The 117,152-nt window shown below is 38.7% G+C and overlaps 3 protein-coding genes across 13 annotated transcripts; 2 read left to right on the forward strand and 1 right to left on the reverse strand.

Annotated features, from left to right (window-relative positions):
- Positions 1-1,636: 1,636 nt before the first annotated feature.
- On the forward strand, positions 1,637-25,196 carry stat5b (signal transducer and activator of transcription 5b). Of its 8 annotated transcripts, none has more exons than XM_079596011.1 (20): positions 1,637-1,988; positions 5,072-5,207; positions 6,206-6,362; positions 9,291-9,380; positions 9,482-9,656; positions 11,026-11,156; positions 11,249-11,400; positions 12,593-12,748; positions 12,843-13,022; positions 15,083-15,170; positions 15,836-15,958; positions 16,060-16,152; positions 16,903-17,109; positions 18,743-18,837; positions 18,913-19,055; positions 19,208-19,363; positions 21,227-21,284; positions 23,236-23,340; positions 23,432-23,503; positions 24,331-24,792. In XM_079596011.1, exons 2-20 carry the CDS (start codon positions 5,080-5,082, stop codon positions 24,452-24,454), a joined length of 2,433 nt encoding a protein of 810 aa, XP_079452137.1. In that variant the 5' UTR covers positions 1,637-1,988; positions 5,072-5,079; the 3' UTR covers positions 24,455-24,792. The 8 variants fall into 8 exon arrangements, with proteins under 8 accessions (XP_079452137.1, XP_079452138.1, XP_079452136.1 ...); XM_079596010.1 differs by having other exon boundaries at positions 1,778-1,919; XM_079596008.1 differs by having other exon boundaries at positions 1,783-1,919; positions 15,080-15,170.
- A 4,185-nt stretch (positions 25,197-29,381) lies between these two features.
- Positions 29,382-49,636, forward strand: ghdc (GH3 domain containing). Of its 3 annotated transcripts, none has more exons than XM_079595777.1 (12): positions 29,382-29,427; positions 34,112-34,237; positions 34,849-35,115; positions 36,796-36,992; positions 37,115-37,309; positions 40,845-40,964; positions 41,218-41,515; positions 43,808-43,997; positions 44,480-44,551; positions 47,086-47,219; positions 48,234-48,322; positions 48,405-49,636. In XM_079595777.1, exons 2-12 carry the CDS (start codon positions 34,231-34,233, stop codon positions 48,624-48,626), a joined length of 1,791 nt encoding a protein of 596 aa, XP_079451903.1. In that variant the 5' UTR covers positions 29,382-29,427; positions 34,112-34,230; the 3' UTR covers positions 48,627-49,636. The 3 variants fall into 3 exon arrangements, 2 of the variants coding, with proteins under 2 accessions (XP_079451903.1, XP_079451902.1); XR_013795731.1 differs by lacking the exon at positions 29,382-29,427 and having other exon boundaries at positions 34,233-34,413; positions 48,405-48,689; positions 48,770-49,636; XM_079595776.1 differs by lacking the exon at positions 29,382-29,427 and having other exon boundaries at positions 34,233-34,413.
- Positions 49,637-54,071: 4,435 nt separating this feature from the next.
- Positions 54,072-107,867, reverse strand: kcnh4b (potassium voltage-gated channel, subfamily H (eag-related), member 4b). 2 transcript variants are annotated; one of them, XM_079595334.1, is made up of 17 exons: positions 107,365-107,867; positions 91,796-92,029; positions 85,863-85,994; positions 84,141-84,268; positions 78,527-78,767; positions 77,991-78,148; positions 76,578-76,785; positions 73,269-73,463; positions 71,652-71,851; positions 71,202-71,451; positions 61,022-61,236; positions 58,899-59,305; positions 57,094-57,194; positions 56,943-57,019; positions 56,116-56,377; positions 55,039-55,976; positions 54,072-54,314 (listed from the first exon to the last, which is right to left on the reverse strand). In XM_079595334.1, the coding sequence occupies exons 1-16, from the start codon at positions 107,438-107,440 to the stop codon at positions 55,288-55,290; spliced, it is 3,573 nt and encodes a 1,190-aa protein (XP_079451460.1). In that variant the 5' UTR covers positions 107,441-107,867; the 3' UTR covers positions 54,072-54,314; positions 55,039-55,287. The 2 variants fall into 2 exon arrangements, with proteins under 2 accessions (XP_079451460.1, XP_079451461.1); XM_079595335.1 differs by lacking the exons at positions 91,796-92,029; positions 107,365-107,867 and adding an exon at positions 89,530-89,618.
- Positions 107,868-117,152: the final 9,285 nt, after the last annotated feature.

A 117,152-nucleotide genomic window follows, 5' to 3' on the forward strand; every position in this document is an offset into this window, starting at 1 on the left:
CTTTTTTTGTCATGTAGCATGAAAAAAGGTAATCATTACTTAAAACCATGAAATTAATAGTCACAATATCATGATTGATAAATAATATTTTCCATTTTGCATATATGATTGATTCATTATGTATATTTTAGACATGTTACAACCGTCCCTGACATGTGTTACAACCGTCCCTGTACACTGGGACAGTTGTAACAGTGGAGAGACTGTATTAAAATCAATTTTGCAACCTGTACATATTTCATAAAACCACTTAAATACATTGTTTCAGCAGTTGACAGATTGAAGTTTATAATATAATAAATTGGTTATTCCAGTATAAATGGTTTTTGATGTATTGCTAAAAATTGCTAAAAGCGTTACAACTGTCCCTGGTCTCCCCTATTGTATAGGCCTATTTAATGTCTGTGTTGAAGTAACTTTATTAGATGAATTTTATCTGACCAATAAAAACCTGTTCTGATAGCTACACATTAAATTGACTAACAACAGGCCATTGCATTATTTAAACAAATTTAAAATGATTGACACAGTTGCAGGAGGACTGATTAATTTACCTATTAATTTGGAGATATAGGCTACTAATGCATTATTCATTATAATGACTAGCTATTTAACTAAATTCATTATATTTAATTAATATTTTATTCACTTGGTGAACATAAAATAACTAGACTAAATTAAAGTAGTTATGTAGGCTATAGCACATTTACTATTTGTGGAACACATTTAACCCATCAACACATAGGCAAATTAACAAAACAATATAAAAAAATATAAAAAAACACTCAAATTTCAAAGTAGCTACATGTGTTTTTAGCAGAGACTTATTGTGGAGCCACAATACATTACAGTGTAGAGCTTTAAAAACATGTAAAAAAAAAAAAAAAAAGAAGAAGAAAAAAGTAGCCTAATTGCCGAATTTCAGAGGCAGCCTGTGAATAGATGATAGAAATAAAAAATATATTTTAAAAAATCGTGTAATGGTGGTGACTGTAAGCAGATGTCAGTGCACAGAGAGGTGCAAAATACTGCAAAATTTTGTTTCGATCCGATGAGGTGAATCCATCATTAATCTAAATCTGAATATTTTGTCACTAAAAGATTTTGTGATTTGTACTCTCAACTAATTAGTCATGTGTAGCGCTGTATAGTAAAAACCACTGTAAAGGGCAGCCAGTGACAGATGTGTAACACTAAACATAAAACGTTTGCACATATTTTTATTAACAACAACAGAACACAACACAATCAAATTTAACAATCAATAAAAAAAATGAATTGCACAAACTAGCTTAATTACAGTAAATGCACTTCTGTACACTACTGCTCAAAAATTTGGGGTCAGTAAGATTTTTAATGGTTTTGAAAGAATTCTCTTCTGCATATTTGATAGAAAATACAGTAAAAAACAGTAATATTGTGAAAAAATATTACAATTTAAAATAGGCTACTACAACTCATTACAAAACATTTTCCCAGAAAGTTTGAGTTAGAGTAGGTTATCAGCGGAGTTTACCGGCGTGATGACGCTTAATCTCCTCGACAGCCTCTGTAGTCCCATTTAGCCACTTGTTAGCAACTGCCTTTTTCAAGACACGTAACAGCTTAAACAAAAGAGTGGGGTGTATTTTATGTCGTAGAATAAAACGTGAAAGTGTCTTGAGCGTGTGTTCACCACAGACCTTATTTCAGCCATTTAAACCAATTGACTTCGTAACGATGGAACAGGAAGTGCTCAAATGTTTACTCTTTTCCGCGTTTTGGCCTACAAAGTGATGTCATACCTGCGCCACTCAGTTGAGAGTTGCTGTAGTAGTGTATTTTTATGCAGTGGAGCTCATGGATGGATAAACGCTGTCAAACTTTGAAAATCCACACGTCATCATCACATCTTTCTGCTGCAGGTCTCCTTTAATGCTGTGAGCACGTGTTTTATCACCTTTATTATTCAGTTGTTCTCATGTGACTGCTCCGAGCTGCTTTCTAAAGTAAGTTACTTTTACTGGTTAGCTTAACAGATGTTAAACTGCTCGAGAGGGTGATAATTCACCATGTTTCCGGACTCTAATACACGTTTTAAATCGTTCATGGCACAGGTAAACTGTTGATGTTAACGCGACACTCTGAAACACTTGTTTTTGTGTTTGATCTTTAAGGTTGAGCTAATGCTAGCTGCCAATACTATTTTCTAATGCTAACTAACGTTAAACAACCCACGAGCCATCAAATTCATAATCGAAAGTAAATGTGTACTTTAGTGTTTCATATTGTAAAACATGATTTCCGGAATATTTAATTTCAGTTTGCCTGTTAACTGTCTTCCAGTTAACTTAACGTTAGCTCTTGAGGTTAAAGCAACAAGTTTGTGTTGATGCTAATCGTGTGTGCTAAAATAATATAGTCTGAGTACAACAACAGCAATACGAACCAATAATTTTTTTAAATAACAAATAAGTATTAGTTTTACTACTGCGTGGATCTCAAACCTTATTTATTTGGCAACCTAAATACCCGTTTTGTCGTCAGGAAGAGTACATGTGATTTAGCATAGTAAAGTGATGGTATTATATGATAAAGTTATGGTACTAAATGAGTATCATACTCGTGTATCATGGTTTTTACATGGTTCGTCAATAATATGATGGCACTCTTTAGTATGTTTGGCCACATGCAGCATGTTAAGGCAAAAACATATGATTAGATGTAACGTTAGTGTAATGCCCTACTGTTCTATTTCTACAGTATGTATAACTTTAAGGCCGTTTTAAACAAAATTATACTTTGATTGTATCTGCAGTGTATAGTACAAAAACTGTGCACATTTTCTGTATGCACAGAATACCTGGATGTCCTTTGACAAAAATATTGTATCCTTATGCGCCAAAGAAACAAGGGCGCAGCCATCTTTAGAATATTGTCTTTAACTTCCGTTTTTGCAGTGGCTCTGTATATTTCTATGGCATCGCTGTCCAGGAGTAATTAGCTTTTGAAGTGGATTTACTTAATGTAAAGTTAACGAAAGTTATCATGACGATTGTAATGTGTAAAGCAGATGTCGTAAATGTCAGTAGACCGGGAAGATTTTAAAACGAGCCGTTCATTCATAAATACGCAAGATCGTTGTGAAAATACAGACCGGAAGACAAAAGACAACGAGCGCAGCGCTGAAAAGGGGCGGGGCCACATAAGCTCTATAGAGTACATTTTACTAGACATCCCATTTCTTGAGCCTATAGTGACATCAGCTATAGTTTTTAAACATTGATTGATGGCAGTGACAGAAGTTAAGATGTTTTTTTTACACAAAAGTGCACAAAAATGAACCATGTGTATTCCCAAGATGATTTCTAATTTAAACATGCAATGTCATGAGGTCATGTGACTACAATGTAGCACGTTTGAAATATTTGTGGAATGATGACTTTTCCTATTGTGAGTGTATAGTGCTGCGGTGATGGTGACACATTATTGTAGGCCAGCCCGGAAGTTGGCATCACCCTGGTTTCCTCAACAAAAACTCAATATATGATTTTTTAAATATGATTTTATGAAAATTAAAATTGTCATCATTTACTCACCCTCACGTTGTTCCAAAACTGTATTAATTTCGTTCTTCTGCTGAACACAAAAGTAGTTTTGAAGAATTTTGGTAACCAAACAGTTGATGGGACCCCATTGACTTCCATAGTATATGGAACTGCCCATCAACTGTTTGATTACCCATATTCTTCTTATAGTTATTCTGTGGGCATTATGACCATTCACATTTGGGCTGCACAAAATATGGAATTTATCGAAATATCGCAAATGCATATATCACAACAGCTTGCAATAACAGGTGTCGTGAACTAAAGACGAAGAGAAAATCACACCGCTCTTGGCTGAATAACTTTTGTAGCTTTAATAAAAATCAGTATACATTTAATTCATACAGTGAAAACTAAGCAGTGTTCAATTTACATTTAATTATTCAGTGTCTGTTGTTAAATAAACTAAAAATTTACAAAAATTACAGTGAGCGAAAAAATCACGTTTTCAGAGCTGCTAGGCCTATATATAATGTTGAATATAATACAATGGGGGAAATTTTCTGGGTCCCACTCCTGATAATGCCAAATGTCTTATGTTACCAGTAAAAAGTGGCAATGTAATATCAAATTTAGCATTTTTTAATCAACAGTTAATTTTTTGTTAACCTGGCTTTTATCATATGTCTGGAGTATATACACAATAATATTGTGACCTGAGGGTACCGTTACATCCCTAGTCTTTACAATGCGCACTGTATAAAAGTTCTAGTTTACATAATTTACACAACTCTTGAAACTGTTTCATGGAGTTTACCTGAAACCCTAAACCCTGTGGTTTACACTGATGTTAAAATAACACTTCTTATGCTATAGTAAAACACTGCTGTTCCCTTTCAGAAGTTGTAGGGATGTTTTCTTGTCACAAAAAGAATGTGAAACACGTATGTAGGTTATATAATTTTAAATATGTTTTTAAGTTTATTTTACACACTTTAAGAATTATCTTATCGCATATCAAATATGGCATTATTTAGAGTTATCGCTATCGCATTTTTCTTCAATATCATTCAGCCCTAATTCACATCCTGCATATGAGCAATATCTAAAACTGATTAGTCAGATTTAGCCATTTTAACAATAACAATTAGTTGTAGAGGGACAGCTCTTTCCATCTTGACATTTTCACTAAAACACACAAAATAAAATTAAGAATAATATAGCTAATTACACTTGCCACATAGTGATTTATTGAGTTATATAGGCTGGGGATAATGAGTGCAAGATTGGTATGACCACTTGGCCGAAAACGACGTCCACTCCACACAATTCAGTATGTTTCATTGCGTCATGACAAATTATACAACTGTAATGTAGAACACGTACGTTAGTTTTATGCTCCAGGCACAACTTCACAGTCAAGAACAAGATATTTATTTCGGTTCATTTGTCAAACAGAAGGTCAAGTCGAGCGCATTTCATTGTGGGATACAGTTGTTATACTATTCTTAATGTTGCAATCGCACATTTGTCTATCTGTCCAGAGCCAGGAATGGCGCTGTGGATTCAGGCGCAGCAGCTCCAGGGGGACGCCCTGCATCAGATGCAATCTCTCTATGGGCAGCACTTCCCCATTGAGGTGCGGCACTACCTGGCACAGTGGCTGGAGGCTCAGCCGTGGTGAGTGTCTCATCCCCTAAAAGCTCAGATCTATGTATGTAAATAGACCAGGTTAGATGACATATTGAATTTAATGCGGATGAAAACCATGCTGTGAGGGATAGACAAACAATCTTTACTAGGGGTGTAACTGTCACAATATATCGCAGTACAAAACTGCAACACTATGTATCGTGGATAGTAACAATATGTATCGTGGGTAGTTCACCCAAAATAAAAATTACTGTGTGAGGAAAAAAATCAAGTTTCAGAGTTGGTGTCAGTACTACATTAAACTACTATATATAATGTTGAACGTAATATATAATAATGCAATGGGGGAATATTTGTGGGTCCTGATTATGCCGAAATTCTTATGTTACCAGTAAAAAGTGGCCTACATTATTTAAAATATATCTAGTTAGTGACAGTGAAAGCTTATTTGTCTAAAATAATTCTGTATTTTCAGCTTCATAATCATGAATATTTTTATTCTAGTGTCACTATTGTCCTGTGCATTGGGCTACCAGCACCAAGTCCAAGCCTTTTCATTTAAACCCACAATGTAATATCAAATTTAGCATTTTAATCAACAGTACATTTTTGTTAACCTTTTATCATATGTCTTGGAGTATCGCAATAATATCCTATTGTGAGTTCAGTATTGTATCAAATTGTATCGGTATTGTATCAGATATGTATCAAATTGTGACTTGAGGCTACCGTTACAGCCCTAGTCTTTACAATGACACACACACTTTATAAAAGTTCTAGATCACAAAATATTCGCAACTCTTTCTGTTTCATGGAGTTTTTGACTCCAGGTTTTTTTTTCCGTAATGTCGTTTCATTAGTTCACAACAGTACAGTCCATTGAATACACTGTTCTAACCCTCACAGGTACAGCCTTGTTTTTATTCCTGTAAAAAAGGAATATGACACTACCCTGACTAAGGTCTATAAAGTCTGTGTAGTAGCAGGGCATGATATGGACTGAAGCACGTTTATGTCGTGTGCAGGGATGCCATCGACCTGGAGAACCAGCTGGACGAGTTTAAAGCCAAGCGACTGCTGGAAGGTCTGATCCAGGAGCTGCAGAGGAAGGCAGAGCATCAGATGGGTGAAGATGGCTTCTTGCTGAAGATCAAACTGGGCCATTATGCCACACAGCTGAAGGTATGAGAACCAGTTGCAGGGACATGAGGCAAACCCGAAAAGGATGAAACATTAGGGTTTCTTGGTTGCTTTCCTTGTGAAAAAGTACAGGGGACAGGGAGAGAATTTAATTTCTGAAATGGTTTTACATTTCCTTCCAATAGACACTTAATAAAGAAAAATGATTGAACTTAATGTGACATCACACAACAGGCAACTGTGGTAGACGATTCTTTAGGGTGCTTTCACACTTCGATTCACAGTTCAATTGCCTGGTCCTCCCTCGGGCTGCGTTCGCATCATATTATTTGGGTCCGAACCGATGTGCGTTTGCATCATCAAAACAGCAGAAGCTTACCCCTGCACAGCATTGCTTGCCTTACTTTTATATTTTGGTTTATGAACATTTGGTTTTGTTTTCAAAAGCTCAGCACTAGGGATGTCCCAATCACGTTTTTTGTGCCCCCGATCGGAGTAATTTTCCTAGTGCTTGGTTATATTTATAGGCATAGTGCTGTCAATTGATTGATTTTTTTTAACTGATTAATCGCATATTTTTCTGTACACCTAACATTGAAATTTTTTACATAATTTCACAACACAGTATATGACATTGTTCACCTTGTAGAGTACTAAATAGTGACCTATTATGACATTTAAAATGTCCCTAATGTTGTTTTGGGAGTCCCCAACAACAGTTTTACATGCATTCAATGACAAAAAACACTTTTGTTGTCGTATAATATGCATTTATTTTTACCTGATTTGCTCACCGACTGCCAAATGATTCGTTCAACGACTCATTTTTCCAAACCCCTCCTTTGCGCGACGCTAATCTGCGATTGGTCAGATGACCCAGCAGTGTTTACAGAGATAATACTTATTGTTTAACACGGAGTACAATTATGCTTTTATCAATTAAATCGTGTTATAATAATGATTATAGTCCACTGCTTTGTAGTTTGTAGTAAAAAACTAAAAATAAGATAAAGAATTTAATGTTATGTTAGCGAGCATATTGTATGATAACCAGAGTTCATATTGTAAAAGCACAATCAGTCTTTGTTTGCATTAGCCCGATGCATAAACATAACGTTTTTACAAATAAAAAAACTAAAGAATGCAGTTACGTTACTACGAGGTATTACTCTATTCTTTAAGACAACTCTGAAAACAACGACAAACACTTCACATATCTCAATACAATTGTCATTGAAGACCTAGAAGCTAAACGGTGCTTACACGACAAACAAAATAATTATTAAGCATGCTACATAAAACATAAAAGCAACAATTATTAATAACACTTACAGGTTGTGATACGGAGGAGGAAGCTGATGAAAATACACTTGGAACTGAACCTTCCTTCAATATCAGCCGGCTTGCGAATCCAAGTTTGATTGCATTTAAGTTGGTAAAGCAATCGTCTTCAAAATGGCGCGAACAAAGCACAAGGCTCGGACTATACTTCTGTGGTATAGTTGTATATATGAATTGTAGCCACTTAGTCTTAAAATGCTCCTCCTTGGGCAGATGAAAAAAGTTGGCTTTTGAGTCGCACTTCAGAACACAGCGTCTCGTTGCCATGAAGTTTTCAAGTTTGTCTTGGAGCGCAATAAGTGGGCGTATTGTATTCAAATAACTTGACAAGTTGACGTCATCTAGTCAGAGAAAAAGCTTCGGTCTTCTAACGATTCATAAAAATGACTCCGAGTCGACTCTTACTTTTGAAAGACAATAACTTTATATACGGTGCACTTTCATATTTCAAACTTTGCAGGATGTTTTTGTTCACTTAGATCTATGTTACACACTACATGAAAGGTAAATTTCAAAATTCCATAATAGGTGCCCTTTAACTGCATACCCTTCATACTAATGGTTATTACTTTATAACACAATAATTAAGAACCCACAATTTACTCTCTTTAATTTAATTCATGCACTGCACACTATTAATGTGTCTAGTGTTGTGGATATGTACTTTTAAAAGTTATGCGTTTATTGCACTACTTTCTAAAAAGTAACTAATTATGTTAATTAGTTACTTGTTATGAAAAGTAATGTGTTATGGTACTTTTCCTCACCTTGTCTGGGCTTTGTTTTTTTTTCTATTTTCTATTTTTAAATGCTATTTTTGGCAAATGTAACGAGCCTTTCACACCAAAAGTGAAATGAATATTCAAATTCACTCCTTTCAGTTGTGCTAGCATTCGGATTGCAGAAGAATAGGATGCAGGAAATGAAGTTCAACACTTTCACGTCAATAAGAACAAAAAAATAGAACAAAATTTGATGCTTATCTGAAGTAATTTTTGCTTATTAGTATGGTTGAATTGGAACATCGAAGGTCAGCAGCAACGACATGTCATTGGTTGATAAAGTGAGATTAAATGCATTTAATATTTGTATTATTTAACATATTTAAGTTAAGTTATTTTAGGTTTTTTTATTGAGTTTGCATTTCAGTGTTTTAATTAATTTTGAGGAATACTGAATCTGTTTATGCTCACATTTAGTCTAGAACTATAATAACCATCATGTTTAGTCAGGGCTCACAATACCTCTGCCTCTTTCTCACGATTTCTCTCAACATGGGGACAGAAGAGGTCTCAGTCAATGCATGGGAAAACAAGTAACTTGCATTAAGGATTTGAAAAAGTAACTCGGATATTTCGAATAGAATAATAAGATGTAGTTATTCAATCACATCTGCTCCAGTTTATTTGTGATCACAGGGCCTTGTTACCCAACATCCATATGGGCTTGTAGTCTAAAATATTCACATTTGGTGAAATATTGCTGTATTCACATTTCACACAGTTTAGTTCATATTTCTTTAGAAGAGAATTGAGGTCAATCGCATGTTTTATTTTAAAAGATTTGTTCCTCTGATGAATTGAGTTCATACCCACGATGATGTGATTTTGACGATCCTATGTTTTGTAGAGCTCGTATGACCCTTGCCCGTTGGAGCTTGTGCGGTGTGTCAAACACATTCTGTACACTGAGCAAAGACTTGTGCAGGAAGCATCCAATGTAAGTCACACATGCAGTTTCTTTGGTTGTTGATCTACACTGAGGATGTAATGATTGGAATGTGACAATTGAATGATATTATGTATGTTTGTGGTGATCAGGCCAGCAGTCCGGGTTCGGTTCCGGTGGACGGGACCCCTCAGAGATACCAGCAGATCAACCAGGCATTTGAGGAGCTGCGTGTCATGACGCAGGACACGGACAACGACCTCCGCAAGCTGCAGCACAGTCAAGAATACTTCATCATTCAATACCAGGAGAGCTTGAGGATACAGGGTATGAACATATAAGTCTCATCTCATCCTGCACATCTCATTTAGCGTTTTTCTATATTATACCACAACACTGCTGAATGCTTGATTCTGCAAGCAAAACCTTTTTAGAGTAAATATTAAATAGAGTACATGCTGTTGTCTACAGATAAAGAGAGAATATATTTGATCTCTTGGAGACTCAGCAAGTTAAAGCAGCCTAATGGCTACATTAAAGTGATTATTAAGTCTCAAATCTAGTTTAATTATAGAGCAATTTACAACTACACAGTAGAGTAAAGGACTGTACACTCAGTAAAAACACAGAGATAAAATTAGCTACAAAATCTAACATGAGTATGGGTTACATTTTATTTTAAGGTGTCCTTGTTACTGTGTAGTTCTCCATTAAGTACTGAGTAATATTAATCAACTACATGAACTTACTATAGGGTTGGGGTTTTAGGGTTAGTAGAGTTTAGGGTTAGTTGCGTGTAATTACAGTATGCATAATTTATAGTTATCACTATAGTAACTACATGTAACATATTACAAGGACACTGTAAAATAAAGTGTTACCTTACCTGATTATGCATTAATATGGAAATTGCAGTTCGGTGAGCCCTGGGGTGCTTTTCCATACAACAATGTAAGTCGCTGCATGCTTATCTACCGTAGTACGATGCATCAGTGCAGGTGATGGAGTTATAACTTCTGCTAGTGAATCAATTCAAGATTGCAATTAATGTCAGATTGTTAAAGTTCTTCTACACAAAACAACAGAATGCCGTTCCTTTTTTTTAAATCAAGTTAACATGCAGTATGTAGTTGGTGTACGTACGCCTAACTCCCGTAGACTACTAGGGCTGTAAACGATTAATCGAATCCAAAATAAAAGTTTTTGTTTACATAATATGTGTGTGTATTGTGTAATTATTTTGTATATATAAATACACACACATGCATGTATATATTTTAGAAATATTTGCATTTATATACTGCATATATATTTTTATATGATTTACATTATATGTAAATAGAACTATTTTATATATAAATAAAAAAAAAAATCTTAAATATATACATGCATGTGTGTATTTATATACACGCATATATTATTTATTTATACACACGCATATATTATGTAAACACAAACTTTTATTTTGGATTTGTTTACAGCCCTACTATACACTGTATGTGACTATATCACGCTGTCAACAGCTTTCTCCACAACATTTCTCTTGATTGAACTCAAGCTGAGTGAGTCGATCCGAGCAAAATGACCAAGACATGTCATATCCTACACAGGGCTTTCTGGGAATACTTTTGAGTACTTATTGAACTGTAGCTTGTACTTATAACCGATTCATTGAGGTTTTATCTGTGTCGAGTAGCACAGTTGAGTAGCTTGGCCAGCCTTCCTCCAGCCGAGCGTGTTCAGAGAGAGTCGGGTCTGCAGAGCAGGAAGTCCACGCTAGAGGCATGGCTCACACGAGAGGCCAACACCTTACAGAAATACAGACAGGTACACTCAATCCCCATGATACGCATGTCTTCTTTACTTGCTACACAAACATTGCCCAGCAGTTGAATAATATAATGTGTGTTTGTGTATAGGAATTGGCGGAGAAGCATCAGAGAACACTAGCTCTGTTGAGGAAACAGCAAACCGTGATCGTGGATGATGAACTGATCCAGTGGAAGAGACGACAGCAGCTCGCAGGAAACGGAGGACCATCAGAGGGAGGACTGGACATACTGCAAGCCTGGTACTGATGGACAATACACACACATATTTACTGAGGGGGTACTGTAAGGCTTGTTTTTATTTTTATAAGCTAATTAATATGAAATACTCTTATACAAACCTTAAAGCCACACCATACCCAAAAGCAGCCCATTTGTTTTTTGCCATCTATTGGCATATTGTTATCTAAGAGCAAATCAATATATATTACCATAGATTCTGGGAAAAATGCATCATACTAGCCGCAAGGTAAGTCACATTGGTATATAAGTTGAATTTCATTTTTAGATGCATAAAGACTGTAAAATATCGGGTAAATAAAATGTAACGTTTAACATTATAACACTAGAAACATGTATTTTAGTTCCCCTCACTTAACAAAAATCCATCATATTACAACATATATACAACTGTATACAGAACGAGAATGTAATATTTATATAAATTTAACTTAAACAATGGTGCCGTTTATTAAAAACACCAAGCCTAAATTAATTTAAAGCAAAACTGAATTACTGGCTACAACTACAAATATACCTGACTTGCCTTACTTTTCCTAACAAACTTAAATGTGAGGAAAGATCAAACATATAAAAAATGTCTGTCCGAACACACAGACCAGTAATGTCTAATTCCCCTTCAGTTGACTTGTGTTGATGACTGATATTTAGTCATTTGCCAAATTCTAAAAACATATAAAAGATAATTAATGATTTCTGTTATTTTGACAAGTAAAAATTAAATGTTTCTAAACTACAATGTTTTTCTACTTCATTAAAGAATGCAAATATAGGGATTAAAAGAATACAAATAATGTTCATATAAATAAATACCCTACAAAAATGACCAAGGATGAGACGCCAGGTTTTATTGTGCTTAAAAACTCTTTTTAGCTTCAAGCACACTTTTTCTCATTGATGCATGTTTCTTTATCATAATGACATGTCAATAACTTTACTGCACTGCACAGATACATTTACATACTGCAATATAAAAAATATAGCAAAATCCTACGCTGGGCCCTACTGGTTTTAGTTTTCCATTTTTGAGTGTCATCCAACAGGTAATCAATCAGGGGAGTTTAACAGTTATGTCAGCCTGTTTATTTTGCTATTTGCTGATATTCAGTTGTTTGTGTGAGATGTGCATGCGCTACATTGCTTTGAACAGGTTCCTCTTGAACAGTATTTTATGTTCTTGTTTTGTGAATGCAGGTGTGAGAAGTTGGCCGATATGATCTGGCAAAACAGACAGCAGATTCGTCGAGTTGAACACCTGACACAGCAGCTGCCCATACCCGGACCCACAGAAGAACTTCTCACTGAACTCAACGCTACCGTCACAGATGTCATATCAGCACTCGTCACCAGGTGCGCAAGCAGTCGCTGCCGTCACTGGACACTATTGTCTCTCTCAGAGAAGCAAGGTTTTGAGCGGTGTCTTTTTCTTCTGGTCTCTCTGCAGCACATTTATTATTGAGAAACAGCCTCCTCAAGTGCTGAAGACTCAGACAAAATTTTCGGCGACCGTTCGCTTGCTGGTCGGTGGAAAACTCAACGTCCACATGAATCCTCCTCAGGTTAAGGCCACAATCATCAGCGAACAGCAGGCCAAGGCATTACTCAAGAACGAGAACACCCGCAAGTAAGTTTTTTTTTTTTTTTTTTTTTTTTTTAGCTATGGAAATAAATAACAAGCAACTTGCATAATGGTCTTAACCTGGCTTTGACTAAAACTTAACATTGAAGAGATTTAGCACTTGTTGCTTTGTCTCATTTGGGGTAGGGGGCCACATTGTCCAAAATATTACAAACATTACTGAAGTGGCGGAGCCCCTATTTTGTTACGTCCGCTAGGGGTAAGATGTAATGAATAAAAATACCTAAAGGCTTCCATCAAGCCGTCAGACCAAAAGGACCAGGGAAAACACAATTTTTTTGTAAATAGCTGAACGAAGTAAAAATAAAGTGCTGGAATTCATTGAAGAGACCCACAGCCCAAAGAAAAGCAATTAACAATAAAGTGGTATGATTTGTTGAACAAAAAAATAAATAACCAATAAAGTGGTATTTTTCATCAGAGTGACCCAAGGCCCAAAATAACAAACAAAACCAATCTAACGAATTTAAAGGGCACCTATTATGGAATTTTGAAATGTACCTTTCATGTAGTGTGTAACATTGATCTAAGTGAACAAAAACATCCTGCAAAGTTTGAAATATGAAAGTGCACCGTATATAAAGTTATTGTCTTTCAAAAGTAAGAGTCGACTCAGTCATTTTTATGAATCGTTAGAAGACCAAAGCTTTTTCTCTGACTAGATGACGTCAACTTGTCAAGTTATTTGAATACGATACACCCACTTATTGCGCTCCAAGGCCAGGGAAAATATCATGGCGACGAGATGCTGTGTTCTGAAATGCGACTCAAAAGCCAACTTTTTTCATCTGCCCAAGGAGGAGCATTTGAAGACTAAGTGGCTACAATTCACTATACCACAGAAGTATAGTCCGAGCCTTGTGCTTTGTTCGCGCCATTTTGAAGACGATTGCTTTTTAAATGCAATCAAACTTGGATTCGCGAGCTGGCTGATATTGAAGGAAGGTTCAGTTCCAAGTGTATTTGCATCAGCTTCCTCCTCCGTATCACAACCTGTAAGTGTTATTAATAATTGTTGCTTTTATGTTTTATGTAGCATGCTTAATAATTATTTTGTTTGTTGTGTAAGCACCGTTTAGCTTCTAGGTCTTCAATGGCAATTGTATTGAGATATGTGAAGTGTTTGTCGTTGTTTTCAGAGTTGTCTTAAAGAATAGAATAATATCTCGTAGTAACGTAACTGCATTTTTTTTTTTGTAAAAACGTTATGTTTATGCATCGGGCTAACGCAAACAAAGACTGATTGTGCTTTTACAATATGAACTCTGGTTATCATACAATATGCTCGCTAACATAACATTAAATTCTTTATCTTATTTTTATTTTTTTACTACAAACTACAAAGCAGTGGACTATAATCATTATTATAACACAATTTAATTGATAAAAGCATCATTGTACTCCGTGTTAAACAATAAGTATTATCTCTGTAAACACTGCTGGGTCATCTGACCAATCGCAGATTAGCGTCGCGCAAAGGAGGGGTTTGGAAAAATGAGTCGTTGAACGATTCATTTGGGAGTCGGTGAGCAAATCAGGTAAAAATAAATGCATATTATACGAAAACAAAAGTGTTTTTTGACATTGCATGCACGTAAAACTGTTGTTGGGGACTCCCAAAACAACATTAGGAACATTTTAAATGTCATAATAGGTGCCCTTTAAACAGCAACATAACTAAACTATCATAAACTAAAAAAAATACAATCAACCTTATCTATAGTGTTACAAAAAAACACCAGGTTTCAAACAAAAGGGCAGGTCTCTCCTACATTACTACCACATTCTAAATAAGTCAAACGAGTCAAAGAAAAACTCAAAGTGCTTTATAACCCTTTTGTTCTGGCTTCTGGAACAGTGCAACCGGCCCGGAGTCAGAAAAACACTGCTCCTCTAGTCGCATATCGCATACAGCACGTGCATCTGAATCACTGATGTCTACCATATCATACAGTTTTATGGACATCTCCTCCAAGGCCTGTCGAGAAACACTGTTTTCTACCTGCATGTGTACATGACTTGTTTGTCCTTTCTTTATACTGAAGTGACAGCAGTGGAGAGATTCTGAACAACAACTGTGTGATGGAGTACCATCAAACCACTGGCACCCTGAGCGCGCACTTCAGGACCATGGTAAACTGCGCTTAAATGCTTCATGTTACACATTGAGTGTGTTTGCACGCTCCACAAAATGCTGTTAACCCTATAAAGCATACTGTATCATATTTGATACGCAAAGACCTCAATTATCAACATGATCAAAACATTGCTGAAAGGCAATATTGTTTTAGTTGAAAAATAAATTCCACGTCTTAAAGCATATTAAAAACACCACTTAGACATATAAACAATATGAAATGCTTGATTATCACCACAGGGGGAATTTAAGTTATGATATGACTGTTTTATAAGCTTACATTCCACACGGTCCAAACGGACCTGAGAATGCAACAGGTGTATACAGTTAAAAAATTGTTTATTTATTACAAGGGTTAACATGTTGTTAGTAATATTTCATGAGCAACCTAGGATAACTTGATTATCCATGCATACATTTTTAGAAAAATCATGTTAATTTGAGAGTATCAAATATGATACACCAGACTTTTGAAGAATGTTCATCTCTCAATCATCATTGTATTGCATTGTTTTGCAGAGCTTGCTTGCTTCCATTTAAAAAAAAAAAAAAATTATTTCAATAATTTTTTTGACCTCCTGTTATTTGATTCAGTGGATATTTTGATGAATCAAACCTATTGTTTTTAATTTTTGAATGACTATGTTTCTCTTGTTTGCAGTCTCTGAAGCGTATTAAGCGTTCAGATCGACGTGGGGCGGAGTCAGTGACCGAAGAGAAGTTTACGGTTCTGTTTGAGTCTCAGTTCAGTGTGGGAGGAAATGAACTTGTGTTTCACGTGAAGGTAAAACATTAAACTAAAACATAGTAATTCCTATTTGTTGTCTTATTCAACATTGTATCATTAATACATTTTGTTCCTTTTTGTTTCTCTCTCTTGTGCAGACATTATCCCTGCCTGTTGTGGTCATCGTTCATGGGAGTCAAGACAATAACGCTACAGCGACAGTATTGTGGGACAATGCTTTCTCTGAGCCGGTTAGGACACGTCATTTACATATTGTTTGCATATTTGAATGAAATGTACTGTTCTCAGATGAAACCTCATCAATGGTATCTTTTAGTATTATATATTTTTTTACCTTAACTGAAATTTGTTGTTGAAATATAAACATTTAAATGGTGGCTGTAATAACTTGTTTTTATGTCAGATTTATTCAAACATACATTAAATAATGAAGACAACATGTTAAGTAAAAATACAATGAATATGTAATATGGTGCATATATTTTGCAAGATGTTCTTCTCTAGGGTTATTTTTTCAGATATTCTTCTCTAGGGTTATTTTGTCTAGTTAACTAACAAGCTTTTGAAATTTATTGTTTATTATTTGAATTGTTATAAAATTGACAGAATTTGAAAGCTCAGACAGATTTGTTTCAAATCAGAATTATCAAAGCACAAAGCTTATTGCAATTATTGGATGGGAGGCGCTACAAATAATGTTTACTGATTTTTTTTTTCACGCATCAACTGAAATCAGCATAGATTAAAAGATCTCGGTTCATAAAAATTAAGGTTCAACCCAGTCAACACAGCCCTAGCATCCACACTGTTGTTTGTCTGGGAAATCTGTAATACTGTTGCTTGTCGGGGAAATGTCTTTAAATCCTTTTACATGACCAAAATGCAATAAAGTGAAACATTTGTGCTTTGCCATGTACTACAGTGTTCACAACAGAATGCACCTGTGCTCTATTAGGTTCTTCTTCATTATGTCTCCTTAGGGTCGAGTGCCGTTCGTTGTGCCTGATAAGGTGCTGTGGCCGCAGTTGTGCGAGGCTCTGAACGTGAAATATAAATCAGAGGTTACGAGCGACAGAGGCCTGTCAGAAGACAATCTGGTGTTCCTCGCTCAGAAAGCCTTCAGCAGCTCCAGCAATAACCCTGAGGACTACTGCAACATGACCATCACCTGGTCTCAGTTCAATAGGGTAACCATCACTAATACACCAACCAGTGTCTGTACATGCTTATCACCTGACGATGTTGTTCTTTAAAGCAGGGCTATGCAGCTTCGGGAATTTCTTCGCTGTATTCTCGCTTTTTGCTCGCAGATTTCTCTAGTATAGAGCTCCCCCTACAGCTTCAAAATAGATATTTGACAACACTGTCGAATAACTCGTTGGCGACTATCAGATACCAGAGGCTAGTAGATCAATGACATCAAAGCAGACGGGACATTCTTTACAACGTCTTCTTCATTCGGGTTCGAACAGCGTGAGAGCGCAATAATGACATCATTTTAGCAGAGTTTTTTGCCGTTAGCAATTCGTTACATCGCAAGACCTGATATCACGCCAGTGGCCCGCCGCCCCAAAGTTGCAAGGGTGGTTTTTCCGCTCACAGGCGATAGGGGGGTGCGAAACGACCACCATTCAACCCGAAAAAAGTAATAACATTCCAATGACTCCGAAGCTGTTCAGTTAAGGTAAAAACCTGCATAGTTCACCTTTAAATTGATTATTTTCATTGGTTTGCAAATCAGACTGAACGATTCGAACGGAATCAGTTGAAACGTCTGATGCAGGCTTTTGGTCATGTGGGACTCTAAATGAGCAGAGAATCACAATAATGTTGCAACACACATATGAAGCGGAGTTTAGTTTGAATAATAGCATTTTAGAGGCATGCATTAGTGTTTCCCATAGGATTTTGTGAGACTATGGGGATGGACCTTGGTCCCTCTGGTGGGGTATGGGGACATGCCTTGTCTCAGTTTACATTACATTCACACTGGTATTTTAGGAAGCCAAACAATTACAATATTATAATAGTAAAAATAATATTGTAATATTATTATTATCCCTAAAACCGTAATATGTTAGTATTTAATACAACTGCATGTGTAAAATAAATTTTATTTTATTACCGGTATATTGTATACATAATGTTAAGTATTGTTTTACTGTGTTCTTTCACTTGCAAGAGTTAAAGGGATGGTTTGGAGTAATTTCAACCTAGGCTCCTTTGCATCATGGCTTCGAGCCAAGCACAACCCTACCCAACCCCCCGACAAGCTTTTTTTTTCCCTTGGTTGAACATTATGAATGTTAGAGCTTATTTAGAGATTTAGTGCAGGCGCTAATGGATCCGATGTAGTATCTCGTAAATTACCCCACTAATAATGCCCAGAATGCCGGTACCAAACTTCTACAGTAGTACAAATGTATGAACGAGGCATTGGAACGAGGCATTGGAAAGTGTGTAAGAACATCAGGAGAACGAGAAGCCATATCGTGCTTTAGATTTTATTTCAGTTGACCAATGCTTTGCCAAAGCAATGGTGCAAAACTCAACGTTAGAGACCTTTCATGTTATTGTGAGAAGTGTACAAATATTTTTGGTTCATTATGAAACTGGTGCGCGAGATTAAACTGTGGTGGGACAGAATAAACTGGCGGGCCACCAGAGCTGCCAAATAAGTTGGACTTCCCAACACTAGTGTTCAGCAATCATTTCCATTATGCGTTGTCTCACTTTAGAGCCATTACTTTACTTTTTTTTTCTCAGAACATGAAATGAATGCAGTGCAGTATCAAGTCTTGGCTGTTTTTGTGTTGACAGGAGAGTTTGCCAGGCAGGAACTTCACATTCTGGCAGTGGTTTGATGGAGTCATTGAGCTAATGAAAAGACACCTGAAGGCTCACTGGAATGATGGGTAAAGACTGATTCAACACACTTCAGTCAGTTAAAAGAGTACATTTGGTAAAATGTTGTATGTGTTTATCTGCAGAGCGATTCTGGGTTTTCTTAACAAGCAGCAAGCTCAGGACATGTTGATGTCCAAACCAAATGGCACGTTCCTCTTGCGCTTCAGCGACTCTGAAATCGGTGGCATCACCATTGCATGGGTTGCAGAAAACCCGAACAAAGCAGGTAAGAAGCACAGTAAATGGTTAGTAAAGACAATATTCATCAGAACCCAGTTGCATGTAGCCAAACGTGGGTTAGAGAAGAGTAGGTCTGAACAGAAATGCATGACTTTACCCAGCATCCATCATACTGAGTATGTGTGTTTCGTTGTGCAGGAGAACGGATGGTGTGGAACCTGATGCCCTTTACTACTAAAGATTTCTTCATCCGCTCTCTGGCCGATCGGATCAGTGATCTGAACCATCTGCTCTTCCTCTATCCCAACCAGCCCAAAGAGGAAGTCTTCTCCCGTTACTGCACACCTTCAAACTGTATGCATGCCACCTTTTGCAAATGTATCATAATGTTATTGATATTTAGCATAGTTACAATTACTTAGCAGAGACAATTACTTGGTGTAGATCCGACTTCTGCAATAATGGTAGTATGACTAAATTCGGTACCCACTGATAAGCAGCTGCTTTCAAAAACTTCCATGCATATTTGCATGCACATTCTGTTAAGAGCGATACGTTTCCATTTACCGGTACATGTTTTTTCAGTGTTGAGCTTTAGAGCCAATCACAGATATGTCTGTTGAGAGTGTGAATCTGAGTTAGTGTGGGTCAGAATCCACTCAAAACGGCAGTGCAAGTTCTGCACACTCCCAAATCCTTTTATTATAACCAACAAATTATGAACATTATGTAAAAGATAAGACTGACATGACACCTTCATAATCATGACATGACACATGTCATGAATATGTAGGAGGTTTTATGCATGTTTGACAACTGCCATTAAGTGTCATTCGCTCAATTATGACATTTTTATTTGCAAATATGACATTGTTTGAGATGTCTTTGTTATGACACCTTGACATAAACCAATACATCATAACCTGTCAGTGTCTTGGTAATGACAACTTGACTACCAAGACAGCTTAAATTGTCATAAATATGTCATAAACATGACATAGCAGTTTAATGATCAAACTTAAGAAACTACTTAGCTTTATGGGTTAACATTACATTAAACTGTCAAGTGGTTGGTTTTGACATTGGCTGTCATGAGGCCATTATAACTGTGTCATGAATGTTTTTCTTGACCTCAACTACAGTGGTGCAAATTGAATTTGTCTTTAAAATGTCATTTTAATGACAAATTCAATCCATAAAGTTAAGTAGTTTCTTAAGTTTGATAATTAATCTGCTATGTCATGTTTATGACACATTTTTGACAGGTTATGTTGTTTTGGTAATGTCAAGTTGTCATGACAAAGACACTGTTATGACAACTTGACAAACCAATACATCATAACCTGTCAGTGTCTTTGTCAAATGGTCAAAAATGTGTCATAAACATGACATAGCAGATTAATTATCAAATTTAAGAAACTACTTAACTTTATGGATTGAATTTGTCATTAAAATGACATTTTAAAGACAAATTCAATTTGCACCACTGTAGTTGAGGTCAAGAAAAACATTCATGACACAGTTATAATGGCCTCATGACAGCCAATGTCAAAACCAACCACTTGACAGTTTAATGTAATGTTAACCCATAAAGCTAAGTAGTTTCTTAAGTTTGATAATTAATCTGCTATGTCATGTTTATGACACATTTTTGACAGGTTATGTTGTTTTGGTAATGTCAAGTTGTCATGACAAAGACACTGACAGGTTATGATGTATTGGTTTGTCAAGTTGTCATAACAAAGACATCTCAAATAATGTCATATTTGCATTAAAAATGTAATTGAGTGAATAATAATGACAGTTGTCATAAACATGTATAAAATATCCTTCATATTCATGTCATGTCATGATTATGAAGCTGTCATGTCAGGCTTATGCACACCTTCAAGTAAAGTGTTACCAAATAAACTCACTAAAATGCACCCTATATGAGATTATTCAGATATATATTATTTAGAATGCCTCCGATTTATATTATTCATATATATAATTTACTACATTCTATTACACTATTCGTGTAGTGAAAAAAATAAATTTTGACTGCTCTAATCGTGAGTGCTTAATTAGGAAGACATACAAAATGTGCAGTGTTAGGGAGGGGGACCAGTATCAGAATAATGCTCTGTCAAGATTAAAAATGCTCACGTTGGGTCTTGTGAATGTTTGTGAGTTTCCAGTAGCAAGTCTTTAATGAACATGATCTTGCTTTTCCAGCAAAAGCAGTGGGGGATGGATATGTCAAACCAGAGATCAAGCAGGTGGTGAAGGTTGAGTGAGTATTTTTTTTCTTCTTCTCAATTTTTATTTTACAAAAAGTCCAAACCAATCCAAATCAAATCCACATGATTATCATTAGCATTTTCTAGATATTAGAGACATTTTCCCCACTTCATATGCCAATATATACAAATGGGTATATTATGAAATACTGTATCTGCTGCCTTTGCAACAAGGAAACTATGTCAGTGTGTATGTATTTCTGACCAAATAATTTTCACCTCAGAACCTAGTGCTCTAATGCTGGCATTGAGTGCACCACAAAAAAAAAAAATCGGAATCAAAAATATCTCTGTAAACACTGGGATCTGTTAAAACAGATGACCCAACAATTGTGAACGCATTAATCAAATTTTCATCTCTTAAATGTGAAATTTGTACATTATGTGGGATCTTTGGAACTGACGAACAGAGAAAATGCTCTATATTTGTGTTGCACCCAAAGGATTTTTTTTTTTTTTTTTTTACTGAAACCAAGTCACAGTACAGGTAATCAACAGTCCAAGACAAAAAAAGTAGCCTGTCATAGGCAGAACAAGACAGCATGCTCAGTGCTTAAATAGTCCACATGTGATTAGAATTCAGGTGAAGGAGAACGACCCATTCTGAGGGTGTAAAAATTTAATGAATATGTAATCTAGTCCACGTTTAGGCACTTCCACACTTTTCTTATGGTCCTTGTTATGCACCTAAATAGTCATATACTGCACACCCCAAAATAAAAATGCCAACTTGGCATGTATTTGTGTAAACACATTTGGTTATGTCTTAAGTGAACATAAACAGTAAAGATAAAATTGAATGTGCATATTGGATACAATATATTGGATTTATCCTTTAGATCTGACAGCAGCCTATTATATAATCAACATAAGTTTAATTCATACAGTGAAGACTGTACAATGTTTTATTATTTTTGATTACTGTATTCAATTTGTTGTATTTCTTGTGTTAGATATTACCTAATGTACTATCAAAAATGAAAGTGCTGTTTATTACATTTGCATCTTTGCGTCTTATTGTTTGCAATTATTCTTACTGACTGTTTAACCATCTTCAATACCGGTAATTGTTTGACAAGGTTTTACATTAGTAGGACTTGTATAAGTTTTGCTGTGGTAGAATTATGAAATTTCAAACCTTACAGTGTAGTTGGAAACCTTGTTTTATTACAATTTTTTTTATTAAATCATGATATTTATCATTCTTGTCAAATACACTTACTCATATTGTGATATAAGATTTTAGTCATTTGCCCCTCGATACCCCTACCCCAATTCTGTTAAATAATCGTGATCTTAATATGGACCATAATAATCATGATTTGTGTCATAATCCAGCAGCCCTATTACGGACACATTTATATATATCAGTATACAGTTGAAACTCGAAAAATTTGAATATTGTGCAAAAGTTAATTTGGTTCAGTAATTCAACTTAAAAGGTGAAACTAATGTATAGACTCATTACATGCAAAGTGAGATATTTCAAGCCTTTATTTGTTATAATTTTGATGATTATGGCTTACAATTTATGAAATTCAAAATGAGAATATTGTGAAAAGGTTTTCATAAGCTGTAAGCCATAATCATCAAAATGATAACTAGTAAAGGCTTAACATATCTCACTTTGCATGTAATGAGTCTACATAATATATTAGTTTCACCTTTTAAGTTGAATTACTGAAATAAATGAATTTTTGCACTATATTATAATACAGGTGAAAATTAGAATAATTTAATTTAATTTAATAATGGGAAACTAGATGCAAACACAATTTTGGAAGTTGAACACTTATTCGACACTATTATAATGTGTATTTAAATGCATATACCAGAAGCATTACAAATTCTCAGTATATTACAAGAAATGGCTTGAGCAAGACATCAAATGTTAATACAGACCTTAGGTTAAATGACCTGCTTGTATTTTCTTTTCCTTCTCAGGTTTTCTTCACCCAATCCTGAACCATCTTCCGGGAATTCCTTCATGGAGCATGCAGCATCGCCCACCGTCAATCAACACCATAATTTCACAATCTATCCATCAATGTAAGTTCTAAGAAACATTTTTAAAATATATATTTCCCCGATGCTATTAGTGTCATTCTCTCCAATAACACGCTTGCATGATTGTATGCAGTACCGCGGGAAGTAGGGGTGCTGAGGGTGCTGCAGTGGTGCTCCCCTGCCGTGGAGCCCAAGAAAAAATTAGGTGGGGGTGTTAAAGATAAATAAAATTGTTTTAACAAAAAAAAGAGAAAAAATAATTTCATGAATTAATCTATTCATTAGAATTCATTGCAAACATTAATGACTTGACTGTAAAAAGTCAACCTGTAACATAATTCTATAGCCAACATTAACAATTAACAAGAATTTCTAGTCATTGCAAAGAGAGCAGGAAAAGAGCAAGAGCCTCTTTGTCCCTCAGCAGCAACTAATCTCGCATTCTAGTTATTTATCAACATTTTACTCAAGCGTCTAGGCTGTACACTAGGGATGTGGCGATTTTCCTACCGATTAATAAATTAATTCTGCCGTCATTTACTTAACCTGCATGAGTTGCTTGCTTCTGTTGAACACAAAATAATATATTTTGAAGAATGTCGATAACCAGTTGATGGGACCCCTTTTTTTGTTTTGTTTTTTCATACAATTGAAGTCAATGACTGTTCATCAACTGTTTGGTTACCCATATTCTTCGAAATATGTTCTGTGTTCATCAGAAAGAAATTCATACAGATTTGGAACAACTTGAGGGTGAGGAAAGGATGACCGAATTTTCATTTTTGGGTGAACTATCCATTTAACCGAAGAACTTTTATGAACAAAAGTTCTCTTGCACTTTTGCCTCCGCCATCGTCCTGTCAGTCATCGCGCATTACTCTAGTCCTGTAGCTCTGCGCAGTTTCTCTTTGGTCTATGGACCCCCCCTCCCCCCACACCCTCTTGTTTTCACAGCCACCCCTGCTCAAAATGTGTTCCTGCAGCCATGATTGTCTGTTTGTATGATTGTACGATTGCTGTGTGTGTCTCAAGGAATGAATCCATGTTAGACACTGAAGGTGAATTCGATCTGGATGAGACCATGGACATGGCCCGGCAGGTTGAGGAGTTCCTTCGACAGCCCATGGAAACCCAATGGAGTGGACAACAGTCCTGACCTTTAACCCTGTGATCTCTCATCCCAACTACACAAACACTTTATGGTTGCATTCCATATTTTTATCTTAACAAATGTGAAAAGTTATGTTTGTCAAAGCTAATTATTGGATGTCTATCTGCCTTTGCATTTTTATTATACTTTGTGTAATTTCCCATCATTAACCAGCAAAGAACAGAATATCATGTCATATACAGCGATACACATTGTGGACGTCACAATGTAGACTTTAATTTGGCTGGAAATTAGTGGCTGCATTACTAGCCCAATGTGGGTTTTCCACTTTCATTACCCTTTACCTTTTATGTTCTAGTCGTCTTATAAAAACCTACTTGATCAAATCTTGGTTGGCACATTGAAGACATTTAGCTGTCAGTATTCAGTCTTCCAAATTTGTCCACCTCCAATTAGAATGCTTAACCACACAGCGGAATCAAGCCACAACAGAAGGGTATCAAGTGACAACACAATGGAAGTGCTCACGCGGGTTGCCACTTGCCACCAGATTGAGGACACGCAACATGAAAGGCAACGAGCTTGACGATGTAAGTTGATTAATTGATTTATCCACGTTTTAATTTCTCTCTGGTCATAGTTTTTAGGTCGGGTAGAATCTGCGATCTCTGACCCAGTTCGTTTGCTGGCTTCTATGGCTGCAATATGCTGTGTTTTCCTGCAACTCGCTACCCGGGGTGTTGAAATACTACTGGGTAAATTGGCAGTGGGCGGGATCACTCAGACCAAAACAAAAACAGACATTTGAACGCACATTTCAAAGTAGAATAACTGGCTGTAGCATTGTTTTTCTGAGAAACAAGAATGTGAACTTAGTATGTTTACGTACTTTTAAGAGTTAAAATGGCCAAGTCAGAATTTCTCCACCAGTAAATGGTGTTAAAACCAACAAAGCAATTATATATAAATATATAAAAAATAATATATATAATAAAAAGTTTTTATTGCACCAATCTTTTTTTGAATGGACACTTGAACTGACTGGTTTATTTAAATGTAATAATTAGTTAATTCAATGTTCAAGACACCCTCTCATACAACATACACTTTTAACGGTCTAACAAAAAGCAACTTTTAAACAGTTTTTTACTGTACCAATCCTTTTTTATGAACGCTTAAGACTTCACACGAGGGACAATACACACTGAGCCATCCTATTGCCTATCAGCCCATTTCAAAGTGCCGTTTCTCAGCCACAACAGAGCGCGCATTAAATCTAACACAAGTGCGTCATACTAAAGATAAAGGCCTAACGAAATCTAATATATACATTTTTTTTATTACTGTACTAATCTTTTTTTATGAACCTTTTCACTTTCCATATGGGTGAATACACAGAGCCACATATTGCACAATCAGCCAATTTCGCACCGTTTCTCAGCCACCATAGAGGCCAGGCCGTGTTAAAGTTAACATATAGGCTTTATACTAGAGTTAATGGACTAACAAAACCAAAGTTTTTACTGTAACAATATTTTTTTAATAGACGCTTGAACTGTTAACCTGAATGTTTAACCCACCCCTTTATGGTGGCCGAGAAACTTTTGTAGTTTGTTTCCAGTGTGTTGTGGCTTGGCCCCTTAATTGTTTACCAAAAAGCTAGTTCAGCCAGGCTGTCTTGGTTAATATTAAAGTGATCTTATTTCTCCCTAACTTTAGTTACAGCATTTCCTAGCTTTGAAAATGTATGAGATTTCACTCAGAATATCCATGTTTTGTAAAGTTTGGATTTTGTGATTGTGTGTTAGTCTTTATGAGCCTGAGCCACACCCAACAACTCAGACAAACAGCCTTGAATAACTAAAGTTTAAAAAAGGAAAGAAAAATCCAAGTGGTGAAAAACACAAACCTTTTAGAAATGTATATGCATATGACCATTTGATTTGGGGGAACTGAAGGAATTTGGTTTTAATCCTGTTCATCTTGCCTGTGCAGTTCCACAGATATAAAGAAGCTAAAATATAAATTAGCTTGCTATATGCCTACTAGTGTCACTATGTGGCTGATTCTCACCAGCCACACACCATATATCAGCTAAACGGTATCATGATCAACCTTTCACACTCTTAGCTACTGATATTTGATTGGCAATTTTCATGATTTGTCTACATTGGTAATATTATCTTAACATTAACACTTCCTCTGTTCTTTTGCATTTTCATAATGTCCCGTTTATCTGCATCAAGTTTTGTTACATTTAGACTTGCATCTTCAGAACAAATTGAGGAATCAACTCTTGGTAACTTTTTGAGATTTGATATTAGGCCCTGTAAAGTTCAAATACCCTTTTCTTCTATCCTGTCTTAAATAGCAGAGACAAAGTCAACCATTATTAGGCGAGTCCCCAAAAAGTGCTGCGACTGCGGCTCTGTGACTTTGTGGTGGTTTCTAAATATCACACAGCAACCAGCCCAACATAGCAATATTTGCTCAACCAATGGTGCGAGTTTGGCCTTGGGACTATCTGATTGTCTGACCAATGGAAGATGGGGTGAATACTTGAGAAACGTGTTGTGGAAATAGTGTTTGATAGTTCAGTAATTCTCCTTTAAAAGATTGCACTGAAAGAGAAAGATGACTGCAGTGTCTAGATTCAGCATATGGAACAACCTTGAGTTTGATGAGAAAAGTTTCCTTATGTTACTCATAAACGGCATGTTCTCTGATAAACAAGCAATGATATTATGGTGGTTGGGCCCGTATGTGTTTAACTTGAAAGGTGACAATCATTTAAAAGCTTTTATTATGAGTGTCTAATCTATCCAGCATCTTTTGGCCATTTCTTAAAACTGACTCCACCCTACTTTAATTTCTTCATTTTACCTAAGCCATTGTCATTTCCTCTTCCTGTGCCTTAAACAGCTGAGGTTTGTCCAGTAGTTATACCAAAGTCTAATTTTAGCTTTCAGATTTTCTGCCACTTTCAAATTTAGATTTCAGAAATATTGATCTAAAAATTACTCGACAGTCGACACTGCAAAACATCTTAATCCCATTTACTTGATAGGCAAAGTTGCATAAAATATCAAGTTTATTTTTCTTAGCCAATAGGCAAATGTTCCTCTATAGTGAAATGGGTTTACAATGTTAATCAAAAATGTTGTCTTTAAAGGGCCAGTCCATTAAAGAAAAAACACTTGATTTAATGAAAAATTAATTTCAGTCAAGATAAAGTTGCTCCCGCAAGAGTAGATCTCAGGAAAGTATATCAAAGAGATGTCTTTATAGTACCTATGCAGACACATAATTTTATATACAAATAAACAAATATATATATTGAGAAATAGTTATAATTGTTATCTAAAAATATATAATGTTGCGATGCAAATAAATTGAGCTTGAATTGTCTTTAGAGCAACTGTAACTTGGTTTTAATGTGAACCTAATGTGATGGCTTGGCTTTTTTGTCTTTTTTCCCCCTTTAAAATCTTTTGAACATTATTTGTACTTTTATTGTGTTGGAAGTAACATCACATTATATTCTGTATGTAAGAGGATGATGTCCAGTCAGCCATTCATCACAACATAAACTCCCACATGGGTGATCAGGACTCCGTCACTAAGTGCAGGGGTTTTCCTGGAAATGTATTTTATTTTTTTGATGATGATTGGCTGGCTATACGCTAACCCTCTTATTATATGGCTACCTGACTAATAAAAATATAAATGAATGGATTTGAGTTGCAATTATTTTATCTTCAAGAGAGTGGCAAACCCATCACAATACTCCGCTTGATGGTCATGATCAAATATTTCACAGAGTCATGTAAATACTGATAACCTAGATCAAGTCAGTTCTTTTGGAAAGTGTGCTGTTGCCTTGAGACAGGATTATGGATTTATTTAGCAGTACTGAGGTAAGATTCAAACCAGCAAAGGGGAGTTCCTGTGATGTCCACAACCCTATGATCCAATCTGTTCCTACTGGACAAAATCAAGTCCCGTCATACTGTTTTTTTTCTCATTTAAGAAGCCATTTCACTTGGATACACATCTCAATAAGGAAGAAAAGACACATTTAATGAAACAATTCACCATTTCCTTACAACTAACTATGTTATCTTATTATACCACCTTGTACAAACCTCAAACTGTCATATCAAAATCAAATTTTAGACAAATAAATTGAACACTAGTGAGATCAATTCATAACTAACAAAGATCTTATTGGGATTCAAGAATCATTTTGCAGCTTAAGGTTTATTGTTACAGTATGTATGAAACTGAAGTGCAGTTACCGTAAAATACAATGAGCTTTAAGAAAAAAATATTTTCCTTACACTACTGTTAAGTGTTCTTACAGTAAATGAAAAGAACTAGAAAAATTCAAATACCAAATAATTGAATATGAACACTGTATACAACACAATACGGTATACTGTCAATTACAGTAGCTACAGTAAAAAAATAGCTCTCCTGACAAATTTCATTACAGTATACAGTTAACGTTAGTAAGTACTAGTTTCTTGGTCTCCTGAAAAAAAAAAAAAAGACTTTATCTAACGTTACCGCAGTCATTTCTCATTTATGCAAAAAAATACTGTAGGCTACATGGATTTTTTTGTTTTGTTGCTTCAATGCTACAAATAAATTTGACAATCATGAGGGTGTAGAACGTGCAGTGAGTAACGTTAGTGAAATTGCCCTCATCTAAAGTAGGCCTAGCCTACTCAAGTCAAGTCACAGGTTTTTTTTGTACACAATCACCTTGTGTCTGTTATGAGAACTGAATGAATGGGTTGAGAAACTGCAACTGAATCAGGAAAAACTGTAATATACGTAAAGATAATTTATAACTTTGTTTGCCGGGCCAAGATAACAGCTTCAATGTCAAAATATTTGAGATGACCAATCAAATCAAAGTAAGCGGGCGTCATGTGCACAAAATCTGCTGTGCTGAGCGCGAAAAATCAGACAACGCGACTTGAAGGTAACGGTCATAAAGTGCGAGGTCAGATGTAAGTAGGCAAACTAAACATTTTATATTTGACCATGTTTTAGGACCGAAATGTTGAACAACCGACGAAAATAGTCAGGGATGCAAACTTATAAACCTTTGTCTAATTTTGCCATTTTGAATTGAAAATATTTAACGTTACGTGATTCATGTAACTTAGGCCCAATAATTAACGTTAGCAGTAACGTTAAGTTAACTGTCAACTGTCATTAACGAAGCCGTTTTCATCATATTAGGCATAACGTTACGATTAATAATGAGTGTACAAATATTGTGAATGAATTTAATAAACTTAGTTAACGTTAGCTAGCTTTCCTGGTAACGTAAGTTAACGTTAGATTAACGTAACCATGTTCCGCAGTGCGGAATCCGCATACAACGATGTTCCTTACAGATAACCTTTTACCGCCCTTAATAAATACGTTAACGTTACTTCCAGGTCATACATAAACTATATATTTGTGCCATATTCATTTCACCCCCGCATTAGACAGAGACAAATCGTTGAAGTTGCACCTGAGGACTAGTAACGTTAGGCCTAACCCTTTTTTCCCTCGCATCCGATAGCTAGCAGCTAAGTTACCCTTTGCCAGATTTGTGCGGGCCCCATCGACCCGCCCGACCCCCACGAGGACTGGGCCTGGCCTTGGCCTTCTCGGACACTTCAGACTGCAGCTTGGGTGGGTATATTACCTTTTGTTGAATAAATGCTTTGAAATAGGAAATTTGTAATCGTCAATTGCGGGTGCGTCTGCGTGCAGTGATGATTTTTTTTAATTCACAAGGCCAATTAAGTTAATGTGACATGAAATGAATATATTTTACAATTTTAAATTGTCATTCTTTAACAAATTAAACATGAACTATAGCCAACCTTTTTTTTACTTCAAGTTAAACAATGATATGATATTCACACATTTAATAAGATTTCATACATCAAATAATTGTTTATAAGTTGTTTATACAGTTTTGTAATTATACAACTTGATGTTACATGATTAACATAATGTTATATAACATATGTTCATTTCAAAGGAAAGTTCGTAAATCAAAAAGGAAAAGATGTCAGGAAAGAAAAAGCAGTACCCAAAGGAGATGTTACAGAAGGCGGTGGAAGAAGTGAAGGCAGAAGCAAGACGAACCTCACAGACGGCAGATTCTCTAGACAGAGCCGGAGGCCATTGAAGGTTTCTTCAACTTGAATGAGACCCTCTGTGAAGCCACAGCTTATCTACACCTGTGATGAGACTGGCTTTGGAGACAAGCCTCTGTCCAGGGAGAAAGTCCTATGCCAGACTGGGAGGAAACGTATACCAGCAGAAGCAGACAACCAGGGAGCACATCATGGTGCACTGCTGTGTTAATGGAGCCGGGGACAACATTCCACCCGTCATCATTTACTCTGGCTGCCTCCCAAGTAATGCTTATAGGCTGGATGCTCCCTCTATGGCATCCAGGAGAAGGGTTACATGGACTCAAAAGCTCTTACTAAATTAGGTACCAACATGAGACGCATGTCTCAAAAGATGTAATAGTGTACTGCAGGGAAAACAAAATTGAAATTCTCTACCTACCTGCCCACACCACACACATCCTTCTGCCCCTGGATCTTGCTGTCTTCAACCCACTGAAGACTGCTTTTTCTCCACCATGGCTTTCAGGATGGGTCTGGTGTGAGAGGATCTTGTTGTTGGGAAGAAGCAGTTTTCAAATGTTTACCCCACTGCTGTCACAGCCCAAAACAAGGCTGGGTTCCGCTAGCCTGGAATCTTTCCTCTGTGCAGGGGTGCTGTGGACACAACCCAGGTCATTTTAGCATTAATACAATGACAATTCATCCTCTAAGCAACTTGCATTTCTTTTCAAGTATGCTATTAATGGGTTTTACATGTTTTACTTTCTTGGTGAGAATGCTCCCATCTGCAGATGGAAGTGATGCCACTCCATCCATCACTCCCGGCACTCCTCCAGCCACACCATCCACCGCTCATGCCACTCTCATTCACACATCCAGCACTCAACCTATTGACACATCAACCACTCTCTCCACCAGTCAAACACCTTGCCCCACCTGTAATAGAGTGGCTTCCAAAAATGACCTGGTGGCAGCAGGTGGGATCTCTGAGCCTGGCTAACATCCTCTTGAGTCCAGCCCTGGAGAGAACAGAGAAGGTGAGGTTTTGCATTCCGTTGCCAGCCCGTATCATCAGCAGCGACCAGTATTTTGACCTGCTGGTAGAAAAAGAAGCTGAGGAGAAAGAGAAGGAAGTTTTTAATATATTTTTATTTTGCCATAATTTCACAAGTAATCTCTAAAAATTAATGTAGAAACAACATAAATACAGTAACCTATATTTAAAATATTTTTTTATGGCATTTTCTCAATTATAGCCATTCAGTATTAGTCTAATTGAAAGCTATACATTTTTTAGGTAAAAAAACAACAACTTCCAATTTAATTTAACCTAAAACAATCTTAACGTAAACCCATAATAATAAATGTAATTTACCTGTTCCATGCAATATATCAGGGATGAATTTGTTTCTATTGGCTCAGTCAGACCAGTTCAGATTTTAACTTGTCCTGTCAAAATGCTCAAAGTTATTTTTGTATATATTTTTTTAACCTTGTAAACAGCGCTTCGCTGCATACATCATGCAGTAAATATAGATTCATCTTTATTAAAGCTTCAAAAGGTATTCAATTTAATACTGTGCTTGAGAGGATACTTGACAAAATGGGCATTTTGGCATACTATGGTGTGTTTTTGTCTGTTGTCCGTGTGTGTGTGAGTGACATAGACAGGAGATTCACAGACGCACTGAGTTCTCTTTTGTATCTTATCACGCCTGATAGTTTAAAAGCATTTACAAGAACAAGAGCGTGATCTCATATATATACAAATTTTATTTTTTATTATTTACAGATCCCCAAGCAAGCAGATCTCCACTCATTTCAGACTGCCAGATGCAAACCTGAGTGAAGACAGAAACCAACAGGGTGGCCATGACGGGTGTTGTTTGCTGATGTTCTCCATGTCTTTATTTCATCAACCAGTCATGGAGACACATCTCCTTCAGAATGAGTCTCTTCTGTGCCTTTGGCTGCAGACAAGCACAAATCATGTGCAGCATTCTGTGCAAAAAGCCAAGTGAGATGTCTGATTATAGCTTTTACTTTACACCTGCTCTCTTTGAAGCTATTAGTCTTTTTTTGTATGATTTACAATTCAAATTGTCCTTTTTTTGGTCTGATGAAGATCTCACTTTGTGACAGGACTGGTCCAGATGTTCGCACTGATCATGCACAGATCGTGGGGTGTGGAATAATCCCTGCACACCATTTCAAACAGGAGGATCCCTAGTGACTACACTGTTGATGGATTTGCTTGTTGAATTTGGAGGAGAGTACGCTTTTGTGCCTGGAGGAAAGAGATGTCGTCTGATGTTAAAGACATGTTGACTATGTTTCTGTGAGCTAATCAACTTAGTGGTTCATGACACATACCACTGAAGACTTTGAAGGCAGATTTCTTCTTGAGCGCACAGCACCCTGAGTCAATCAATTTGATCTTCATGGTGGCAGGTTCTCCAGTTTGATGTCCCGATGGAATCAGATATTCCAAAACTTCAACCAACAAAATTAGCAAAAAGGCTTTCACACTTTTAAATAACGTATTTGTATTTTTGACGTTATAAAGGCTGACGCAGAGATGCTGACGCTAAAGAGAATGGCAAAAAAAAGAAAGAATGCGAATGCGTCTCTTCAACTGGAAATTTGCCATGATATAATTCCCATTTAATGATATTTTAAATTAATTATATAATTTGCTGTGTCGTTTATACCATGACATGTAAATATAGCCAAGCTATATATAGTAAATGTATTGATGTAGTTCTTTAAGTGAACAGCCTAATAAAGCGGCTGCTGTCTGTCCTCATTGTTAATTAAACAACAAAAGAAAAACGCGTACTGCTTTTGACTGAATACCTTTAGTAGCCTTAATATGAATGTATATTTGTTTAATACTGGGAAGACAATGTTTTATTTTTAATATTTCATTATTCACTTTCTGGTTAAAGGTGTAGAACCTGAAAACCATACTTTAGTAAAACTAGAGATACATCTATTTAACAGTAAAGTAAAAAAATAAGGTTGTTAGGGGGTAGGGTGCTTTTGATTCTAAAGAGCTTTTGATTGGATAAAATCATGTAATCAAAATTGTTTGATTATATAATATATATATAAAAATATGATTTTATATATTATAATTATTCCTTTAATCCAAAGTTAGTTTAACAATTTATTTTATAATTTTAGTTGTACAAATATAAATAGAATCAATATATAACGTAAAGCTTTAAAATTACTAAAGTAACATGTTTGGGTTGCTGTGTACCTATAGAAAGTATCTATATAAAACCTAATTATATAAATTAACTTATTTTACTGATAGTTTATATTTGTCCTTTTTCAGCGACTCTTTTCTTCTTACTGTGTAAATACATTTAAATTCTTCAGTTTTCATAACCATATCTTAATTTTTAGCAGTGAGAAGTTCAGTATGCTTGCTCCATAGTTACTCTCATGATCAAAGTCTGATTTGATTGCAGAGCCATGGGTGGAGCTAGAAGGTCCAACTACACCCTAACCCTATCCTCTGTATCCCTCTACTACCCGTTAGATCCTCCGAGGTGGAGCTGGACTAGGTCACGCTCAACCCATGACGTCCAGAGAAGACATCATTTGGTTTTGCAGTGAGCACCACTTGCCTTTTCAGGGACTTTGGTGGCAGCAGTGAACATGAACAGTAGGTGGCGCTCTTGCTTCTACCGTTGCACAATAGAAGAAGAAGTTTGTGTCAGTGTTGGTGTGTTTGGTTTCAGTTTTCAATAATAATGTCCGTCACAATGATTCAGACCCATCAACGTTTGTGGATCATTTTACCATGTTTTATTGCTTTATTTGCCGTGACCATTACATGTGGTGAGTTTGTTTATGTGATAACAATATAGTTTATTATTGGTAGCTCTCCGTAACAGACAATATCAAAACGAAACATGATAATCATGTTATTCAAATTGGTATGGTCCCTTTTGCTTATGTCAAAGTATTGGCATCACTGTGTACGTACTATGGTAGCCTACTGCTACAGCACTTCTTGGTGAGGAGCTGTCAATCAAAAAATAATAATTTGTTTGTTAGAATAAAGTGGCTTTCTTTCAGTACACCTAAACTGTTGTTTTATATTTTGATTATAAATCATTAATAAATATATACATTATTGTAAAGTTGTATGCATTTTATATTTACATATACATTTATAAATTGATAAACTCTGTGCTATCCGTTGTTAAATGTGTGTATTGGCGCCCTCTTCCGTTCGAGAAGAGTCAATGCTGTTATGTTCTTGTGTAACAGCTCCTGCTGCAGGCTCATTTTTGCTCCTGTTACTTTGCTGTATGGCTCTTCTATGGAAGATAAAGATCGAGAATCGATCAATATCAAGTCTTCTGGCTCAGTATGCGGCTGTGAAGGCAGTGTGCTGGCTGGGGAATCGCCAGAGAAACAAACTGGAGAAAGACACTCAGGACGTTCATCGCGTTCAAGAGGAAACTCTGCTCAAGCGCCTGCGCAAACACTCAGACACAGTCTACGGCAAACTCTACGATTTCGGATCAATTAAAGGTGATTGATTTCGAAGCGTGTATATTAATAATAGTAAAAAGTAATACATTTTTTATTTATTTATTTATATCAAAACAGGGTTGTCTACTTTTTTTGTGTTTAAATGTAAAAGCTTAATTAAACTTAACATATTTTTTGATTATTTTCTATGACCAAACTTACTGTATAAATGATCAGTCTGAACCAGGGATAGGTAACTTCGGTCCTGGAGGGCCACTGTCCTGCAGAGTTTAGCTTCAGCCTTGAACTCCCCTGCCTGTATCTAGTAATCCTGAAAACATTGGTTGCCTTGTTCAGGTGTTTAATTACTTGGAGCTAAATTCCGCAGGACAGTGGCCTTCCAGGACCGGAGTTGCCTATCCCTGGTCTAAACGTTTGATCTGGATGTATCTTTAATCTTTTGATGGTCTTAACCTGTTCTTATGTCTTATGAGAGTAATTTAAAAAAAATTCTGGCTGAGTATCAGGACTACCTATCCGGTCTTTCACTCTGTCTTGCCAGGTTGGGAAAATGAAGTATAACCCTGCTGGCTATGTTGATGTTATTTGATATACTTTTACAAATATTATCAGGTTCAGCGAGTCAAGATAAATGGCAAAAACAGCTATTTCTGCACCCGTCTGTCTCAAAATGTCACTGACCTGAACATGATGCCACTTTTCCTCAGAGTGAAACCCACATGTTTTAACTCATTGGGGCAAACTAGGTGCAACACTATTACTGTGAACATTCATCTTGACTAGAGGAAGGATAGTCTGGGTGAGGGGGCCCTATTTTTAAAGTCCCTACTCTTGACATAATGGTTCTCTGGCATGGCCGATTATAAGATACATCTTCAGTCACTCGACTTCCACTGTATTAACAGGGTGACAGTTTTTAGTTGTCCATTTTGCTAAAGCCTCTGTTAAATTTGTATTTATTTGGCTAATGGACAGTTTCTACCACTATTTCTATCACATTTGTGTTTTGTGGCAGCCATCCTGTAATTTCTGAAAGTAGTAACCTTGATAGACTGGCCAACTGTCCAGGGTATTTCCGTGTCTAAGTTCCGAGATACTTTGAAGCTTTTGCTACAGCATCCTGCAAACCTGTACAGGAAAAGTGGTTTGGAAAATGGTTGATTTTGTTATGTTATGTTATGTTGTAGCTTTATGCTAAAAAGCTTTTTTTTCACATCAATCTACTCAATACCTCATAATGCCAAAAACATTTGTGATAACTTTGCAATTTATGAAAAATATTACATTGATATACTTATTCATAATGCCAAAAACATTTGTGATAACTTTGCAATTTATGAAAAATATTACATTGATATATATTTATTAATTTAAATAAGTTAATAATAAATGCATTAGTAAAGGTTTTTATTGAAAGTGCAAAATATAGTTTCATAGCTTTTGAATCTTTAATGTTTTATCGCCCTTCTCTCGAAGCATTTGAAGGCTCTGACTGCATGCTACAGATATTCTAGTTAACTTACGTCTATTAGATATAGAGTTTATTTTATTTACATATATTAGAATCTTAGAAAATAGTATATTTTCATTGATAAAATTAACAGAAAAAAATGTGGAGCAATTATTTTTTAATTCTTGGCTTCTAGGCAATGGAAAATACCTGTGGGACATGCCACCATCTTGTCATGAAATGTATGAGTTTTTATTGTATCATTTCAGACACAGAGACATTTCGACAGCGCCATCCGGTCACGGGTTATGACCATTATGAAAAGTATGTGGAGCGCATGGCTAAAGGAGAGCAGAAGGTTTTAATATCGGAGAAGCCTCTTATTCTGGCAATGACATCCGGAACGTCTGGATCCAGCCGTATGCTTCTGAGCACCAGAGACACCAACACGGATTTCTTTCTACAGGTCACACATAAACAGTTTTTAAACACCAGTCCAAACACCGTTTTTTTTTTAAACAGGTTTTCCAAACACTCAAGAGGATAAGTGGGCATGTAATCTATTATTTTTGTGCACTTTTCTGACAGGGGGTGACTGTTTGTCTAGATGCAATGAGTCGAGCCTTTCCAGGCACCAACTGTCTCCAGAAGACCCTGAAGCTTTTTTACTCGCCCCTTTTCCGTCAGAGCGAGGCAGGTATTCCCATTGGCCCCAACTCCTCAACCCCTGCCTCCTCTAGACACATGCTGCATCTGTACACCACACCAGCACCCGTCTATCAGGTAGGGGATGGATGAATATGAATTTAACATGATATTCAGTGATAATATTTGTAAATGTTAAGGTGAAAAGAGAGACTAACCATAAGAGGTTCCTCTGTTTTCCACTGTTTTAGATTTGTAATTGTAATCAAACAATTCACAACAGGTTAAACGAGAACTCCGGTCAATTTTAACATTGAGCTCAATTTTTAGTAAATTTGGAGTGCTGTCAATACAGAGAACAACGACAAAAATCGGTGTTGCCTACACTGTGTTATCCTCTTTTTAAAATTGGGACCCTATTGACTTGAATGGGGCAAATTTTAAACCTGCTTTTATTTCTCTTATCATCCTTGATGTGTCATTACAAGTGCCCAGCCATGTTGAGTGATTCCTTCAGAGTGAACACGAGTGAATCTGACTGCAGTAGATGTGAAAGATATGAATAAAAATGATGTTATATCAGCCAGCGCACATACCTGTATTTACATCCTGTTTTCGGTCGAAGTCCAAAGTAGTCGATTGTCGAGTTCACGCGCATAGGTTTAGTTACCTATGATCACGCGCGTGAACTCAACAATCGACTACTTTGGACTTCGACCGAAAACAGGAGCTAAATACAGGTCTGTGCGCTTGTTGAATTAACATAATTTTTATGAATATCTTTCACATCAAATGCAGTCAGATTCACCGTGTTCACTCTGAAGGAATCACTCAACATGGCTGGGCACTTGTTTTAAAATTGTTTTAAAACAATTTTAAAAATAGGATTGTCGTTGTTCTCTGTATTGACAGCACTCCAAATTTACTAAAAATTGAGTTCAATGTTAAAATTGACCGGAGTTCTCCTTTAAAGTGCATGTTGTCAGGTTTTATGAAAGGGTATTTTCATAGATTTTTCTTTCAATTTGTACAGATGTGGGGTGCTATAATGTCCATGTCTAATCAAACACACCTGGCTCTAATTTTCAAGTAATCCTCAAAACATTGATTAGACTTTTGTTGTATGTTTGATTAGTGTTGGATCTAAATTATTCTCATGTAAAATTATAGACACAGAGTTAAAGTTTCACTCTTTAAAAGTCTAAATTTCTAGCCAAAAACATACCTGAGTGACAGTAAAAAAAAGCACAGCTTTAAATTGTACTAGAAGTAGAATTTAGCATAAATACAAAACAAAATATAGGAGATGTTTTTTTTAAAGCATTCTGAATAGTTTTTTAAACAAATCAAATATGTATTAGAAACCTATATGTTTTAGAAAGTTTATATACGGTAGTATATTTTTAATGGAAACAGATAGGCCTTATTTTTTTGTAGTGTAAACACAATTGTCTGGCTGATTAATACCTTTGGCTTATTCCAAATTGTATACTTTGTCTTCAATAACAAATGTACATTATTAGAAAAATAAAACTTCTAAAACTATACAAAGCTATACTTTGTACAAAGTACTATTGTATACTATAATGTATTTTGAAAGTATACTTTCAATGCATTGTTACAATGATCATATCCAGCACACAGTTAAAATATACCTAAAACATATTTTTAATAAAGCGCAAATAAATACACTTTTAAGAAATAAACAGAATTTTCACTTCAAATATATTTTTCAAAAATATACTAAAGTACAATTATTTTAAAGTGTGTTGAAAGTTGTATTGTGAAAATATGTAAAAGCATGATGCTAATTTACTTTTAATAATTTAAAGATAGTACCATTTTTGTTTAGTATATTTGCAATATACTATTGAAAAAGGGAATATATTTCAAATACAATAAAGTATACTTTTTTTCACTAGGTACCTCCGATCAGCAGTGGTTATACAGTATTGTCAGCAAACTTTTCAAATCTTGATAATTTTTCTCAAATCAAAGGATGAGTTCTGCAATTTAGTTTCAAGAGGAATTATCAGTATATGCAAGATCCACATCTTCCTCTGGTTAAGTTTTGGGGGGCTGAAGCTCCCCTAAAAAGGGCCTAGTGACACCTATGGTTTACGCGGAGCCATTAAAAGAATAGTTCACTTTATCAAAGACAGTTGATGGTAGCTATGACTTCCATACCATAGTACCAAGGAAGTCAATGGCTTAGCTAACGTTCTACTGTCAACTGTCTGGTTACCAACATTTATAAAAATATCTTATGCTGCGTCTCAATTCGCCTAACACTTACTCATACTACGCCCTAAAATTATGTAGGCCTACTCTTTTTGTGATGAAAAAGTACAGACTTTTGAGTGTGTATTAGAAGAGTAGACACTTTGGGACATAGGCCTACTCTCACGTCATAAAATAGCGTCTTTAACGATTGCTCTCTGTTGCTCTCACAGGCATCCTGTCACGTAAACTGATCTGTCAATCATCTTGTCAAAGATACAATCCTCCACACATTTAATTACCTATTGTATTGGAGAGAAATGCAGTAGCACGTTGATCTGCCAGTCGCGGGTTTTTCATGCGGAGACTCCTCCATTCAGTCAGTCAGTCAGTCTTTATGTGACCAGGTTAAAAACTCAGAGATTCAAATCTCTTACAAGAGTGACCTAGTCGCCAGGAAAGCAGCTTAACATAAACATACAAATACACATCAAAACAGAAAAACACAATCAAGGATCTCAACAGCAATTTACCAAAGGATAACGTCGAGCTTCCTTGAAGTGATGCTCGAGTGATTTAAGAATATTCCAATTCAAAATAAGATTTCCTTCGATTCCTCTGTCCTCATTTTCTTTCCTTGCATCCTAAGGTGGTGGAGATGAGACACGAGGAAAGGAAACAAAGATGCACAAATTAGAAATGAGAAGCACCCCTAGTGCACCTCACTGTTTTTCTTGTGTCCTCTGTTGTCATATTTTCTGAGTATGTCCAGTGGTTTCTATATTTACTCATTTGTTAAATGATTAATCCCACCTTGTTTTCTCCCTTCACTTAGTCTTTAATAAAATAATTCGTTTGTTAACTGTAGCAGTCATAAAATATTAAAAGTAATATAAAAACTAAATGAATGGAAACAAAATTTTAAATGTAAAATTTCCAAACTACAACACTGACGAACACACTCATTTCTGACACGCATGTTTCTGCAGTTTTAAATTCCAATGCAGAGAACAAATAAAATAATTGCCTGCATAATTTAGCATAGTAAATGGTAGTCTATCAAAACTGTGCCTTCAAAAAAAGCCTCGACTGCTGTCAGTGAATCACTGATTTTCTGCATTTATTTATGCAAGTAATAGAAAACCGAACAGCTCAATTTTAGTTGTTCGAATAAATTAATCTGAATCTCATTCATGAGTTTTCGTACAATCTGCTTACGAGTCTATTTAAGTTGTATCGCAAGTCTTCTTTGATTATGTCTGATTGTTATGTTTAATTATATTGTTGTTCCTCAAGTACAAGTCATGCAGCTGGAGTCCACAAAGCTGCTGTGCATGCACTGGAAGTAACTTTGGATAAAAGTGCCTGCCAACTAAAATGAAATGTGTTTAACCATATCTGATCAGAACACTAGTGTACAGAATCTAAAAGGTACTGTTTGTTTTGTCTCTAGGTGCTGAATGAGAGCGACGCCCTGTATCTGCATCTGCTGTTTGGGCTGAAGGACCGCAATCTCGGCACGCTGGAATCCAACTTCTGCTCTACCGTCTTTTATGCCTTCAGAGCCCTGCAGGTACAATGAGGACCAAAGGTCTGAGATCACTAATGAAAATGCTTCTATATTACATTATTCATTAAATAATTATATAATCAGCATTCAAATTTGAGTGATCACCTGGTAGTTGTGCACAATCTCATATATTTATAATTTGCTTTACATCACAATTCTTGTCCCGCTCTTAGATTTGTCCGATCAGCTCATTGTTTTATATCTGACTCTGAATATATCAGATAGACAGATAGACCCTGTGTTCATCTGCATTTAGGAACATTGGAAAGATCTTGTTGTGGATGTGGAAGTGGGCAGGATCAACTCCGGTCTGAACCTGAAGGCTGACGTGCGCTGTGCTCTAGAGAAGCTGATGAAGCCAGACCCAATGAGAGCCACTGAGCTCACAGCCCAGTTTGAGAAAGGCTTTGAGGGGATCGCACTCAGACTATGGCCCAAGTTACACCTGGTACTGGCAGTGGACTCGGGCTCAAACCAGATTTATGGGGAGATGTTAAGACATAACTACTGTAAAGATGTCCCGTTCTACTCCCCTTTCTACGCTGCCACTGAAGGTGTGTTTCCTTGTGTGTGTGTGTGTGTGTGTATGTGTGTGTTTACCAGTACTGTGCAGTGGTGTTCAAAAATGAGGAGTCAAAGTTCACACTGTTTTATGTTGCAGTTACACTTAATTTTGACACTTTTTTTCAGGTTAAATAAACATTACCGGTACTTAGAATTGTATTAGTTGTTTTTTTTCTTTATAGTGTAAGTAATGTTTCATTTATTTAAAAAAAAATATTTCAAATGAAGTTAGTGCTTTTAAAGCATTATTATTTATTTATTTTCAAAACAATAACTATAAGAACACAGTAACACTTTTTATTTGTGCACTAATGTTAAGCTGTTCTTTTTAATAATCAACTTATTTTCGGATCATCAGTCATCAAATTTCCGAAAACAACACTGCAGGTGTCGTGATTGTCACAGACATAGATATATACCTTTAATTTCATCCAACTGATTGTTCACTAAAAAAACCTCACAGATCATGTTTTCAAATCATTTCAGGTTCGAATGTGACATGAAATAAACCAGTGTTTATTTGGTTATGCATGAGATAAAAGTTGAGGCAAGAGAGACCTATCGAAACTTTAACCGCTGGTGTTGGTTTGCCATTTTAGAAAAACAGGAGATGTATACACTTTTTTTAATGTAATATTTTTTGTACTGTAGATTATTTGCTCATTCAGAGTTTTTTTTTTTTACGCAATGCCTCCCATGGCACCTCGGAATAAAAACCCCTGGAGTGTACATTTCTTAGGCCCTGTTTACACAAGAACGCTCGCGGGTGAAAACGTAAAAAGATTTGATCAGATGTGCCTTTCGTTTAGACTGTGACAGTGTTTTTGGGGCTTAAAAACGCAAAAAAGTGAAACCACCCTCCAGAGTGGAAATCTTAAAAACGCTTCACCGTCGCTAGGGTAAAAACGCAAAAGTCTGCTAGACAGTGAAGGCACCGATCTGCTCTCATCGCGTACGCGTTAACGTCACAGGCATGCGCCAGTACAGGAAAATAACAAAACATTATCAAACTAAAATATAGTATTAATTTCATTGAAAAAAAAAAAATTCTTGTCATTTTTGAGCGACACGCAAAGAGCACCGTGGATTAAAGCAGCAGCTTTACCGTATTGAACATGAAAAACAGTGTCAGTGTCTCTTTCACTTTCAGTGCTTCACATTGCCACCTAGCTGCCTGGAGTGCATACTACATCGAATTTTACACACTTTTGCGTCACCATATGAACGCGGATTTCCCCCCCACAACGCTCGTCTAAATGCAGAATAAAAAGTGATAACGCAACACCACTTTTGCGTTTTCTCTTCAGATTGTTTCCGTGTAAACGGCCTTAATTGAATTGTGATATATTAAAGGTGCTGTATGTAACTTTTTCACTCTACTAAAGCATAAAGATACCATAATATGTTTGCATATATTGAGGAAACATGCTAAGTTCACATACTCGTTTCTCTGAAAAACACTTCTGCAGCCAGTTAGTTTACTTTGAAATGTGCGTTTCCAGGCTGGAATGTTTGTTTCGGTCTGTGATACTGCACGTTGCCAATTTTCGTTGTCCATTGCGCTCGTTCCTGTTGCGTGTGCTCAAACTGGCAACCCGTGTGAGCGCCGTCGTGTCTGAGGAGCAGGTGGCGGGAGAAACAACGATCTCCGATATTTTGAATTGGACTGCAGTACCTATTTCGACCACTAGTTATCATTCCTACAGACTGCATCTTTAAAGAAATAAGCCATGATAAGCATAGGTTTTTAATATTTTTTGTGTTATTCGTAACATATTTCCTAAGATTGCTGAAGGTAATGTCATGCACTGAATTCTGACTTCAAGAATTATCTAAATGTAATAAATCAAACAGTTTTGTCTGGAATACTTCACTAACCACTACCTGAAGTTGTAATAGAGATAAAGTCGTGTTTTTCTATGTGTCTTTATTAACAGTAATACGTTAAATAACTAAATTTAACTAAATTCCTGCAATATGTTGTTTAAGTGTATTTAAATACAGCACTGGAAAATACCATCACTACGTATATTTCTTTATAAATTTAAATGGCAGAGACCTCATTTTCTATTATTTTCTCATTTTCAATTGACTCTTAGTAACTAGTTTTTCTGCAAACTTTATGCCAATGCAGAGCAACTTGATGTAGAGAACTAGCAATGCCTACTATCCAGTACAGCAAACTTTCAGCATCAAAGTTGTGAACGGAGCATACACTTGCAGCGAGTAGAGCTCACATACATGCGTCAGTTGTGTGTAATAGTCTGTAATTTATGTTTCAGGCTTGATAGGTGTGAACCTGTGGCCGCTGCAGGAGAGCAGACAGTATCTCCTGTGTCCCCGCTCCATGTTCTGTGAGTTTATACCAGAGGAGGATCTGGATTTAGAGCAGCCCAAAACTCTCCTGATAGAGCAGCTTCAAGAAGGACACAACTATGAGCTGCTGGTCACCAATGCCTCAGGATTATTCAGGTCAGGTACATGATCCTGCTGCTTAACATTTACTTGGTTTTCTTTACACACCCTGCTTTCACTACTCTTATGCCATCTGTCTGTTCAGTTCTTCATAGTCTTAAAAGTAGGGATAAAAATGTGTTTGTATACTAAACACTCTTCACTAAACTTAGTCTTTTGGATCTTTGGATACAATTCATCAGGATTTTTATTTATTTTTTGGCTTGAGCCCAAAGTATACTTCAGTTTTGACAGATAGGCTTAGTGTGTGTACAGCAGACACTTAGCTTTTCTAAGTATGTTCGATTTCATACACGTATACAACAATTTCATCTTTGTACAGTGTCTGCGTTATTTCTCTCCAGACGTTTTGACGTCTCGCATAGCGACTTGTCAACGTGGGCTTCTATTGTTGTTCAGTCTTTTCTGAGAAACAATATCCAGATTTTAGTAAAATTATGTACCAGACGTTTAATAAAGTGTTTATCTATGTTTTTCAGGTATCGCATTGGAGATGTTGTGAAAGTAGTCGGGTTTCATAACCAGTGTCCAAAAGTGGAGTTTCAGTATAGGTACTCATGTTTATTATACATTATCTAGTCAAGTGATTCTTAAACTGTGATACACAGTGGTACATAGCACAACACTATTTCACACTGTTTAAAGGGGTCATGAACTGGATTGTTTTATTATTTTATAATGTTGTCTGGGGTGCCCTTACATTTTTTATTTTTCCTAGACTGATTTTAGCCTCTAATTCAGGGGCGTGTCTGCTGTGAGGCTTTATGTAAACTGCTGTGATTGGCTTACATGTTTGCATATGAATATTACATGCGGAACTCTCTCGAAAACTTTAACAAATCGTGAAAAGTATTGTTTAAAGCATTATAACAATACATCTATTCCATCACATGAAAGGTTGCAGCGATGAGCACTGAGCAGATGACAAGCAGTCTGTTGTCACGTGAATAAAGATCTCATTATTGCACCGCAATTTTTACACTCTCACCAAATAACAATGCAAACACAATATTAATACAGTAAGAGCTTCGTTGTGCAGTGTAACAGCGTAATTGACCGTTCGCAAAAGCCACGCCCCTTAGTTATTGTTACTACGCCCGTCAAACAATTGAGAACCATAGCCATGGCTGGGTTGAGATCCATACATTAAGTGATTGGTTTTGGAGTAATGCAGCAGACATATCCTCCAGGGCACGACAGAAAGTATAGACAGAATAGCGCACGGGAGCACATGCACAAAACAGTTTTGTAAAATTATATATCAATCATTTTTATTTGATCATATATCATTTTACAAAACTGTTTTGCGCATGTGCTCCCGCGCGCGCTATTTCAGTCACAACACTGCAATCAGAGGACACGCTGAAACCATCAACTCGATGCTGTTCTCTTCATTCATAACTCGTAGCCTACTGAGAAGGATATATTTGTGTAAATAGTTGTGCAACTGCACAAACTTTGTTTTGAAGTTTAATGTTTGAGTTGCAGAGGAATTTGTGACTGTGTACCTGTTCAACCACATCAAAGTTTCGTAATTAGTAAGTCCGTGCTTTTTCTCTTTTTTTTTTTCCTCTTGTTTGCTGACTGATGAGGGGCCGCAGTGCCGTAGTGAAACGGTGTTTGTACATGTAGCCTATTTTTTAATAATAGTTGCAAGCAATCATAAAATACAGCAAGTTTTAAGCCCGTGCAAACCTCATGCCATAGGCGCATCATTGCACTATCTTGCTGAAATCGGAATGTTTGACGGAGGTCCTCCTCCTTAGTTACAGTTGCTGAGCTAGGATTGGACGAGAACCGTTAGAGGGCGGGGTTTTGCGAACGGTCAATTGATTTCATAACGAGTTTTGGCAAGTATCTCGCGCTGTGTGATTGACAGCTTGGGTGATTTGGAAAGGGAGCGTTCTTTGATCGCTTTCTCTATATAATTTAATCACAATAAGATTATTTTCACCCTACTAAGAGAAACGATGTGAAGTTGATCGTTTAGTCACTGATGCATAAACGGTATTGAACGATTTTGAGAGAAAGATAATCTATCTTAAATTGAATAATTACACATCAGAAATCACTGACCACAGATCAGGCATTAGAATAAACATGGTTACTTGCATGTTTGTGGCGTTGCTCGGCAGATCCTTGTCGTAAAAGTCTGTTTGCTAAGCGTGTGTCGGAAATTGTGACTGAATTACTGATTTCAATAAAGTTTAACCACCCATTCCTAATATTGGAATCGGAAGGAAGCTTATGCAGCGACTGTCTTCTTCCACAACCAGGCACTGCACAATATTTTGTAAACGGCATGTTTATCGCTTGGTAGCTCGATCTGGTTTCGCAATTATCACCTCGTCGGCCTATGTTATTTAGCTATTGCATGTAATGTGTGAATCGGTGGGCGGGGCTAAACAGGCGGTGTTGAAGTAGGCGTTGATCTTCTTCTGCGGAGGCGGTGTTTGATACCCCCCCCCCCCCCACACACACACACACACTTTAAAAAACCTGTCGTTCGATTTGCCTGGTGTCAATAAAAGCTTTTATTGGACTAACAAGGAAGTTTTCAGTTCTGAAACATAGGATATTCTTAAAGTATGATGACCTCTTTTATGTCAAAAGCTCAAGGAAAATTTGATTTCTCAGTTCATCACCTTTTTAAAAAATAGTAAAATTGTATATTTTTTTTAGTTGCTGTAGCTCCATTCCTGTAGAACAAATGGTGTTGTGTGGCACTTACAACGCTTATATCATGGGTTCATGTCCCAGGGAATGCATGAGATTGATTGAATGTGTTCCTTAAATGCAGGATAAATACGCCTGCCAAATGCATTAATGTAATATATTATCTAATGGTGTGGCACACTACAGACCAAACACTGAATCAGATTCATTATTATTCTGTTTGCGCCTGCAGCAGAATATGGCATTATGTATGCTGCTCACAGTCCTCACACTACAAATTCTTACTTAGATTTCTGTTTGCCCAATGCTGGAAAATTTGATCAAATTTAGTGCCTGAATGTTTGAGAAGCACTGATCTGATCAATCAAAAACATATTTCCATGTTATCGTTTCTTTAACGTGTGTTCAGGCGTGGTCAGATGTTGAGCGTGCGTGGGGAGAAAGTTTCTGAATCGCTGTTTTTGAGGGCCCTTAAGAGGACACTGACGCTGTGGCCAGGATCCAGACTCATAGACTACAGCTGTGTTGAGAGTGGCATTCTAGGTAATGTTTGAGTTTCATCAAATTCTTTGTCATGTAAAGGAATGTTCCAAGTTCATTACAATTTAAACAAATATATACAACAGCGGACAAGCAATTGAGACACGAGGCTACTTTTTGAGAGGCAACTAATGTGAATAAGTGACCATTCACAGCGAAAGGATTTTTGTGTCACCTACACTGTTTTTCAGTTGGTTTCCTGTGAACATGCACTAGATGGGTGATTTTGACAATTTTTGTCGTTTTTTTGTGTTTTAAACGTGTCTAGAGGCTGCTCAGGTGTACAGAGTCTTATTGAAGTGTGTAATAATGGTTAATTGAATGCTAATCTACTCCAAAAAAAAGAAAAACTAAAACACGAGCATATATATCATTTTTATATTAGTTTTTTTCCCCTCTGTGCATACCCTCAGATGAAATCCTGCAGGTGCCCCTGATATACAGCCTAGGCAATTTTATTTAAGTAGCACTTTACAATACAGATTGCTTCAAAGCAGCTAAACAATGCATCAGTTCATCAATTATGAAATGATTTCAATTCAGCTATAAACAGCTCTACAGAAGACAATAGTGTCGTTATTCAGCTTGAGTCAGTTCAATGTCCCCAACTACGCAAGCCAAAGGCGAGAGTGTCAAGTAACCCAAACTCCATCAGGTGACATAAATGGGGGTGGGGGTGGGGGGGGGGGGATCACAGAAGAAACCAGGCTCAGTCGAGGGGCTGGTCTCCTCTGGCCATATGAGCAAACATGGTGTGATTTATGATTCCAGGCTGCATCCAGCACCTCAAGGACTGGAATTTAATTTCAACCCTCCCCAGACTGCAGCGCATTATAAATGTCAGCATGAGACTAGTGTGATTGAATTTTGACCCTGTCTGCAACGTCAATAGAGTACAAGTTGTTATGAATCTGGAACATAACTTGAATTTTCCTAAGGTCGATCTTGCGTATAATACTGAACTGGAAATACGTGCAGTAAACCTTTCATTTAATTTGTTATTTGTGTTTGCTGTAGGCAATGCATCTGGAATATCTCAGCCGCATTATCTTGTGTTTGTTGAGCTGAAGGGTGTGAGGAACCTCTCAGAGGAACAAAGATACAAGGTGACTATCTAGAATGTTCATTAAAACACTTTTAAAAAACCCGTCTCTTTAACTGCTCTTGATATCTTTTCAAATCCAACAGTTAGACCACTGCCTACAGGAGGACTCTGACATCTACAGATCCTTCAGGATGAAGGGCAGCATCGGACCAATGAGAGTTCAGCTCGTTCGTGATGGAACTTTCCAAGAACTGAAAGATCGCATGATGGCCTTCTCTAGTGTTTCGTCCAACACCTTCAAAATGCAGCGTGTGATACGTAGGAGAGAGTTTGCCGACTTTCTACTGCAGAGGGCTTTCTCGTGAGCATTTCAATTAGAGATAAAGGCTCTGATACAAACTGAGGTGTCATTTTTGGCGGTTAAAATAGTTTCTCCTATCCTAGTTGTATATGCAGAGACAACTGTAAATAATCCATTGGTTGGGCGATTCCTTGAAAAGTGTAACAGTGTGCCCCGTCACATTTTCAAAGCAGACCTCAGGAACAGGCTCAACCAGGGGCATGAGTCGTCCATCCGATGGTGGTGTAGGATTTTAAATTTAAGATCTGCTGATCCTACATCCTTACATAACATGAAAAACTAAGGTGAATTACACTGTATTGGGCATTCAATATGAACAGGATGGCATCAATTTACTGATTAGAATCAATATAGTTTCCATTGAAGGGGTTTTGTCAATCTTTGATTGAGAAAGATTGACTGAGAGTCAAACTATGTGAATGTTTATATAGTCTTGGTTCTTGTGGCCATGTGATGTTTATAGTTAATTGAGGAGTACCTACCATTATATTCACAGTTGGGGGTAATTGCCTGTATTGTCTTTTCAATGATATGATTTAGTGGTCATCTCTAAGGCTGTGTATAAGGTCAACACCTTTAAGGACTGCCCACTGAATGCCTATAAGATACCATGTAAAGTTCCCTTAGTCAGACTTGATGACTGCAGCTACCGACAGCTCGTGTTCTTAATAAAGAATCCTGCTGAAGAGACAACCAAGTCTCCTGGTCTTCGCAGATCTGCTTGGGCCTGATGGTTGAGTGATGGTTCTTGATCCTGCAGGAGCACAATACTGCACATTTTGGATGTATCCCTTATTTACTGTAGCACACCAGATTTCTATCATTAGGAGGTATTCAAGAAAGGTGATTTAGCAGTTTAATTAGGTAAGTTAATTCAGAGTAAGCGCTAACCCAAATTTTCGCTTCCTGAGTAACTTTCAGGCTATGTTCATGCAAATGTTGCAGGGATATGTAGCAAATTAAACTATGTATTTTTCATAACATACTTTGAACAACATAAATAAAAAATGTCAGAAATATATTTGGTCTGCCTGTTGTTGATCAACCATTGGACAAAATGGCATTTATTCTAATATTATATTGTATTATGTATCTCTTTTTTCAGTTAATGTTTGGTTACACTTTAACAAGTGTCCTTGTTACAATGCAAGTGTACATCTAAGTACTGAGTAATAGATGCAGGCTTCACGCACTTTAACTACCCAGGAATCCTTGCGAAAGGCCAATCAGACAATGGGAGGAGCTTTCGCTCACGGACAATTGTTAACATGGCTGAGAAGAACATATTTAAGTGTAAATTGTATGATCTAGGTGTACATTTTACCAGTTGTTACCTACAAACATTATGGTCATCAACCAGTGGTTGATGTCTCAAACATAAATATATATTTATATTTAATATAAACATAAATAGCTTTCTGAATAATAGGCTACGATCGCATTATGATTCATTAAATAAATAGAACCGAATGTCAGGGCTTTACTGAGTCATATATAAATTTAGAAATATAATATTTAAACAACAACCGGACCGTCTTCCTATTTCCGGCATGACGATCGAGTCTGTCCCAAAAATACCTCTCAATGCGCCCTTGTGGACTCGCGCCAAGGGCCCTATAGGTCTGCACTACATGACGTCACCAAAGTGTGGACTCTGAGGAAGTCCACAGGTCCGGAGTGTGCCATTTGGGACAGGGCCTTACTCACTCTTGATATAGTGAACGCACCATCTGCTCTTCAGATTTTCATAATCGGCCTTCTGTGGCCTACATTAAGCTCATGGAAGTGCCAACCCTCGCTACTGGGAAGCTTAACATTGAATGCCTACGCAATTTTCAGTCCTCCAAGCTCTACGAGCGTTTTCTGCATTTAATTTGCGCCCCATTACAAGGAAGCTGCAATTTTTTAGCGATCTTCGGTAAAGGCATACCAATTTTTTAGCGATAAAAGCATACTGCATACTGCAATTTTTTAGCGATATTCGGTAAAGGCATACCAATATCAGGTCCTTCCATTTGGACCTTCCATTCGGACTTCTGATTCACAACAGTTACCTCATGTAGGAGATGCGGGTCCTGTTCGGGTTGCGTTTTTTATGTCAGTCGGGTCGGGTACGGACTAAAATGAGTGTTTCAGTTGGATATCCGGTCGGTTTTTAGGCCTGCTTGGCCCCTGCTTGAGTTTCCAATCTTCGTGCGTGCTTGGCCATTCAGGCTTGGCCATCATGTGACATGTGGGCACATGTCGAAGACTTCTGGGGCTCATGGCAGCAAGCCTTTCCTGTGCTGCCTTTGGGTCTACTTAATTTGAGGCCATTCCTGTGGTGGATGAAACTCAGGAGCATTCGCCCTTCTCAGCTTTCCGTCTCTCTAGCTCTGGATCACTTCCTTTCGGCCCTGACAGGCAGTCATGTTATTGTCAGAATGGACAACAAAGCAGTGGTGTCCCACATAAATCACCAGGGAGGTTCGCACATACGCGCCTTCTACTCCTTCTATGGGCTCAAGACAGGTTCCTTTTGTTGACAGCAGTTCACGTTCCAGAAGCCTTGAACCTTGCAGCAGACTTCCTGTCGAGACCGACATCTAGGTCGGGGTAGTGGATGCTGGACTACCAAACGGTGGCTCAGATTTGGAGCCCCTGTCTCATCTGGCACCTCTGAGGATAGATGCCTTTGCTCATCCATGGCCGAATTTGAGGCTATATGCATTCCCTATGGTCAAGTTTATCCCTGCAGTTCTTTGCAGAGTGAGGGAGTGTGGAATTCGCCTCCTGTTAGTAGCCCCGTTCTGGGGGGTTGTGATTTTCAGATTTGAGCTCCTTGGTGGAAGGGATTCCAATCAGGAGAGTTCTCTTGTCTCAGCTTCAGGGCAGGATTTTGCATCCTCAACCTGAGATATGGAGGCTGTGAGTATGGGCTGTGTATAACTACAGCCAATCACGTCGCTGGAACAGAATTTTGCCAAACTGCAATGGATAAAAGTATCATTGAGTTCAGTTTCAGGTTCTGAAAAAGTGTTCTGAAAGAAGGTAAATTCAGGGAATTTGGATACAATAACAATGACAACGAGCTCATGACCCTCAGGTTGAAGATTAACAGACAGGCTGTCAATTCATAAAGTAACCTGTTAACATACTGAACACTGTATATTGAAGCGTCTCCTCCAATGACATCCATTCAAAAAGACAACCTGTTTTTAATCCTAAGGCATCTGATCATGAAAATCATACCACAAAATATCATGCCGTGATGACAAAATTATACTGCAGCACTATAATTTTATGATAATACAACTTCTTGCCCTTTCCATCAGCATATTAAATGTTTCTCACTGAATGCAGTGGGTTTCCCAGCAGTGTTGCAATAGAGATGCCAAAGGAAAATTTTGGCAAACGTCTTGAATCTGCGGCATTTATCAAACATCTATATGGAGTGTTGAGAAAGTGGCATCTTGTCTCTTTGCCAGTGTACCAAAGTTATAGGCCTACTCATTGCTTTTTGGCTAATGTTAAAGGCTCTGATAGCAATGACATCCATCCAAAGTGATAGAATATAATCATAACCTGCCAAAATTAGTATATGTACAAGCATATTATATTTATATCATCTGATAACCTCAAAAAGAGTTGTTTTAGATCTGTGTAAATGAAAAGAGGCATCAGAGCAACCTGAAACTTGGTTATGATATATTTATATTTACTTTAGATTTATACTTTATGTATTTAAAATAACATTAATTTAACAATGACAGAGTATCTCATTATTCATTAATTAAATTTGACAACACAGATACATTTTATAAGGTTATTATAAAAATGCCCAGTGGAAATAACTTTCTGGGGGGCAAAATATTACGGTACCCCTTTAAATATTAAACCTGCAAAAGTTAATTTCTGACCGTGCCAAAAACAGGTCAGGATTGTTTCCCGTGCCGCAGTCCAGCATGTTGTCTTGTGGAAATGGAAGTTGAGGCAACGATATTTAGAACACACTTAAGGAAAAACTGTTTTATTGGAATCCTCATAATGTAATATAATTGCATGCACAAAACAAAGCAAATTTACAATTGAAATAAGTTACCATGCAAAAAAATATGGTACAATCAGAAAAACTACCATTTTATAAAAGATGCAAGGTGATGCAACAATGAAAGAATTTAACAATCAAGAGATGTTTTGTCAATCTATAAAAGCATTAACAGTCGTCTATATACAGAACGATACAACTCTGTATTTAGTATTCAGTGTCATAGTTTTGGAGTAAAAAAAAATACACTCAAATGTTGAATCAGGTTTCCCCAGTCTGCCACTGCAATGCTACGGTTATGACCACTCAAATGTTTAAACATTAAAGGATCAACCAAATAAAACTTTATTTTTACATAAGGTGTCATTTGTTAACATTAGTTATACTGTACCTACAGGCCAATTTGCACATTTACATACTCTTTTCAAAACTGTTAAACTTAAGTTCAAATCCTAACAGACAGAAGACAGAAATTTGCTACATTTTACAGTAATACTATATATTACGAAGTATATTACTATTATATATTAATTTATTATATATAACTATATTACGAATCTAAAAAATTTAATAAACAATTAGATGTACCTGAACACACAGTGTTAGTCTTACAATTATATTACAATCTGTACATTAACATTTTTATAAGTAAATGTTGAAATTAACATCAATAAATGCCGTGGAAGTATTGGTTATTCATAATTCCATGTTAAATAATGTAGTTAACTAATGTTAACAAATTAAACCTTATTATAAAGTGTTACCACATAAACTGTAATTACATGCATAAGTCATGTGTGTGCAGGTTCATGTTGCAGAATGTACAGTAATAGCTCCTAATCATTGCAGTGGTCACATATTGTGCAAATAAATAATAATAATAATGATAAACCCTGAGTCTCATTAATCCAAGTATTAAATTCAGTGCAATAGAGTACTACTGGAATTCTGGCAGCAGATTTTTAAAGCATCGTTTTAATGGAATTCCAACAACATGCAACATTCACAGATTTAGCTATGACATAATTACTCGGCATATTTTAAAATGCATATATTTTTAATAACCTTTACTAATTTGTCATGCAGTATTTTGTACTTTTTCGTTGCCAATTGTGCATATAGATTTTAAAGTGGCTTTCTTTATGTCTGTATATATTGGCTACATGAGGTCATCTGATTGAAATATTAAAATGAAGCTGGTCCATCACGGGCATAGATTATAGCAGTTTGTCAGAACAGTCTGCTGCCAAACATGTGTTTTTTTTTTACATGTCCCATCTGCGTAAACAGTCAAGATCATAGAAAAATTATAAAGTATGTAAATGTTCTTAGATGTATGCAAACATTTAGAATATTCATTCAGCATTTCAGAATACATTTTCTTTAGGAAAAATAATTAACTGTACAAGTCAGAAGAAAATAAATCATAAATTATCTAAATCATAGTTTAATGAAAGTGATTCTTGAAATGTCTTTAAAATTCTGTGAATTACAGCTGATGTCCACAGTAACAACCTAACAAGTTTAGTTTACTGTACTCATGAACACCTAGATAAAACAGTCATTTTTAGTAGAGTTGCTCTCCATTTAATGACATAATTCACATGTGCCTTTGCATAGTTTTACAGTTGTTGAGAAAGTGATGGAATACCAGGAACCAAGTTTCTGAAAAGAAAAAAGCAGTTTTCAGATTAGTTTGCATTTAAATCCAGTGTGGTGAGTGTGCTCGGATAATGGAAAATGAGCTCATGTTTATGTACAGTCTTGTAAGTTAGAAAAACGTATTGAAAAAGACAACTTCAAGCAGACAATTTTCAAAGGACCGTCTCTTTAAATTTTTTTTTTAGTGTCCTGCAATGAGAAGAATGATGTTTTGCAGTTGAAGCGTTCACACGCACATTCTTTCCTGCAAAATGACTGATTACTGTTTAGAGATCATGTGTTGACAGAACCTTTTGAGAATACTGGTAAATCACTTCTGGCTATTTCTACACTGTTTACAGCTTAGGTCTACCCTAGGTCTTCAAACGTAAATCTTTTCATTGTGTCTCTTCGGTTGGATTACTCATTCATTCATATGGATTACTTTTACTGCGTCTTCATGAACTGTTTGAAGCCTGAAATTTTTGGCTTTGGATGATGACAGTGACAAATGATGACAGAATATTACAAATATCTTCGTTTGTGTTTCAAACATAAATAAAAGTCATGTGGATTTAAAATGACGTGGGTCATTAAATGATGACTGAATTTTTCATAAAATGTGATCCACAGAATTATGTGTGATGGACATCAACTGAATTGGCATACTATTAACAATGATAATAGCTTCATTTATTGTGTCTGTGTGAGTGTCATTTGTGTAGTTGTTGTAGTTTTGTAAACTTACTTGGAAAGAACATCCGGCCCCCAGATTCTGATATTTTGAGGCTAGTGCGGAGCCAAATATTCAACACGAGAACTGTCTTTTACTGCAGTACAACAGGAAATGGTTAATTGCTGTGCTGCTAGTTCCCATTAATCATACTCATGAAGTTATTAAATTCATAATGAAAGGACTGTTGTGTCAATCGAAATTCAAACTGAAATTTTGGCTGCAGAATCTCGTTAAGTTGTCTTGATTTGAATCTTTCCTATATCATTCTATCAGATCCAAGCACCATGTGGTCTCTGAGCTCTCCGATTGGCTTTGAAGTCCTGCGCTGGATCCACTAGACCTGCTCTCTGATACCTCACCGTCTTCGCCCAGCCTTTGATTACCCAGTAGGCACTCCTGACTGGTGTGCTCTATCTCAGATGACTCCCCAAGAGAACAGTGAACGCCCAATTCCTTTGGTGAAGGTGGAGAATTCTCTGATAGGAAAGTGGAAGGAACCACATTTTGGTTCTGATTGAGGGCCACTTCTGGAGTCCTGTTCACCTCACCCAGGGTTGGAGTGGAGTAGGAAAACGCTGGTTCTGTGGAAAGGTGTAGGTGTGAATATGAGCTAGGTGTGACCTTGCAGGACAAAGAGGAACCGCCCAAGTTTTGTGAAAGAAATGGATGCAAAACAGGCTGCGATTGGCTGATATTGGCATGAGCTCCAGTACAAACGCCCAGTGATAAGCCCTCTGCTCGGGGGCCTTCTCCAGGTTTTGGCCCATGGGTTCCTGGGCTGATGCTTAGGAGAGTGGAGCCAGTGGAGAAGTGCTGGTGGCCAGTTGAGGAGTGGATGGAGCTCCAGTCATGGGAACAGGGGTCATTTGCTGTGACGGGACAGTGTGGATTAGACTCATGCTGGTGAAAGTGTCCCTGTTTCTCAGTGTGCTGAGCAAAACCAGATCCACCTGCACATACCAGAGAAACTTTTTAATCAAATGATGCCAAAGATTGTGTAAAGTCTCTTTACAAAGTAAACTTATGTAGAAAAATACAAATGGTTTCATCAATGAAAAAACAAATACTATACAGAGTTTTTGGTCATACCACCAGCTCTGCTATGACTCCATGATGTGGACCCCAGGTGACTCTCGGGGACAACATGGTCTTTGTGCTGCATGTGGATGCTGGAACCCAAGATGTAGGCCGGAGACAAACTGACAGAAGAATTGGACATCACGTGGACTCCGTAGGGACAGGAAGGCACAGGAGCTGCGTAATGACGAACGGCCATCTGTGCTTGCAGCAAGTGCATTATGTGATGCAGATCCTTTGTTAGAATTGACACTTCCTCTTTCAGATTGCCCATCTGGAGAGAGTTATAGAGTAATTGTATTAAAATATATTAAAAAGTAGTACATTTACATGGTATTTGAGGGTGTGGTGTAATATTTTCATGAACTGTTGGATTGGTCTAGCGATCATCTGTTGGGTCATCATTTACACTCAAATTTTTCCCAAATCTGTATGAATTTTTTTTTTTTTTACTGCTGAACACAAAAGATGATATTTTGAAAAACATGATCAAACAGTTGATGGGCCCCATTGACTTCCATAGGAAAACTATACTATGGAAGTCAAAGGGGCTAATAAACTGTTTGGTTACTGACATTCTTCAAAATATCTTATTTTTCAGCAGAAGAAAGATATTCATACAGGTTCGGAATAACTTGAGAGTGAGTAAAGGATGGCAGACATTTTTTGGGTGAACTATCCCTTTAACTTGAATTGTCAATATAATAGTGTTTGTAACCTAAAGTGTATACTTCATTTTCATTTGAATGCACCTCATGCCAATTCCGATTACTGAGCTTATAAACGTTTTGGAAGGATTTAAAACCTCTGTGTTTAGGAATGATAGAATGTCACTGTACCTTCTTGTTGAGTTGGGTAATGGTCTCTCTCACTTCTTTTGTCTCCTGGAGCAGTGAAGCATTCACCTGACCAGACCCTGAAATAAAACAAAGAAGCAATGACCCAAATGATCTATATGTTACTTAGATGCTAAGATTAAAATATCCTTACCGTCCAGTGTCTTACTACCCGATGATGTCACTGTTATGGCAGTTTTGTCCTCCACATTGAAATGAAATGCATGTCCGTTGTCCTCTATACCATCTACAACTCTATAAAAAGCCATACAGTCAGTTACAGAGTCCTTTATGCACAAATATCAATTGTACAAAAACTATACATTTCTTTAAAATGACTCAATAAAATGCAATTATTGATTACAACTGACTCATACATGCCTTTCATTTTCAACTTAAGGACCAGAGTTGCCCAGCCCCGATCTAATACCATTAAATACCCCATCAAATCAGAGTTTTAAGTGTTTATGTGGATGTTGATCAACTTGTAGTAGATATGCATATTTAAAATGTACAGTCTTTCACTTTCTCTTCACTTCAGTTTTTGAGCTTCAGAGCTATGGGATGAATGCCAAAGACCGTGCTTCTTTTTTTAAAATAGGAAATACTTCAACACAGAAAAGAGAAATGCATCCATCAAACCATTTTATGGGGTCTTTAAGATGATGTAATACAGTTTTTACAGTTGGGCCCATTTCTCAATACTTAAGTCACTCTTTACACAGCACAACATCAGTCAAGTCAAGTCACATTTATTTATATGGTGCTTTTTACAATAGAGATTGTTTTAAAGCAGCTTTACAGACATAACAGGAAAATAATTCAACAAAGTTTGTTTCCAGAAGAAAATAGCATCACAGTCCAGTAAGTTCAGTGATGTTTCATTTTTGTTGTAAAAAAGTTATTAATTTAGTTAATTTATATATATATAGCCGCTCTGGAGTAAACCGTGATGTCATCGTCCAGCTCAGTTCAGTTCTCATATAATGGTGTCAATGCAGGCAGATCAATATTATTGTTGAATATTAAGTACAAAAAAATTTAATCTTAAATTTAATATCCCCAACTAACCAAGCCAATCAGTCTATGTGGGCTAAACTGTGGACAATTTTCCATTGCTTTGACCCAAAATACATTTAATAACTACATCTTTCAAATGACATGTATTAATTTCTCACTTAGACACAACTACCACCAAAACTCTCATTCACCACAGGCACTCTTACATGCTTAAACTCAAGTTCAAAATACAAAACTGAACAAGACTACCATATTGAAATAGGCCTACTATTAAACATCTAAAATAAAAAAATTAAATACTGTTAAAGCAATTAGCTGAACATGTACATGGTTGTTATGGTGCGTTCACACCGGACGCGAATAGCGCGTCAGGCGCGAGTGATTTCAATGTTAAGTCAGTGCAGAGACGCGTTACGCGCGTAAAACCCGTGTAACGCGTCTTTGCATTGACTTAACATTGAAATCACTCGCGCCTGACGCGCTATTCGCGTCCGGTGTGAACGCACCATTAGTCTTTCAATTTCATTACCATCTATAAAAAAGGTGACAATTTAGGAATAATTTGGACTGTAATCTGTAAACATAGATTACAAACAGTAGATAGGTGTCATTTGTGTTTTGTAAAGGCATTTTGCAAAACAAAACGTATAATGCTTCATGTACTTGTTTTTGTTTAAGGCATTATTTTATGAGTAACAAATTATGTTTGTTAGTTGTCAACCTTTACTAGTGTTATGGAAGAATGACTTAATTTGAGACATGAATTAAGTGTTTTGTGGTGTTTTGGTGTTTTAGTGGTTTAGATTTGAAATTTACGGCTGTGCCAAACTGAAATTTGGTAAGGAAAACTGTGCGAAGAGTTTTGAAAAAGTGATCTAAGTATTGAGACATGTGTCCCGGTGATTGTAAAAATCTGTACATCTTAAGACTGTCTGTTACCTTGGACTGAGATCTGGTGGTCCAAAGCAGTTGAAAGTGGGGATGAGCAGTTTGGCAGGTTTGCGTCCTGTACCTTCAGAATCTGTCTGTGTCCTATGGCTGGGTTTAGGTGTAGATGAGGGAGGATGGGTTTGTTTCTGTACTTTGGTCTGTGGTTTAGGGGAGGGGTTTGGACTCCAACCCCTGACGGGTGAACGGCAACGTCTCAGGGCATTGAATTGCAGTAACTCCTCCCCTAAAAGGTTCCCCAAGGATGTACGTCGCACTGGGCTGCCTATATTTGGCAGAAGAAGATTTCGGCAGGTATTGGAAGAAGGTGGGATGTGGAAGTACTTGTTTGCATCATCAGCCTTTTCTACAATGGATGGATGCTTATTCTCAGTTGATGCACAGGAATCTGGGTAGTTCTGGAGCAGGGAGAAGACAAAGAAATTACATCAGTGGTATATGAGAAACTGGAACGCCCAATATGGCAACTTTAAAAGAGTCATGAAAGAGTGAGTTTAGTTTGTTTTAAATTTAAAACAGTTTCTGTTGGTTTTGTGGTTACCATTGTTTTAAAGAATAGAGCTTGTTGTTTGCAGATGGCTATAAATGAAGTACATCCACCTTTTACCAAAAGAGACTGTGTTTCAAATTATGAGTGACACTTCCAGTTTGAAGAGGAACTTCTACTCAACAGATGAAAACAAATCCATTATCATTCCATTAGAATTAAGGAACTGTAATCTTTTTTATCTGCCAGTAAAATAAAATAACTATTAGTATTTTAATGTGACATTGGAATGACTAAGACCAGAATCTGTGGCAAAATGTTTTTTTTTCTTTTCTGTTTTTCTTTGTATTCTGCTGTAACAATATGAAAAAGACAACAGATACTGCGAAGACTGCTGAAGTCGTTTTTTCTCAAACCTTCCCTCATGTTTTTTTCCTGGTTTGTTTTTAAAAAGCTATTAGCATTGTTTACTGAAATGTTTCTAAAGCAGGGGAATCAGTTCCAATTAATGAACGTTTTTGATTAGCGGAATAAAAACACGTTACATTATATAGACTTACATGTTACTACAGTAATACTTAAAGGGTAACTCGCCAAAATTGATCCTAGGATATTTTTGTTAATCTACCCGAGTCAAACATTCGTGTAAAAGCATAATTAGAATGGAAACTCCACTTTTAAGTTTGACCTTATTTTAGTTTTCGGTCAAAATGCCATTTGAATGGGAGTGCATGGGGCACTACAATGATAGCATCAAAATCGCTATTTTTATAACACTAAGGAGGCTCGACACAACATGAAACTGTGCTTGAAGTATCACCAGGGGCTCTACACATGAACTCGAGCATTGACAACATTGTTTGTGTACACAGAGTTTAAAAAAATATATTTTGTACACTCACTTTATCAGTTAGTGTTTCCGGTGGCTGGAATTTCTCCGAATGCATTGTAACATGAGCTTGTTTCCATATAAATTGTCATGAGCTAAGTATCTAAGTTATCATGCTTTTCATTGGAATTTTAAGTTCATGACATTTCCTCATATGGAGTCAGTTCATTACGTTGCATTCGGAGATCGACTACTTTTGACTGACAAAATGCCGACGGACGGAAACACAGTGAGTTGTTCAAAATCGTTCTTTTTAAACTCTGTGTACACAAACAATGTTGTCAATGCTCGAGTTCATGTGTAGAGCCCCTGGTGATACTTCAAGCACAGTTTCATGTTGTGTCGAGCCTCCTTAGTGTTATAAAAATAGCGATTTTGATGCTTTCATTGTAGTGCCCCATGCACTCCCATTCAAAAGGCATTTTGACCGAACACGAAAATACGGTCAAACTTAAAAGTGGAGTTTCCATTCTAATTATGCTTTTACACTAATGTTTGACTCGAGTAAACTAACAAAAATAGCCTAGGATCAATTTTAGCGACAGTTACCCTTTAAAACTCATATGAGATTTTTATGTTGGTCATAGAGCCTGTTACATAAAGACTGGGCACTCACAAACAGACTATTTTGTGACAGTGACAGTGAATATGCAGATTTTATGACAGATTTGATTATGATAATGTCTTGTTTAAGTGTACTATGTATGCAAGTATGTGTGTTAGAGATCGGAGCCATACCTCAGTCTCACTGCCCTCTCTTAGATTATATGTGAGGTTACAGTGGATGTCGGTAGTAAAGATGCTGGCATACTCAGGATATAGTTCGAGAACATCACTTAAACCTTTCACACTGATGTACTGCAGGTCACAATATGTCAGTGCCTTCACATCTGCATTTGTCTTGATCACATGATTCTGACTGGGCAGGTCTGAGCCAATCAGATCTCCTTTTCCTGTAATGACATCAACGACATCAATGACATTGATTCCATATCAATCTAATGTTTAATTCTTTTTTATCTATGTACAATACTGTAGTTGTTCAAATAATGTTTTGGGTTCATCTTTCATCTGGGACTGATTCAAATCATACAATGAGTACATCAGTCGCGACATGCCAGTACACCTCTTGAGACTTTTGAGTACACCTCTTTTGCACAGCTTTTTACCAGCTGGCCTCCGTTACACTAAAGGCCATTGCACACTGAGTCCGAAATTTTCGTATGCGTTTTTTCGTATTCGTGATTCGGTGGCTCTGAATTGTCAAAGCACCGTTCAAACACCATTCAAAATGCTTGTTACGGATGCGGAAAACGCAGAAAATCGAACCCGTTTCGATTTTTTTTATGACGGACGAAAGTTTCGGAGGCAGTGTGCAAGCGTGATTGACATAACGTGAGGTCGTATTTATTTTTTAACGTGCGAAAATTTCGGATGCGAATTTCGTACTCAGTGTGCAATGGCCTTAAGACTTCTAATGTAGGTAAGCTTGTTTTAATTTGTTTTCCCAAACTGGAGAACAGTTGAAAGTGGTGTTGTGGTAATTGACATCATGTCACACATGCTGTACATTGAACCTGAAAACATTCCTTCAACAAACTGTTTATTACTACGATTACACTGTGCCAGTTGCATTAGTAAATCTGGTGTAGTGCGCAGAAGGAAAGTCAATTGTTAACCTTTCCTGCTTCTGTCTCCTAACCGTGGTTGGGAGAGACAGGGGAGATCCGTTTTCTCCAGGGCCGGAAGTTTTCCTCCCGGGGTTAATTCCCTAAACTTCACGCTGTTTAGTGTGATGGTTGCATACAAAAACAAAGAGGCCGTCTTGCCGAAGAGTTTGGGTGTCTTTATTTTCCTAGCTGCACTGGAATACACTGCACATAGCTAACTACCTGCACTGGTCACCGTATCATTCCCACACCACTCTCATCCGCTGTTTCGCGGGCGTCATACAGGGGGGAGGGGCGCATCTCGGACACGCGCACTCACTCACTCTCATTCACACACACTGAGCTGTCCTAAACTAAACACACTGGAGGCACATCCCACAACACTACCCCCACCATGGACTGGCAATTAACACTAATTCCATTCCATCTAAATATACTTAGCACACACTCTCTATATCTGTAGGCCTAAAATGTGAAGAGATAGCTGTGTCCCAAATAGTATGTAAATCCAAATAGGTAGGTTTACTAATTTAACAAGTGCCTAAACAGTGCTAAAAGTTCTAAAGCTCATTCAACAGTGAACACAGGAGTGAAAATTTATAGAAATGAAATAGTCTCAAATAAAACATAAGAGTACATCACCTTTTAAATCCTATTCTTCGGTGACCAGAGGTAATACTGCCTGACTATTCCGGTAATAATCAAAACATACATTGGATGCAATAAAGTGCAAGCATGTAAAAGCATTGAAAGCTCTTCAGTTTTTTTTTTTTTTTTACGTGAAAAGGGTGCTTTTTGTAGAAAAAGCATAGAACAAACTAGACTAGAGTCCAAAAACGTAAACTGTAAAGTCTCTAGTGCAAATATGAACTGTCATAGGTGACTCACTCAGTGACCCAGTCCCCATAACGGCACGGTCCTCGGCGCTGACGTTGGGGCCGAGGTTCGCGCGGAGCCTGGTGGTCTGGCTCTCCTACCGCACCCCCACCATGGTCAAGTATCACATGGGAAGGAGTGGATTGAAGAGACCCGATCAGGTGAGAATTAGTAGCAGGTGGAGTGGACGAGTCACTGGGGCTATCACTCGAGGCAATAGAGTAGAGGCTGTGCAAGCCGAGATCCTCCCGATCTGCTGGGTGCCCGTCCACAGCGGGTGGCAGGATCTCAGAAGGCGTCCAGTTCTGGGATTGGTCCAGGACCCAGGTGTTATCCAGGGGCTCACGGCTGCGGTAGCATTTGAGTTGATCATGGTGGACGACTTTGACCTTAGCTCTGGGGCCCTTTTGGATCCGGTAGACTAGATCATCTAAATGTCCCATAACAAAGTAAGGTCCTTCGTAGGAGGGGAGGAACTTTTTGACTTTGTTTTTGACATGACGTGTTCCTTTGATGAGATACCACACCGCATCACCGACTTTGTACTGTGTGTGGCAAGCGTTTTTGTCGTATTGTCTTTTTGCACGTGTGACTGACTCACCGAGGGCTTCTCGGGTGATGTTGTGAGCCAGTTCCAACCGCTCACGCATTTGTTGCACATACTCGGGGGCTGAAGGTGCATGGTCAGAATCCGGGGGCAAACCAGCCACAAGGTCCACTGGCTCACTTATTTCGCGGCCGAACATCATGAAGTTGGGGGTGAAACCAGTAGCGCTGTGCTTGGTTGCTCTGTAGGCCATAACTGCATATGGGATCATCAGGTCCCAATCCCAGTGACAGTGTTCTGCAGTGGAGGCCAGGATCCGTTGGAGTGTGGCGTTGAAACGTTCAACTTGGCCGTCGGACTGCGGTCTGAATGGTGTAGTGTGGGTTTTGTCGATGCCAAACAAACGGCACATTTCTTGGAATACCTCTGATTCAAAATTGCGTCCTTGATCGCTGTGCAGAGAGTGAGGCATTCCAAAGCGGCACACCCATTCAGTTGCAACAACGTTTGCCACTGTCACAGCCTTTTCGTCAGGTATTGCGAATACTTCAGTCCATTTTGTGAAATACTCCTGTATTACGAGTATATAACTGTTTTTTCGTTCTGTCTCATTGAGTGGGCCCATAATGTCCAGTGCAATGCGCTCCATGGGGGCTCCAACTCTGACAGTTCCCATGGGCGCTTGTGGAGTCTTGTGGGGTCTGGCTCTGCATGCGCAGTTTGTACAAGTCCGGCACCAGAGAGCCACATCTTCTCTCATGTGGTACCAGTAGTATCTGGTTTGAAGTCTGGCCACAGTCCTTTCAATACCAAAATGTCCACCTACTGGCCCTTCATGCATTTGGCGCATAACATTGGGTTGCATTTTGCGTGGGAGAACAATTTGAGGATAGAACTGTGTGTCGTCTAAACAGTAAAAGCGGCGGACCAGTACTCCATCTCTGAAGTAAAGTCTTCTCCATTGACTCCAGTACGTTTTGGTGGCTGGGCTGCATGGGGAGACTGTGACCCACGGGGGCCGCTCGCTGCTGACCTCTAACCAAGCTCTGATTGGTGCAATGTCTGTATCAGCAGCTTGAGCCTGGCGCAACTCCTCCATACTCCAGCCAGCAAACAGTCTGGTCTCGTTTGTGTTTGTCACATTAATAATCGCTGTTTGTTTTAAAGTGTCTGTGTTGGTAACATTGACAGCGCTTACCCCCACCGGACTCAGCAATAGGGAACTGGTGTCAGAGTCCAAATCACACTGAATTGCTTGGTTACTTGTGGTTCTCGGTGGCGAGGAAGGTTCCTGCAGATTACAAGGACAAGACTGGCGGCAGGGCCTGCGGGAGAGACTGTCAGCATTCGTGTGTAAGCGACCTGGGCGATGGATGATTTCGAACTCATACTCCGCTAGCTTCTCAAGCCACCGGGCTAACTGACCTTCCGGCTCTTTCATTCGCGTGAGCCAGCGCAGGCTGCTGTGATCGGTTCGTACCTTGAAAGGCCTCCCAAGTAGGTACTGCCGAAAATGAGATGTGAAATCGACAATGGCTAGCAGCTCCCGTCTCGTAGTGCAATAATTCTGTTCAGCTTTGGCTAGTTTGCGGCTGCCGTATGCCAACACACGTTCGGTGCCACCCTGCATTTGCGACAGGACAGCGCCGATACCTGTGTCGCTGGCATCGGTGTCCAGGATCATTTCACCATGGTCCAGTGGATAGCCTAAGACAGGGGCTGTGGTGAGGCAGTGCTTGAGCGTGTCGAAGGCGGCTTGGTGTTCAGCGTGCCACTGGAAGTGTGCATTCTTCTTCGTCAGGTTATGTAACGGTTCGGCAATGGAGGCAAAGTCTTTCACAAACCTGCGATAGTAGGAGGCGAGGCCAATGAAACGCCTGACCTCTTGGACTGATGTGGGAGTGGGCCAGGCTTGAACTTTGTTGACTTTATTGGGGTCAGTGGCCACACCGTGCTCAGACACAATATGACCTAGATAGGTAACTTGGCGGCGGAACAGGCAGCATTTGGCAGGTTTCAGTTTAAGATTTGCTTGTTTAAGTCTCTGGAACACTTGACTCAGTCGCTGCAGCATCTCAGGCACATCCTTGGCCAGCACGATGATGTCGTCCAGGTAGACGAGGCAGGTCTCCCACTGCATGCCGGCAAGGACGCGGTCCATAAGGCGTTGGAACGTCGCCGGCGCGTTACATAAGCCAAACGGCATAACATTCCATTCAAATAGTCCGTTACGGGTGCAAAAGGCGGCTGCACGGCGGGCTCTTGGTGTTAGCTCAACTTGCCAATAACCTGACGCAAGATCCAAAGTGCTGAACCATTTGGCGGTGGCAAGAGTGTCCAGCGTGTCTTGGATGCGGGGTAGCGGGTACGCGTCGGTGATGGTGTGGCTGTTGAGTGCCCTATAGTCTACACAAAGGCGATAAGTCCCATCCTTTTTACGCACCATAACAATCGGTGAGGCCCAACTGCTGTGGCTGCGTGTGGCGATGCCGCTCTGGAGGCCGTCACTGATCTGCCGTTCTGCGCTTTGCTGCTTTTCCCCAGCCATACGACGAGGAGGCTGCTTCACTGGAGGTCCCGGCCGGGTCATGATGTCATGCCGCACAAGACTGGTCCGGCCCAGATCACCAGGTCCCCTGGAAAAGACACTTTCATAGGCGCACAACAGGTTAAATAGTTCAAGTTTTTCACTGTCATTAAAGTCAGTGGAACTCTGGGCATAGAGCTCCTGGAGGTGCTCTGGAACTGCAGGGGGGCTGGCTGGAAAGTCTGCCGCTGTGGGGACACTGGATGAAGACAGAGCTTCAGCTGGCTGGAGGAGGCCTGCAATGGCACCTTCTTTAATAGTCACAGCCTTGTTGCCAGGGTTAAAGAGGCGTAATGGAACGATGTTGGTGGGCTGTGCGTTGACTAGGGCTCTGGCAATGAGTATTTTGTGCTTTTCAACGAAGCCTTTCGTGGGGCTAAGCACCATGTCTCCCTGAGCTTCTCTGCAAACGTGCACGTTGCCCTTGACTAGGTACTCTTGTCCCGCTTCAACCACAACAGTTCTGGCTACTCTTACAGCGTGTGACTTTGGAACAGCCTCTGGGTGAAAGTAGGGCACTTCCTCCCCAAACAGAATTATGCGGTGCTTACCGAAATCAAGGCGGGCCTCAGCTTGGGTGAGGAAAGGATGGCCAAGCAGCACCTCATTGCCCTCTATGTCCGCTACAAGGAAGTCCACTTCAACTTGACGGTTGTTGATACTGACCGGTACCTTGGCCTCACCAAGCACTGGCACGTCTCCCGGTCCCACCCCGAGCAAAGTCTCTACGATGGATGACTGAAGCGGTGGTCTCACGTCTTGGTGAATGGCGTTGTATTGGTGAAGGGGCAGCACGCTCCTCCGCGCTCCACTGTCCAGGACCGCACATACCTCCAGCTCAGATATGCGCATGCGAATGTTCATTTCACGATTCTGGCTTTTAAGGTGGAACACATTGGTCAGCGGGCTTTCTTTGGCGGCGCTTGAAAAGAAAGTATTTGTATTTCTTTGAAGGGACGAGCACTGGCTCTGTTTGTGACCCCAACCATTACAGTTATAGCAGCGAATATCACCCTTTTTAAAGTTCTTGTGCTGCTTAAATGTTTTTGCAGATGCGCGTGGAACAAAGTGATTGGGTGCTGGGCTAACTGCAGAGGTCGTGGTAGTCACAGTCTCATTTTTGTCTTTTTCTCTGACAACAGCAGCCCGGGGCCTGCGTTCAGTGATGTTGCGGGCCCCTGGCTGCATGATGCTGGTGACATAGTTAGCAGCTCTTTTGGTAGTGTCATGACGGTGGGCTATCTCATAAGCTTTGGCTAGTGTAGCTGGACGTTTTTCCAACAGTCTTTGAACTAGCTCTGCATCACCCAGGCCGTTTGTGAAAACTTCCACAGCTATAGCGTCTTGCTCAGCCTCTGACCAATCACCATAAGCTATAGCTACTTTTCCATAAATGTCATCCCTGAACACATGAAGCGCCTCACCATGTTTACGCACTCTTTGCCTCAGCTCTACTGCTACAGCCGCTGCATGATCTGAAGAAGGGCCATAAGCAGTTTCGAGTTCCTCCAGCAGGCGGCGGTAGTCCCATTTGGATGAACGAGGGTTTCTGTGGACGATGGCGCCTGCAGCTCCGGTGAGGCAGAATTTCAGCTGAATGACCATTGTTTTGACTGACCAGTGATTTGCCTCCGCGCAGCTCTCAAACCTGTGCAGAAACTCCCTCCATGGTGTGCTGCCATCGTACTGGCCGGGACGTAGAGTGGGGACTCTCTCTTTGGAGTTATAGTCCTCATCACTGTCCGACAGAGGAGGCTGACGGGGCGCAGAGCGGCTCTTACGTGTTGGAGATGAGGGACAGGGCTGGCGCAATGGGAAATGTCCATGTTTTCCAGTCATGTCTGGATTAATAAAAGAATAGGGCATGGGAAGCGTACTGGCTTCAGGTTTGGATATAGCAGGTGTGCTATGTACAAAACTTCCCATGTGAGCATCGGCAAAGGGATTTGTGACTTCATAGTGCCCCTTAAATGGCATGTCTGGAGCAGGATATGTGAAAATGTGCATGTCTGGCCTTCCCACGTAGCCGTGGCTTTGCCTGTTGCCTCTGCAAAAGGGATTTGTGGGCGAAAAGGGGGCGGGGCTTTCGAACGGTGCGAACAGATCTTCTCCATTAACAAGTGTGTTAGTGCTACTTTCATCACACAGGAATGGGTTATAATGTTCGCGTTTTCTCTCAGCTTTTCGTTCATAAGCTTTCACAGTACCTTGACTGTTGTCCTCAACATTGGTTAGTGACATGAACGGGTTTGAGTAGTTCGTTTCTCGTCCGTAAACATCGGAGGGATAGCGAGCGGCCGCCATGTTGTATTACACAGTCACTCGGCTTTACTTTTTATTGTCCTTTTATTTTCGATGCTCACCAGTCTTTTAACAACGTGAAAAGTCCCTTCGTGGTCGCCAATGTTAACCTTTCCTGCTTCTGTCTCCTAACCGTGGTTGGGAGAGACAGGGGAGATCCGTTTTCTCCAGGGCCGGAAGTTTTCCTCCCGGGGTTAATTCCCTAAACTTCACGCTGTTTAGTGTGATGGTTGCATACAAAAACAAAGAGGCCGTCTTGCCGAAGAGTTTGGGTGTCTTTATTTTCCTAGCTGCACTGGAATACACTGCACATAGCTAACTACCTGCACTGGTCACCGTATCATTCCCACACCACTCTCATCCGCTGTTTCGCGGGCGTCATACAGGGGGGAGGGGCGCATCTCGGACACGCGCACTCACTCACTCTCATTCACACACACTGAGCTGTCCTAAACTAAACACACTGGAGGCACATCCCACAACACAATATAGAATGTAGAAAAAACAAGTCAAAAGGTCATTCTACAGAAATGTCCACTTTTGGTACGGCAAGATGTCTTAAAATTGATTTCTTTTTCTAACTTTTAAACTTAGACCACATTATTAGAGTGTGATTATTACCCTTTGACTTTATGAATACACATAAATGACAGCTTAATGATTTTTTATATTTTTTGTGCATTTACTTAAAGGAGAACTCCGGTCAATTTTAACATTGAGCTCAATTTTTAGTAAATTTGGAGTGCTGTCAATACAGAGAACAACGACAAAAATCGGTGTTGCCTACACCGTGTTATCCTATTTTTAAAATTTGCACCCTATTGACTTGAATGGGGCAAGTTTTAAACCTGCTTTTATCCTCTTATCATCCTTGATGTGTCATTACAAGTGCCCAGCCATGTGAGTGATTCCTTCAGAGTGAACACGAGTGAATCTGACTGCAGTAGATGTGAAAGATATGAATAAAAATGATGTTAATTCAGCCAGCGCAAATACCTGTATTTAGTTCCTGTTTTCGGTGGAAGTCCAAAGTAGTCGATTGTCGAGTTCACGCGCGTGATCATAGTAACTAAACCTATGCGCGTGAACTCGACAATCGACTACTTTGGACTTCGACCGAAAACAGGAACTAAATACAGGTCTGTGCGCTGGCTGATATAACATCATTTTTATTCATATCTTTCACATCTACTGCAGTCAGATTCACTCGTGTTCACTCTGAAGGAATCACTCAACATGGCTGGGCACTTGTAATGACACATCAAGGATGATAAGACTAAGAACTGGTTAAGTTTAAAACTTGCCCCATTCAAGTCAATAGGGTGTAAATTTTAAAAAGAGGATAACACAGTGTAGGCAACACCGATTTGTGTCGTTGTTCTCTGTATTGACAGCACTCCAAATTTACTAAAAATTGAGCTCAATGTTAAAATTGACCGGAGTTCTCCTTTAAAGACTGCATGTACCATTTTTTTGTCACTGGTGTTACCTTACTTCTTTGGCAATATTAAAGGTTTTTTTTCATCACATGTAGTCAGAGTTACTGAATAATAATAATAATAATGAAACAAATAAGGAGATTTTTTTCAAAAATTTTTTTTTTTGAATCAGGTTTGTTAAAAGTGTGCTTGAATGATGTTAGTTCATTTGCGCAACCATGTATTTGCTATAACGATGAAAACATTTGAAAACCAGTTAAAATCAAGTAATGATGCAATCCTTTAAATCTTAACTTTTGAGTGTAGCAGAATTAAATGGATGTAAAATTATTATCATGTCACATTGCCATTGTATTTAATGTGACAGAAAAAAAGACAGTAACACCAGTGACACAATGAATCACCAATGACATACAGTACATAAGACCAAAGAAGTAGATGACTCTAAATTGTTACATTTGGCATACAATCTAAATGAATAGCTTTGAATAAAGTTTATCTTTAAATGGGAGTCAAGTCAAGTCATCCTCATTTATATAACACTTTTAACAATGTAGATTGTTTCAAAACTGCTTTACAGAGATAAACGTATAATTTAAGGTAAAAGATTGTTTTGGCTTTATAGCGGTTCTTGAATAATGTTATTTTCCAGCTAAAGTTAGTTTTGATTGATTCACTTCCGTCGCAACGATCATTAGTTATTAAATTAGGGGCCGCTAAGATGACACCGTTCTCTCTACACAAACTTTAAACGCGAACCTATGATAAACAATGATGACGCTCACGTGCGCATCAAGAATTAATTCTATAGTTATATGCGTTGGAGTCACTGGTGTTACTAGTATTACCCATAAGAAAGGTGACGCCAGTGACAGTAACACCAGTGACAATTTTCATGAAAATTAATTTTACAAAATGGCTGCTGCAAGGTATCAACCCCCATGTTGTCAATCATGGTCTACTAACTAAATTAAGGAGTTTAATCAATTTGTATTCTAGTTTTTTTTTTACAATTCCCTAACAATAAAGTTGGTCATACAGTGACTTCAACTAAAAGCTTTATGAGAAATCATGAGATAAATGAGAACATTTCTGATAACTGAAAAGAGACGGATTTACTATGGGCCATTCTTCATAGATATTCAGGAAATTGGAGGAAGGAAGTCAAATGATGTCATCAGTGGGATTTTTATTTCAAAATTAGACATTTTTGTTTAGCGGTAACACCAGTGACACAACTCCAGGGGACCAGTACTTTCATTACATTATAAATTGTATTATATTTATTCTGTATTTAGTTTTTTATGTCATTTACATAATATATTAGATAGTTATGTATACATTATTGTATTTTAAATGGTGTAAAAACCTGTTATTGACCTCAAAATAAAGCATTTTCCCTCTGTACATGACTGTGTGGACTAGCACTTCTGTGGTGCCATAGAATGACCCAAAAATGCATCAAAGAAATGTTACAAACCCAAAGTGTGTTACAAACCCAGAATAGCCAAGACCATGTTGTCCTTTAGAACCTCCAGTGACCCAGAACAGACAAAGTAGTCGGCCTGCAGTGCGTCCCCCTGTCGGATGAGATATTCTCCCGGCGTACAGAAAGAGGTTTTGATGTGAAGGGAGAGAGAGCGCAGGCAACCCCTACTAGCACCCTCAAACACAGGCAGTTGCAGGATGTCTTTGTTTAAGTGCATGGCTATGTCAGCACGTAACTCATCAGGAAAGTCACGCAAGAGCTGCAGAAAAGACAGAAAACCTCCTTTACCATTGTTTGAAAAGAATGATATAAAACAAAACTTTGATGTTTTTTTTATGTTGGTTCAAAGTTCCTCTGGCTGGAGAAAGCATTGAAATATGACTGTCTTAAAACCTTTCTCGGAGTGCCTACTAACATCTGCAGATATCCTTGCATAGATAAAACCAATGACATTCTCACCTCATTGACATCAATGCCATTATTTACAGACCAGGTGGTCTGGAAATATTCCAGCATGCGTTGTTTCAGCTGCCGTGGCAGCCGGTGAACACGAATGAAGTCCTTCAGATCTTTCATGCGCGTGTGATATTGTGAGCGACGTGAGTACATGCGCTGGATGATGGCTGTCACATTCCCAAACACCACAGCGTGCATGAGAGCTGTTTTAGAGAAAGAACCAATATGATTCATGATCTAGCAAATTAGTAACAAGGTCATTAAACATGTAATGTTAAAGGGGTCATGACATGGTTTTTTTTATTTTATTATTTTGTTCCCTTAGGTGCAATTATAGTATTACTATAGTTTTTTTTACAAAAAACTTTTAAAATGTAGTGATTTATGACCTTTCCCACCCTGTTTCTCATCCTCTGATTCAAACAGTCTGTTTTGGGGGTGTTTCCCCTTTAAGAGTTCAGTGTTAACGCCCACTGTTATGATTGGCTAACGTCAGTGCCTATGCATCAATTATTAATTATGCATCAGCCAGAACATTTGCGGATTCAGCGTATTTAAAAAGTAGTTTAAAGTTTTAAATACATTACTTACAGTTTGCGTCGTCGTTGTTGAGCCCATAGTTGGCACGGACTTATCTTTGAGCAACAGTTTTCTGGCAAAGCCAGCATCATTTTGGGATTTGTTCTCAAAACAGTCATCCTTCAAATAGACTGGGACGTCCGCAAAAAAATAAAGTGTATCCATTTTTCCCTGACGACTGGATCTTTCGCAGCGTATTCAAAGATGTTGTTTGTCCACAGCCAGGAACAGCACATCTGCGTGGCATCGTAATTTCCCTGTACACAGACCCACTCGCTGTCTGTCGACTGAACACTTGTGAGGCGCGCAGCGCGCGGGCGCGACAATGATACGAAATGAGCGTAGTTGCCTTGCGCTTTAAGCGTAACTGTCTTGTTCTGGAGGTGGTCATATGCAAACGCTGGTACGTCACTTCGTACCGTGACGTCACTTCTTACCATGGATCCAGAACGAGCTGTATTTAGAGCTTGATTAAATAAATGATTCGTTTATAATGGGGAGGACGTCTTAAGATATGAAACTTGCAGGACGTTTTAATGGTACAAAGACCTCTTATATACCAAAAGATCAAGGCAAATTTGGTTTCTCATGTCATGACCCCTTTAAACATGCAAACATGTACAGTACTATGAAAAAAGTCAGTGATCCTGTTTTTGTGCGGATCAAGGGCCATGAAACACTACATTTTCTGAGATGTTAACAGAGATGTTTGTGTTACATCATAGAAGGCAAGGTTAGGATTTGTTCATTTTTTTTATAAATATAAAATCCTAAATCTACAATTAACATGGTTAATTTTGGGATTTTTTTATTGTCATCTTCTGGGTATAAAATCTACATAAGATGTGTCTCATTTTGAAGACTGCATGCTCTTCTTCAATGAGACATCCTCAATAATGTATGCGACTGACAAATGCTACTATGATAATGAGACAAAGCAATTGTCAACAAATGTAAAAATGTGGATTAAGGTATTTCAAAGAGCTACTTCCACGAACAATATTGACTAGAATTCTGTGGAGGAATTCTGTCCCTGCTTACCTCCAATGAGCATAGTACAAACAGAAAAGATCTTCTCAACATCAGTGTTGGCACACACATTGCCAAAGCCCACACTGGTCAGACTGCTCAAGGTGAAATACAGAGAGGCGATGTAGGCACTGTGAACTGAAGGACCACCAACTGTACTGTTCAGATAGGGCTTGTCTAAACGTCTGCCCAACTCATGCAGCCAACCTGCCATAAACAAAGAAACAAATGTTCAACTGCATGTAAGCACTGCACAATTTGGCCAAAAACTCATATGGCATTTCTTTTGTTAAACAGTATGTTGTGATTTGAACCTCGAACAAAGAGAACACACTCTGCCCTGCCAGTAATAAAAGCTTTTTAAGGGTGTTCACAAGAGACAAACAAGAGCTTTTTCAGTGACCACAAAGTCACTGCATTCACATAATAATGGTGATTATGATGATAAAATAGATTAACTATTATAATTTATTGTACAGTAAAATAGTAAAAGTACCTGCTTCTCATTACAAATGTAGTAAAAATGCTCTATTCACAAAATTGTTTGAACAATTTGAATGGGAAAAATGAACCTGGCACATTGCGTACCCAAATGCATGTTGTAAGTTACTCAGATCCAGCAGGGCACATGCAGAGATGGGCCTTGTGTGGGGCAGAATGTACTGTGAACTGAACTACTTGTTGTGGAACACAGTGTTTCAGCCATAGACATCTCATGTGCATAAAGTCCCCAATGGCGTGAGGGTAGACACAGCTCTAAGGCACTCTTCCCTAGCTTCATACATGCCACAAACTTGCATGCTCTGGACTGTGATTATGTGAAATGTGCACACATAGTAGTGAGTAGACACTGAGTAGAGATGGACATCTTACAGTTTTTTTTTTTACTATTTTAAAGACCTAAACTTTCCATTGGTTTGCCACAATATTCAATAATTACATCTTTCAAATAATGTGAATTACTTTCTCTCTTAGACACAACAACCACCAAACCAGACCAATTTGCACATTTACATACTGTACTTATTTCAAAACTGGTAATCATAATACAAATCTAAATAACACCCCATTTGGTAACACTTTATAATAACTGCACGCTATTAATCATTAGGTATGCGTTAGTAAACAGTTAATTCATCATTTATAAAGCATTAATAGACATTAATAAGCAGTTTATAAATACAGCTATAATGCTTTATTCTTGATTTCATAAGCATATCTATAATGTGTTTAATAATTATCATACTTTATTAATGATCAATTTATAATTTCTAAATTAAGTATTGCATTATTTACAAACCAGTTATTTAGGAGTTGTCAGTGGTTCATAAGATCACTTAAAAGTGTAAATGATTAATAAACTATTTAAATGTGCGTTCATACATCTTAATATTTCTATGTTCTGTATCACTGTGTTGTGTTTGATTCCTTTTTCTATTCAGAAGATAAATGAGCCTTTAAATCTCCTTTGTAAATGCTTCACAAGGCATGAATAGTCCTCACTTTAGATGAACTCACTAAAATAGTTAACTGACCACTACTTAATACTTTATAACTACCTGAATTAATCATGAATTAGGGTAGAAATACATGTTAATAAAGCATTTAACCAAACACTAATTAACTATTACTATATGTCTGAATAATAAGATGTATGAAAATAGTTTATTAATCATTTACTTACACTTTTCAAGTGATCGTATGAACCACTGACAACTCCTAAATAACTGGTGTGTAAATAATGCAATACTTCATTTAGAAAGGATAAATTGATCATTAATAAAGTATGAAAATACAATTATTAAACACATTATAGATATGCTTATAAAGTATTTATAGATGTATTTATAAACTGCTTATTCATGTTTATTTATGCTTTATAAATAATTAATTAACTGTTTACTTATGCCTAACTAATGTTCAATAGCATCCAGTTATTATAAAGTGTTACCCAACATGGTAGTGTATTTTGGATGTGAAATGTACTGCTGTACCAAGCTGAAAGTTGGTAAGGAGAACTGTGTTAGGAGTTTTGAAAAAGTGACCTAAGTATTGAAAAATATGTCCTCAAAATGGTAAAAATCTGTAAAAAGAGGCTTTTCCCACAGTTGACATTGAGGCACAAAAAGGGTGGATAGTTGTGTAACAGTCCCTTATGTTTGCATAGCAGAGCCTCAACCATGAACGCTGCTCAATGTGCACTTTGAGTGAATTAGCATTTTAGTACTTCTGGTTGCATCATCTTGTATTCAGTGAGTTTTTGGTTAAAAGCATGAAATAAGGTCTGTGGTTAACACACATTCAAGATATCACACATTTTATTGTACGACATAAAATACATTCGTAATACCCAACTCATGTTTTTTTTTTTACTTTTACTTGTGGCTAAATGGTACAACAGAAGTTGTAGGGACATTGAATGACAGGTAGCTTACACTCACAGCTTTTGCAGCCTCATTGTGTTTTAATCACGCTCTTGCAAAACTCTTTCAGGGTAATTTCAGGGTAAGGTTAAAAGTAAAAACTTGAACAGGTACAGTGATTTTTGTATAACTAGTGGTCCAATGGATTATTACGGAACGTTTACAGGACATAAAGTTTACTGTGCGCAAACAACCGAAGTGTGTGCCCAGAAAGCCAAATGATTTGAAAACGGCATTGGATTCTCTTTCGTGTCTTCTAGAGCTCAAACTGACGAATTCACACAAAATTACTTAAAAACTAAAAAAAAAGTATACTAGTAAACATAGTTGGTTATGTCTTAATTGAATGTAAACAGTTGAGATAAAAAACGTTATAAATCTGCTGCAGTGCTTTTAATGTTAATCAAACAACAAAATCACTCACTGCTCTTGACTGAATGACTTTTGTAATTTTAATAAAGATTCATCTACATTTAATTAATACAGTGAAGACTGTGCAGTGTTATTTTACATTTGATTACTTCATTTAAATTCTGTAACTGAAAAAAATTACTGTTAGAACTACCTGAAAAGTAGTTTTTGCTATAGTATACAATTTTTTATTTTGTAGAGTTTATTTTGTATACAATTTTGAACCACTGACCCAACCAGGCCAGAACCAGTGCATCCCTGGTAAGAATTATAGACTTTTGTTGGTCACAGAGCATATTTTCTGCTGTAGTCTTAAAGGGATAGGTCACTTTAAAATAAAAATTCTGCCATCATTTATTCACCCTCAAGTTGTTTCAAACCTGTATGAATTTCTTTCTTCTGCTGAACACAAAGGAAGATTTTTTAAAAAAAAATGTCAAAAAAAATGTCACTAAAATATAGTGATCAGAGTGTGTGAATATCTCACCAATGTCCCAGACTCCATTGGAATTGATCTCCATCTCTTTGCGCCCGATGATATACCAGATGCAGGCCATCCAGTGCGCCAGCAGAGCGAACATCGACATGAGCAGTGTTAGCACCATGGCGCTGTACTGCGAATACCTGTCCAACTTCTGCAGCAGTCTTAACAGACGCAACAATCGCACAGTTTTCAGCAGGTGCACTAGAGATGTCTTGAACAAGCACAAACATGTGTGGTGTGTCAGTAGCCTATATAAATATGGATAACTTGTAACCACATATTTTGCTGTAATTATAAAAAATAGAATGTCACTATAATTGAACATGGCAATCATTCTGAACCATGGCATGTATAAGGAGATCATGATCATAATTTCATTTGAATCATCATACCCTATCCTATCCACTATTTTAAAGGGGTCATGACATGAGAAACCAAATTTGCCTTGATCTTTTGGTATATAAGAGGTCTTTGTACCATTAAAACGTCCTGCAAGTTTCATAGCTTAAGACGTCCTCCCCATTATAAACGAATCATTTATTTAATCAAACTCTAAATACAGCTCTTCTGGATCCATGGTAAGAAGTGACATCACGGTACGAAGTGACGTATCAGCGTTTTCATATGACCGCCTCCAGCGCCAGACAGTTACGCTTAAAGCGCAAGACAACTACGCTCATTTCGTATCACCGTCGCGCCCGCGCGCTGCGCGCCTCACAAGTGTTCAGTCGACGGACAGCGAGTGGGTCTGTGTACAGGGAAATTACGATGCCGCAGATGTGCTGTTCCTGGCTGTGGACAAACAACATCTTTGAATACGCTGCGAAAGATCCAGTCGTCAGGGGAAAAATGGATACACTTTATTTTTTTGCGGACGTCCCAGTCTATTTGAAGGATGACTGTTTTGAGAACAAATCCCAAAATGATGCTGGCTTTGCCAGAAAACTGTTGCTCAAAGATAAGTCCGTGCCGACTATTCTGGGCTCAACAACGACGACGCAAACTGTAAGTAATGTATTTAAAACTTTAAACTACTTTTTAAATACGCTGAATCCGCAAATGTTCTGGCTGGGGGCGTTAATAATTGATGCATAGGCACTGACGTTAGCCAATCATAACAGTGGGCGTTAACACTGATCTCTTAAAGGGGAAACACCCCCAAAACAGACTGTTTGAATCAGAGGATGAGAAACAGGGCGGGAAAAGGTCATAAATCACTACATTTTAAAAGTTTTTGGTAAAAAAAACTATAGTAATACTATAATTGCACCTAAGGGAACATAATAATAAAATAAAAAAACCCATGTCATGACCCCTTTAAATAAGCCATATGATTATACAATAGTTTCTACAATCACACATGTGAACAAAATAGTTAATACAATTTAGTTTCTACAATCACACATTGGAACTTACAACAGTAATGTTAAATGCATAGAGCAGGTCAAAGGGCAGCGCGGCCACCAGATCCACAAAGAACCACGTGGTAGCATAATGCAGACAGATGGAGCGAGGCTCGTACACCACCTGCCCTGATTGACTCACGTAGGTGGTGCGAAAGTTAATAATGATATCTAAAAGAGAAGGCAGGTTAATGACTATTGCTTGGAAGTCTCATTTTGGAAGTCCCATTTTATAAAAAATCTTCTCTTTCGAGGCATTTTATTTTGCCAATCTATACCAGATAGATAGATAGATAGATAGATAGATAGATAGATAGATAGATAGATAGATAGATAGATAGATAGATAGATAGATAAGCTGGATCATCATATGTTCAAATTTTTGCATCATATTCTTAGTATGATAAATATAAAATATAGCCCAACTCAACTGCACGACAAACTCATTATATTACTTTTGATGACTGCGGTTTGATGTGCTGATGGTAAACCATCTCATGCTACAAGGTCATTCAAATGTTCAGATTCTTGCTTTCTTAGTAAACTCACCCAGAATAAAAAGCATTTCCACTGCGATGTCGCTAACTATGGTGCTCCTGCCTGCAGTCTCCAGATCGCTGTATGGTGTGAAACACACATTGTACGGCACGGTCACAGCAACATAGAATGTAGCCAGCAGAATCATCCAATCCCACAATGCCTTGGACACACTGTAATGCAGCAGGATGAATCGAGACTTCTGGACTGCTGCCACTTTGTACTCAGGCAGGGACGGTTTTTCAAATATTTCCTGAGGAGAGAAAGAAAGCCAGAGAGGAGCTCATATCTCAACGTCTTAAAGGCAGCTGTGAGATTAAATGAGCAAATAATGAGTTTTTATGAAGTCTTGCTTCTCATGTGTTTCTCCTGTGAAAGTTTGTTGATACCACAATTAACAACAGTGCTCTTATACTGCATATGCAGTATATTCTTGAAAATATGAAATCATTATCAAATATTTTAATGCAAGTGTAAAATACTTTTGTGCCATCTTTCTTTTTTTACCTGTATAGACTTCTTATGATGTCACTTGAATATTATTCAGTAATTAATCTCTAAATATCCTTTTCAAATGTCACAAAAATTACGTACGGCCGTACTGCCTTCTCAACAGTAAGTAACTTTGACCTTTGTAGAAATAGAGAAGCAGAACAGATCTTATTCATTAAAGAACAAGAAACCACATTGGTAACACTTTCTATGAAGCCTGTATTTATAATGCATTATTAAGGGTATTCTTAATGCATTATAAGACATGCACAATGCCTTACAAACAACTAACATGTTGCACCATCTGATAAATAATCATAACAATGGTTACAAGTTACAACACATTATAATACTTATTTGTGGTTATTCCTTTTAAGACTACAATGGTAACATCAGATGAAGCCTGTATTTGTGGTTATAATATTAAAAGTATTATTTATAACACCCAAAAGTCTCATATCTTGACATTGTTTACTTACGATCTGCACAGTATCATACTACATCTCATGAATACTCATTCACTGCTTAAAGTAAAGTGACAAAAACCAAGTCTTCTTTTAAACATCTAAAAAGCTTTATAATCTGGTCATGATATTTATAAGTGGTCTTTTGTCTGCTTTAAGTAAAGTGACAATAGTTAAGTAAACATCCATAAGATATCATGAAGTGGTTATAAGACATTTCTCTTAAGGTAAAATCAAAGGTGTGTGAAAAAGTACAAATGAACACAATCCACAATGCAAATCATGTTTTAATTATAAAAACTGTAAAATTACAAGGCTTTACCAAATCGAATAATTAGGTAGGTATCATTACTGGTGTTATGATTATTCATGTGATAATTTAAGGTTGTTTAGGCATTATGCGTGCATTATAATGCATTAAGAATATCCTTATGATGCATTATAAATGCAGGCTTCATCTGGTGTTATAATGCATTATACTCTTGAAAGTTATAACCACAAATAGGTAATAATGTAACTGTTATCAGATGATACAACATATTATAAGGTTGTTTATAAGGCATCATGTATTATAATGCATTGAGCATACCCTTATAATGCATTATAAATACGGGCTTCATGAAAAGTGTTACCACTACATTTAATCTTTATTTGCAAGGACATCACATAACAGATGATGACAAATCTTGGTGTTTCTTTAATTTAACTTTTACATCACATAGGTCAGGGGAAGGGTCAAACTAATGGTCTTTGGTCAGGATTAGTTTGAGGCAGCAAATCAAGTAGTTTCTAATCCAGCATGCTCTAATCTGCCGCACTCTTCATTAAGAACAGACCCATGATGCAGCTGAACACACGTCAGTACATCATGCCTTTATTACTCTCTCTGAAGATATTGTGCACTGGGATTCAGACATTATTCCGTTAATATAGTGAAATATAGTCCAGGACCCTAAATCCATCAAATCTTTTCTCAACAATGAATGTGAAGTTTTTCAAGTTAAAATTTGTCAAGGGGTTGAAAGATGTGTTAGGCAAACTTTAATCTTATTTAAATCAAAGCTGCTCCTCCCTGCAAGCAAGTGTTTGCTGAGAATTTGCTGAGTTCTGGGATGAAAGGCAGTTTACTAGTATACCAGTAATGAATTTCCAGACAGGTTTGAAATACATTTCCTATATTGAGTAGTTATATAAAAAACATTTGTAATATATAGACATGCATTTACAAAATATATAAATGTATATAAACATAAATGTTATAAATGATTTGAAGCAATGTGTATTTTGCAAAGCACTGTACAAATAAAACTGATTTCCCTGGTCTGATACCCATAAATAAATGGTCTCAGTTGTTGCTTTTCCACTCAATGTGGGCGGTTGAAGTAATCAAAAACACTTTAAATCATAAAAATGTGTTTGCTCTGTTTATATTGAACATCTAGCTGCCTGATAGATGAGGTTTTGATCACATCAGTAATGCAGGCTGAATATATTTTTTATTATTGAGCTTAGACTGGGGAGGGAGAGGGGAATTGTGATATGTGACATGATCCCCTATGAGCACAACATCTCTTGTAAAATTTATTTGGTAATTAAAATTTATTGAAAACAACATACAAATTTCTGACACTGGCACGTTGCTAAGATAATTTTTTTTATTTATTATTTATGGGGCCAGTGAAAATATTGGCAGGCACATTCATGAACTACTGGGCCAAAAATCCTTATTGTTGAGCCCTGCTCATGATGCTTTTGTTTGCCTATTTTTCTCTCAGTCAGTTGGAGTGTGATAGAACGAAGCCAGGAGGCTCTGCTGAGAGCGAAGCCGAGCTGAAAACATGGCCATCTGTTACCAGGAGTGATCGGAAGTGTAACCTGCCAGTCTGCTCTCGTGTTCCGCCATTGCCATGTGACATGGAGGATTAGACATCCTAAAACTTCTCGGCCTGCACTTTTCACACTGTTTGAACAACAAGTCAAATTGTCACTGGAAAATAGGATCATGCCCACAGATCCTGAGCTTGACTGAGCAGCAGAACACACTTGTGGCCAATCAGCAGTGAGGGGCCTATACACTCATAATGAGGGAGGAGAGAGAGTGAGCAAGAAGGAAATTGAAAGAAAGGGGGAGTAGAGCGCAGTCTCGTGGGTACCCCCGGCCTGCGAGGGGTGATGGGGGTATGTGGCGAGCAGGCCGAGCTCGAGGGCTATGGGAGGGCGGCACAAGGCCGGTGGCGTGATTGATAATGAGCGACACCATGCTCGATGGCACCGCGGATTCCCCACAGTGGCGAGGGTTCTTTGACAGCGCGTTTCTCCTCCTTCACAGGTTTCGGCACCAGTGTACCGAAGTTCGTTGTTATGGGAAGAAGGAGGCAGGAACCGACAAACGTTTAACAATTTAAATGACAGAATAAAACAAATACAAAAACGAAAGTAAAGACGGCAGTCCCTCACGGTCAACTGCCGCCACGCATAATAAAACAAAACACAACACAAGTTCAGGCCTGTTCCTCTCTCGATCTCCACTGTTGTCGCTCCTCCTTTTATGCTTCCCCTCCTCCATGAGAGATACGAGACCGGTGTGTTGCGCAGGTGTCGCTCATTATCAATCACGCCACCGGCCTCGCACCGTCCTCCCACGGCCCTCAACCGCGTCCTACTCGCCACAATGTCAAATAGAGTGGTGCTGGTATGACAAAGACCAAAACGCGGAAGTGAGTTAGCATTTTAGCACTTCCGGTTCCATCGTCCCGAAGTCAATGGGTTTTTTGAATGGGGTTTTGGTTAAATGGCTGAAATAAGGTATGTGGTGAACACAAGCTCATGACACTTTCACGTTTTATTCTACGTCATAAAATACATCAGTATTACCCCACGCGTGATTTTTTCAAGCTGTTGAAAAATCTTGCAAAAGGCGGTTGCTGACAAGTGGCTAAATGGGACTACAGAGGCTGTCGAGGAGATTAAACGTCATCACGCCGAAGAGGTAAACTCTGTCTGCTTTTACAGCCTTGTTATGCTTATAATTGTGATCTTTCAAACTATTCTAACTCAAACGTTCTGGAATTTTTTTTTTAGATAAAGATTAAAAGAGATGGGGGAAGCTTAGTGGTGGTGACGTTAAATTTGTGGGACCGTGGTGTAGTTAGTTTAGAACCTACCTTTAGCTTTTTACTTCTGGCGACTACATTCAGGCTTCAAAATTCACAAAAGTTGTGTTCATAAATGATCTTGATGGACAAAAGGTGCAAGTATCATAAACTTTTGTTGATCACAGAGCTTGTTTTTAGCGATAATCCAAAACCTATGGGAAAATCCTATTTGGTTTTTGTCGAGGGAACCAGCTAACTGTCGGTTGGCCTACAAAGTGATGTCATACCTGCACCACTCTAAACAGTGTTTCTCAGAAAGCACTTACTGCACCTTTAAGAATGATTTCAAAATCTTAACAGATCAGTATCATGCACATGCTATTGTGAATATATATATATATATATATCAATTTGAAAACATTAATGGCCTGTTAATCATTATATAATGCATGTTATTGGCGTAATGTTATGGTTGCTGATTTGAACAAACCCCAGTCCTTAGCATGCAGCCTGTCTCATCCCAGAAAACCCTACAATAACATGTCAATGTCATCACAGCAGCAAATTCTGCAAAGGAAAGGCAATTCTCACAGATTTGTATTGTAAAGTCTAGGCCTACTCTAAAATTGTATTTAAGTAAAATACTTGATAATATAATTTTTGTCATAGTGCAATGAGACATTGTAACACTGCAAAATGTTACAAACAGGAAACTTGAATGTTTTAAGTGCGGACTAAGTATGTCCTCTTTCTAGGTATTACAAATAAATAAAGAAAAGTGTAAAAAAAAAGTGTACATTTTACACTCTTGTATAATGTTCTTGATTGGCATCTATGGTCCCATGAAAAATCTTTACCATAAATGGAATGAAACCTTTCAATTTCACAAAGGGTAAAGTGTAAAAAGATTATTTATTAAAATGGTTCTTTTAAGAATTGTTTACAGAAAGTTTCTTTTGGGAACCTTGTACTGTATGCATGGGGGATTTTTCCCTTTATCGTATTTATTAGAAGTGTAATGATACAGTACATTGATATGGATAGATGCATCAATCAAATGACTACCAATAGGATGAATTAATAAATATAAATTAAATATACATTGATAAACTAAAAATTTTTTTAGTAAACTAAAAACTAAAGATTTACTACAATACTACAATATGTCAAGTTTTCAATAAGCTGTCATCAAATATGATACGTTTTAACAACTAAAAAAATTTTTTTCCGCAAATGTATATTTTCAACAACTGGAGTATACCTCAATTTGTTGTGTATAATGCAGATTTTAGAGAGCACAGAAGACTAGTCTTTCTGGACTGTTGTCATTGCTTATCTCATTGCACAAAACAGAAGATCTCATGTGCAACTTGATTTTTATTATTTTTTATTATTATGATAATAATAAACAGGATTTTTACATTTTCAGAGAGTTCAATTAAGTATGAATGTTAATTAAAATTGGTCAATCATAAATTACATCACTAGAATTTATCATGGCATGTCCATGATAAATTATTACTCCAAAATGTTTAGTTTTTTCAGTTTTAGTAAGTAGTTCATGCATGTACTCACCCGACTTAGGCTGACATCATTTTTGCTGTCACGGGTAAACTGGCTGGTTAGCTGGTAAATCATGGTGCGACCCCTCCTTCTGGCTTTACTGATATGAGAATTTCCAGTGGTCCCGTTGAATGGCTTTTCTGCACAAAATTAAATTAGCCATAATAGCCTTGACAGTTTACAAATTATAAAGTAGAATTGTGCCAGTGTGTCCATAAATGTGATGTTTCATGTGTTTTAGCAGTTCTGAGGTGCGTTTCCCAAAAGCATCATTAGCCAACTATTGTCGCAAGTTCCGTCGTTATCAGCTTAGTTCAACAAGTCGGTGTTTCCCGAAGCGATCATTCCAACGAACATTCACAAACAGCATCGCAAATTTGTGAGGTTGGAACGACAGCTCTCGACCTGTGGTTAGAAGCCGTTTCTTGTTTGCAAGACATGTGGACTTAATACATCAATATTTTGAGTTTATTTAGAATACATACAAATGTCATTTAGGCTTGTTTGACTTGAACCAGTGAACACAGACTGGGGTGCGTTTCCCGTACAACTATAGCTCACTGCTTAGGCTAACTACCATAGTACGATGCATCGTTGGAGAAATCAACTAGCTCGTCACGACTGTTTCCCGAAACCGTATGTCGCAAAGTATCGTTCAACCACGTTGGTTTATGACGTCTCGCACGTGGTGCACTAATAACTTATTTTAATTAAGCTGTTTGAGATCGAATTAACGCTAGATTTTGTCATATAAGTTACAGACATGACATCTGAAGACCATTTAAATTTTTTCTCAGTTATTTTGCTTTATTACCAGACTCAATATTTGTCTCGTTCTTACATAGTTGAGCACGTTCGCATATGCGCAGTCTTCAAAAACGGTACTTTAAATCTCTTGACAAACTAAAAGACGTAAATTACATTTGTATGTATTCTAAATAAAAAACACGGGTTGTACTGAATGTCAGCTTGCTTATTTTGCTAAAGATAAGGATTTATTCAGTCTACATCTCATGTAAACTAGAAACTATGCTTCTAACCACAGCTCGAGGGCTGTCGTTCCAACCACACAAGTTTGCGATGCTGTTTGCGAACGTTTGTTGGAACGATGTTTTCGGGAAACACCAAATCGTTGAACTATGCTGATAACGACGGAACTTGCGACCATAGTTGGCTAATGATGCTTTCGGGAAACGCACCCCTGATCGGTGAATGACATCAAAGTACCGCAAGAGCAAATAGAGAGTAGGCGGCTCCTTATGCTTTTGAATTGTTCTCGCGGTACTTTGATGTACACATGATGTCATGTGGTTGAACTACCAATTTTCGACAGTACGGTTTCGGGAAACAGTCATGACTAGCTAGTTGATTTCTTCAACGATGCATCGTACTATGGTAGTTAAGCAGCGAGTTACGTCGTTGTACGGGAAACGCACCTCTGTGCATTTTGTAGATGTAACCAGCAGTTTGTGAAGACTATAAAACATTGATTTTATTAGATTATATAGTATCTAAAATGTTTGTTTTTTTCACATATAATATTTAGTCCGATCTTATAGTATTTTCATTATACAGTACATGTGCCCGCTAGCTTCTAAGCTTGCTATTCAAACTTCTTATCAAATGTCGAAAACAAAGATAAGCGTCGACAACGTAATAAGTATTTTCAAGGCTATTTATTTGATCAACATTTAAAAGACTACTGAGAATAATGTTTTTTAGTGAAGACAGTACCATCAGTTCTGCTGCTGTGATGGCTCTTGCCATATGTTTCTGTGATATCCTTGAATGAAAAGAGAAAAAGCACCATCTCCCCCTTCTCATTCTTTATGGGCACGATATCCAACAGACACCAGAACGAACTTCCTGTGATAACACACCAAAAAGAAGAGTTACACAGAGATATATGGCTACCACTAAATCTGGGACAAACCTCAAAGACACTTAACTCTTATAGTATAGTAACATAGCAAGCTATTGTTGACATTGTGTTTAAATTCTATAGCCAGAAGAGAACTGATCAGATCATTTTAAACCGTAAACTCTTGGAAAGTTCCCTTTCGAAAGGGAACTCGCCCTGCGTTGATTACGCTATGGGGAACGCCTTCTATGTGAACCGGTGTCTGAAAAACTATCCAATCACGGCAATCGATATTGACCGGCGACAGCCTATGAAGTCACTTCTAGTGCGACCCGGAAATATAAAAGGGGCGCTTAGAGAACATGTCATCCTCTTTTCGTCTTCAGGGAATGTTTTGTTTGTAAAGCTTCCACCTGAAACCTTCAAAAGGTAATCATGGCTTGTGAAAAAACGCTTCAGGAACTGTGTGGATGACACTTGGGAACTGATTGTGCCAACTGTGAGTTTTTTCCCTTGAGAAAACTCCGCTCTCGTCTGGCCCTCTTCTCGAGGGAAGAAGGACAGACATCTGTGCCAGGTAATTCAGGTCCCGCTCATGCTGAGGCAGAGCAGAGACTAGAATCGTGGGGTTTCAGAGGGAGCTCACCGAGGAGCTTGAGAGAGTTGTTTATCTCTCACACCTCTCTGAGGCTCGCGAGTTTGAGCTGCTGGATGTGTTGTCACTAACATCTTCTGATCTGACAGCGAGTGCTCTGCTCAGGGAGATGGCTGATGAGGATGAAGAGGATTTACAACCTGAACCCTCACAGCCACCCTGTATGTTGAGTTGTTGAGTGTTATGGAACGGGCTCAGCAAGGCTTTGTTGCCATAGGAGCGTGTGAGGGAAGAGAGCGCTCGTGGCACACTTTACAAACGGTTTCTTTCCAGCCATAACGCTCCAGCTCCCGTGAGCCTTCCATTCCTGCCCGATTTATACAATTGAGATTGTAAAGGCATGGAAGAACCCGTGTTCAGCACGCATCCATCGCCATCAGCAGAGGTGGAGAAGCATCGACACTAAGTGCTCTGGCCCTGCCTTTTAAACAAACATCACGCTTAAACCCGTGAAGGCGGGTCTGGCTGGTGATGCCTTGCACACAATGGCTGTGTTGCAAGCATACCACGCTGATCTGCTGAAAGATTTGGACCAAGGTTGGGGTCCTCCCCCAGACGCAGTGAAAATGAACTGCGCCGCTTTCCGGGCCACCAAACAAACAGCCACCACGATCAGACGAACTCGATATAGGCAATGGTGGCCAAGGAGTGTGGTTGAACTTGGATGAAATTGGGGAGAAAGAAAGTTTGTCTTCCCGATGCACCAGTGTCACCTTCTGAATTTTGATTCCTTCAATTTGGAACCCTTCTGTAGGTCTGGAGTCGGGTTTGGTAGTAAGTGCGCTCTTTTGAGCTCTTTGTGGTGATAAGCTTCCATTTTGTGAATGTCGTTTAGGCCATCGCTCTACGGGCAGCAAGTTGAGCTCTGTAGGTCTCCTCCCTTTACGAGAGTTTTTTAGTAAGGTTGAACAGTCGACTGTTCCCTGTCAGAAAGTATTAAGGGGTGGGTTAGGTAGGGGTTTTGTAGGAGTAAATACAGGCCCTGCAGTTCCCATATGTAGGTAGGCTATGCATACCATTCCCATAGGCCTCCTCTGATTTAGAGTCTGAGCCAATCTGTTGTAGTGAACAGGTTGGCCTTATTATACGGAAAATGTCTAGTCAGGCCAGTGGTTCTAGTCAGGTTCATCTGAGCATCAAACAGACATTCTGTGTGAGATGGCTTCCTCCCAATTGGGAGTTTTCTACTGAGGCCAGCACTCTTTTATGCTCCATATAGAACTACAAAATCAAGCATTGGCCCTCGTCAGGCCACCTTGATAGCCACCTTATATTAGAGCAGTAGTTCCTAGTAGTTTAAAGGAGTCGTTTTGAGATTATAGCTCTGAACTTCAGACATATATTATTCGTGTGTCGGCCCTCATGGGGCCACCTTGATATCTGGCTTAGGCTAAGATTGTGGTGGCGGTCTGCTAAGCATTCTCACCTCGAGTGTAGGTTCCTTAGACCATCAGGAGATTTTATTCCTGTAAAAAGTTTTTCCTAGTACTGGCCTCCTCCTACTACAAGAGTAGTCTGGCCAAGGCCTGCCTTTTGCAGTAGGTGTAAAAGCTAGTGGTGTAACAAGGTAGATAGCAGCATAGGTAGCACGCTTCCTTCAAAAAGCCTCACATGCAGATATCTATCTGCATGTGAGATAGGTCTTTCTCTTTAGAGAGTAAGAAGCAGTGTGCTCACCGCCTTTACAGTATTGAGTGTAGTAGCTGGCAAAAATATTTTTTTCTCCTGAGCCCCTTGAATAAAATAATTCAAGTCATAAGGTCGAATGCTGTTGGCCACTCACTGAGGCCTCAGTTCACTTGGGTTTAGTAGAGAATATAAAATCTGTCTTGTAAAAATACAAGATAATAGGCCTCAACTCTTATACATTCCTCAGGGTCATGCCGATAGTGGTCCCCTTGTTAGGGTCATTCATTGGAGTACTTTACTACCCATAGCTCGTATGTTATCACCCTTCACCACCCAGGCTCAGGTAGAGACAGATTAGTTACTCCCTCCCATTTGGGATGGTTGAGTGTGCTCCCTTAGATCCAAAGCACTGCCCGGGCTGACGCCTGTGATATTCAGACCTGTAGGCCTTACAGTAGGCCTCCTCGATACTCCGGTAGCGTAAGATTGTACTCTCCTTACTTTAAAGGGTCGAACAGGTAGTTGGCAAGACTAGGTCAGTAAATTTGACCAGATCAGCCTCCCTGGTGGCATGTGGGGTTGACTTTATGTTCCCCTCAGAAAGTGACTGGATGGGACTCCTTTCTGACCCCCTGGCCATTTCCCCTTTAAGGAACCCCTTCTGTTGGGGATTGCCCCAGTGAATGCCTAATGGGCTTAACCACTTCAGTACTCTTATCAGGGAGTAGGAGTCATCATATCTTTTCCACATTTATTTTGTGCAGGGTTTCACCATATAAACATATTAATTATGCAATTGAGGTAGTTTCTGCTTTAAACAAATAAACAGAAGTAAATAACTAATGTTAAACATATATGCCCACATACTGTTGTGATAAACAGTAGCCTACATTAGCGATTAGACAATTTTAACAGCTCTATCAAAGTGTGTTTAGCAGAATAAGAAACAAGCAAACAGAATATAACAAAGTATAAACAAATTGGTACATTATACAGCGTCCTCATTATTGTATTAAAGTATAATAAATATAGCATATCTTATACAGATGCATAATCATAGTTAAACGAGATATTACCAATATTAGCAAGATAAGCCACGATGCTAGCGGCACTTTCACGGGCGTTTCACATTACGAACTAATACAACATTACATAAAGATCGCGAAACACCCGAGACTTACAGGCTCAATGTTAGAGATAATCTCAGCAGTATAAACATCCAGTATTACAAACATAAAGTCAGGAAATAAACTCACTTCTTCAATAACTTTTGTCCGGCACTCAGAGATGCTGCACGGGTGGAAAATATGCGTGATGTTATGACAGCTCTGTATGCGTAACGGAGAGCGTCTCACTTACGCCAAAACCGCTTCCAATGAAATTGTGTACTACATACTTTCCATATGTATTCTATTAAGTATTCTAAATAATAAACCCTTATAGAATACAGCAGTAGATAATACTTAAAGACATACAATGTAAAGAATTCACAACACCTTCCATGGAAGCTGCTGGTTCCAAGCCTGTGAGCGGCCTTTCATAGTTCGAAGGCCACTTTGAGGCCTATAGCTTGGGCAGTGTCCTTACGGAGTACGGGTATGTGGCCCGAAGGGGGAGTATTTCTTGGCATTTTCAGTGTAACTAACTGCCATATGTGATGTTACTGTCACAAGCCATATTTGGCATGCACTCCCCTCAGCATGGTGGGATTGTATATCGTTCCCCATAGCGTCATCGACACATTGCAAGTTGCCTTTCAAAAGGGAACGTCTAGGTTACGACTGTAACCTCTGTTCCCTGAAAACAGGGAACAAGACACTGTGTCGCTAGCCATGCCTCGGGGATGCCTGCTAGTCCCTTCAGACGATAAGTGGATGGCATGTTCTCTAGGCGCCCCTTTTATACATCTGGTTCGCACTAGTAGTGATGTCATAGGCTGTCGCCGGTCAATATCGATTGCCGTGATTGGATAGCTTTTCAGACACCGGTTCACGTGGAGGGCGTTCCCCATGCCTCGTTCCCTGTTCTCAGGGAACAGAGGTTACAGTCGTAACCTAGACGTTTTCAGTCCAAGGATCCAGTTAGTGAATGCATTCAAACAGTCTTCATCTAAGATGGTGGAGAGAATTGTGTATTTGGCTTCAAAGCACAATCTCTCCCATTCTGTGATTGTTTCGGAGCAGCCCAAGCCGTTTCTTATCGTGCTGTGAAATACAGACTGAACGGCGGCTCAAAACACCTAACCGCTGTATGAGAATATGATATGCAAACAAAATTTCTAGGGTGGATACAGCAAACCAGTGTCGCGCTAGTAAAGTTTTAATGGTTGACAATTGTAATCAAGGTAAAGACGATTACAGTGACATACAGGAGTCGAACATTAGGCACATGAGTCCATTATTAATGCGCAAACAAATCGTGTGTGTGCGGCACTCTTTGCGCACTGTTCGCTGTTGAAAATATGTAAAAATTGGGGGGTGCGAAGGTGCCGTTGTGTCAAAAAGGAGGCCCACTGTCTTTGACTTTGAAAACCCCGGTGCTACAGTATATAAATAAACCTGACTTTACTTGATATTGGACAAGGCCTAAAAAACTCAAGCAACCGCAAAGCAATGCCCAAGCAAACACCAAGAATCCCCATAGTAGTGACAAGATCTGTGAACACTACTCTTATTTTATTCAGAAAATGTAAAAATCAAGTTAAGTCTGGTTTATTTATATACCACTTAATACATTACAAATTGCTTCAAGTCAACTTTACAATTGTAAACAGGGGAACAGTCTAGTCAAGTCACCTTTATTTATATAGTGCTTTATACAATACAGATTGTATCATAGCAGCTTCACAGTGATAACAAGAAAATAATACAACAAAGTTTGTTTCTAGAAGAAAATTGGTGTCATCGTCCACCTTAAGTAAGGCCGATCAATAATATTGTTTAATATTAAATGTCCAACTAAGCAAGCCAAAAGCAAAGGCAACAGTGGCAAGGAACCAAACATCATTCATTTCACAATGGTCTTCAATGAGGAATCAGTTTCAGTTAAAATGACAAATCTATGTTACCTGCATTTTTTTTAAGTACTTTTGAAAACCTTGATTAGCTTGTTCAGGTGGGTTTTAATTTGGATGCTTCAGGATGCATCTTCTCATTCATTCCTACCTTGAATTCAAAGTAACTTATACTCTTTAATCTAACAGTTCAATAACTATAGTAACAGAGATATCTATTTTTGACTTTTAACTGTATAGCCAGAGAAGAACTGGCATCCTGGTGTTGCCTGGTTTCGCTAAAGGTTTTCTCTCCATTTTCCAACAACAAAAGTTTTACGTTCCTTGCCACAGTTGCATTTGGCTTGCACACTGGGCAGGGCAACTTAACTTCTTTATGAAACTGCTTAGGGTTGGGCGATATGCCTAAATGAATATACATTGTTTTTTATCATGGCAGTGATTACCGGTACCAAACATATAAGTTGTCAATTGAAGTTAGTACAGTTTTATTACTACAGTATTATTACCATTCTTCTTGTAGAACTGCACCTCAGCCTGGTACTCCTCCTTGCCCTCCAGAGCTTTCTCCACACTCTGAGTAACCTGCTCACTAGTGCCCAAGCCATATAGGAAATGACAGCTGCAGTTCTTCTGCATCACCTCTGTTCGTCCGAACCCCGTCAACTCACAGAATCCATCGGAACAGTATACAATGGGATAGCCACGGTGACCTTGAGCATTCCCAAGTAGGAAGTTGCTGTCTGAGGAACAAAAAAGTGAATATTAATGTTTTGAAAGACATTGTAAAGTTACGTAGTTGTGAGTATTGTGGTTTGTGCAGTACTGTTGCTGTACTGTATTTTAATTTCCAAATCAATATCCCAACGTGGGATCTTTGCATTTCTACTTACATGACGTATTTCTTACATTTTCGTATTTATTTAGTTCAGTGGATGTGTTATTTTGTTCAAGTGGATTTGAATACCCATTACAAAAAAGAAGTTTATTCAAGTGTGCAATTAGTATACTTTTAAAACTAAAAATAAGAAAGTATATTTTCAGTCTACTTTGTATGTTCTCAGAAATATACTTTATGTACTTATGTTAAGAAATAACAACATTTCGCTCTGTTCGTGACTTCTGCTGCAAACTCATTTCGGTGGATTTCATAATGTTAAACAAGACTACACTTTAAAACCTTAAAATGAATAAGTTTTCTTTAATCGGTTAACTTGTAATATTTAGTTTGTTTCTCCTATACAGCGACTGACAATATAACCATAAAATACACCAAACCACAACATAAATCCACAAAATACAAAAATGTAATTTGTTTGCTATAATCCAAATCTTTAGAATTCATACGTTTGCGAGGAACAGATCCAAATTCAACCCTTCACTGTCACAGTCTTCGTCCTCATCATCTGTGTCACCTGTCTTCACCTGTGGTTCCTTGTCTGTTTCCCGCCACCAATCTGTTTCCATGGACACTGATCACTTCCTCACAGCTGCCTGTCATTTGTATTCATCATCACAGTGTATTTGAGTTCCTGTCTGTTATCTGTTCAGTGTCCGGTATTGTTTGTGTTTCACATGCTGTCTCACCTGTTCCTTTGTATCCTGACTTTACTTTATTAAAGAAAGGATTAATTCCACGTTCGTCTCCATCATCCTTCCAACCATCTGTGACAGAATACCGGACCGTAAACAGAAGAACGCTTTGGTATATTTTCTTCTTTTTTTCCCGTTTTCGGGTTCAGTGTTTTTTTTTCTTCCGTATTTACCCCTGCTTGCACCATGGACCTCCCAGCGGTGAGACTCATGTGCCTTGAGCAGGGAGAACGCTCCCTCGAGGAACACCTGGAAGAATTCTTGGGTCTTGCTCATCTGACCACCTTCCCGGACGACTGCCTGTGCACATTCCTGAAAGTTGGACTCAACGCTGCCACATGTGCACAGTTGTCTGGGGAGGTTCCTCGAGGGAGCTTCTCAGCATATGTGGAGTGGGTGCTGGCGTCCTGCGGATCTGCGTTCACCGTTGAGGATACCGCCAGTCCCACTTCCCATCCACCGTCCAGCCCAGAGCTTCCTGCACCGCTGGTCCCGTCCAGCCCAGAGCTTCCTGCACCGCTGGTCCCGTCCAGCCCAGAGCCTCCTGCACCGCTGGTCCCGTCCAGCCCAGAGCCTTCGCCGCTGGTCCCGTCCAGCCCAGAGCCTTCGCCGCTGGTCCCGTCCAGCCCAGAGCCTTCGCCGCTGGTCCCGTCCAGCCCAGAGCCGCCTTCGCCGCTGGTCCCGTCCAGCCCAGAGCCGCCTTCGCCGCTGGTCCCGTCCAGCCCAGAGCCGCCTTCGCCGCTGGTCCCGTCCAGCCCAGAGCCGCCTTCGCCGCTGGTCCCGTCCAGCCCAGAGCCTTCGCCGCTGGTCCCGTCCAGCCCAGAGCCGCCTTCGCCGCTGGTCCCGTCCAGCCCAGAGCCGCCTTCGCCGCTGGTCCCATCCAGCCCAGGACCGCCTTCGCCGCTGGTCCCATCCAGCCCAGGAACGCCTTCGCCGCTGGCCCCGGTCAGCTCAGAGCCCTCTTCGCCGCTGGTCCCGTCCAGTCCAGACCCGTCTTTGCCGCTGGTCCTTTCCAGTGCTGACCTCCCCAAGAAAATTTTGGGGGGGGGCAATAAGTCCTCTGAGGGGATCGTGGAGGCCCTTCCGACACGGTTCCCATGGCCGCCCGAAGGGTCCACACCGCCATGGCCGCCCGAAGGGTCCACACCGCCATGGCCGCCCGAAGGGTCCACACCGCCATGGCCGCCCGAAGGGTCCACACCGCCATGGCCGCCCGAAGGGTCCACACCGCCATGGCCGCCCGAAGGGTCCACACCGCCATGGCCGCCCGAAGGGTCCTGGCCGCCTGCACGTCCTGCTCCGCCCTGGCCGCCTGCACGTCCTGCTCCGCCCTGGCCGCCTGCACGTCCTGCTCCGCCCTGGCCGCCTGAACGTCCTGCTCCGCCCTGGCCGCCTGCACGTCCTGCTCCGCCCTGGCCGCCTGCACGTCCTGCTCCGCCCTGGCCGCCTGCACGTCCTGCTCCGCCCTGGCCGCCTGCACGTCCTGCTCCGCCCTGGCCGCCTGCACGTCCGGCTCCGCCCTGGAGGCTTCCTGCTCCAGATCGGCCACCCCGTCATCAGCCTCCAGGGCGCCCACCCCTTTGTTGTTCTACGGCGCGAGGTCGCGCCTTGCTGAAGGGGGGCGTTATGTCACAGTCTTCGTCCTCATCATCTGTGTCACCTGTCTTCACCTGTGGTTCCTTGTCTGTTTCCCGCCACCAATCTGTTTCCATGGACACTGATCACTTCCTCACAGCTGCCTGTCATTTGTATTCATCATCACAGTGTATTTGAGTTCCTGTCTGTTATCTGTTCAGTGTCCGGTATTGTTTGTGTTTCACATGCTGTCTCACCTGTTCCTTTGTATCCTGACTTTACTTTATTAAAGAAAGGATTAATTCCACGTTCGTCTCCATCATCCTTCCAACCATCTGTGACATTCACAGAGTGAAGACGGATTAACATTTTCATGGATCAATAACTTAAATTCTGTTCTGTACCTCATACAAAACTAATACATACCGCCAGAGAGGACTGCGACTGCAACACATCATCATTTGAACGCCTTTTGGTATTGCTTTTTAAATTTTTTGCAATAAATAAATTGTGATTACACTTGTCTGTCTGTTATGTTTTTCTTTATAACTGTACAAAGTTTTAAGAAATGGTTATGGGTAGGTGTCACAGATAAACGGGAGAAGGAACACAGGTATCGTTGAACAGTACTTTATTGAACAGGTAATGAGTAATTTGCAGATAGGTTGCAGACAGTCACACTTAGCTCATTGATCTTTCTTTCTTTTGCAGGTGATGAAGCAGTATACGGATGAGATGGGGAACATAGGTCCAAGGATAGTGAGTAGAAGGTGAGCATAAGTAGGAGTCAGGCAAGAGCGTTCTCATGTAGAGATTGACGAGACCGGAAAACAGGTGAGTGTGGATGGTGAGTATATGTCGGGGAGGTAATCAAGTGGTGACAGATGTGACTGGTTAGAATTCGGGTGATTGTGAACGGATGGGTGGAGTTGAAGGACCTGATGCTAAAGGCGTGTTGGTGGAATCTGTGACCGAACCACCCCCAAACCCCCCTCCACGGGCAGATCCTAATGACCGGGCATGGCGGCGAGGACGGCCTCTGTCCTGAGAAGGGTAGGATCCAGTATATCATCCTGTGGTACCCAGGATCGTTCCTCTGGGCCATATCCTTCCCAGTACACTGAGTACTCTAATTGGCCACCTTGTGCTGGGAATACAGGATGGAGTGGCCTTGTAGAGGATGGGAGAAGAGATGCATGGTGAGGTTTAAGCAGTGACACATGGAAGGTGGGAACAATCTTATATTGAGGAGGTATGTTTAAGCGATACTTGACATCATTGATCTGTCGTTGAATGCTGAATGGTTCAATAAATTTCGGGGACTCTGCTTGCGGAATGGCAGCCAGAGAAGGATATCCCTGGTAGAGAGCCAGACTAGAGTTCTCAACGGGTCGGGTCGGCCCGACAAACCCGACGGGACCCGCGGGGTCGGGCTGGGTTCAGGTCGAAAATATAAGCAAATGACTCGGGTCGGGTCGGACCTCGGGCTTAATCTTTTCCACTCAGTGAATTTTTTTTATTTTTTATTAATCATCACTGCTGTTCACCGTAAAGAAAGTCTGGCTGCTGCGTGTAACGTGGCGTGCATCATGGAGAGGGGTGGGGGCAGACCTGACGCCGCTACGTGCACGCCTTTAGCCTGGAGAAGAAGATGGAGTTGGTGAACAGTAAACTTGCCGCAGGTGAATTCACAATCGCTACTACAGGAGTGGGAAATCAGAGGTCTGGAAAGTGTTTGGACTGGTGCTGGATTCTGATGGAAATTCCCACCCGCTGGCTGGGTAGGCTACATGTTTGAGTTCTTTTTATTTATTATTGTGTGAAGATTTTTATTTAGACTAAGGCATATTTATAATAGCCTATTTATATATTTAAAGTTTATTGTTTCAGTTGTTTGTATTGTTAAAAGGCATGAACATTAAAGGTTGATTTGAATTCCCGTCTGCTGGTCATAACGTGTATGAGAAAAAAAAATACACGGTGGTCGGGCCGCGGGCCGGGTTCGGGCAGATAATTCATGTTGATGTTTGGGTCCGGGCTTTAAAAGCCACGGGCCGGGTCGGGTCGGGTTGTAATTTTCAGGCTCGTTGAGAACTCTAAGCCAGACCTTCTGAAGAAGCTCGAAGCGACAGGGGAGGTAGGTGGTTGAATAAACCCTTGTTCCAGGGCTTTCTTGATGTATTCATCCATGACCTTCTGCTTCGGGATCGACATATGATAGACTTTCCCTTTGGGCATGGTGCCACAGTCACATGGCCGATGAGGTGGAAGTTAAGAGGGTAGTTGCTTGCTGAAAACATCCTGGAACTCCCCATACTCCTGTGGGAAACACACAGTGGAGGAAACATTCAGGCTTTCGATGGTGGTGGAATTCACATAGACAAAATTTCTGGGATGATTGGATGAGATGGAGTAAAGAGATCAGAGACTGGGGGCTCGACGACACAGCAGGGAACCCCCGGTGTCGGCGAAGGGCTGTAGACATCCAGCAGCGGCGGGGCTGGACGACTGGCTGAACTTCACGGTGCCATAAAAGTATGACAAAGTCCATGCAAATCTATTAAAATAAGATATCATAGTTTATACAGACATTAGTGCTGTCCAGAAACTGCGATGATGAAGGTATCGGAGGGATAGGGTAGGAGTCAATACCTCCGTGTTGAAGTCAATTAGCCAGTCCTCATTTTCCACACTCACTACTCCCTCGTCCGCTGATGTGGTGGGGTCACACCCCTGGTCAGACTCACAATGGAGCTTCACTTCCAGGCCGAGGGTCAGCTCTGTCCTCTTCTCATCTAGCTCTGGATGCAAAAAACGTTCGGTAAAACTCAGAAAATCGTGGCTCTCCTGAGCAAATCGTGCTGTGTAATCTATTTTTGGCCTGGTAATCTGTCATGGGTGGTTGCAGGTACACAGACAAAGATGAAGAAGGTTCCAACACGATATTAAAGGGGTCATCAGATGCCCATTTTCCACAAGCTGGTATGATTCTTTAGGGTCTTCATGTAAAGTTTGTCAAATACTTCGGTTAAAATTCCTCAATGGTTGTGTAAAACAACACCCTTTTTACCTCTTCAAAAACAGCTCTGTTCACAGCGACCCGTTTCGGTGCATGTCTCTTTAAATGATAATGAGCAACTGCTCACCCCACCCCTCTCTTCTATGGGGGTTGTCGACAAAATACACATAAAGTGCTGCCATGGCAACCTGCCTTGGTGGACAGTATACAAATGGCTGAGGGTGACCATGGTAACAAAGGAGTGGTGGCATAGTCAACCAAAGGAACAAAACTAAACATAACTGTGACAGTTCCTAATCTGTATCTGAATTTATGTGTAGGCTAGTCTGTAATATTTTGCAATAAGGTTTCATTGAGTTCATTAGGTTTCATACACTGTAGCAATAGGGATTTACTTCTACTTTACTCTTTCCCCGTGTGTGTGTGTGTGTGTGAATTTAATTAGCTCAATGGAACACACTTAAAGTGTTGTAAAAATGTATTTACACACAAAAGCTCTATGTACACCTTTTGATTTTCAGTACTTTGTATTTATTTGAACAATTTAAATATTTTAACAGGTTTAATTATTGCAGTGCAGTGTGAAACATATGTAAGTTGTTTCTTTACAGATTTTACAAGATATATATTTGTCAATGACACCCAGGATCTGGTGCGCACCAAATCGTCTGACATCGTCCTGTCAGTCATCTCTCATACTATCTTCACGTGATAAGTGAAATCTGATGTACTGTAATGTAATTGACTACTGCAGCAAGCCTAACCCTGTCCCTTTAGGATGGATGGATGGATGGATGGATCAATGTCAAGACGAGGCTTAACGACAGTGGGCAGGGTCTTCCCAATTGAGATCTAATGAGCCAAAACAAATATTAGAGACTCTCAACCTGTCACACACAGAAATATGTTGTTTCCTGTGAATTTCAGTTCGATCAGATTCCACATATTCTTGGGACTGTGCCATAGATCTATTTCCAGGCAGTATAATGGACAAACTTTTCAAATGAGGGGGACACCCCACCCCCACCAGAACATGATTTCAACCGAGCAGTTGATCGCTTGAATTATGGTGTAAACTGACAATATTAGTATTCATCAACTCAATTCAAGTCCCTCACGTCCTTAAACATCTTATCTCAACTGTATGCTACAATGTCTTTCTTAGGCTATGCACTCAAGTTCAAAAATCAAGTTCAAGCCCCAAACTTTCTCCACAAAATTTCAACCTTTTCTAGGATTTAAAAAATTCTGCAGGTGCTTCAAATGTAATTATAGTTCCGTTGCCTCTACCCAACCTTTCTTCTGAAAGGCAATCCCAAGAGACTATATGTGGATGGACGCTCCTAAATTTACTATTTCGAAGTAAATGCATCAGATGTACAGTAGGGTTTGGGGCTATACTTTCACAACAACAAGACGATCTGGCAAAGCTCTACCCTTGTGCCATTTATAGATGTATCCATTAAAAATTCATGAGAAAGAGTATGTAATCCTGCAATATGCTGTGGTCTTTCACTCAGTCAGTCACTCCTGGTGAGACAAAACCATTAGGTGGCATTCATGTCACATTCTTTGATCAAAAACTGCATGCTTTTCATTTATTATTTGTGCATCCTCATTTCTTTCCCTCGCTTCCTTTCCTAACGTCTCAGCTCCAAACCCTTAAGATGCAAGAGAAAGAAACACCTGTGTATCCCTGCCTATGGAAGCTTCCATTTGAGTTTTGAGAAGCGCCCACTGATTTCTGAAGGTGTTGTGAACATGAGACATGACTGCGGAGCCCAGATTAATTATGTAAAGAGGCATTTAGAATTTTCAAGGGGTGGACGAGCATCCGTTTCTGTTTTCCCGACAACACACCTCTGGCAGTTCTTCACATAAAGCTTGATGTCCTTACTCATCCCTGGTCAAAATAATCTTTCAGCTGCGAGGGACTGAGTTCTTGCACTACTCTGATGTCCAGCTGCGTCATGAATACCACAGAGAATTTCAGGCTTCAGGGAATCAGGAACAACATATTGAAAGTGTTTCTTATTCATCAGAAGATCCTTCTTTAGTCTGTACAGCACACGATTACGAATCTTTAGCTTTTTCCAATGTTTCAAAAGATTTGTCACAGAGCGAGAGGCTAGTTGATGACTCTACCAACTATGTTGTCCTGCTCTTGGAGATGGACAAGTCTGGAAAACGGGATCGCAACATATGGATCTTCAGCAGTGAGCTGGAGTGTCGTTGGACTGCCACGGTCAACGGACTAACTCCACCATCGCAGTGAGCACCCAAGACAAGAGAAACTTCAGCAGCATCGAAGGATCCAGGACATGAACCATTCACGTCATCCTGCAGCTCTTTCTCAGCTTCGCTGTCAGTAGTAGCCTGCACATTCTGACAGTTTTTAGTGACACAAAAGGCATCATGCACAGTTCCAGTAACAACACCATTGACCTCATCCAAGAGAGAAACATATGGTTCTTTCAACAGACGATGGCTGACACAAGACTTAACATTGGGCTCTCTGCTCTAGATATCTGCAACAATGTTTCTCGTGCCTGGCACATACTTCAGATCAAAGTCGTATGCAATGAGCTTCACCACCCATCGCTGTTCAATCGCATCCAATCTGGGTTTGGTTAGAATATAGGAAAAATACGGTGGCCCAGTAGTTTAAACGAAATTTAAAAAGCAAACATAAATTCACAACACAACTAAATGAATCCACAACACAACAAAATTAATCCACCACACTATGGAAATGAGCCACAACACAACGGAAAATGTACGACACAACGGAAATAAGCCACAATACAATGGAAAATGTACAACACAACGAAATATAGCCGCGACACAACAGAAATGCTCCACTAGAGGGCTCTCGGAGCACAGTAAAGTTAGTTATCCTTGAAATTGTTCTATAGAGTCATAAGTCTTAATATATAGGGTGACCATCCGTCCCGCTTTGCGTTGTATCGCACAGCATTTTCACCCCTTTTCCCGCACGTCGCAAATTGAGAATATGTCCCGCATTTTCATCAGTCTGTTGGTTTTTAATTGTCATATTAAGAAAACGTACATGCGTTCTTTTGCCTTTTTAAGAAAGCATTTTATTTATTATTTTTGCGGCGTGGTTTTTCACCTATATCTAACAGCACTTCGTCAGAAGTACAAATACAACAGCCGTTTTTTTAAGTCCTATCCAATGGTTGAAAGGAAAGGAGTAAACACGGTCACTATAGGTTGTGACGGCTGTCAATCAAAATGTGGACTGGTGATTCGTTCCATGTGTTCCCTGTCAGAAAACAAGTGCATAATAATTCTGTAAATTTAAATTTAAAACTTGTTGCCTGCTGTGGTTGTTTTAATTCACATCCTTTCTAAAAATATGAAAGTTTTTGGTTTAATATATTCTTAATATATAAGACTGTCAATGATCTAATCTCTGATCTAATCTAATACAACAACAACAGTTGTATGTTACCATTTCCTTTGATTTCGCTTATTCAAAATGATCTTCGCAGCAATCCTTCTGTAGTGGACATCCATGACATGCGGAGTTCCTCAAGGCTTAATTCTTGCGCCACTCCTATTCAACCTGTACATGCTTCCAATGAGCCAAATAATGACAAAGAACCAAATCTCTTACCACAGCTATGCAGACGACACACAGATCTATTTAGCCCTATCGCCTAACGATTACAGCCCCATTGACTCCCTGTTCCAATGCATTGATGAAGTAAACAGTTGGATGTGCCAAAACTTTCTTCAGTTAAACAAAGACAAAACTGAAGTCATTGCGTTTGGAAACAAAGATGAAGTTCTCAAGGTGAATGCATACATTCACTCTAGAGGTCAAACAACTAAAAATCAAGTCAGGAATCTTGGTGTGTCTCTAGAGTCAGACCTTAGCTTCAGTAGTCATGTCAAAGCAATAACTAAATCAGCATATTATCATCTGAAAAATATTGCAAGAATTAGATGCTTTGTTTCCAGTCAGGACTTAGAAAAACTTGTGCATGCTTTCATCACCAGCAGGGTGGATTATTGTAATGGACTCCTTACTGGCCTTCCCAAAAAGACCATAAGACAGTTGCAGCTCGTACAGAACGCTGCCGCCAGGATCCTGAGCAGAACCAGAAAATTTGAACACATCACACCAGTCCTCAGGTCTTTACACTGGCTTCCAGTCACATTTAGGATTGATTTTAAAGTATTATTACTGGTATATAAATCATTTAATGGCCTAGGACCTAAATACATTGCAGATATGCTCACTGAATATAAACCCAACAGATCACTCAGATCATTAGGATCACATCAACTAGAAATACCAAGGGTTCACTCAAAGCAAGGAGAGTCCGCTTTTAGCCATTATGCTAGCCGCAGCTGGAACCAGCTTCCAGAAAAGATCAGGTGTGCTCCTACAGTAGCCACATTCAAATCCAGACTCAAAACACATCTGTTTAGCTTTGCATTTACTGAATGAGCATTGTGCCACTGTTCGTAGAACAGTATTTGAATGACGATATTAAAGTTTTAGTCTGAGAAAGAGCTAAGATTGTGAATGCAGGGCTAAGGAAAGTGAAAAGAATGTGCAAGTAAATGAAAGAGAAAAGAAAGTTGATACAGGGAAGTCGTAAGAAGATTGAAAGAGAATAGAAAGTTGATAGATGGTAAGTCGTAAGAAGATTGAAAGAGAAAAGGAAGTTGATAGATGGTAAGTCGTAAGAAGATTGAAAGAGAATAGAAAGTTGATAGATGGTAAGTCGTAAGAAGATTGAAAGAGAAACGGAAGTTGATAGATGGTAAGTCGTAAGAAGATTGAAAGAGAATAGAAAGTTGATAGATGGTAAGTCGTAAGAAGATTGAAAGAGAAAAGGAAGTTGATAGATGGTAAGTCGTAAGAAGATTGAAAGAGAAAAGAAAGTTGATACATGTAAGTCGTAAGAAGATCCTTTTAAAAGAAAGATCTATAATAGCTACCGGTTGATAAAAAATACGTCCGACTGTTTGCACTGTATTTATTTTTATTTTTTTATTTTATTTTCCAAACTGTGATTCAGGAAGATTTTATTAATTTTTAGGGCTGTCTGATTGGAAGAGATTTTGAAGGGGAACGGGAGAGCTTCACTCCGACGAGGCGAGTGAAGATTAGCTATACTATGGAGAGTATAGAGGTTCGTTGTTTGTTTAAAACAGCAAAAGTGAAACGTGCTCTATGGGGGCCCCATTGGGCTATACTGGTGGAAGACACCACCCCAGTAGAGGACGTCCCTGGATTAGGTCCAGTGGCACCGCAAACCTGCTCAATCACTTCCATCTCAGATAGGGGTGATTATTAATTATCAGGGCTGTCTGATTGGAAGAGATTTTGAAGGGGAACGGGAGAGCTTCACTCCGACGAGGCGAGTGAAGATTAGCTATACTATGGAGAGTATAGAGGTTCGCTGTTTGTTTAAAACAGCAAAAGTGAAACGTGCTCTGTGGGGGCCCATTGGGCAATACTGGTGTGAGACACCACCCCAGCAGAGGACGTCCCTGGATTGTAGGTCCAGTGGCACCGCAAACCTGCTCAATCACTTCCATCTCAGACACGGTTTTAATTATTCTTATTTCTTTTGATTATTTTAATTTCTTCTATGTAAAGCACTCTGAATTACCACTGTTTAGCTTTGCATTTACTGAATGAGCACTGTGCCACTGTTCGTCCGACTGTTTGCACTGTATTTTATTTTCTAAACTGTTTTAATTATTCTTATTTCTTTTATTATCTATGTAATTATTTTAATTTCTTCTATGTAAAGCACTTTGAATTACCACTGTGTATGAAATGTGCTATATAAATAAACTTGCCTTGCCTTGCCTTGCCTTGCCTTGTAGCCACACACACTTAAAGGAACACTCCGACTTTTTGGGACTTTAGCCTATTCACCTTACCCCCAGAGTTAGATAAGTCCATACATACCTTTTTCATCTCCGTGCGTGCTATAAATCTGTTTGACGCACCCACCGCTAGCCTAGCTTAGCACAAAGACTGGATGTAAATGGTTGCAGCTAGCCTAACATACTAATCCAAATAAGTGACAAAATAACGCAAACATTTTCCTATTTATATGTTGTGATTTGTATAGTCACAGAGTGTACAAAAAACAAAGTCACATGAGACACAGACATATTTTAACCGTTTAAATACTGGGAACTATATTCTCTGAAGGCGTAGCACTGCTACTTGGGCGGAGTGATAACCGCAGCACCTGAGACGCGCCGTTGTTTCTTCTGTCAACAAAACCAACGTGACTTATAGTTCACCCATTTAAGTATTATGTTCACAGCGCTTTGGTCTGGTTTAAATTGGCCAGGGCCAGACAAATAAAAGCTGTCCATTAACCAAAACAATAAAATAAAATAAAAACACCACAATTAGCAAATATGTTAACTTTAACTCCACATCAGCAACATAAATTCATCAACTAACCATTCAGAGACGTCCTGTTGCATTCTGCATGTTGTCACTTCTTCTTGAGTTCTTCACTCCATCTTTGTCTGACTCCGTTTTTACATTAAAGGCAGAACAGTTTCTGTCATTTTAGTGTGTCTGCGTGAGGTTAGCAGCTGCTAACACACATGAGCTTTTGAAACCCCGCCCTCTGCAGCAGCTCATTTGCATGTAAAGGGCCAGGCACAAAACGGTGCGTTTTTGCAAACCCTCAAAAAGTGACAACTTTAACATGCTATATACAAATATCTGTGGGATATTTTGTGCTAAAACTTCACACACACACTCTGGGGTCATCAGAGATTTATTTTACATCTTGTGAAAATGGCATTTTACCACCCCTTTAACAAAATTCAGAAGGAGCACATTCAGATAATCTACCCAGTCAGCACAAGTAGGCATATATATAAATAGCAGACTCACCTCTGTCCCATGACAGTTTTCCAGCATCCCTCCTCCACCCCAACTCACTCCTCACTCTTATCTGTTCTTATCCCAGCCAGGGAAATGGGGGAATTACTCTGGGTTGTAAGTGTGAAGTCGTGAACTGGAAGACTTTTGAAACCACCTGACTCTATTTATATACTACCACAATCTATAATAAAATCTAAACTCTTACAATATTATAAAATGTGCACAAACTCACAAATACAGATGGGGACAAACACTTTATTTGTTGCCCAAACAGTTTGATAGGTTGTATATCTTTAACATTTTTGCTCTTTCATAAATAGATTTTATTTGTTTGTTTGCTTGATAATAATCTACAATTTAGCTGTAAGGTACAGTAACTTTTCTATTGTGATATAAATTACCCAATGCCCCAATAGCAGGGTCAAACGTGTTAAATGAACTGCATGTTTCTTCCTGGTCAGTAACGTTGGAAACATTCAATAGTGTTTTTTGTAGATGCCTATTCAGAAAAGGACATTCAAATATGAACTACCCTGAGAAATATTCACTGACGTAAATTTGTTTGATCTACATGATATATTTTTTTTATAAAATTAAAGATTATATAAACAATGAAAGTGAAATAATCAACATTTGTTGTTTGTAGAAGCGTCTTCAGTAAGTCATTGGTTAGTACCACAAGCTCAGCTTCACTGCGTCTACTGCGCAGGAAAGCTGGTCTCTACGGCAACAAGAGGGCAGCTATTTTGGGCCGTGAGTAAACTGGTGCTCTGTTGCAGAAACATCCAGCATTTTGAAGAAAGAGCAGAAGAAATGTATCTCAAGAAGAGAAGTTAACATCAACGACACATCACCTGTCTCTATATTCTTCATCTCAAACTGTTGTAAGAAATAAAGACCCATGTGAAAAAACATCCTCATAATGTCAAATGAATCCTAGTGTGAAGAACGTGACATACAGTAAGTAAAGTGAAGAAAAGGGAAATCCACAAGCACATAAAATGCCTTCTTCTTCACGCTGAGAGTCAATGGCAGCCAACAGAACCATGCGGTAAAAAGTTGAAAAGTTAAGTTTGGCACATTGTTAGAGGAGATTCTAAACACTGCTGACGGCCTCTTCTCAAACACTATCTTCTATCTCAAACACTTCAGCATCACCAACAAGTACTTTAACCAGCACTTGGCAACCTTGATAAATGTTGTGGTGATTATGCTCTGAGATTGTGTGAGCATTCAGTGCTAAAAAAAAAAGATCTTATAAAAAATAATTTTATAATTATGTCCTTAGGTCAAGTCACATTTATTTATATTGTGCTTTATACAAAACTTATTGTTGCTAAGCAGCTTCATATTAATAATCAGGAAAATAACTGTTGAGTCAAATTCAGTTGATCAAACGCAGGTATTATTAAAATAAGAAGCCGTGAATATTCATGAACATGCAGTTGTGGGTTTGTGTGAGAGAGGTGTTATCTAACAGAAGAGATTAAGTTTGCATGTAAGCTGTGTGAAGGGGTTTCTTCTTCATTACTATGGTAAGAAAGCACAGATGGGAGGATTGTATGCTACTTTATGTCATCAGATTTGTGTGGTATGGCTGCCCATAATCTTGGTACAAATACTGTTATTGAAGAATACTATAACATTTCTTCAGACTTGAAAACTTTGTTGAATTGTGTCAGTTTTTTTTTTTGCTTTTATGATATTTTAGTATATTGTGTTGTAATGCTAAAAATCTTAGTCATTTGATAGATAGATTCGATGCAATAGAGTAAAATTCACATCCTGGTTTCGTTATTATGAATGAGAACCAGTAATCAGTCTTTTAACAGTTGGCTAAGAAGGTTCAGGATAAAAGGATTACACAAACATCTATGTCCCTTGACATCCACTTTTCCCATGGCACACATGTCTCAAAGACTAATGCCATGAGAGAACTCCAGCTACTGCAAAACACAAGATTTATCTCCCATGATAAAACAAGAACAAACACACAAGAGCATGGTATCTGTACTCCACTTATTCACTATTAACTGCTAACGCAGTTACTTTCACTTTAAAGCTTATGATATGCCTTCATTTGGCTGTTAAATGAACAGTAAAATAAAAAAAATAAAAACACTTCTAAGGATTGATATTCAAGATTGATCCAGCCATTGTAAAAATCTATAAAAATGTAGATGGCACTTTATTTGACACTACGTGTACTTACCAGAATATACTGGGTACTATAAGGTAACTACAGGGGTTAAAGTTAGCTTTACGAGTAGGTTCAGGGTTAGTACCTAGTTATTACCCAATCATTGTAATTACTGTAATAAGTTCATTATATGTGCATGTGGAAACAGGACTGTAAAATGAAGTGCTACCAAAATGTTTGTCATTTGAACAGAAAATGCTACAATAAAAAATATTTTTGGTTAACTTTAAGTTCCTGTGTATGGTGAAAAAAGACATGAAATTTTATCCGATCATGCAATCTCTAAGGAACGAACCCATGACCTTGCCGTTGCTAGCACCATGGGATATGCGATTGCAGAGAATTATTTAAGATGGTAAATTATTTATGACTGAATCAACCACACAACATTAGTTTGCCTAACGGAAGTTATTTTTAAGGGTCAGATCAGTTAAGTCACTTTATTTTCAGGCCAGAAACACTTCAAAAGCGCAGCTTCACTGTACATAATTAATGTGCGCTCTTGCGCTACTATGGCAGAATCACACCTCAGTGCTCAAGGGGTCCATTAAACCAGATGTGTTATAATTCTGGTACCAGTTATAAACATGTCAATAGTAAATTGCAAGACTCTATGACAGTACAAGTTTGTTCAAGACACATGTTTGAAAAAAAAAAGCCATTATTTTTGCACATCCATTTGATGACCCTACAGAAATGAAAAACCTTCACCTTCAGCTGTATTTTTTTTCAGCTTGAGTGTTCATGCATATGGGTTTGGTGTGTGTGCATTTGTGCCAGTACTTACGAGTGCCATCGAAACGTGTTGCAATGGTGTCCAGGAAGGTGTTCTGGGGTGCCAGCAGCCCCTTCATCACTGGCATGATGCCAGGTTTCCAGAGTCAGCAGATGTTTAGGGGAGAAGCCTGTATGAAGCATCAATCTTCACTACATCCCAAAGAAAGGGTGGCCAGGGCAGATGTGAGGTACAGCAGAGAGAGCGCATCTTAAAAGAGCGAACGTCCCCCCCAAATGATGACTCCTCACTGTATACTTCCTCAGTCCAGTGGATGTATGATCAAGAAACAAACAAATCCCTTTCCTTGTTAATGCATACCGTGATGATGAACACTTCCACTTAGTTCCTTATTCTCTGTCTTCCCTGCGAGTCTCTCTCAGCTGTGTACACCTGCATGACAGGAGAATTCACAAGCCGTGCATCTCTAAAACGGTCTGGGCTTGTTTTTGTTCTGTAACACACTGTGGCAGAGCTACAGAGACAGTTACATTTGTCTTCACCCCTCCTTCTCTGGCTCTTTCTCTCTTTATCCACACCCACTATTCATTTCCTCCAGTTCTCTTCAGCCACTGAGAGCACACATTCTTGAAAGAAATCTATCACACATACTCCTCTTTATATCACTCCTGGTACAATCACAATGACCATTAGAATCACAGCGAAATGATAATACAATTTGCAGAAACATGGGTAATAATGGGTCTTTTTTATGTCCTCTGCCTTTTCAAATTATATCACAAAAACATTCAAGTAATAACGAGAGAAATAACTTTCATAGGAATATTGTTATTATTTGCTTATTCTTTAATGCCGATGCTTTTCCTGGAGAGCTACAGGTTCAGTTGAGTTCAGTATAGAACCTTAGGTTTCTCAACTCGATTTTAAAGAACACTTCATGCCAAAAAAATGTTCTAAATGAGTAATAATGTCTATATGGAGAAAAGGTATAATACGTTGCATCATCTCATGAATAGTCAATTATTATACTATGATGATAATAACACACAATGAAGCATTATCCACTTATTAAGGTGTAATTGATAATAGTTCCCATAGTTATAATGTTAGGCTCCAGCATAAAACAAAAAGTTATAAATAGTTATAATGTATTATAAGTCTCATGTCTCGACATTGTTTATCTAAGATCTAAACAGCACATCATGAGTGAAAATTGGTTATCCATTTGAGTACTTCCTGTGTGTTTATAATGAATTATCGCTCAATTTAAATCGGTGTATAATGTCCTTTTTTATAATATGTAAAATAAGTCTCTGTTGTCCCCAGAGTGTGTATGTGAAGTTTTAGCTCAAAATACCCCACAGATATTTTTTTTTACAGGATGTTATAATTGTCCCTTTTTGAGGGTCAGTAATAACACGTTGTTTCGTGTGTGTCCCTTTAAATGCAAATGAGCTGCTGCTCCCGGCACAGAGGGCGGAGCTTCAATAGTGTGTGTGTCTTAGCAGCTCCAATTACCTCACACAGACAAGAAACTGTTCTTTTATGTCTAAACTGGAGGCGGATAATGATGGAGAGACTCAAGATGATGCGAATAATAAGACAGATGTGACAGTTTGAGCAGACAGTTTGAGCAGACTCACAAATGTGCTCTACTACAACAACTCTTCTCAACATAGACTGCGGGTTCCCGGGGGCGGGTTTATGTAAATTTTAGGGTTAGTGATGTCACTAATCTGGGAGGAATGTCTTGTAGTCGCTAAAAAATTGAGTCCTTACATTTTTTTTCTTTAAAATCAAATATCTATCTTCTATTTCTTTGAACTTTGTAACTTTGCAGATGTTGTTTATAATAATAATAATAATTCATTACATTTATATAGCGCTTTTCTGGACACTCAAAGCGCTTTACATAGAAGGGGGGAATCTCCTCAACCACCACCAATGTGCAGCATCCACCTGGATGATGCGACGGCAGCCATATTGCGCCAGAACGCCCACCACACACCAGCTTACTGGTGGAGAGGAGACAGTGATGAAGCCAATTAGTATATATAGGAGGATGATTAGGAGGCCCTGATGGACAGAGGCCACTGGGCAAATTTGGCCAGGATGCCGGGGTTACACCCCTACTCTTTCAAAAGACATCCTGGGATTTTTAATGACCACTGAGAGTCAGGACCTCGGTTTAACGTCTCATCCGAAGGACGGCGCTCTTTGTCAGTATAGTGTCCCCGTCACTACACTGGGGCGTTAGGACCCACACAGACCACAGGGTGAGCGCCCCCTGCTGGCCTCACTAACACCTCTTCCAGCAGCAACCTGGTTTTCTCAGGAGGTCTCCCATCCAAGTACTAACCAGGCTCAGCCCCGCTTAGCTTCAGTGGGAAACCAGTCTTGGGCTACAGGGTGATATGGCTGTTTATGCTCAAACAGCAACATTACACACTAACTAAAAGTCAAATCATAATCAACCACCCCTTATAAGTAAACATTACTATTTTATAAATACATTAATAAAGACTTATTACGACCTACACTGCATTATACAGCGCTTTACAACTATAGGACAGGAAGAGCTAAATAAACTTATCACTGCATCTAAACCAACAACATGTTTATTAGATCCAATACCCACTAAACTACTGAAAGAAGTGTTACCTGTAGTGGAAGAGCCTCTTCTCAATATTATTAACTCGTCTCTATCTTTAGGACATGTTCCAAAAACATTCAAGCTGGCAGTTATAAAACCTCTTATTAAGAAACCACAATTAGATCCAAATAACCTAGCAAATTACAGACCCATTTCAAATCTTCCATTTATGTCTAAAATACTAGAAAAAGTTGTGTCCGCTCAATTGTGCTCTTTCTTGCAAGAAAACGATATCTATGAAAAGTTTCAGTCAGGATTCAGGCCACATCATAGCACAGAAACTGCGCTGGTTAAAATTACAAATGATTTACTTTTAGCTTCTGACCAAGGCTGTATCTCAATACTAGTTTTACTCGATCTAAGTGCTGCGTTTGACACTATAGATCATAAAATACTCTTAGATCGACTTCAAAATTACACTGGTGTTCAGGGACAGGCATTAAGCTGGTTTAGATCGTACCTATCAGACCGTTACCATTTTGTCCATTCAAATGGGGAAAAATCAAAGATAACATCAGTAAATTATGGAGTGCCACAGGGATCTGTATTAGGCCCCCTGCTATTCTCAATTTATATGCTGCCACTTGGTAATATTATAAGAAAACATGGAATAAGTTTCCACTGTTATGCTGATGACACTCAATTATATATTTCATCTAGACCAGATGATAACACTAAATTATCTAAAATGACAGAGTGTGTTAAAGATATAAAATATTGGATGACGTGTAATTTTCTTCTATTAAATTCAGATAAAACGGAGGTATTACTGATTGGTCCAAAAAACTGCCCACAAAACCTCTTACAATACAACCTTAATCTAGATGGACGTCCTGTTACTTTATCCTCTACAGTAAAAGACCTGGGTGTTATACTAGACCGCAACTTGTCTTTTGAAAATCATATTTCAAATGTCACAAGAACAGCCTTTTTCCACCTTAGAAACATTGCTAAGCTACGTAATATGCTATCAGTTTCTGATGCAGAAAAGTTAGTTCATGCATTCATGACCTCGAGACTAGATTACTGTAATGCTTTATTAGCTGGTTGTCCTGCATCCTCAGTAAACAAGCTACAGTTAGTCCAAAATGCAGCTGCTAGAGTTCTTACTAGGTCAAGAAAATATGATCATATAACACCAATTTTATCATCTCTACACTGGTTACCTATTAAGTTCCGTATCAATTACAAAGTATTGTTACTGACCTATAAAGCCCTAAATGGTTTAGCTCCTGTATATTTAAGAGATCTTCTATCGCCATATATTCCATCGCGCTCTTTAAGATCGCTAAATTCGAGGCTTCTGGTCGTACCTAGGATATCTAAGTCCACTAAAGGAGGGAGGGCGTTTTCACATCTAGCTCCTAAACTCTGGAATAGCCTTCCTGATACTGTCCGAGGCTCAGACTCAGTCTCCCAGTTTAAAACTAGATTAAAGACGCATCTCTTTAGCCAAGCATTCACATGATGCATCTCATACCTTTTATACTACAGTTAAATCAGATCAAATGCATTCGTATTAAGAACAGCAGCTACGCTAATTATTTCCCATCTGCCTTTTTTTTTGTTGTTGTTATCTCGGGACGCCTGTCCCGAGATAACTCAAATAGAGTTTGTCAGCTCCAGTTAGTATCCAGCCTCTCATGGAGACTTCAGATGCCCCAACGCCTGTGATGAGACGACTCGACGCCTGTGAAGAGACGACCCAACGCCGGCGATATGTTATGCCCTAAATTTCATGATTAACTAACTGTATTTTTGTATGTATATTTTTGAAATGCATTTTCTGTAAAGCTGCTTTGAAACAATGTGTATTGTGAAAAGCGCTATACAAATAAACTTGAATTGAATTGAATTGAATTATAAGAAGTTATAATTACATTTAAATTATTTTTATAATTACTTATGAGTCATGCATTTTCTTTTTCAATGCACATACAGTACTCATAATCCATTTTACACTGATTTATAATAATTAATTAGGCAGTCGTATGATTCCATGAATGTATTTATAAAGATGCAACCAGCATTGCTAAAGTTATTATATTATAGTTACAATGACTTTTTATTAATTCAGATTTATTTTTGTCAAATAAGTGAATACATTGTTATTAATATCCGTGTTGTGTTCTTATAAATACTTATTGTGATTGATAATACAGTTACTAACCTCTATAAATTCATAATTGATGGCTTTAAGTAAAGTGAAAACACAGGATGCAATTTTCCTAAAGCAAATGTTAAGAAATCCCGAAGATTTGCTCATTATACATTTTAAGTTGTTTACTTGTAAATGTAACTAATGAACAATAATTCCAGAAATAAAATAATGGGGGAAAAGATTCATATGAATCATTAATCATTAAAGGGCACCTATTATGGAATTTTGAAATTTACCTTTCATGTAGTGTGTAACATAGATCTAAGTGAACAAAAACATCCTGCAAAGTTTGAAATATGAAAGTGCACCGTATATAAAGTTATTGTCTTTCAAAAGTAAGAGTCGACTCTGAGTCATTTTTATGAATCGTTAGAAGACAGAAGCTTTTTCTCTGACTAGATGACGTCAACTTGTCAAGTTATTTGAATATGATACGCCCACTTATTGCGCTCCAAGGCCAGGGAAAATATCATGGCGACGAGACGCTGTGTTCTGAAGTGCGACTCAAAAGCAAACTTTTTTTCATCTGCCCAAGGAGGAGCATTTGAAGACTAAGTGGCTACAATTCATATATACAACTATACCACAGAAGTATAGTCCGAGCCTTGTGCTTTGCTCGCGCCATTTTCAAGACGATTGCTTTACCAACTTAAATGCAATCAAACTTGGATTCGTGAGCCGGCTGATATTGAAGGAAGGTTCAGTTCCAAGTGTATTTGCATCAGCTTCCTCCTCCGTATCACAACCTGTAAGTGTTATTAATATTTTTTTGCTTTTATATTTTATGTAGCATGCTTAATAATTATTTTGTTTGTTGTGTAAGCACCGTTTAGCTTCTAGGTCTTCAATGACAATTGTATTGAGATAGCCTATGTGAAGTGTTTGTCGTTGTTTTCGGAGTTGTTTTAAAGAATAGAGTAATACCTCGTAGTAACGTAACGTAACTACATTTTATTTTTTTTATTTTTGTAAAAACGTTATGTTTATGCATCGGGCTAACGCAAACAAAGACTGATTGTGCTTTTACAATATGAACTCTGGGCTATGCTCGCTAACATAACATTACATGCTTTATCTTATTTTTAGTTTTTTACTACAAACTACAAAGCAGTGGACTATCATAATTATTATAACACAATTTAATTGATAAAAGCATCATTGTACTCCGTGTTAAACAATAAGTATTATCTATGTAAACACTGCTGGGTCATCTGACCAATCAACGCAGATTAGCGTCGCGCAAAGGAGGGGTTTGAAAAATGAGTCGTTGAACGATTCATTTGGGAGTTGGTGAGCAAATCAGGTAAAAATAAATGCATATTATACGACAACAAAAGTGTTTTTTTGTCATTGCATGCATGTAAAACTGTTGTTGGGGACTCCCAAAACAACATTAGGAACATTTTAAATGTCATAATAGGTGCCCTTTAATACAAACATGTTTAATGTTACATACTAGCAAAACCCTGAAACAATAACAAAAAAAGTATAATTCCAAACTGCTATAAGCAATGTATAGAATAGTAATACTTCCTTATAAATAAGTATAAATAGGGCTATAATGCATTATAAGCATGGTCTTCATTGAAATTATTGCCAAAACTAAACTTCCATCTGTTCATATGATTTTAACTTCTCAGAGACATTTCCCATGATCTCTCACTCACAGTAAGAAATGCAAAGATAGATTAATTTTGAAATCCCTGGAATGACTTTGCACAGCATCCATTGACAGATGCACTCTTGTAAATCCTCGCTGGGTCACCAAAGGATACCCACACTGTGTGCTCAGGACATTCAACCCTGCCTCATTTATACAGCAAATGGATCTTATGCAGAATGAGAAATGTCATTATGAATAAAAGCACTTAGTTCATGGTAGGTCCAATGTCGATGTCAAATGTATTTCTATAACACGTAAACACCATGAGTTGACTTGAGTCAATGTACTTTAATCAAGAGCTTTAAAATAGTAATTAGTGAGATCTTTGGACAAAGGTGAAGCTGGCCAATTAGGAACCTGAGACTGAGCCAGTGGGATTGAGGACAAAGGCAGAGCCAGAGGGATGGAGGACCCATGTGGAGTTTAATGGATTGGAGACCCAAGACGAAGCCAGAAGAATGGAGGTCCGAGTTGGAGCCAGGGGATCACAGGCCAAAGTGGAGGATGGGGAATGAGGGACCCCAGTGGAGACAACAGGTTGGAGGACCACGGTGGAGATGAGGGACTGAAGAGCAAAGGTAGAGCTGAAGGATTAAAGGGCCAATGCGGAGACAAGAGACAAGACCACTGAAGTTTTGGATGATATTAATCATAAAATTGTTGTATGCAAGGGTCTATGGCAGGCTCAGGGTATGTTGTAGACATTTGCACAGGCTTAGGGTTCATGGTAGACATGTGTGGCCAGCTTGAGGCCCATAGCTGTGTGTGCTGGCTCGAGGTCTGTAGTGAAGAAGATTAAGAGCTCCAGGGCTGGAGTGGCTCAGGAATGAGCTCTGGGGAGTAGTGAATTGGAGGTCATCTTCCACCATCTCATCGTTTGAAGAGCCAATTGGCAGAACATTGTCAAAAAAAAAAAAAATTGGCAAAACACCATTGGCAAAGACCATTGGGATGTACTAATGACATCAGAGGGTGCTTTAAACCTTTAAATCAAATAAGGAGGATAAGCTGGACAACCACTTAACACATTTGTCGGTCTAATCAGTTATAGCCACTGATTTAACTGCAGGCTTTTTACTAATAAGCAGGAGATGATAATCCTAAAGTATGTGCAAACGTACCATCTTAACAAAAGCATGTTAAGGCAAGATTAGACACTAAAAGGGATATTTATACAATGAGCTTAACTAGAAACAAGTGATGAATAATGACATATTTTTGTAGGCCAACCCAGTTTCACTCTGCAAAAAAAACTATAGGATTTTTCCATTGACTTTTGGATAATTACGGAAAATAAGTTCTGTGACTAACAAAAGTTTATGATTGTTTATCTTCACAATCAAACAGTTTTAGTTGTACATTTTGCACCACGGCGTCATCCGATGTCTAGATCCCTGACACCTGCTTGGCTTAGATATAAGCAATACAAATAAAAGTTCCCAGCGCCGGGCTCCTGCCGGAAAGCTTGTGGAATATTCTGCTTTTAAATGGGAAAAAACCTCGAAACATGGGTCGATTGGAGGTTCCTTTGGGCCCATTTGAAAACGCAAAAAAATACATTTAAAAATCAATTTGCATATTATAACAGCAACTTGCGGTCGATTCTCACCAAATTTGATACATGGCCATGTTTGTATATTATGTAGGAACTTGTCCGTTTTTGTAATGGTAAGCCATTTAAATTTGATGCTATGAACAGTGATTGGCTTCTGGCAGCCCTGTTTGTAGGTGTATTTGAGAGAAATTTAAGAAAATGCTAGCATTTTCCCCAAAGAAGACTTGATTAAACATATGGTTGCAGAGTCATAGGGGTTTTTCAGTTGTAGTGCCCCCTATGAGCATAATTTCATGTGACTTGTCATGCGTCCTCATAATGTGCTATGGTCTTGTGTATAACATTTTGTTAAATTCGGACTTTGCATTCGGCAAATGAAAGACTAGTCAAAATTAGGCAACACCCCAATTATTTATTGGCTTATATCTTTGCAATGCCTAGATGCATCTAAAATCTGTTGAAAACTTTTTTTCGTGACGGTCTCAAAGCGATGTGAGCCAAATTGCAAATCAGATCAATGGAATTAGAGGAGTTTAAAAAAGCAGATTTTTCAGAAAATGGACAAAAAGTTTTATTGACAAATGAAAATTATGATATCTATGTTTTGTAGGGCTTGAATGAGCGATTCAAAGGAAGCATTTGGCGTAATTGAATTAATAAAAATTGTCATATTTGTAATGCTAACTGATTGATGAATATTTGTTGCAATGTTAATTGCACATCATTTGGTTCTATTAGATGCATAGTTTATGTTATTTAAAGCTGCAGTCCGGCACTTTTTTGGGTTTAAAAATATCAAAAAAGACATTTTTGAAAAAAACGTAACCAGCCAGTGTTCAAAACGATCTGCTTGCCTTACCTCGATTCAAAACGGTAAGCTTGTAATAATGATTTTAATTCCAGTGGTACTGGTGGATTTCCGCGGGAATTTCGAGCATGTCTTTGCGTCATTACGTCACTTCTGTACACATAGAGAAGGAGTCCCCGGCTAGCGTGTGTGGATGATGGAGGTGGAGATTTAGCTCAGCACTTGGTATGGCGGATCCCGAAAGTTTAAAGCGACAATCACCAGTGACAACTGGAGATTCACCAGTTGTAAAACCCAAAGACTTCGGACTTCAGAGTGGCTACAGAAAAAATATATATTTTTCACGTTTTGACGTGATATAAGCAATCGTTAGATTTAATCAGCATGATATAGCTACTGCAATGCTTTCCCCACCCCCCGAATTTGGTCAGAACAAAAGTGAATGTTACTTACTTGTTCAGATGACATTTTCCGATGAAAATTCTAATGTTGACACTTTCAAAAAGTATACTCTGAGATTGCTGATGACAGTACAGTATCCACAGCGACGCGGCAGCCTCAATACATTGTGTTCATCCGCGCTGTTTCATGCCGATTTACTACCCACGCACAGTTAATAATTCCGCGAATAACTGCAATTGCAGATTTCTAACAGAGATAGCGACAAAGAGGAAAAACGACGGACTGCAGCTTTAACCATAATAATGATAGCATTGTAACTGTCACATTTCACACGTTATATCCGCAAACAACTGGATATACACTAATAAAACTCAATAAAAATGCTGGAATCTTAACTCATTTTCATTGCCTTTCATATCGCGAAACTTCTTGCAGGGCTGGGGTGATGCACAATGACTGGTGTGTAAATTTCCCCTTCCCCTTCAAACTGAACATGTACACTTCATTCGGATTGGAATTTCACATAGATGTTGGAATTCAGAATCAACTAGAAAGATTTATTATAATAAATCTTTATTATATACATATTTATTATAT

The sequence above is a fragment of the Phoxinus phoxinus genome, assembly GCF_949152265.1.
Source record: "Phoxinus phoxinus genome assembly, chromosome: 21".
NCBI lineage: Eukaryota > Metazoa > Chordata > Actinopteri > Cypriniformes > Leuciscidae > Phoxinus > Phoxinus phoxinus.

Bases quoted from the DNA above. Each gene is read 5' to 3' on its own strand.
- kcnh4b (XM_079595334.1), bottom strand. From the start codon at position 107,440: ATGCCAGTGATGAAGGGGCTGCTGGCACCCCAGAACACCTTCCTGGAC. The intron at 85,995-91,795 runs GTAATAATACTG...GTGTTATCACAG, and splicing joins GCAGTTCTACAAGAAGAATG to GAAGTTCGTTCTGGTGTCTG. The intron at 57,195-58,898 runs GTAACAGACAGT...GGCTTTTTATAG, and splicing joins CCACCAGATCTCAGTCCAAG to AGTTGTAGATGGTATAGAGG.
- stat5b (XM_079596007.1), top strand. From the start codon at position 1,826: ATGCAGTGGAGCTCATGGATGGATAAACGCTGTCAAACTTTGAAAATC. The intron at 9,657-11,025 runs GTATGAACATAT...TGTGTCGAGTAG, and splicing joins GGAGAGCTTGAGGATACAGG to CACAGTTGAGTAGCTTGGCC. The intron at 15,959-16,059 runs GTAAAACATTAA...TCTCTTGTGCAG, and splicing joins AACTTGTGTTTCACGTGAAG to ACATTATCCCTGCCTGTTGT.
- ghdc (XM_079595776.1), top strand. From the start codon at position 34,326: ATGTCCGTCACAATGATTCAGACCCATCAACGTTTGTGGATCATTTTA. The intron at 40,965-41,217 runs GTACAATGAGGA...ATCTGCATTTAG, and splicing joins ATGCCTTCAGAGCCCTGCAG to GAACATTGGAAAGATCTTGT. The intron at 48,323-48,404 runs GTGACTATCTAG...CAAATCCAACAG, and splicing joins CAGAGGAACAAAGATACAAG to TTAGACCACTGCCTACAGGA.